This window comes from Pelmatolapia mariae, linkage group LG16_19 (genome assembly GCF_036321145.2).
Source record: "Pelmatolapia mariae isolate MD_Pm_ZW linkage group LG16_19, Pm_UMD_F_2, whole genome shotgun sequence".
NCBI classification, from domain to species: Eukaryota; Metazoa; Chordata; class Actinopteri; order Cichliformes; family Cichlidae; genus Pelmatolapia; species Pelmatolapia mariae.
The window spans coordinates 39611948-39756126 of record NC_086241.1 but is presented as its reverse complement, the minus strand read 5'-3'; the positions used below and the strand labels follow the sequence as shown (position 1 = coordinate 39756126).

At 41.8% G+C, this 144179-nt stretch overlaps 2 protein-coding genes across 2 annotated transcripts in view; both read left to right on the top strand.

The window, feature by feature from the left end:
* setd3 (SET domain containing 3, actin histidine methyltransferase) overlaps window positions 1-6138 on the top strand; it is a 25224-nt gene extending 19086 nt beyond the window's left edge. The window contains exons 9-13 of the mRNA XM_063498789.1: window positions 304-378; window positions 1728-1894; window positions 4074-4159; window positions 4302-4462; window positions 4597-6138. Of these exons, the coding sequence (XP_063354859.1) occupies window positions 304-378; window positions 1728-1894; window positions 4074-4159; window positions 4302-4462; window positions 4597-5061 (954 nt within the window). The 3' untranslated portion in view covers window positions 5062-6138. The remainder of the gene's footprint in view (window positions 1-303; window positions 379-1727; window positions 1895-4073; window positions 4160-4301; window positions 4463-4596) is intronic.
* Window positions 6139-44956: 38818 nt separating this feature from the next.
* On the top strand, window positions 44957-82790 carry bcl11ba (BCL11 transcription factor B a). The gene is made up of 3 exons (XM_063499724.1): window positions 44957-45741; window positions 53613-54107; window positions 79327-82790. Exons 1-3 carry the CDS (start codon window positions 45687-45689, stop codon window positions 81342-81344), a joined length of 2568 nt encoding a protein of 855 aa, XP_063355794.1. The 5' UTR covers window positions 44957-45686; the 3' UTR covers window positions 81345-82790.
* The last annotated feature ends 61389 nt before the right edge of the window (window positions 82791-144179 follow it).

Here is a 144179-nt window from a genome sequence, read left to right as displayed (position 1 = left end):
GTTTTAGTATCATGTCCCCTTTCCTGCATTTGTCTATGACCTATAAATTAGCATTACAGTGTGTGGTGACAGTGTAACATTACTGCTTGGGAAGCCAGAGTGTGGACTGTGGGAACTCACATGTCAAACTTGCCTCTCTAAACTGAGTCCAGTCAGCTTCTTGATTCAGCTCAGAGATTATTAAGTCAAATATGTTGCAGCTTACTGACATTTGGAGCCACAGCAAAAGGTCTGACTGGATGCGTCCTGCTGCAAATCCATTTGGTAAGGGCTGCATTGATAACATTACTTTTAAACTTGCAGATCACCACCGGATACAACCTAGAGGATGATCGCTGCGAGTGTGTGGCACTGCAGGACTATAAGGAGCACGAACAGGTGACGAGATCATCACTTTGGTCTTTATGTGTCCCATCTCTATGTACACAAAGCCTCAGTTATAGAATCTAATTAAGGTGACTGTTTAAGCTTTAAGTTAGACTCACTACAAACTCTATGTGCCTTTTTTTATATAGCTGTGCTGCTATTTTATCTTCCATCAGCAGAAATTTTAACCACTTTGGTAACTCTTTTGTATAATATTTTAGTTGTTTTCTTGCCACTATGTAGTGACAGCACCTGAAGTCTGGAAATGAACGCTAACAATATGTGACTGAGAGTTGTCAATAATTAGAATTACGCCAAGAAGGCATCTGATGATGATTGTCAGTGATGCAGTCATAATCCTGTGTGCACATTGTTTCAATATTCTGAAAATAGTATGTTAACAGTATATTTTATGTTATTAAATTCAGTTCAGCACCAAATTACAACAACACTTGCTTCAAGGCGCGTTATATTGTAAGTTAATGACCAGAGAACACTCCAACAAATGGATGAGCCCGTGTGAGCAAGCGCTCTGCTCTGCAGATGATCAGTTAGCAGTTTTACAGCTACTCTTTCATGAATTCTTAAAGTAAAAGGAAAGTTGGAAATTAACCTGTAATTAGCTAAGACAGGTTAGGTCAAGTGATGGCTTAATTACCACCAGCCTGAATGACTGAGCTGTCACTCAATAACAGAGATAGGTTGATCATATTTAAGATTGGATCAAGTGCCATGCTTCAGTCTTAGTCTTCAGCCAATGTCTGTCTCTGTGTTAGCCCTGCGACACACCCGTGTACTCGGCCTTTCGCCCTGTGGTAGCTGGAATAGGCTCCAGCCCCCGGCGACCCTGGTGAGGATAAGAAGATGGATGGTTTTTGCCATTTTTACGGCTGAGGGGTGAGCAAACAGGCGGGCAGGCAGCGTGGACACCCAGTAGTGTGAATGCAAAAACGAGGTGACATAGTCATCTGAAATTCATACCATCTACCAAAAGTCTCCGGCAGTTTTCTGAATACACCTAGGATTTTGATATTTATAACATAGGTGCATCAGTGTTTGTTTTTTGTATCATTGTAGCGTTCATATAAAGCACCTTGACGCAGCTGCTATTGTGATTTGGGGCAATACAAATGAAACTGAATTAAATTTTAAGAATTACAAGCAAACGAGTAGCTTAGAAATAAGCTGACTAAAGCAAACATATTTCTAAGGGGTTTTAAAACAAACTGTTGAACTCCTTAAGATATATACCAAGTTGGATATATATACTGTGTTCATACTGCTAGTATGTATAGATCCTGCTCACTGCGGGCAGGACTCCCAAGTATTTTGTAGAATCTGACGACATGCTCTTTCCACAGATCTACATCTTTTATGGCACAAGATCCAATGCCGAGTTTGTAATCCACAATGGCTTCTTCTTCCAAGACAACGCCCACGACCGGGTGAAGATCAAGCTTGGTGTTAGTAAAAGTGAACGCCTTTACGCCATGAAGGCTGAAGTTCTGGCGAGAGCCGGCATCCCAGCGTAGGTTCAACCACTCGATCAGCAGATCTCTGCACGCTTTAATATGGGTCAAGAAGAGCTCCAGGCTCACTATAAGCTCTGTTCATGTAGATGCACTTCTGTCTTCCAGCAGTAGATATTTCCACCAATTAGGCTCCTCTTTGGTATAATTAAAGCACATAATGTAAATGTTGCAGCCCCCCCCCAAGTTTCAATTTACTATCCACCCCAACACTTTCATCACCAAGAAGCTTAATCAGTTTATCATTAGCTTCTTAATTTTATGCAGCATTCTCAGTGCAGCATTTTTAATCAGACGCCTTTAATATCTTATTGATGACAGCCTAAATCTCAAAAGTGGAAATTAAGTGAAACAATCCATGTTGTTGCTGGGGTGATATGCTCGTAGATGATTTTCAAAGGGACGAGTCACCTCGGTGACATGTGGAGTCGCTGCTGTCATCACTCTTTTTCCTACAACATGAAGATCAGTCTGTGCGGGTATTTTAAGTGGCAATAACAACCTTTAAACACCCTGCAGGGCGTAGACTGAGCCTTCCTTAGCTGGCTGCACTCCTGCTTCTGCAACGTTGGACAAAGGGATAATTTAATAGGAAGAGTAGGGAGGCAGCTGTAATGCATTTGTTGGTTGTAATAATGCTGACCCTGTGCTGCTCTGATCGCCACATCGATCACTTTGCTGAGGCAGGGAAATATTGTCACTTAAGGTCTAATATATCCCTTGTTTTGTGGCCTCCTGCTGGCTTTCACAATCCACAGGAATACTGGAAATTGCAGTTATTAACATTATTGTTCAGAGGCCAATGGAAAAATCAGATCTGCGAGTACGAGGTGAACTGCAGGCAGATGTCAGGCTTGCAGGATTTTTGTGAAAGCTCACATGTGGACATCCATTAGTTTTTAAAGGAACCTGTTCTACTTTTCCCTTTCTGTCAGACTGTGTTCTAACGGTGGTCTGTGTTAAACATGGCTGCAGATTCAAAGAGTGAGGTCGGTGTGAAGCCACCAAGAGTTCAGGTTACAGAATGCTGTAAATACTCAGTTTATCCCTGATGTGGTCCCCTCAGGTGCTCAACAACAGGTAGCCCGGCCCACCTGTTGTTGGAAACCTTTGGTTTACACTTGTCTCAAAGGGAGGGGAGCTAACAGACAGTGGATGAATTAAAAGGCTGCATCAATACATCAGCGCTGGGTATGAGATACAAATCTTTAGCTGTGCACTCCGGAGTCTGAACGAGCCACTGTTGGTCATTTTTACGTAAGCTGTCTTACCAGGTGTGTCTGCATAGCACTCGCTTTCAACAAGGCATTCGTGGACAGGCATGCACAAAATATTTCTCACATTTAAACAGGCTGGCTCTGTGGTTTGCACTATTATTAGGACAGCTTCAGATGTTCAGATGGATATTTGTCTGAAGTGTCAAATACAAAGCATCAGGAAATGGTTAGCCAAGGTTAATTCTGATCATATGTGAACATGAAACGCATGACTTATGGTTTTCAAATTGATATCATAAGTGTGTCTAAGTTTCCTGAATGTCTTGTGAGTGAGAGGGATGTTAAAACCACAGGTGAATCTGCCTGAAGGCCCAGAGGTAGCTCTGTCGTGCCACTGTGTTTTTGGGTGAACAGTTTTTGGCACTTGTGTGTTGGTTTTATGTTTTTCAGCCCAAGACGATGCTGCTTCATTCACTGTCTTGTTAATGACATTGATTTGGATGAGATCGATATCGTTTCTAAAAATCTTTACTAGTTCAGTGCAATTTTGTGGGATTTGTGTGTTGGTTTTGTTTCTTTGCTGTGAAGTTACATGATGTATGGCTCAGTACCTCTCTCACTACACCATCCAGGTCATGTGCTCTCTTCTTGTAGTTGAGGTTGTTTCATACAGGAACTTATAGATATATATGCATTTTTTAAAAATTTAATTAAAAACACTCTTAATTAATTAATTTGCCAGTTAAATTGTGGAAAATAAGAATCAGGATTCTGACAGTTTTTTCCTTGTTTTTTCATCACCTACCACTGCATGAAATGGTATTTTGTACTGTGGAAGCTGTCCCGTATTCTGGGAAACAAATGGTACATTCCCAAACTGGCGAACTGTTGCTTTAAGAACTTGTGTGCAGAGCTGTGGCGTTGGTATGGTTTAATAACTCTTTATTCTGCTGTCTTTCAGCTCCTATGTTTTTGCCCTTCACTGCAATGAACCCCCAATTTCAGCCCAGCTCCTCGCCTTCCTGAGAGTCTTCTGCATGACAGAGGGTAAGGCGCCGACACATTCCCAAAGTGAGGTCTCTTGTTTCTTCAAGTTGAGATGAACTCAGACATCATTTGACCTTTGGAGCCTGCCTCTTACTACTTGTCTTCTGTGGTCCTGCATATACTAACATGTATGTAATTTCAGATGAACTAAAGTACTACCTGCTCGGAGAGCGTGCCATCAATAAGATCTTCACCCTGGGCAACAGCGAGTTCCCTGTGAGCTGGGAGAACGAGATCAAGTTGTGGACATTCCTCGAGACTCGGGCTGCTCTTCTACTCAAGACATACAAGACCACGTCAGAGGTCAGTGTGGTGGAGGTTTAGGTTAAAGCTTCTCCGTATTTCAAAGGCAAACATATTTCCTGTGTAGCCTTCTGAATAGCAGACGTGACTTACACGCCTGTTAAAGTGTATTTTTATTCTCTCCTGTTTTTCAGGAGGACCGCTCCATGCTGGAGAAGCCTGATCTGTCTCTTCATTCCCGCATGGCTATCCAACTCCGCCTGGCTGAGAAGCAGATCCTAGAGAAGGCGCTGGCTTGTGGCCGAGCCAAACGTCTGTATTTCCAGAAAAAGCTGGAGGAGGGGGCGTCGCTGCCTTGTTATGAGGAAAGTGATATCGCTTTGCTGGAGAATACTGAAGCGGATGCAAAACTTCCAGTTATCCTGCGTAAGGTGGAGGAAGGCCAGGAGATCCAGGTGGATGAGGACAGTCCTCTCCTGAATGGGATGAAGGTGGTGTACGGGACTAATGCAGAGGCTAATGGAGAACGAGATAAGGACGATAATGTCAGCACAGATGTTAACTCTGCTTTGGCCTCGATGGGAAGTTTGAGCCAAAGGGAAGAAGCTAACCTAAGTGCCAGTCGAACTGAAGACGAACCCAAAGAGAACACTGTTTAAATAATTCCAGTAACTGCCACACTCCATGCTATTTATTTATTTTTGTGTCTCTTCAATGACTCAGAAAAATAGCTGAAAAAAGAAATTGAATTAAAAGTCATGGAACTTCTGTGTGTGTTCATCTAGTGTGGCTTTTGTTAGTGCTTGATTGCCTTCCAGGCTTCTATGCAGAAGATATTTTTATTACAGTGGAGTTTTAGTTACCTTTGAAACACAGGTGTAAACTGAAAGTGCATGGGAAGAAAGCAAAGGCAGGTACCACAGAATAGCACCTCGAGGCGACTGTTGATTTGGCACTATTTCAAATTGAACAGGTTCTAGAAAAAGGAGGAAAAGGTTTTAGCTGAATATCTCTACAAAGCCAAAATCTCCCTGTGATGTGAATGTGTTGGTTTGTGTGTGCACTACTGTCTGGTTAATGGAAGCACGCAGAATGCTCTGTAGCTGAGTCACAGGTGTTCAAAATAACACGCTGATCTGGAAGAGTTTTTGTATTGGAATATTATTTAGCATTTTAAGAAGTAACTAAGTAATCTGTAGTGTAAGCTGCACTGATTAGGAGTAGTTATGGCTACAGTGAGAACTATATGATGAAGCCGTACGGCAGCAGCGACTCGGTGAGACAGAGGGAACACCTTTGGAAGCTTTTTCTTCACCCGCCTTAAAAATGTGCTCGTCCAATCACTGACATGTGAGACGTGGAAACGAAGAAGTGTGTGTCGTTCTCTAGGTCGGCATTGATTGAAGGAGTGGCCTCAGTAACTGTGTCTGCGCTGGTCACGACTCAAAATCTGACAGGCCTGCAGTGTAACAGTTTACCTGATGTACACTGTGGATGTCAGGGCTTACCACACTGGTGATTTCAAGCTAAGTGAATGTGGCAGCTTTGTAGATCTTACAGGGATGCAGACCGAGGCCTCAGAACCTGTTTGAATGAATCCGTTCTGGATAAACGCTGCACCAAAGATGTTGGACTTTACCTAGGAACTTCTTTGCATCAAGCTCTGGCAATTGTATCTTATTTTCAACATGTCTTCCTCAGTACATTTCTTGGTTCCTATTAAAAATTAAAGCACATACAGTTTTTCTCAGTCATTTCTTTGGAAGTGGAAAAAGATCAAATGCTGTTAGAGTTAACAGCGCTATTATAGTTGCAGACTAAACATAGCTTGTCAGTGTTTACCACAGAATTGGATTGTAGTTATACCTGTGATGGAGAGACCAACAGGACACGCCCACTTTGTTAAAGAAATAAATGCTACTGCGTACAGTTTTGGAACAATATTGGCTCCTCTCTGATCCAGATTAGCCTCAGGTTCTGCTGTTAAAGTCAGCAGAGCTAAAGAGAGGATCAGCCTGACACTGGAGAAACAGAGAGATGAGCTGGTTAGTGGCAAATTTCAAAAAGCAAAGGCACCATTCTTTCTGAAAGCTAAAAAAACCCTGCAAAATATACATTCATATTCTCGGGGATCCCACCCAAGTTTATATTTAGCAAGCAAACACAGTTAAGGGAGCAGATGATGTGTGCCGCCGTTATCCTGGGAGGCTTTGTGCCAATAAAGCTTAAATAAATTCAAACCTTTATTTTTTTGAAGTCATTAAAGATGTTCTTTATATGATCATTCCAGCCCTGAAAAAAACCAGCTTAAAGATAACCATGACACTCATGCCCATGATGGATATATGTAACCTGCTGACCACAGCTGTATCTGGAAGATCTGAGCTCCTTAAAGCCTCTCCATACATACCACTGTGTACATGCACTACAGTTGGTATGTTGTGAGCCTGCGAGAAAATGAGCACAAGACGCCTTTCCTTTGAAATGTGTTGATTGGGCATTTCCAGCTTTTTTTTCTGAGTCACTAATCATCTCAGCTCAACAGAAGTCTGGATTTAAAGGACGGGCGTAGCCGTCATGATGTTGCCCACTGGCTGGGGAACTCTGCATTTAGAGTTCTTTAGCTTTACATTTGTTTCCATCATGATTTTCTAGAAACTGAAGTGAAAATGTTGGCGTAGGGTGGGGTGCTGAGTTATCGCCTTTAGTTGGTTTGTTTAGTCTCCTGCAGTCACTAATTGTACAGGTGCAAGACACAAATGTCTGCTAATCAGTGCTAAACAGATCAAATTCTAGAATTTAACAGAAACTGAAACAAACCTTTTGGATTAAAAAAACTGCTCCATCAGCAGAAACACTGTGGAGAGGGTTAGGGTTCAGTGACTGATATCAGTCAAGGTGAAGCAATTGGTAAATGGACTGGTTCTTATATAGCCCTCAAAGCGCTTTACACAACTTGCCTCACGCTCCAATGGATGCATCATAGAGCAGCTTAGGGTTGGGATTTCGCCCAAGGATATTTGGCATGCAGACTGGAGCAGCCAGGGATTGAACCACCAACCTTCCGACTAGTAGGTGACCTGCCAGCCTGATTCTATCAGTCAAACTGGCCATGCTCCTAACTTGTTGAATACTAACCTTTGGAGCAGCTGCAAGTGTCCACTCACACATGTATGTATATATATATATATATCTATATATATATATATATATATATATATATACACTGCTTTTTATTTTATTTTATTCTATTTATTTATTTATTTTCCACCTTCGATGTATATTGGTTTCTCTTTTTCTTACTTTAGCACCTTTGTGGTCCAGCTACCCAATTTCGCTGTGCAAGAAACTGCACAATGACAATAAAAAGCTCTAAGTCTAAGTCGATCTAATGGACTGTAACAGCTGTGAAGAGTGAAATTAGCAATAAAACAGCTGTTTCAGGCTATAAACACATCATTTTCTTCGCTGTAGCTAAATATTTGATGCAAGCACCAACCTTCAACATTGAGCTTCCACAACAGTTCCTCTGAAAACCTCCTTAGAATCCTGTGTTTAAATGGCCAACTTTGCAATAAAATAAAAATCATATTCATGGTACAAAAACTGATTTTGGCCTCCGTGGAGAGTTTGCCTCTTCAAACCAACTGTGTGGTTGGTGAATACATTGATTTTTATGAATAATAGGATAAATACACTGTAATGAAAAATGAAGCCAACGTGTTCATGCCAAAAACTCCAGTAATGCCCAGTCGCGTTACTGGACCTGTGTGTCTGCTGTTGTGTTGAGCTACATTTAATGGAACTGACAAATAATATAAACTGCTGTGAGGTACAGAGTGTCCAAGACACTTTTGCAATTGGTGCAGTTTATATTTTATTGGTGTGCTTTTTAGCACTGATTGCATTTATGTGTGTATATGCATTGCACTTGTACAGCGTATGAATTTGGTTTGCTACAGAAAGCACAGCTTATAAAATGCTAACACTGAGTCCAGAGACCAGTGGTTGGTTTTAACACTGGAGTCTATAAGGATACAAGCTTGTGGAGACAGTGGAGGACCAGAGGTTTTTGAGCTTGACTGAATTTGTTAGCTAAGATATAAAATGAACAGAACGTGAGTGATGTTATTTTTAAGCAGATTTATTTATCATATTTACAGCTATTAATATGTACTGTCTGCTATTGTAATGATCTGTTGTGGCTGGTTGAGGGTGGGAGAGCACAGTCCCGGCTTTAACCATAGGCTCAACTAATCGTCTCCTGCCTGGGTATGTTGTTTTCAATCTGAGCCACACTGCTCATCATCTCACTTTACACAGAAATGGAAACACAGTCATCATCATCCAGGAATCACAAATTAAACTTCCATTTCTCACCTCTTGTGTGTAATAGTGTTCTTCCTCTAGCATCACCTTCTCCTCCACAGACACACGGTCAGCAACTCCTCAGTTTGCTTGTGTTGTCTCTCTTTCCTTGCCCCCTGGATATATTAGGAATTTATAAAAGTAGCATTATCTTGAATCATTCAATTTGAGGCAATTACATTCTGATGTGCTTCATTCATAATTCATGTCTGTCTAAGATTAAAAAAACCTTTAATCACTGGATTTAGTATTATTATGAGCACTGGTTTGGTTGGTACTGTGTAAATGCTGGGAGCTGACCTGGGAACAGCACTCCCAACTAATCTGGACCTGTGAATTATCTAATACTATGCCTATTAATTCACAGTGTCTGCAGCAGACACTTTCTGTGCAAGTGTTTATGAGTTCTTTGACTGCTTTACTTCCTTTTTCCTTTAGACAGAGCCTGTCCACGTCCTGTGATCACAAAGTACAGAAACTGTAAAATTATTAGAAGTGGTTTGTTGTGGATTTGTGGTGGTTGGAGTTAACTGCTGTCAGGGAGCTGCTGCTTTAAACTGCTTTCTGATTATTTCACTACTAATGAGGAAAAAAAAGCAAACATATTGAAAAAAAACCCCAAAATGACCAGAAATCCATAGGCTGTGGGTTTTTGATTGTAAGTTCACTTTAATACAAGTCAGAAGTGCAATTTGAACACAAATGCAAAGGCACCCCTCTGATATAAACAGCATTTTAATGTTCTCAGCCTCGTGGGCTATTTAACTCACTGACCAAGGCTCTGTCTTTTCAACCCTCAGGAAGACAGTTGTGGTAACAAGTGAGTCAAATATATTCGTACATCGAGCTTATCTCAACCTCCTGGAAAGACCAGGGCATCGAGTGTGCTCCTAAATGTAGCCACGCTACTGTACACACTACAATGTGCTCACATCTTGTGGTTGTACGCTGAGCCTCTTTGAAACAGCTGTCCGCAAATAGAAAATGTGAGCATGAACTTCATATTTACTCTGTGGTTGAGACCTTAGTTGATGGCCAGCGCTGAATATAACTATTCTAAATGAGTTTTTCCTCACCGTGTCTGAGAGTTTTGGTCATATTAAGCCTTTCGGTTGGCAGGGCCTTTTCTTAGAGGTCCAAATTTACTCGTCTAATGTTTTCACGAACTTTGTAAAATCTCAATCACAAGAGTTTAAAGGGTTGTCTGTATATAGGCTGTCTTTTTGTCTCCATATGATGAGTGGATGAGAGGGGAAGTTTGTGTCCTGCTTGAAAAGTAAAAGCACATGAGGTGAGCTTTCTGAACAAACTCCTCATGTGGGTGCTGGTTACATTCGAATGGCACTCGCTGAAGAGGAAAAAGGAACTTAGCCTGAAATGGTTAACTGCAAGGACAGGTAGTTTAAAATGACTGCAAGCAAGGCTTTGTTTAAACTAGCACAGGATTTGGATGAGGTGGTCAGGGTCAGGGTGGTCTGGAGAGAATATATAGAAAAGAAAGAGAGGCTGTTTTCTTTCTTTTTCTTGTCTTTTTAAACCAAACGACTGAACCCTACACCTTTAGAGGGACATTTCCATATACATGATGTCTTTGTCAGTGTGTCTATTTGGACCATTCATAGAAACATAACATAGTTTCTTCTAAAACAGCAGTTTTAGAAAGAACAACTTAGACAAAACTGACATTAACGTGTTATAAAAGTCTGTTGGCACTTCAGATACCACCAGGTTTTTTATGGCAGCCAGGGAAAGGGAAGAATAGTAACTGTTACAATGATCATGAATGTCACAGTGTAACACTGGCTGTGAACTGTTTGCTGTTGAAGGAAGTGGATTCACTGTGTTTGTGGCCCTTCTTCAGTCTGACCACACTACACTATAAAAAAAGGCAGTATTTTTTTCACAATGTACACAACATGCAGTAACATACAGACATACATCATATTTCATTTTGATAAAAACATACTCACACTTGCAGCCCTCTGTTGACCTAATGAAATTTGAATGCTCCAGCTTATGAAAGAACAGCCTGCACAGTGTAAGCAATGCAGTGGCAGTCTTACTAGACCTGACCTACCAGATGACGACTGGACGTGTCTCTCCTGCAGCTCGGGTAGTTTGGATTGTGTTCAGTATAGGTCAGTACACAGGCCAAATCGAAGGCACTCTAAAGCAGAGGTCCCCAACCATTTTTCCACTACAGTCTGACAATATTTTAACGGACCGGCCTTTAAGGTGTCGCGGATAAATACAACAAAATAAAACCAGTACTGGTACCCCCCAAAAAAGAAGATTTATTCATAACACACAGGAAAAGACCCAGGGAAACCGAGTAAACGATCCAAACGATAAAGAAATAACAATAAAAACTGATAAAAACCCTGAAAACCAGGAGGAGTACTGGTTTTAGGAGAAGTACTCCTAAATAAATACTGCCATTCAGGGACCTTGATCACATCTTAAAGCAGGATAGTAAGAGAGACTAAATGACGCAGAGACAAAGCAGGAGATGTGTGAACAGACGTGAGGGTGGAAACGAAAGAAGACTGAAGGAGGATAAAAGGGTAGAGATGGAATTCTTTTAAGGGCTCATGAGTCGTGTTTGTGGTCATTTCAAGTAAGCAGGCCTTTAAAATACATTTACTGCAGTGGATAGGCAGTTACAACCTGGACTGCTTATCTTTCCTATTCTACTCTCCTTGTCTCCTTTTCCTTTCTGCTTTTGTCCTCCTCTCATGTGACCTAGAAACAGAAAATATGACTGCACAAACCAAGATTAGCTTTCGTTTTTCTTTCTTTATCCATTTCTCCTCTCATGAAGAGGGGAACATCATTCTCTATTCTTCAGGTCAGAGAGGGAACAATTAAGTGTGGAGGGCACTGGGAGTCAGTGACAGGTGATGAATGGCTGAGCTGGCTGCAACTGACACTATGCAGACAAGCTAGATAATTTGCAAATGGATGTGGGGAGATGGAGGATGGATGGGGTAGGAGTGTTTGGTGGTGGATGGAAGTGAATAAAGTCAGGGGCAAGAGAAGGAGAGGTGATGGTGGTGAGGGGGGGTTAACCCTTCCAGGATCATTTCTCACCAGTGGAAGGAGGGAGGCGAGCCACCTGCCCAGCAGAGAGGCTCATTTGTTAGGGGTGATGGAGGCTTCCAGACAGCGTGCTGCCCTGGGGAATACAGTGCAGGCTAGTTAGCGTGGTAGCATCATCACATCACTGTGCTGACCAACAGCCTCGTGCAGCAGTGAGGTCAGCACCAGGGCTCAACTCAGTCCTCGTCAATCATAAATTATGACAGATGTGTTTTAACATCAACACTGCTGTTCATTTTGAAATGTAGAATTTTAAGCAATAAACAAGAAGACTTTGGATTATTGGATTATTCCCCCTTTTAGATTGCTTCTGCTTTCATAACAAATGATGTTGACTATGAATTATGTTGATTATGTTGAAAGGGTTAAAGTTAGGCTCAGCGCAGGCTGCAGAAACCCATAGCAGGCCTCATATACACCATAAAAATAATAGGAAGAAGAACTTCCCTGTTACTTAAATAAGTTCAATATCACTATGATTACAAAAAATGAAAAACTTGATTTTTATTTTTTTAATAGAAAATGTTTCCACATAAATACTTTAAAATACAGTTGTAAATGTGATATGTAACTTTAAATTTTGGTTTAATCATTTAATAAATCCATATCTAACGTTTGATATACTTTACATTAAAAGCATACAGTTTCTACATTTGTTTGTTAATTAATAGAGATGTTGGTTATTTATGGGAGTTTTCACCACAAAAATGATGCAAGTAATAGTGTGTGATCTCTCCAACCATCATATGTGTGTATGTAGCATCTGCAAGTATTACTAAACTGTCAGTAGGTGTAATTAAGGTAATTTTACAGACTACGTGGACTGGTTTTTACATAGCACTTTTCTACATTACCTGAGCACTCAAAGCACTTTATACAACATGCACACTCACACATTCACAAAGGCACTTTGTCTATGCTTTCTAAATAACATTTAGACTGATTTACACTCTGGTGAGATTGGAGAGCCGTCTGGGCTGAGTTTCTTACCCAAGGATATCTGACATGCAGACCAGAGCAGCCAGGGATAAAAAAAACAACTTTCCAACTAGGATATGCCTGCGAACAGACGTACATCATAAAATTTTATCAGTATCACTTAATACCGTTTTACATACTGTATTCTTTTTCCGCACTATAAGGCGCACTTAAAATCCTTTAATTTTCTCAAAAATCGACACTGCCCCTTATAATCCAGTGCACCTTATGTATGAATTCTGGTTGTGCTTACTGACCTCGAACCGATTTTATGTGGTACACGGCGCTCAAAACTCTGCCAAAGATGTTTTAGTACGACTTTGCTAAGCTACGAAGCCGCACTGCTTGATCAGTGTTGCCAACTCCTCAGTAAGGAAAATCGCTATTGGCTGTCCTAAAAGTCGCTAGAAGTCGCTAAATGACATCATCACCTACTTTGCATAATTGGTCATGCTAATATAATTGTAACCTATGTTGTTGGAGAGAGAAATAACATCGTGGAAGAGACATAAAGTGAGTAAAAAACGTCCTAAATGCATTTAGAGTTTATTTAGAACTACAAATTAAATTTCTTTTAGCAATTATTGTTTTTTTTAATGTCACAATTCCAACCCTGCTCCTTTACCCGGGCTTGGACCGGCAAAAGTGACCCGAAATAGGCACTCTGGTGGAGTTACTTTGTGTGTGTGTGTTTATAAGTAGTTTTAAACCTTGTGATCAACAAAACAGCATAAGAGTAAAAGAGTAAAAGAAGAACTGACTGCGTTACAGCACCCGCTGCTTGTTGAGAGTAAAAGCGATACGCGCTTTCATGCTAGGGGGTCTGAAAACTCGCTAAATATAGCGACAAAGTCGCTAAGTTGGCAACACTGGTCCCAAAGTCAAACGAACACTGCGGCATCGCTGAGAGTTAAAAACTGTCTAAATTCTTTCATCTGTAATAAAATGATCAGCGTTGCTGCTTTACCAGGTGTAACAATTAAGTTTAACATCCAGGCATCCATGAAAACAGGATTTATTACATTTAACAGTTAGAAGTTAGCAGGAAGTTAGCTCGCTAGCTTCCACCTAAACATGATATAGCATGTTCTGACTGAGAGATTTCTGAAACATTCAAACGTACAGCTCTGCTATCACTTCCAACATAAATGAAGACAGAAAACTAAACAGCAGTGATGTTTGTAGGGTTACTGAAGTTGGGCTAGCTGGTATATAATGATGTGCTACGTGATCGCTAGCGACATAGCTATGTTAGCATAGGGTGACCAACCGGACATGTCCACTTTTCACGTTCTGTCCAGGGGCGTCCAGGGGGGATTTTCGAGGTTGATGAAAATGTCCGGGTTTTTCTATAGGCCTACAGAGGTTGTTCTGCGCTCACAGACGGGACAGACAGCACGCAGCAGCACGGCTGATGTTTAAAAGATGACAATGCACAAGTGCAGCTTTTCAGACAAACTGCAAAAGAAATTTCCCTCGTACCTTCCCGGTACTTGTAATTTTTCTTATATAGATGAGGTCTTTTTTCCTTACCATTATTTAATTCCAGAGGTTTTTAAGTTATTTTTTTGCAGTTGTTGACTTGTAAAAGCCTATATCACGTTTTTTATTTCTCCATTTATTAATCGCACAGAGTAGTCATCATTTAAATATGTTGAAATTTTCTTTAAGCAAATAGTATTATTAACATTTTTCATGAGTGGGTCAAATGTCCTCTTTTTTGGACATCAAAATATGGTCACCCTGTGTTAGCATAACATAAACAGTGAAGTTGGAGGATGAACGTTTTTTTCCACTCGATAAAAGTTAACGTGAGGGTTCCCGATGGTTAGTGACAAATGCAGTTGCATGGCAGGATGCTGTAAACGGACCAAACTTCAGTCAGGAGAACAACTGAGATAATCCATCCACAATACGAGGTTAGTCATTAATATACTGCAACAACATGGGAATAGAGCAGCTGCAGAGAATTCAACATTAATGAATCAATGGTACAGAAGTGGAGGAAGCAAGAAGAATGAGTTGAGTAAAGTTTGACTTATCTGACTGTTTTGTTTCGCTTAATGCGCCTTATAATCCGGTGCGCCTTATGGTCCGAAAAATACATAACTACTTTATTAATAAAGTAACAGTAAAAACAGTAGTTAACTTAAAATATAAATGTGTCTGTGATGTGTCATCCCTCCAAGGCTTTTGTGCTTCAGAGTCAATTATTGACTGTGTACGTGTGTTGCATACACACAGGCCCTGTGTAATTGCAGAAAGCAGCTTGCTAACCAAGCTTGCAAACTGCATCAAGCAAGCTCAGACAGGGGCGGATCTAGAAGGGTGGCATGGGGTGGCAAGTGCCACCCTAAAATGATCCCTTGCCACCCCAGTTTTGCATATGACAGTGTTGTTTATTAAAATAAGATAGCATTAACAGTTTGAGTGTAGTTACAGTCAACAGTGAATATAAATGCTAAAACTGAATATATTGCATAGTGTTCCCCCCTCCACCATTAACAAATGGTTCAGCCCATAGCAGGACCCAAGCGATGCTTATGATTGTGCCAGAGCACATTTTGAACAACACCATGGGAATTTCGGATTTTATACAGGTGGCTGGATGTTACACTCTGGAAATGGAAGGAAGGTGAGTGTCATTAACCCTCTGTGGTCCACGGACACCCAAATCACATGACTATTTTAAGCTGACATAGCAACAAGCTGCAGCCACGCTGAGTCTGTTTCAGCCCACATTGAAAGTTCGGACTTCAAAGTTTTTAAATTTTAATTACAGGCCAGTAAATCCAGAGTTATAATAATATATATAAGCCACGCTTTTTTCTAAATACTGTCGTCACGTTTATGTGTGTGTGTGTTTTAAGCATTTTCTAAGGACAGCGCAAAAACAGTAAAGAAAGGGAAAAAAAGCCACCTTTTTCCTATCGGTGGAAAAATGTACCATGTCGACCAATTTAAAAAAAAAAAAAGTCAACACGTGGGATTTGGTTGTTTAGGAAGAGGGGAAAGTTCGGGGAGTGACGGTAACGGCAGCAAGACAGAGCGAGCGAGTGAGAGAGAGAGAGAGAGAGAGAGTTTTTAGATGTGGGAGATTTGTGACGTTTAGTGTGGAGTGTATACTTAGTGTGTTGTGTTGTCTTGTGTAGTTCTGTTGTGTAGTCGTTTTGTTTTGTGTGTCAGTGAGGGCACTAATGAATTTCACACAGGCACATTGCAGTGTAAACACTGTCACTAAGTAAAAAACCAGCGGAGTGATACACCTCCTGTTGTCGGGCCTGCAGGTTTATCCCTGTGCTGTTCTCCTCTGTCTTTTGGTGGACAAACTTTTTTTTTTACTGGCACACATCATTTGTGACACCTGATTGTTCTCTCATTTTAGTTTTAGTAATATTTTTAAATGGTTGTACAAAATGAAAAAACGGCAGGTGTATTGGCTGCATTCTTAGATAAATAGTTGTATATGTTTACAAAATGTACAATTTATATTTGCACTTCAAGTTATAAAAATTTACTCAACATGTCTGTGGTTTTTTTACAGTAAAAAAAATACTACTAGGATTTTAAGTTCTTTGTGTGATTTCAGATCAGTAATACTAATGCAGTATGTCAGTGAAAAAAACAACTAAATTCAGTTGAGCTGAAAAGAATGATACCAAAGAAGGCAAGGGGGAAAAAAATAACAATTTGAGGGTGAAATACAAACGTAAACTCAAAAGGAGTCAAAAATGGCCAGTTTTATTTCAGACCTCAGTGGGTTAATCCAACAAATCATGAAAAATTAGGTTTAAATTTTTGTTCATGACAGTGCAGATTTCTGACATTTTGTGTAATTTAAGCTGTAACAATGTGATTTGTTTTCTAACAAAAAACAGTGTGAAACTTAAGTTGGACTTGTGTTTGTAAATGAACCGCCCCATGTTGTGTAGCTTTCTGGATTTTGTACTTATTGGGCTACATATTTATTTATTATACAGGCTATACAGTACATAAAATCAAAACTCACATGTTTTATGTAAGTGTTTAATTATGTGGGCTACCTACAATAATTAAGTTATAGACTATATTTATATGAAAAACGTGTATACTTACTGCATTTGAATCATTTTAACCATATGTAACCACCTGCATATGTGTTTGGGGGGGATAAAAAGGCTTTGATTTTGCCACCCCATTTGATTTCTTTGCCACCCTCATGCCACCCTAAGAAAATTTCTCTAGATCTGCCCCTGAGCTCAGATAGCACCCCACTCCACTTTCATTGAAAAACAAATATAACTTGACAGCTGCCAAAGCACCAACTTTCTGCTTTCAAAATGCCCGAAACCAATGAGTTATGGCAACAATGGTTATTCCCACCTTCTATATACAGTCTCTGTTTAATCCTAAGAAACTAGAATTAAAATCAGAATGGGATTTTATGAACCAGTGATGTCGCTAAATCCATCTTCTCTACCTACACTTTCATATCACTTGGATAACAACCGGATCAGTCGATTCATATTGGGCATGAATGTCGTGTATATAATAACTTCTTTTCTACTGTGGAATGATTGTACACCATGCATCTTTAATGACTTTAAAAAACAAGAACTGAGTGCAAAGGTTTTTATTCATTTTGGATGTCCCTGGATACAAACACACACACACACACACACACACACACACACACACGCACACTAACATTTGGTTAAATGTCTCTTAACATGTTGCACCTCAAACAGATGCTTTTGGTGTGAATTGGCTTCCTGTGCAGTTGGGTTGGAGAACGGGTCCTGACTGTTGTTTGTGCTTATGTGCTGAATGGTAGTTCAGAGTACCCAGTCTTTTTGGTATTCTGAAGTGGGCTTTATAAAAAATTGGGAAACCTTCTGAGGGAAACCTGGTCTTGTTAGGAGAGATGGTATCCACCCCACTTTACAGCTCTAATTTCTAGAAATCTGATCAAATTTAATAAACCCCACAAAGTGTGACCTTCCAGAGTTGGGACCAGGAAGCAGAGTTGCAGTCTTACATGCCTCCCTGCACCTTCTCTTAAATGAATCAACACCTCTGAGTTATATAAATATCTGAATCCTCAAAGCACAGGCCGAGGGGGCGGTGTGGCAGCAATTTTTCACACTAGCCTATTAATCAACCAAAGACCCAGACAGACTTTTAATTCATTTAAAAGCCTGATGCTTAGCCTTGTCCACCCCAGCTGTAAAACTCAGAAACCAGTCTTACTTGTTATCATCTATCGTCCACCTGGGCCTTACACAGAGTTTCTGTCTGATTTCTCAGACTTTTTATCTGATTTAGTGCTCAGCTCAGATAAAATAATTATTGTGGCTGATTTTAACATCCATGTAGATGCTAAAAATGACAGCCTCAACATGGCATTTAATCTGTTATTAGACTCAATTGGCTTCTCTCAAAATGTAATAATAATTGTTCTAATAACATTTACTTTTACAATAATTGATTACACAGCAGTGGGGAGTAGACTTCATCACAGTAGATGTCTTTCTGAAAGCGCTGTAACTAAGTTTAAGAATATAATCCACCCACTGTTATCATTTTCAATGTCCTGTACCAACATAGAGCAGAGCAGCTACCTGAACGCTACTCCAACAGAGGTCGATCATCTTGTTAATAATTTTACCTCCTCACTACGTATGTGTCACGGTCCTGGGTCAGTGACCCAGTGTTTTGTGTACTGTTTTTGTAATTTGTTATTTCTAGTGTTTAATATAAGTTTAGTTCAGTGCCTTTGAGTTTTGGTCTATGGATTTCCTGTTTTATTCTAAGTCTGTGTCTCATGTCATGCTTCTAGTTTTGCATCTCCCTGTTAATTTGTATCAGCTGTGTTCCTCTTCTGGTCCTCATTCCCTCGTTTTCCTCCAGTATTTATTGTCTGTGTTTTCTTCTGTTCAGCGTTGCGTCGTTAACGTCAGTTCTCCCTCGTGCTGTGTCTCTCCTGATGTTTTCGTGTATTTCGGTTCTAGCTTTCCAGTTTAGGTTTTCTGTTTCGTTTTCCTTGGTCAGCAATAAATCTGCTTTCAAGTTCACGTTTTGCCTCAATGAGTCCAGCGTTTGGGTTCTCTTCTCCTGCCTGTACAGCACACACCATGACAGAACAAGGCGACCATAAAATGGACCCAGCGGACTCAGGTTTTTCCATGGAGGAGGAAATGCTTGAGCCGCTGCGGGATTACTGCAGGAGCGTAATCCATGCCACGGACAATTGTAAGAGACTTCAACAGGTAGTGTTTTTCGATCACTTCCTGTCATCCACTACCTGTACTGTCAGTTTTTTGGACATTAAAGGATTAAAAATAATAATAACGGATCTGAGAGCGAGGCTCTGTTTTGAACTGTTTTGCATGGGCAGTCCAGGCAAGGAGGACTCAGCCACACTTCTACAAACCCTCACAGCTTGGTCTGTGCGGTCACTAGCTTAGCCCCCTGTGCAGTCAGCCACCCGCCTTGTAGCTCAGTCAGCCACTAAACCACCTGCTCTGCTTCCACCACAACCACCACTTCGGCCCGTAGCCCAGTCGGCCGCCCGGCCTTCAGCCCAGTCGTTTTTAGCTCAGTCTCCTGCTCTGTCGCCCGTAGCTGAGCCTGCTATTCAGCCTCCTGTGTTGCCACTTGCTCACCCATTCTGCCACCATCCTCACCCATTGATTCTATGCAGGGAGAGTCTCACTCCAACCTTAGCTGTTTCTCGTGAACTGGCCGGTTTTGAGACAGTTACTCCCTCCAGGGCCTCCCCAGAGGCTGAGTTTCAGCCCTTAGCTGATTCTGGATCCCTGGAGGCCAAGAAGCCCACTGAGAACTGCACCTGGCCATCTGTCTCCGCTGGAGGGTCCGAGGGGCTGCTTCAGCCTTCTCTTTGCGCTGGAGGGTCTGAGGGGCCCGTTCAGCCTTCTGTTTCTGCTGGAGGGTCCGAGGGGTCGTTCGGCAGCCTGCCTCCGCTGGAAGGTCCGAGGGATCCATCCAGCCTGCAGCGCCACCACCTGCTCCATCGTTTGTGGCTGCGACTCCGTCGTCTGGTCCTGCCTCGTCGCCACGCCACCACCTCGTCCACGTCCGGCTCAGCCTGCACAACCTCGTCCACGTCTGGCTCGGCGTTGGTGGCCACCTTCCAGGCTGCTGACTGGACTTCGTCGCTGGCGCAGACAGCCTTCGGACCTGCTCTATCGCCGCCATCTTCCACGTGGCCGGCCTCCTGAACTGTGGCTGACTCGTAAGCTGGAGAGGAAATGGCGTGTCACAAATTTAGAAGATCATCATTTAGCCTGGAGAAATAGTTTGTTGCTTTATAAGAAAGCCCTCCGCAAAGCCAGAACATCTTACTATTAATCACTGATTGAAGAAAATAAGAACAACCCCAGGTTTCTCTTCAGCACTGTAGCCAGGCTGACAAACAGTCAGAGCTCTGTTGAGCCAACAATCCCTTTAACGTTAACTAGTAATGACTTCATGAACTTCTTCACAAATAAAATTTTAACCATTAGAGAAAAAATTACCAGTAATCATCCCACAGATGTAATATTATCTACAGCTACTTTCAGTACCATTGATATTCATTCAGTCTTAGCTAATTATAGGCCAATCTCCAACCTTCCTTTCATATCAAAAATCCTTGAAAGAGTAGTTGTCAAACAGCTAACAGATCATCTGCAGAGGAATGGCTTATTTGAAGAGTTTCAGTCAGGTTTCAGAGCTCATCACAGCACAGAAACAGCTTTAGTGAAGGTTACAAATGATCTTCTTATGGCCTCTGACAGTGGACTCATCTCTGTGCTTGTCCTGCTAGATTCTGCCAATTCATCAAGTGTTAAAAGTGTATATTCAGGAGTGGAGTCACCGTCACTGTGTGTGTGTGTGTGTGTGTATAAAAATTGACATTTCTGTCAGTTACCATCAGCTCCTCCACTTGTCTGTCTGTGGGCTACGGCCTGCCTGCTGTTGTCTTTCTTCTCCTGTTATATCTTATTCAGCTCTGCCATTGTCCCCATCCCCAACACACACACATGGATAAAGATGTCTTAACTGACCTAAGGTGTGGATAGATGACAAGGTTGACTTCCGGTAATGGCGGCAAAGTGAGGAGACCCGTGTTTCGCGTGCTCAGTTGTCTTTTTCGTTAAATATTCTCTGTAAATCCAAAATAGAACTTACGTTTTGACACAGTTCGTTTGGGAATATATGAGAACGCTAACATGCCTAAAAAAACTGAACAAGGACAAACAAAAAACTACGTTTGAGGCACAGGACGAAAGCGGGGTGGAGGAAGGGCAGATGGGCGCCATGCATGAACACGAACAAGAAAAGCTTGTTTTGTTGTTTTGTTCTCTTAACAAGAGTTACTAGTAATTTCACTTATTGTGTCGTATGTGTGAGAGTAAAAACTTGACAAGGTGGATTTATTTCTATTATTATTATTATTATTATTATTATTTTCTTTAGTTAAATTCTTTTATTTAATTGTAATTACTCTAACAACTGTTGCTAAACGCGGGTGAATAGTTCCTCAGTTTAGGGTGGACATGTTCCAAGAAGAGGGCGGAAGTATTTTTGGGGTTAAGGGATGCCTGTATGTTCTTACACAGGCTGGGGTGTGGGAAGGGTTGCTCTCTCAAATCGGTAAATTCTCAACATGGTACAATGCTTTTCTTTTGTATATATATGTGTGTATTTATTTAATAGTACAGCTTTAACATATGTGAATATATATGGCAGAAGTATTGATTGACTGTGTTTCTTGGAACTGCAGAGGTCTGCGTAAGTTAGTAAAAATAAAACAAGTCATTAGTAGGATTAAGAAATTAAAAGCCAAAATTGTGTTCCTACAAGAAACTCATATGCTAGGCAGTGAGACAAATAGAATAAAACGTAGAGGCCAGGTCAGATCTTTTCAGCGCCTTACTCCTCCAATTCCAGGGGCGTCATGATAATGATTCACAAATCTATACCTTTTCACGTTGAGCATGTGCTTAAGGATTGTAATGGACGTTTTTTAATACTACAAGGTAATCTACTATCTACTAGACTAAATTTAATTAATATTTATGGCCCAAATGAAGATAATCCAAACTTTTATAGCAATTTATTTCTTAAAATTTCAGACTTGCAAGGTAAATGTATAATTGCTGGGGACTTAAATTGTACTTTAAACCCACAGAAGGATAAATCTTCAGGCATGGATAATACTCATAATAGAACACGAAAGGTGATCAGACAATTTATGAAGGAGTTAAATATAACTGATATATGGCGAGATCAAAATCCAACCAAGTTACAATATTCTTGCTGGTCAGGTACACACAAAGTGTATTCCAGAATAGATTACTTTTTGGTATCAACTGAGCTGGCTCATTATATAAAAGATTGCCAGTATAAGGAAATAATAATATCTGACCATGCAGCCATTACTTTGACTTTCATAGAGCCAAAACTGATCAAAACTCGAATTGAATGGAGGTTTCAATTGAAGTGGATGCAGGACAAACAGTTTCTTGAGTTTTTAGGCAAGCAAATTAATGAATACTTTGAGCACAATACAGATCAAACATTGGCAAGTGTGAGATGGGAAGCTTTTAAGGCATACTTAAGAGGGCAAATTCTAAGCTATTCTAGTAAGAAAACAAGAGAAAGAAACAAAAGGATAAAATATCTGGAAGAAAAAATAAAAATGTTAGAAGAGATCAGCTTTCAATCAGGCCAAAATAATGAGTACAATGTAAAAGAATTATTACTATTGAGAACGCAATATAATGAAATGACAAGTGAAAAAGCAGCTGTAAATTTATTGAGATTAAAGCAACAATTCTATGACCAAGGTGAAAAACCCAGCAAACTCCTGGCTTGGCGTATAAAACAGCAGGAATCTGAAAAGGCAATTACACAACTTGAAACTTCAAATGGAAATATCATAGTAGACCCATTAGAGATAAATAATGCATTTAAAGTGTTTTATGAAATGTTATATAACTCTGAATTCAATAATGCAACTAGAATTCAATCTTTATTTCTAGATAAACTTGATATACCAAAAATTTCAGACAAAGACAAAGAAAATGTTGACAGGCAAATTAGTATATATGAAATTATTGATGCTATAAACTCTCTAAATGCTGCTAAAACAGCTGGTCCAGATGGATTGCCAATCGACCTTTATAAATACTTCAAAGATAAATTAGCACAGCCCCTCCTAGATATGTATATAGAATGTTTTAACACTGGTAATCTTACTGACTCATTAAGGGAGTCCCTGATAATATTGCTTCCTAAACCTGGAAAACTAAATAACAAGTGTGAAAATATGCGTCCTATAAGCTTAATTAACACAGACACTAAAATTATCTGTAAAATTCTCGCCAAAAGATTAGAAAGTGTTCTTCCAGTTATTATAGGAGATGATCAAAATGGATTTGTTAAACATAGGCAGGGTTTTCATAATGTAAGACGAGTCCTCAACATTCTTCATAATCAAAGTGAACAGGAAGATACAGCCATTCTTTCGCTCGACGCGGAGAAGGCCTTTGATAGAATCGAACGGTCATATCTCTTTGATGTCATTGTTAGATTTGGGTTTGGTAATTTATTTCTGCATTGGATCAAGCTACTACACTGTCAGTCTGTGGCTCAGGTTAAGACAAATGAGATAATTTCTGAACCATTTGACATTAAAAGAGGGTGCCCGCAGGGTTCACCTTTATCTCCACTTTTATTCCTTTTAGCTATTGAACCTCTGGCAATAGCTGTTAGAACCAGTGGACAAATACAAGGTGTTAGGATTGGTAGAAAGGAGCATAGAATTGCTTTATTTGCTGATGATGTCATATTATTTCTAAAGCAACTAAAAATTTCTGTGCCTGCTATAAAGGATTTAATAGACCAGTTTGGGGCCTTCTCAGGGTATAAAGTAAATGTAACAAAATCATCACTAATGTTACTTAAACAAGGGTATAATCAAAACGTAAGTCAGAATATATCTGGCTTTACTGTTAATTCTGAACTCACTTATCTAGGCATTAAAATAGTTCCTTCATTAAAAGATGTGGTGGCACTTAACTATAATACAATTCTACAGAAAATTTCCAAAGATTTGGAGCGTTGGATAAGTTTACCACTATCTATTATTGGAAGGATAAGTGTTCTTAAAATGAATGTATTACCTAAACTGTTGTATATGTTTCAAAATGTCCCACTGGCTCCTCCTGCTGGATTGTTTACCAAATTAGCATCATTAATCAGAGAGTTTATTTGGAACAAGAAGCATCCCCGCATTCGCTTGTCTTTGTTGTATCTTCCCTTTGATACAGGGGGGTTGAAATGCCCCAATTTTTACTGGTACTACCTGGCTATTCAACTAAGGACAATGTTTTATTTTTCATCCCAAAATACCCCGTCTTGGGTGGGGATGGAAGCAAATTCTCTTAAAATGCCATTAAATTTATACTTATACTCTGCACAGCCAAAACAGTTAAAGAAAGAAACAAATAATCCTATAGTCCAAAATATGATTGAAGTTTGGTTTACAATAAAAGAAATGATGAATATTAAGAATAATCTCTCTCAGTTTAGTCCTATTTGGGGAAATGCCTTATTTGTACCAGGAAACCTGGACGTAGGGTTCCAGGGTTGGGCAGAAAAAGGTGTTAAGAAAGTGGGTGATCTTTTTTGTGATGGAGTAATGGTTTCATTTGAGGATTTAGTTTCAAAATTTCAAATCCCCCAAAAACACTTTTTTAAGTATTTACAAATTAGAAGCTTCATTTCTTCCATGCAAAATCAATCTCTCAACGTTCCCCAGTTAAGTAAGTTAGAGGAGTTAATGGTGAAAAAAGGTGGTAATAAAGGTTTAATTTCAACATTCTATAACTGGATTGTCTCGGCCTCTCCAGAAACATCAGTTTCTAAGTTAGAAGCTTGGAGAAAGGACCTAAATATTAATATTTCTGAGGAGACATGGAAGTTAATTTGCTTAAAATCACAAAAACAATCGATTACTTAAAGTTATTACAATACAATTGGATCATGCAAACATATGTAACACCGGTGAAATTGAACAAATATAATAACAGAATTCCAGATACATGTTTTAAATGTGGAGAAGCCCGTGGAACATTTTTCCATTGTATATGGGAATGCAGAATTGTCCGTGCATTTTGGCAGGAGGTGATGAACAAAATAAACCAAATTTTGAATAAAAAGATTGCTTTAGATGTAGAAATGTTGCTATTACATGTGTATTCTAAAAATCTTAAACTAAGAGCCCATCAAATTGAATTTATGGATTATTGTACATTACAGGCAAAACGTATGATTGCATTAAATTGGAAAAAATCAGATCCTCCTGCTATTGGTGCTTGGATAAATTCTTTGGCACAGTGTATGGCAATGGAAAGGATAACGTATTTTCTCAAAGACAAGTTAACATATTTCGATGAAATTTGGAAGCCATTTAAAAACTTTATAAAAGAAGTAAACATCGGACAACTCCTGCAGGAGTGTGGATGAGGAGAAAATTGTTTAGTATGTGCTAGCTATTTCTATTGTCCATGTCTTGAATATGTATAAATGCCACATATTGTACAAATGTATATATATTCTATGTGGTTTTTTTTCTTTTTGTTGTTGTTGTAGGTTTGGAAGAGAGCAGGGTGGGAGGTGAGGGCGGGGGAAAGGGTTCCTATTACTGCAGCATATTACTGGGAAAATAAACCTTTGTATGCTGTTGCAAAAAGTAATAAAAATATTGTTTAAATAAAAAAGGTGTGGATAGATGCACTACTTAGTCACCTGACATGTAGATTGGTCACTTACTTGAGCCCTAATACCTTTAACAAGGTAAGTTTGTAGTGGAGGACATGTGAGTCACCAAAAATGTGCTGTCCTGGTTTTGTCTGTGTAGTTAATGCTTACATTGAGAGAGCGACAGATCTGCTGTCCTGCTGATGATCACAGCCAGGAGCACTCCACTCTGCTTCATGTACTCTGTTTGCATGTATGTGTACATAAACATACATGCTGACTGTATGTATGCAATAGGAAGCATACATGCATGTGCCATCCATAGGTTACAATCAATCATATTTATTCTCTATTTGATTCAGTAATAGATCCTGCACAAAAAATATTTAAATAATGGAAAATGCCAGCATTTACTCGAGCATTCAGTAGAATCACATTTTTGGAAAATTGTAAATATTTTTGTCACTGTATCTGGATATGGTTCCCAAGGTTCTCATTTTTGTAATGTTTTTCTTTTAGGTTATTTATTGGCTCTTTCGTTCTGATTACTTTTTTTTTTTTTTTTTTTTTTCTTTTTTGTCTGTCCCATTTGGTTCTTTAGCCGTCAGAATTGTTGTCTGAAGACCAACAAGGATACCAAATGGATTTATTTTGCCAAATGGATCATCATGGCATTGCCGTATTGGTCCATTTGATCAAACTTTGTTGTTATTATTTATTTTATTTTCAGTTGTTACAGATGGGACAGACATGACTGGGGGATAGGAAAGGGAGAAAGAAAGAGAGGAAGGAAAAGAAAAACAGAAGGGAAAAGGGACAGTGAGAAAGGGCACTTACAAAGACAAAGAAAAAAAAATCTCCTGGATCACCTGTTGAGAGAAAAAGAAGAGAAAACAAGCAAAAAAAAACAACAACAAAGCAACATACTAAACACAACACCATCACGTTAATCTAGCTAAGTGTGAACAGCAGTAAATACTAAATATTGAATGTGGTTGTGCAGCACGCAGGACAGACAGCGCACAATGTGCTTTGAAGTAGCAGCTAAGAAAGGTGTAGTTTATGTCTACGAACAGTGAACACCCGTGTGCACACCTGTGTGGATCAGCGCGCTTGTATACAAAAGGTTTCTCCATGTAATGGTCTGCTAGAGGGTGTGGAGGGCCATAGCCCCGTCCCCCAGGGCATGAAGCAGGCATGGAGGAGATCCAGGCTCCAGACATCCAGAGGCCCCAGAGTGCAAGAGCCCAAGGAGGACCACCGGAGGGGCATCCGTGCCACCCTCCTGGGAAGGGCTGAGGAGATCCCCAGATGAGGGGTCACCCAGTAGCCACGGAGCAGAAGCCAGAGGGGGCTGCACCGGCGTGCCCGCCGGCTCTGCCGGCAGCCAGCTGTGCCAGAGTGAACCGAGTTGCAGGCCCCGAGGCCGGAGGCCCGAGGGCCCCCTTTGCCCCGGAAGAGGCCTGACCGAGCGACAGGCACCAGGCCCCGCCAAGTAGCCACCGGGAGTGAGCTGGTGCATACCTGAGCGCCCAGCCCCGGACACCAAGAACCACCAATGCACCGACCCCTGAGGGCATCAGTTACCGGCAGGGAGTGCGGTGAGGGGAGATAGGCCTCCATACTTTGGAGGGCCTGGGAGTTCCAAGGGAGGTGGAGTCTAAGACCCGACCTGACATATAGACACAGACAAACAGGCACACACAGACACAAACATGCTTTCCCACCCTCATGCACACATATACAAACACTCAGCACTCACCCAACGTAGGGATAGACATACATGGACATGTACACACAATCATACTCCCCAAACATACTCTATACCCCGGGTCCAGGTACCCTCACCCCCAGAGGGGGAAACGGCACCCAGACCCAAGAGATGTGACCCTTTCTCCCGGGGTGGAGGCAAGCAGACCGCCCCATGCTCCGCAGCAGCAGGGAGGCCAATCGGACAGCCAACACCTCCTCCCAGTCCCCCGCCCCAATGGCTAGTAGAGAACGGGGGTGTGTGAAGACCCCATACCTCCCTCCTCCCGCTCATGTGTAGTGTTGCTGCGTGTTGTTCTAAAGTGCATTTAAAACAAGGGAGGGCATGGTGCTGCTGCCAGAGAGCAGCAGGTGTTAGCAGAGGAAACTGTACCCACCCCAACATTCAATCATCTCCAGACTACACAAGATAACAGACACCCAGGTTAGGTTTATTCTCCACCTCTCCTATGTCTCTCCCCCACCTGCAGAGTGGACTTCTGCAAGGATGGAACAACCTCCCTGCCAGTTGAAGAGCCCCCCAGTTAGGCCGATGCACCAGAGGCCCCCTGCGCCAGGGCTGAGCCCCCGTGCACCCACCCGCCCACAACCTCGGTGACACACCGACGAGGACCGAAGCCCCCAAGGCCCAGCCAGAGCCCCATCACGGAGACGAAGCACCCCCGAACCCCAAGCCCCCACGCCTGCCCCGGATCCACTCAGGGGCAGCCAGGCTACCAGGCCAGTAACCTACGTCCGCCAGTACAGACCATCCCCCAGCCCCGCTGCACGCAGCCACGAGGAGAACACCCTCTAAGAGCGACCAGAGCCACTAACCAGGTTATGACCACAACCCCCCGGGTTGAGCCCTCCAGGGATAACGTCTCTAGGGGTTCTCCTGGCGCCCTAAGCCCGTCCCAACCTCCACATCAACCATAATAGCGAAGGCAGGACCAAACCATGACCCCCCACTAGGTGATGAAGCCGATCAAAGGAGCCCAAAGGGATTGATCAAATGTGGTGGCAGAGGCTGTATCAAGACTAATGTGATCTATTAGATGGTTTTTATATTGATTAGAATTAAGATTATTTTTATTTTTCCAGTTAAGGAGGACCGTTTTCTTGGCAATGCATAGGGCTGTAAAAACAATGTGGGCTGTGTTTATTTCTGCAGTGACCTCATCCAAGTTGCTCAGCAAGCATACTAAAGGGGAGGCTGGAATGTTACATTTCAGACACTTTGATAAGTCTTCACATATCTCACGCCAAAACTTCTGCACTGGTGGACAGAACCAAAGAGCGTGGATGTAATTGTCTGGTGTATTGCCTTGACAGTGTGAGCAGTTGTTGGAAGATGTAAAGCCCATCTTGAACATGGTTCTGATTACTTTTGTAATCTGGGTTCTGTTTCTACCCTGAGTCTATTGTGTCAGTTTAATATAGCGTCTCCAGTGCCTTTTTGTTTCTTTGCTTTTTATACACTGTTGTCTGTTGTGCCTTGTATTTGTTTTCCATCCGTTGTCTCATTGTTCTTGATTAGTTTCAGCTGTTCTTGTTTCCTAGGTGTTTTCACTTCTCATAACTGCCCTCTTGTATGCATACAGTCTTCCACTCAGTGTTTGTCTCAGCATCTGCTTATCAACCTTAAACTCTGGATTCTGTTTTTCCTCTTGCTTTGTGGAGTTTTGTATTTTATGGTGTTTCAGTAAACCTAGCAAAAGGTGCATCTTGTGTTAACACCAGCCTGTTTCAGAGTCCTCCATTGGGTAATGATTCCATGCTTCATGAGACTACACTAAGGACCAGTAACCAAGCCTTGTCATGGCTGCCTGGTCCACAAGTTTACAACCTAGCACTCAAACCTCATCGTGATTATCTGGTTTGCAAACCAGCAACTCAGCATCCAAGTACCCAAGCTATGTCAACCTCCAGCACCTAACTTAACAGCTGATAAGATAAGATAAGATAAGATAAGATAAGATAACCTTTATTAGTCCCACACGTGGGAAATTTGTTTTGTCACAGCAGGAAGTGGACAGTGCAAGAAGTTATGAAGCAAAAATTAGAATAAAATAAAATAAGAATAAATACAGTATACAACTGTACAGAATAGAATAAAATAAAATACTATATACAGTAGAATAAAATAGAATAAAATATACAATAAGATAAAAATAGAATACCAATGCTATATACAACTGAGTAAAAATACAATGATGCCAGAAAAGATTATTGCACATTAGTGTTATTGCACATTTGTGGATGTGTGTGTTTGATCAGTTAAAGTCTTTGTTGTGGAGTCTGACAGCAGTGGGGAGGAAAGACCTGCGAAATCTCTCCGTCCCACACCGTGGGTGCCGCAGTCTCCCACTGAAGGAGCTGCTCAGTGCTGTCACAGTCTCATGCATGGGGTGGGAGATGTTGTCCAACAGGGATGACAGCTTAGCCACCATTCTCCTGTCACTCACCACCTCCACTGGGTCCAGAGGGCATCCTAGAACAGAGCTGGCCCTTCGGATCAGCCTGTTCAGTCTCTTCCTGTCCCCAGCAGAGATGCTGCCACCCCAGCAGACCACACCATAAAAGATGACTGAGGCCACCACAGAGTCATAGAAGGTCTTCAGGAGTGGGCCCTCCACTCCAAACGACCTGAGTCTCCGCAGCAGGTACAGTCTGCTCTGCCCTTTCCTGTAGAGGGCGTCTGAGTTATGAGTCCAGTCCAGTTTGTTGTTCAGATGAACACCAAGGTACCTGTAGCTGTCCACAGCCTCAATGTCCATACCTTGGATGTTCAGTGGTTGCAGTGGAGGATGTTTGTGCCTGCGGAAGTCTACCACCAGCTCCTTGGTTTTACTGGCATTGATCTGGAGGTAGTTCAGCTGGCGCCAGTCCACAAAGTCCTGAGTCAGTCCTCTGTACTCCTTGTCGTCCCCATCAGTGATGAGGCTGACTATAGCAGAGTCATCAGAGAACTTCTGCAGGAAGCACTGGGTGGAGTTGTGGGAGAAGTCTGCAGTGTAGATGGTGAAGAGGAACGGAGCCAGAACCGTTCCCTGTGGGGCCCCCGTACTGCAGACGACCCTGTCCGACACACAGCCCTGAGTCCTCACATACTGTGGTCGGTCGGTGAGGTAGTCCAAAATCCAGGTAGTGAGGTGATGGTCCACTCCAGAGTTCTCCAGCTTGTCCTTCAGAACCGAGGGAAGAATAGTGTTGAAGGCACTGGAGAAATCAAAGAACATGATTCTCACAGTGCTTCCAGCGGTCTCCAGGTGAGCGAGGGAACGATGTAGGAGGTGAATGACGGCATCATCCACTCCAATGCCAGGCTGGTAGGTCCAGTGATGAGCTCACAAGGCGCCGAAGCTGAGCCAGGACCAACCGCTCCAGGGTCTTCATCGGGTGGGATGTCAGAGCCACCGGCCTGTAGCTGTTGAGGTCCTTGGGGCGTGAAGTCTTTGGCACTGGTACGACACAGGAGGTTTTCCAGAGCTGTGGGACTCTTCCCAGCCTCAGGCTCAGGTTGAAGAGGTGCTCCATCACACCACACAGTTGGTCCGTGCAGGACCTGACGACCCTCGAGCTGATGCCATCTGGGCCCGCTGCCTTCTTGCCATTAATCCTCCTCAGTTCCCTCCTAACCTGGGTGGTTGAGAGAGACAGGCTGGAGCCTTGTGTTGATTGTGTATTGGATGCTGTTGTTGGGGGTGGGGAGGAGTGAGCAGGGTGAATAGAGGAGGTGTGAAGTGTCTGAGGTGTCAGAGGTGGAACAGCAGCAGTGGGGGTGGGTGAGTCTGCAGCCGATGTTGGAGACTGCCTCATGGCTGAATCAAATCTGTTGAAGAAATGATTCAGTTCATTTGCCCACCTCACATCCCTCCCAGGCAGAGAGTTCTGATGTTTGTGGCCTGAGATGGTTCTGAGGCCTCTCCAGACTTCACCAACGTTATTTTGCTGAAGCTGGTTCTCCATCTTCTGCCTGTAGCTATCCTTCCCATTCCTTATCAGTCCCCTCAACTCTCTCTGCACCCTTTTCAACTCCTCTTTGTCTTTGGATTTGAAGGCCCTCCTCTTCTGCTTGAGGACAGCTTTAATTTCTGGGGTAATCCAAGGTTTGTTGTTGGAGAAACACCGTACAGTCCTGGTAGGTACGGTGTTATCCACACAGAAATTAATATAGTCAGTAATGCATGTAGTAAGGCTGTCGATGTCCTCTCCGTGGTCGTCACAGATCACCTCCCACACAGTGGACTCAAAACAATCCTTAAGAGCCTCCTCGCTCTCCTCCGACCATCTCTGCACTGTGCGGGTGGCTGGTGGCTCCCTGCGCACTAAGGGCTCATACACAGGGACAAGGTGCACCAGGTTATGATCAGATCTGCCCAGGGGAGGGAGAGGTGATGAACTGTATGCCTCTTCTGCATTGGCATACAGTAAGTCCAGTGTTTTATTGTCTCTGGTTGGGCATGTCACATACTGGGTGAAGGTGGGCAGTGTGGAGTCCAGTGAGGCATGATTGAAGTCCCCTGATATTATGAGGAGGGCTCTCGGAGATTGTGTTTGCAGACTGCTGACCACTGAGTGGAGAGTGTCACAGGCTGCATCCGCGTTGGCCGAGGGGGGGACATACGCTGTTATCGCGATAACATGCGAGAATTCCCGGGGCAGGTAGTATGGACGCATGCTAACGGCTAACAGCTCAATGTCTCTGCTGCAGAGTTGTTCTTTTACAGTGATGTGCCCAGGGTTACACCATCTGTCATTCACAAACACTGCCAGTGTTTGATGCTGGGTTGTTGCCTGGAGGATTTCTCATCTCAGCTTCTCCTCCTCTTCTGGGTCAACCCCTGAACTGTCCCTGTTCTCTGCCCACACTAACTGGCACTTTGTGGCTCCTGTAAGTGTCTGTCTGCCATCTATAATTCAGTTTTGAGATCCCTCCCCAGACGCCTTAACGCCCACTCACACCCTGGGCCATCTGACCTCAGGAAATCACATGATAGGGTGGGGCTAGGTTTTACAATGAGCCCACCCGAAACCCTAGCTGATTGTGACCTACACCCGTTTTCACACCTTGGCTCATGTGATTAGGTGGAGGATCTTTAGAGGGTCTTTTGTCCCTCTTTGGGAGGATACTCCCACTGGGTTTAAATCTGGGACTCTCCAGCATTTTACCCTAGAACTGAAGAAGCTTCTCGGATGAGAGGTGAAACGTCTTCAAGCAACCTAAAGAACTCCTTAGACTCTCTCCGCTTTGCTCTACCTCTGGGTCGAGTAGAAATCATGTTTTCTTCTACTATTATTAGTTTCCCCAAAATAGCAAAACATTTCACAGCACCACACTCCTACCTCCATGCTAGAGTGGGAGTGTGGTGACGTTTTTTATCATCCATCATATCACCCCTTAGAGGTACGGTGAGCATTAGGTTACATTTTGACCACAAGCATCTTCAGTCTTCCCATCAGAGCCAAGTGCTTCCTTAGAGGGCATCATCTGATTGGTTCCTCTTTCTAATATTGTCAGATCTTAACCATAGACAGTACAAAGAAACCATCTGTGATAAGAGAAACTGCGCATTCATTGGCTAATAATCCTAATTTATTACACTTAGAATTACTATAATTTTTAAAATAAATTCTATATCACCTGAATATAACAACAGAACCTATAAACTTATCAATAAAGTGTTTGCAGAAGTGACAGTGAAAAGAAGCTAAGGGAAGTTTTTCATACACTTTGATACAACTGAAAGTTATTTTGCGGCTGCCAGGTTTGCCTGGTCATGGCTGTTAAAAAGAATCCAAGTTTAAGGCACTCCCATGTTGACTTCAATTTTCAGACCCATAAGTTACAGCCATCTTTTATGCTGTCTGTGTTCTTTACCTTATAATACATAAAGCACATTGAGACAACTGTTGCTGTGAATTGTTGATTTAAAAAAAACCCTGAACAGATGATTTTCAAATCAAAACTCTTAAAACTGTGGTCTCACAGTACCTCTGTCACAGTTTTTTTCCCTTCAGGACAAGCAAGGCAAGCAGCGCTTGCCTAGTAAAATCTAAAAATAGACAATTAAAACAGCAAAGTCAAAGTGATCTCTCTCCATTTAAGGCACCGTGTCATTAAGCTTCTTGCTTGTTTTCAACCATCATACATCCAACGCTGCCATCATGTAGCACAATTGGCCATTGTCACTGAAAGCATGCTTGCCTTGGATTCCTGGAAAATGGTTCCTAGTAGTGTCTCTGCATATCACAAGCCTGTCCATCTTCAGTTAACAATGGCTTAAGCTTGTCAAGCTGAGAGGCCATACATTTTTTCTGGCTTTTTATGCTCGCATTATGTCGATCGACCAGTCTTTGACAGCAGACTCAGCATGCTAGACAAGCTGTCGCTGGTTCTGCTTTCACTGCTCTAAGATTAGTTAGTGGTAGAACTAGAGCTAGTGTTAGAAAATGGTGATTTATTGTTGCAATGCACAAGTTTTCTCCAACTGATTAACTTGGCTGCTATGATTAGCCTCTATGAAGAGAACGGAGGGATGGATATGCAAGATATGTTACAGGAATGAGTGCAGAAAGGTGAAAACAACTGTCAGGAGTGCAGCAAGCTGCAAGAGACTAACAGCCATAGAATAGAATAGAATAGAATTCCTACACTGAATTCTCTGGCTGCAAGCCTAAAGGACCCCCAACTGCACTGCATTTTTCTAGATTAGGTCTCCTGAAAATTTCCCAATATAACATTTTTATTTAGAACAAAAAAATTAGTCAACATGAATTCTTCAGTTCTAGAACTGAAGAAGCTTCTCATAGCTCGGTCTGGAGCTCACAGTGAAAGCATCCGGAGCCTCTGAGTAGGCTATCCCAGAGAAGTAAAGCAAGTGTGTAAGTTCATCTCTGAATGTAAAGCATTCTCACGTTAAGCTTAACACCCAATATATGGAGCTCAGACGTCTGTGTTGTCATTGCTAAGTCAATGAACAGACTCAAGTTTTACTTTGAAAAACACTGCATTGCAGGCTCAACAGTTTCATGGTTTGAAAAAAAAGACTATGAAAGACTCTTTTTTTTCATACTTGTGTAAAAATTACACAAAATTCAGTCTCAGGTTGAGTGTCATGAAGCCGTGTTTGCATTTATTTGCACTGCTTTCCACTCTGGATGTCTGTTTATGTTCGGCTTTAAGTATAAAAGGGTCCATTATACAACCTGTTATTTTTTAAGTTGTTGAATATAAACATTATTTTGTGCTGATATTGCACTTATTTTTCAGAACCAAAGAGTTTTTGAAATCTGCATAAAATTGCATTTTAAATTACTTTTGAATATTACTTTAAATACTTGGATTTAAAGTTCTGCTAAAAGTTTCAATAAAAACATCAGTATTGCTGAACTGTGAACTATTTTGGGTGCAGTATATTTTTTGCATAGAAGTGTAACAGAATAGTTTTAGTGTTTTGTCTTTTTTAATTTGAGTACGAACTTATACAAAAAGCAGCAAGATATGAAAAAAAAAACAGTTTTATTGATTATAAAAATAGATTCTATCGGATTTATATCGGTATTGGCAGATATCCAAATTTATGCTACTGGACATAAAAAGGTGGTATCGTGCCATCTCCAGTTTTATCCCAAATCTTTGACATTAAGGGTTTAGAACTCCAATATGTCTATACTGTCTAGAAAATACTAATGGGAAAAATAGAGTTTTCTTCAGGATATAAATGGTATCCTTAAAGGCAGAATTTGGAATATGAATGAAAATGTTACATTGACTATAACTGACTACATTTTAAATGAAGCCATGCCAAAAAAATGTAGTATTTATGCTATGAGTTTATTAACAGGCCACACAGGTGCTCGCAGTGATTTCTCTCTTCCTTTGTTCTGCTCTTTCCCCCTCTCTGGTCTTTGTCCTGGTTATGGTGTGACGGCCTGTCAGGAGATGCCGCTGAGGGGACTGAGAGTCGACAAAATCAGCTCAGATCAGACCTGATCCCCTCACATGCACACACGGCCAGGCACAGCAGTGTGCTGACCAGTGAGCGGTGAAGAGGCCCAGTATTGGTGTCCCACCTTATCTTCATCAGACCTCCCAGGTCTGACCCAGAATCCTCCAGACCTGCCACTCCAGCTCCCTTTGCCTGTGTGTGTGTGTGTGTGTGTGTGTGCGCGCGCGCGTGCGTGTGTGTGCACGCCTGCTTCCTCTGACCACATCAATGATCATTGCAGCTGTGGCCTCGGTTGCTCAGGTGGACGGAGGGGGTGTGACATGATGGTTTTTGGCACTGTGGGCTCTTCTGCCCAAGTATCTGAAGAGGAGAAAAGAAGGATGGGACAGGGAGGAAGACAGAAGTAAGGATAAGAAAGTAAAAGGAGGTAAATGAACTCAGTACTCAGTATTCATACATTTATTCCAGAGTTTATCAAACAACTGGTGAAAAAACAAAACAACAAACAAAATTGACCATTTTATCCTGAAGGTTAAGAAACAGAAGCTGAAAAGCAGACGAGCTGAAGAGCCTGGAGACGGCACACGTCCAATGAGAGGACAGAACAGGAGAGGGCAGTGGAGGACAGCAAACCAAGCAGAGCTCCAACAGAGAGACCGGCAAGGAGATAAAGAAACATCATATTCACCAGGCATCTTTTTTCGGCAAAGCTTTAACAGATGCACCATTACAATAGAGCTCTGTGGGCAATATTGTCTATTTAGTCAGTGTTTAATCCTAATAAAACATCTGCAACAATTAAAGAAAAAACAAACAGAGCTTGTATCAGGATTTAGCCAGTGGTGTGGCACATAAGGTGGACCACAGGAAGACTCGAAGTAAGTGTATCTATCATTATATTATATAGACGTCATTATATAACTATTTTAATGCTTAATACTATATATCTATATGTGTGTATGTATAGACCCTTTACACAGGAGTCTATTTCTATGTAACAAAACATTTTTACATCAAAATACACATAAATTAAATAAAAATATACTTATGTAGAATCACAGCTGATATGATTGTACGATAATTATTGATTCATTATTGTATAAACTGCTTTAATGCTGCAGATTGTGTTGATGATAATTAATTAAAAAAATGGTACAATATTTATAAACTAAAAGTAAAACACTATACTGCTAAAAGTATTTGCTCATCTGTCTTCACATGCATTTGAACTCGACTGACTTCTCTTTGTTAATCCAAAGGGTTTAATATATTGTCACCCTCCCTTTGGAGCTACAGTGGATTCAACTCTTCCGGGGAAATTTTCTACAAAGATTTGGAGTGTTTATGGGAATTTCTGACCATTCCAGGAGAGTGTTTGTGTGCTCAGACACTGATGTAGGATGAGAAGGTCGGGCTTGTAATCTCTGTGAGGCGCTCTGTGGGCTAGAGGTCAGCACTGTGCAGGCCAGTCAGATTCTCCCACATCAAATTCGCTCATCCATGTCATTATGGACCTTGATGTGGCCGAGTCCAACTCCTGAAAACCAACCCCACACCATAATTCCCCCTTCGTCAAATTTTACACTTGACTGCACAGTTCAGTCAGACAAGCACCGCTGTCCAGGCAACTTCCAAGCCCAGACTCGTACAACAGATTTCCAGACAGAGAAGCGTGAGAGAGCCGGTCTCCACGGCTCTAGAGTCCGTGGCGGCGTACTTTACACCACTGCATCCAACACTTGGCTGCTGACCATGGAAACCCATTCTATTATCTCTGCACACTGTTGTTGAGCTCATCTGAAGGCCACATGAAGTTTGGAGGTCTGTAGTAACTGACTCTGCAGAAAACTGTCGACCTCTGCACACTATGCACCTCAGCATCTTTTTACCCCACTCTGATTTTACGAGGTTCATGCAAAACCAAAGGAAAAAATGCAAACAGGTAATAAAGAGAAAAATACACTGAAAAAACAGCCGAATGACCTGAGAGAGGCTCAGCAGCAGCATGATACAGTACACAGAGAAGCTAAGAGATTAGTAGGGTTGATCCATATGAAGGCAAAGAATGATCACTTTGATATTAGGAAGCACATTTTCTCAATTTTCTCACATTTTCTGTTTGTAGCATTTTCACATCAGACAAGTTAAGAATCACTTCAAGCTCATATTCATTCGTGCGAGCCTCATGGCAGACGCTTTTACATCTCTTATCCGACAAAGATACTTCGTATGTAGTTTTTTACTTAATTTTCAATACTGCACTGTAACATTGTCTTTTTCAGTTTTATATTTGTACATGCTTTAACACTACATAAACACTTTAAGTTTTACTTCTTATTCGAGGTAGAACATGTAAGGATGTTATTACAGTGCAATATTGAAGTGAATCTTAAAAATAAAAGTTCAGACATCTAATAGTTTTATGTCATTTACAACAGCTGCAGGAACGTGTAGTCGGACTGCAAGTTCAAACCCAGGACAGCGACGTCGGTGTGTTAATGTGTTACAATAGCAGCCAGGCACAATCACATTGTTGCATTTCATAAGCTGGCTTGCTGAACACAGAAGCAAAAAGATATTGTTGTTGCTATGTTGCAACAGCCGTGCAGCCTGTAACCATGTAACAGTTAGATGTGTGACACTGATGCTTCCCAAAAGCTGTTAAAAACAAAAGTACAAAGACTCTGTTTGATTCTGCCATGTAGCTACAGCCAAGATAAGCCTCGCATCTGAGGTGTGTACCAGCCCTATGACATGTAGAATTAGAAATGTAACTTATGACAATTTTCCAAAATGATGTTAAAGGTGATATTTTTCCTTCTTCCAGCTCAAGCCATGCAGTGTTGGCTCCATGAACTCTGGTCCTTGTTGCCACTTCTAATCTGGAAAGCACAAAAATCGGACTTCATTCCATAAATGTTTCCATTTTGATCATTTTACACAGAGCAGTTCAGCATTCTGACAGGTTTTGAATGTCCCACGTTCAGCTTTCAAAGTCAGCAGGAGCATGTGTCTCTGTATTATCAACATACACTTGAGAAATGAACAGTCCAATAATGCATTGTGTTGATGCTCTTTTGCAAAGTCACTCATGACCATTTTCCCCATCTACATACTGTAACTCACATTTTTACTCATGCACCACTCAGTGCTCGGTACCCTGCCTTTGAGTGCTTCAGAAAATAGCAACCAGGCTTCCGACCTAAACTACGGGCAACCACAGTTTTGTAGTGAGTTAGTGGGTCATTCAAATAAATCTTCTGAAACTCTTTTTTATGGTGGTAAACTTTTATTTAACATAGTTGTTTTTTTTCTGGGTATGCGCTCATCATTTAACTGTTGTTCACACGAGTGTTTGCGTACAGGCATGCATGTGAGGAGCTTGTATATGTATATACATGTGCTGCATGCTGGAATATGCTTTAATTTGTGGATTGTATTCAAATTATAATTCACTTTGTAAGGCCATGTTTTAAAAAAGCTAACAAATCCTGTTATTATTAAACTTTTCAGCCACATTTAGAAATAATGATCCACATTTCTAGATGGCTTTTCAACGTTTTTTAAAGTGGAAATCTTTAATCTGGCAAACTCTTCCTTACAGTGTCTTTTTGTTGGAGATGGTCAGCATGACCTTCATCTTGTCCTGAGCTTATTGTTTGTGTGCAAGCTTATGGTTTTGTTTTAAAGCCAGTTCTTCAGGACTCGGTTTCTTCTAAAAGAAGATGTCTTTGTCTTTGTCTTTCTCTAATGCATCGTCGTGATGGACCGGCTCCGCTCTGTCTGACACAGGAGTCAGCCACAGTTCAACCTGATAAGAGCTGAACTTTGGCTTCATGTACATGGACTCACACAGTTACACTGTTACTATTGTGTATTTGTGTTTGTGACTTGTCTAACATTTGGACAACTGCTTTTCTTCAGTATTGATCCTTCCAGCTCGTCAGTATCTCACACCCTGACTTGATGCTGAAGAAGACTTACTGCCGTGTACATCTGCACGTTTTCACACTGACAAACTTGAGTCATTACATCTTATTATGTTTTCTAACTGAACTCCAAACTCCTGCAGTGTTTGGGGTACAAGCGCTAAACCTGTGCTGCTTTCCTTGTTTCAGTCTGTCACAGATTCTGCATCTTTATATACTGAGCTAGCCTCACACTATGACGGCCTGTTTTCACTGTCTTTTTAAAAACGGAAGAAGACCTGTGTGATTTGGCTTTGAATGTTCAACGTATTGTTCTTTTTTGTCCACATCAGGGCAGAGTGTGGGTCACACAGGCAAAAGTCATGTCAGCACTGGAGAAGGAAAAGGACACGAGAGGTTCTCCAACACAAAAGCAGGGACTTGGCTCAGCAGTGCTGGGTATAGGATAAACGTCTGAGAATGGAGCTAATTGTGGTGAATACAAAGCTTTGGCAATGCAGGGATCCTCTATCAGATGCCAAGGTTTGTGTGTGTGTGTGTGTGTGTGTGTGTGTGTGTGTGTGTGTGTGTGTGTGTGTGTGTGTGTGAGTGTGTGTGTGTGTGTGTGTGTGTCTGTGTGTGCATTCCCTCACTCATTTGTTTGCTTTGTCTCCCATCTTTCTCTAGAGACTCTTGTGGAAGTAGGCCTGTCAACTGGCTGCCAAACAAACCTGATTTAGCCATTTTTCTGCAGACAAACAATCATGTTTGGTCCAACAGCTGGTGAATGGTGGCTGGTGAAAAGCGGCTGAATGGCTTTGGTTTCAGAGGTCCTGAAGTGGTCTAGGTGGACAGCCTGCTTTAGATCTCAATTAGCCTCAATATACAACACAGTGTTCTCCGCTGGAGGGCTCGGCCACGATTTACATGCACATTTGAGCTTCACAAATGACAGAATTGTGTTACTGTTAGCTGTTGCTTCACTGCTGCTAACATCAAAAGCCAAGAGCAAGATGGTGCTTTGACTTTATAGTGTGTGTGTATGACTTCCTTTCACTTTATACCCTTTACATCCACCTATAAGAGACAAGAGAACATGTCATTTTAAGGCCTCAGGCCCATAAAGACTGGGCTGCGGTGCACATAGTTATCGTAAGGTTAAGTAATTATTCATGTAGAGATAGAAATAGACTTTTATTGAACCCCTACTTCTGAGAATTTACTGTTTGACATTCTGTTGCCCCAAAAAGTCATTAAAACCACCAAAGTCCCTGAAAATGCACACTTTCCTTCTGCTTGAAGAGATTTGGCTGAACTGCTGTTTTAGAAAATGTTTGAGGCTGATGCAGAGAATAAAATATTTGGATGACTGGAGAAACAAAGACAGATTAAACACATTTCTGTCAGTTACATGTGCACATTATGAAACTCGGAGCTCATACTGATATTTAAAATAACAGTTATGATAGAAGTTTCTTTTTCTGAGATGTTTCTGTGATGAAATTCGCCGGTTCAGCCTCATCCATCAGCACACCACCCTGCCATCTATGGTTAGGGGTAGGACTTGGATTTGGTTTATTCATTGTTTCACCCCCCAAAAATATTTTTAGCGTAACATTGTGTGTGTATAGCTCCAGGTTTGACTCAGTGTATACAGCCTAAGTGGGCTGGTCCACTCAAATAGATTCTAATTGAAGGCAAAACTTATTAGGACAGAACATGTTGGGCTGAGAGCACATCCTTTTTCTTGTTTCCTCTCTTGCCGCCTCATTATATGAGAATGAATAATGACAAACATATACATTAACCACTGCCATAATTGTGCTGGAATTAATGATTCTGAAAATAAACCTCTCTGAAAAGAGAGGAGGGAAGAATAAAAGAGAGAAAATAGGTCTTGAAGTGTGAGTGTGCACATTTGTGTGAAAACGTGCACACTCGTAATGAGAGTTCAGCGGCGCTAACTTGCTCTAAATAAATCCATCATTAGCATTTTCTCTTTAAACGGAATAATTTCAACTTTGATATTGGTAATTGTGCTTAAGGCCTTTAGCGCTCCTCCACGAGCCCTCAAACACTCACTCCTCAGCCCATGCAGAGACTATCAGAGTCGAGCTTTATTCACTTAGTACTCCATTCTGAAGCAATAATAACGAGGCTCGCTCAGCGTCGTTAGAATAAACCAAGGCAACACCCAAAGAGGGCGTGAATCCAAGTAGGTATAGTGTAATATATATGAAGGCAGAGCCACAGAACACATGTTCAATAACACTTTCAAACAGGCTCAGACAGCAAGAACAAAAGAGTCTACTGTCTGCACACACACACACACACACACACACACACACACACACACACACACACACACACACACACACACACACACACACACACACACACACACACAGGAACACATTTTCAGTGCCACAGAGGGGCTTGTGGTTTGCATGTGACAGTGGGTAACCAATAGAGGGTGGTGTTGCATTGCTGGTCTGAGCTCAAAGGGTCATCGTGCTGAGCTGTGAGGGAGCGAGAGCGGAGCTCATCACCAGCACTTCTAATCTGCTTTTCATCACCAATGAATGGATTTTAAAAAATGGAAAAAGCTGATGTTAACACTGGATAGGTCAGCTGCTCTTTGATAAACTGGATGTTATAAATATGAAGTGCAGTTAATGTGTGTCTTTAGCATTGATCTATCTCAAATCAACAATAAAATAAATGTAGAATTTAACCTCTTGTAACATGTAGAAGTAGTTCAGGCTCAGGGTTAGGATGCACAAGCACAATGTCAAAAGCTAGAAGATGTTAGAGACATGACCATTTCACTTTACAGTTCTCCATATGGAGATTAAAAAGGTTTCTAAATAAAAAAAATGGAATATAAAGAGACCAAACTAACCGATCACCTAAACAGGTCACTGAGAATTGAAATCTTTGTGTGATTGTTCTTTTTAAAGGGTTCATTGGAGCTTTTTACCAAATCTCATGGAATGAACTTCATTTTTTCCATCTAGGTCCAGATGGAAAAAAGTGTGTGCTTATTGTGCTTATAACTCCATGATAAAAAAAACAGCATTTACTGGGTGTATCTAGCTTTAGTATAGAAGCTTCTGATTGGCTTCTCTCAGTGAGCTCTCCATGTTTGATCTCACATTGTTTCTCTCCACACTCTGTTTTATCTGCCAGCCAGCATCTGAACAGATCAACATCAATATTAGCAGCGAACAGTTGTTGGCAAAGTGATCTTAAAACTCTAAAGGACATCTCCATGTCCCTCTAATTAAAATTTAACCACCCAACCAAGGTGATGGGCGATAGGAGGAGTGGTTGAGAGGATGGGGGTGGGGTGGGGGCTTATTTAGCATTAACATAAAAACAAACAGCCTCATATATATATGCAAATGAAGGAAGGGCAAAAGCAGGATGCCAGGAGCCATTCGCCATAACTCACACTGATGGCCTTTAAGTGAGAAATCGCTTTCCAAAAATGTCCAATAAGAAAGTGGAATGATGCACCTGTCGCCCATCTGACTAATGAGCCAATCAGGTTGCAAGGACAAGGAGGCACATCTAGATCGTGATGTTGGCCTGGAGTGTCACTTCATGCTGAAGGTGCTCATGATTCCAAAACAGTGAGTATTTCACTGCTTTTGATGATGACAAAAAATGGCCTAAAAAGTAAACACGGCTTCTTAAACCTGCAATTAGAGCGGATTTATTACTCGCAGGCTTTTCTGAGCAGAAACCTGAGAACCAAAGGCATCTCTGAAGTTTGTGTGCACGTGTGGACTGAATTTGAGCAACAATGCAGACGGCGTCTTCTTCTTTTCTGCTCCTACATCTACGAGGTGCTTAAAGCAGCTTTAAGCACACATCTTCATTTAAAAAAAAAAAAAAAGGTGCTGGCACCGAGTGGTGTCTTAAAACTGACAATGATTTACATTTCAACATAATGCTCTCTGTCGCCTGTTATTGTGACAAAGTGCTGCACGTATCCCTCCCAAATGAAAGTGGGTGTTCTGTTGTGTGTGCTACAAAGACATTTGGACAAACCTGCCATCTTCTTCTTTTTCTCGTAAATGAGCATGGGAAATCTATTTATGTCCTCCTACAGTATACTGGTGAAATAAGCAGAGGCTGGTTGGGAGACAGCCCGAGCCGCAGTCGAGATGAGCCCCGTGAAGATATATTTGAGAAAGAGAAGAAGAGGGACAGACGAGGGAAAAAGTCCAAATAGATGGGGAGAGGCATTCTCGCTGAAATATGTGGTACTGACAACACCTGGCCCGGGAACAAGCTACAGGCTACAGGCGAGGAGGGAGGAATAAAAAGAACCCCGAGGCCTTCGCCACGACCATTCCTACTGTGAGGCTTGAGGAGAGAGATTGAGCAACCAAGTTGGGGGGATGTGTTTGCAGGATGAAGGATTCTCAGCTGCAGTTTCTAGTCAAGGCTAAATGGCCTCTGCTTTAAAACTACAATAATAATAATAACACTGATATTTTTGTCAGGTGGTGTTTCATCAGGAAGACTGACACCTTTTACACACATTCACCTCCAGGTTTCTCCAAATTTTACTTGCGCCTCTTTTCGTATCCTTGTATCCTCTCCCACCGACGTGTGGAAATCACAGGCTTTTCTACTGTGCCCACCTCTCTGTTTAACAGTGGGTGCTGCAGCAAACCGTTTATCTGTCATCAGCCTGGAAACTAAAACACACACACACTTTTCATCTAACTGTATTTTTTTAAATAACAACAACAAGAAAATAATCAGTTTCTTTAAATTCTTCTTTAAATTATCAAATTACATCAAACTATTGTTCACTTGAAATCCGCTTAAATCCTTACCATCATTTTTCTTTCCTCCAGTTTGGCACTGAAGTCACCGTGAGGTCACAAACCTGCCCAGTTTTTGAAAGTCTCGTTCTGAGCGCCTGAATTAAATCCCCACGTTCATATCGCTTACATAACTGATTAATGCTGTAATGCCATCAAACAGTTCCGACAGAATGAGGCGTGTATTTACAAACTAGAAGCTACCCACGCGGGTTATTATTAACTAATTTGGATGTGAATGAAAAACGCGTCAAACATGTGCGTGTGATCGATACGTTTGTGCGTAAATTTAGGCCACAGCGACGCACTGATCTGACTCCAAGTCGGAGTGAAATAAATGTGAAATGACATTTCAGGCGGTCTGCTAATAAAGGGTGTGCATCAGAAAATATTTAAGGAGTACTTTTGTTTTTGCACACGTGCACGCTGAAAGGAGAGAAGAGCTGTGCAGTTAGCAGGAAGGCCTCTGATGCGGTAAAAGTCACCTTATGCGCACTTGTCACCAAATTTAGGATGGTCAAATAAAAATGTGAATTTAGGACAAGTGGATCCGACAAAGTGAAGTAGCGTAACGTTGAGACATTATGGAAGTGCGTGGATTTTAAATGTTAGCGCAAAGAGTCCAGCATCATGTGGACAGCCGGCACGGAAGCCCCTCGGGTCACTCTTTAACAGAAATAAATGCGGCAGTGAGGCTTTATTGGCGGAGATTACCTGAGCGACTCTGACCACTGCTACGGTGGGCACCACAGACCCACGTGTGTGTGTGTGTGTGTGTGTGTGTGTGTGTGTGTGTGTGTGTGTGTGTGTGTGTGTGTGTGTGTGTGTGTGTGTGTGTGAAAGCTACCACTAGTCGCCCCCAGTGCTCTTCAGTCTCCACTTTCCCTTCTCACCGCAGACTGAACGTCACGTCCGCACTTGAACTTGAGTTTTCTCCCATCGTAGAAGCCAGAGAGCCACACAGAGCCGCTCAGAGCCGCACGCACAGTCCAGGGGATGCGGGACTCACAGAGAGCAAACACAGTGGCTTTGCTTTGACTCGAACAGTTAAAGTCTCACCCGCCCGGCCGCTGCTGTCAGTGCAGTAGAAGTGCCAGCCACTTGGCCACATTTCGAGAAGTGCCGGGAAGAAAACTGGATTCCTTTTTTACGCACGTCTCCACCGCGCAGGAGCGGGCAGTGTCCGGCGTGGCCGGATAGTGGACACAGGTAGAGACTGACCATCAGGAGGTGACCTCTCGCCTCCTTCCGTCTCTCCATCCTTCACTCTCCGCTCCTCTCTCGTCTCGCCGCTGACAGATGGTGTAAAAGCGACGGAGAGAACAGTGACCCCCTCCCTCACCTCAGATCGAAGAAAGGAGGCGCACAGACACTTTGGCACCGAACTCCGAACGAGCGCCCGGCGCTGCGCCACGGCCGGCCACCGCGGAACGCAGGAGCCACTGCCCGCTGAAGAGATCACCTCCAGGGCGAGATTCGGCCCAGCGTCTAGTGGTCAGCTCGGGGGGCCAACAAGCAGGCTGTTTGTGGGCGGATTGGTCGGTTATTGGAGCCGGAGCGGGAAGAGGAGGAGGAGAAGGAGAGCCGACCCTTCCAGCGCCGCTCTCCGGGCGATGCCAGTGTAAATGCCAGGGCGATGTCCCGACGCAAGCAGGGGAATCCGCAGCACCTGTCCCAGAGAGAAATAACGCGTAAGTGTTGACACGTTCACAGCTTTTCACGCGTGACTGTGCAGAGGAGCTGATTTATTGAAGTACTTTTTCCGGGTGATAAAATGAACATTTTCAGAGCTGGAACAGAAAGTTTGCTTCCCCGAGGCCATCCTCTCCTCTCTCTCGGTTTAGGGACAAAATTAGATAAACGCTTTATTTTGCTTATCCGATGATTACTATAAATAATTACAGTGAATTTAGAGTAAAAAAAAGTCCACAGCCGCGTGTCGGACTTTTACTTTAAAAATAGCTCGTGGAGAAATTGTACTTTATTCAAACTTTATTCTTCCACCTCTTGTTTGAAATGAGGGGCGAGCAGCGTGATCACTGCGGGGAGAATTACACTTTATTTTTAATTTTTTTTCAGCTTCACGCGCTCCCCGGAACACATTAAACAAAGGTTAAAAAACAAACAAACAACGCACCTCATATTAGAAAAAATACATTCGAGCTAATTCTGCTAATTTCTTTTTCCTGAAGACAGCGTGGATCCTTCACGCTGAAGCGTCGGAGAACTTTACACGTTTTCAACAAACAGGATTGTCAAATAAATCGTAATTTGATTTCCTCGCGCACATTTTAAAGCGGCTCAGTTTTACATCTCTTTTCTTTTATCGCCGTCTTCGGAATTTTGCACGTTACAGTTTCCAGTCCGTCCTGTTCGTCTGTTTAATTGGCCCATCTCTTTCATGCTGTTTTCTGCCGCACGCATGCAAAGCTCATTCCTCCCGTGGCTGTAATATTAATGCCAGGTTTGGATTATTTAATAGGTCTGCAAAAAAGAAAGAAAGAAAGAAAGAAAGAAAAAGGGTTTCAGGGTTTCCCTCACGGCACGTTAATGCGGAACACAGTGAGTGACGGCGTCTCGGAGATAATTCTGTAGAAGATTAATTTCCAACACCTCTTAGCTTATTATTGATTTATTTTTAAACAAACTTATGCGACACATTTAACGTCTTAATTACTCAAATTAATTTCCAATGACAGGATCACTTTGCCACTAAACTTCTCAGCGTCAAATAATATTTTCTGGCCTCAGATCAGTTTTGTTGATGGACTTAAACGAAGACAAACAGTAAATCTTCACTGTTGTCGCTGATCACCTTTTTCATCAAAGCAGTGGTTTTATTTATTTTTATTTTTTTAAGATCTGTATGTTTGGTACTTTACTTACCTCTGTGCTCCAGCTGCAGGTTATTTGGGGAGACTTCTCTTGTGTGAAGGCTGCCAGATCAGATCAACTTACACTACAGTGTATCAGTGTTCACCTCAGTGTGTGTAACATTTACCTCTGGACTCAGCCTGAGTGCATGCAGGGGTTTGAGGCCACACAGGCATCTGTTTGCTGCGAGGCCATCGTGGTGTCAGCCCAAACAGAGACAAACACCTGAAGTCACTAAGTTAGATTAAAAATGTGTCCTCACATTAGGAGCAGACAGAGGTAGCACTGGTGCAGGCCCAGGCATCGTTTCTAATGGGGCTCATTGTGATATCAGCCTTTGCTGCTCAGAGCAGACGGATAGACAATAAATATGAAGGTGGAGGTTAATAAATGAGCAACAAAACATGTTTCTGCACATTCTGTAATTTATGATTTACACACACACACACACACACATGCATTTATTTATGTGAGCATAGACGTCAACAGACACACACACATATGCAAATGAACACACGTGAGTGGATCCTCCACTCGTGCCAAAATTTTCAAAGAATTCTTCCGGAGCTGTCAGGTGATAAAATCCCTCTGACCTGGCTCTCCGTGCCGTGTATTTTTAATTTGGATTTCGCAACATGACACACTCCACAAAATAATAGCTGTGCACTTTAGAAGAAGAGTTGCTTCTTAGTATATATGCAGGAAGAGCCAGGAGCGCTGAGGCAGATTTTTGTGCACTTTGGAGAGGCCTCAGTCACAAAGTGCATTCCGACGCTCCCAGTTTTCTGCAAATCTTCCTGATTCTGATCGCAGATCATTCACACAGTTTTAAAAATCCTCCATTTCTTTCCTTTTTCCAGTTGATTAAATCAAAAAGCGATCACAGTTTGGAGCTGATCAGCTGATCATTGCCCTCACTGAACACGGAAGAACCACTTGCATGTTTATCGTCTTCTTCTACACTAAATATGCACCAAACCCAGCGCTTCCCTATCACAGTAAAATCAAACAAGAAGCCACCCAGAGCGGAATTTGGTGCAACTTTTCCCTCAGGGGCACGAGCTTCATCAGTAGGACTTTATATTGTTGTGTTTGTCTCACAGATTTGGGGGCATTTTTTCTTCTCGCAGCAGCAGCAGCAGCAGCAGACAGTTTACACCTGAAGGTGCCTTCTGCTTCTCATTCACTCCAAATAAGCCTGGCTTTGCTCTGAGAGGCTGATTTAAGCATGAAAAGACACAAACAGGACGAGAGCTGCCATTGTAGTCTCTCTCTCTCTCTCACACACACACACACACACACACACACACACACACACACACACACACACACACACACACACACACACACACACACACACACACACAGGGCTGTGTGTAAATTGCACTTGCCCACTTGAGATGCATGTTTCCTTTCGGCTTGTCAAATAGCCACGCACCCTGCTGGGGCTATGTCTTTGTTAGAGAGAGAGGGGAAGAAAGAAGTCAACATCTCCTTCTTTTAAGCGTTCTCTGGGTGAGGTGTGGTTCAAATAGCACAAATGAAAATGCACTGCTTCACTGTGGCTCATTAAGGATCACGTTTGTGAACGATACGTAATGAAAATCCAAATAGTTTAATGCTCATTATTTTCAGAAACGTCTCCTGACTTAAAGGGTAAACAACAACAACAAACAAAAAAAAACGTATCATCATATTATTTCCACGACGACTGTAAACTGACATAAATGATGTCTGTGGTGATGTGGCGTGTTTTTTCTAAATAGACGTAATTTGCGCAGCTGCCGGGTTTTAAACCATCGACCACATTTTTTAGTGGTTAAAAATAAAATGTGTGTTTCCTTAAATTTCCCACAATTTTCCTTCCCTGTAAATTATGATTTAAGAGCTTTTTATTGTTGTTGGAAATTAGAAAACATTTAAACATTTATGTGAAAAAATATAAATGTAACCTTAAAGGTGGAGTGTGTGTGCGGATGAATGCAGCAAGTTTCCCCCAAAGCATGCCTGAACTCATTTAACGTGCACACAGTTTCACACCACTACATAACACACACACACACACACACACACACACACACACACACACACACACACACACACACACACACACTCACTCTCCAACATATCATGCATACCAGAGTGCTGGTTTTCTCAGCTGAGGCTTTGTAAGCTGTCTGTCTGCTCTCTGTCTCTGCGTCTCTTCCTGCTAGGGGGAGCTCTCAGGCTGTCACAGCCACAGTGCTCTGCCAATGAGAGAAGTGGAAATGTGCTCTGAGTGTGTGAGTGTGTGTGTGTTTGTGTGCGTGTTAATCAGATGACATCAGCGCTGAAAGACCACATTCACCTCTCTTAACTGTCAACAGCTGCACACTCGACTGTCTGCCTCTCCGTGGCACTTCTTATTTAGAGCATACATGTCAATTCACAGCAATGAGTGACTGACACATTTCATGTGTGTGTGTGTGTGTGTGTGCCATTGCGTATCACTGGAGCCACATTTTAAAGTTGTAGTAAATTCCTGTGTGTAAATATTTCTGCATGTATTTTTGTCCTGTGTGTTCTTATTCAAACCGTTTGCTCTGCAGACAAACGTTCACTTTGTTTTAAAACATATTTCACAATATTTCGTTTTTCATTAGAAATCTACAAATGTAAGTTTATTTGATTGTTTTTATTTCTGTGTATTTTTATCTATTTGGAACATTTAAATTTAAATTAGTAAAAGAATAATTGTAGTATTAAAATGAATGCATGTGCTGTCATTTTGATGATTCTGAAAATTAGCCTTTTTTGCATGTTGCAAAAAAAAAAATTAAACAAACAATCAAAAAAACATTAGTCACTATCTTCACCTTACAGAGGTTAAAGCTGAGATGTTGAAGTACACCTCACACTCAGTTATGCTCAGATGAGCCAGTGACACAGCTGCTCTGCTTATTTGTGAGTAGCACTTGTTTTCCGCTGCAGCACCTCCTGGGCAGGTGGCTCTGCTCTGATCTCTCTGTAACTCGCTGTCGCTGCTGTGGCAGTGGACTCAAATACACCATTACAATCCTTTGTGCATTTGGCAGCAGCGCGCTCCTGATTGGCTCGACATGGTCATCCAAACCTCACCCAGCACACAGGAGTTAGTTTGAATTAGCTTAAATTGATGTTTATTTCAAACTCGACTGACTTTGAAAACAGGTTGTAAGTAAAACTGCGTCCTCGCATATTTTTAATCGCCTAAACACTGAAAATGATCCTTTGAAGTTTCAGCTAAAAGAAAACAAAAGCCAAACATTTCTGAGGCATTTTTGGTCTCATAGGTAGAAGAAGAGAGGTGACAGGAAGTGAGTGAAGATTGAAACTGGGGGGACGTGATACCATTTGCTTCCTTTAACACCTGCTAACAAAGCGCTCCCGTACAGCGTCGACATATTTACAGCCAAAGTATAGAGTGGAGTTTAAAATGTTACAATAAATGTTGAAAATGTATTTTTTATAAAAAAGAACAAGAGGCTGGATTACCTACAAAGGAAATTAAACGACTTTTAGTCGTCAGCGTACAATAAATATACGTCACAAACGCGACTCTGAAGTTTTAAAAACTGTATTCTCAATACTGACTTTGTATGGAAAGCCACTTCCTGTTTAGACGAAAGTGTTCTGAGGGCACATCTTAATGTTGACAGTCTCTGCGGTGGCAGATTATTTTCATCACTTTGAGTCTTCCTTTCACTCGTCTGCTATCACCGACATCTACGGTCCATCACGTACGTGCTGCATCGGACCGTGTGTGCGAGTCACGTCCAGGACCAGCCTCGGCTTTGTTCACAAATAAAAGTCGTTCTTGCAAAACAATAAAAAGCTCATAATTTTAGATAAATAAAGTGCAGCAGTGTGTACACGTGTGTGTGTGTGTGTAACAGTACATAGTGACAGTGCAGGTAAATAAATAGTTTATCAGTCGACGAGTAAGCGAGCCGCTGTCAGCTTTGAGTGCATGTCGTAAGGGAGTGTGTTACTCCTCTGTGTGTGTGTGTGTGTGTGATGTGCAGTCTCAGCCACAAACATTATATCTTGATTTAAGAGTGTGTGTGTGTGTGTGTGTGTGTGTGTGTGTGTGTGTGCGAGGTAATGGTAAAAAAACACAGAAGCCAAGTCGAGTTTTGATCATTTTAGTCGAGACCCACACACACACACACACACACACACAGAGACACGCACACACACACACACACACACACACACACACACACACACACACACACACACACACACACACAGACACGCACACACACGCACACACACACACACACACACACGCACACACACACACACGCACACACGCACACGCACACGCACACACACACACACCATCATCACTGGTCTCAACTGGCAGAATCTTTCTGGTTCTGGGAGCAATTTTGGTGCTTTTCCCATCAGCCTAACTGTGGCGGCAGATAAAAGTAAAATCATGAAACAGCTCTCGAGGAGAGGCGGAAACAAATATTTGATTGGCATGTGGCCAGGAATGTGCTCTCCCGTTTGTGTGAAGGATACGTGTGTGAAAGATTTCCGTGGATTTACAGCACATGTGTGGTGAAACGTGGTGAGACGAAGGGAACCAAACCCCAGACATGATCACCTGCTGAGGGAAAACATTTGCTCTGAATTCAAAACTAAGAGAACCTACAAACACTGAATTTCCAAAACCTTCTGGTCCAACTTCTTCAGATCCGTCGGGTTGCTGGTGATTTGTGTAGGTTAGGGTCTTGTTAATGCCTCCTTATGAAGACATTTAGCAGAAGAACAATGAAATAAATTCATCTATTCAGCGCACAGCTAAAACAAAACTCTCTGGTCAATGTGGAGAGAGTAAACCTTCTGCTATGTTATAGTAGTCACTGATATGTTGCCTGTCCGCTCTCTTGCTAAACGATATCTCTTACCCGACTCACTGAAGCCTCGTTAAACTGAATCAGGCTAAAACCAGGTTTTTGCACACACATTCGGGGTCGTTGCCGCAGACTGTGACGAAGGTTTGATGCAGACTTTAGACTAGCTCTCTAAAAAATACTATTAGTAATAATTCTAATATGAAGTGAGATTTGCGTGTGTGTGTGTGTGGGGGGGGGGGGGGGGGTGTCACCGTACATGTAGATTGGATTTGTTCCAGGTCAGCTCACTGGTTTTATTCTGTCTAATGTTTAGTACTGGGAAACATGCTACCACTGTACAGGACAGATGGCTGCAGCCTGCAGGCCACACACACACACACACACACACACACACACACACACACACACACACACACACACACACACACACACACTGTGAGTCTTAGAGGTGCACAGACTGATATTTTCTAACATATAATGAGTGCAGCACATACACTCCAGTGCAGATGAATATCAAAGACTGAACCAACTATGAACACAGAAATGAATTTGTATATTTGTACTGTGTTATATATGATACAATACAAGTACAATATGGTCTTTGTATGTTTAACAGCAGACCTAAAACAGGTATACGGTAGCGAGGGGTGGGGTGTTCCATCTGGAGCCTTCATCCACGTTTGACATCCCAAATCTGTTTGCATTTCTAATGTGGAGGCTGAGACAAACGGCCAGCCTGCTGCTAATCCATCATCTTGTATCAGAGACAGAGAGAGGTGACGGTGATGAGTTTGCTCTTCATCATCATCAGCATTCCCGCTCCGTTTTACCTCAGAGGGTCAGTCGTTCCTCCACCCTCGTTCAGACCTTCTCGTTCCTTTTGGAGACAGCCCTCACTTACAAAGCTCGTTCGCTCGTGAAGCTGCTGGCCTTTGCAAACACCACATCTGTGCTCTCCTACTGCTGTTTCACAGCAACATTCAGAATACTGCCCAAAACCCATCTGCTCATTCACAAACACTGAAAAACCCTGATTACGACTAATACGTATATCTTAATTGAGACCATGTAATAACATTATTAGTGGACATCTGCTGCATTTTAACCTCCTAACCTCCTAACATGTACGGGGACTACGGCAACCCACTTTGGGTCATAACCACATACTAAACAAGCACATTCTCAGAAATGACAAGTTTCAACTGAACTCTCACACATGCAAAGACGTGGACATAACCCGGGGTTAGAGCTAGTTAATGTAGAGCTTCTCACTTACACCTTTGCTGAATTCTCATTTTCCTTCCTTCCTCAGAGGTGCGAGACTAAATAAAAGTGTGTGTGCACTGCAGCAGTATGCGGTGTATATTGCGTACTTTGGTGTTTGAGATTGAAAAATTCTAAATATATAGCTTGTGATGTGTTTGAGATGGTGGCTGAAAATTCAGCTTCTTGGACTTTTAGATGTCTTGAAAAAGCTTCAAAGCGTGATGGAGGCGTGACTGCACACATATGAAGCTGCACTGTTGTGTCGGAGCCACCACACATTGACCATTAAGCCTTATGTGAAGTGAGTGCCGCCTGGTCTAACAGGTACTTGAAAGCTATTTTGCTTGTTGGTCACGACTCTGATCGTTCTGTGTTGTCTTCACCGCAGCTCTGCACGAGCAGCTCTTTTAGTGTGTCGCTCAGACACGTGGTAACCTAATTACATGTTTGCGTCATGTATAGATTTCAGCATGCGATGAGCAAACATACACCCAGGTTAACTCTGACGTGTCTCCTCTGTTTTGTTTCTTGTGCAGCGGAGGTGGAGCATCCAGATGGCGCTTTGCTCTCCGAATCCCTACCCTCCAACCCACTCACCCTGCCCTCCAATCCACTTGGCCTACGTCCCCATCCTTTGGACCCCAGCTTGGCTCACACCCTGCCGCCTGGCCTCCACTCTGACCACGACCTGCTCACTTGCGGCCAGTGCCAGATGACTTTCCCGTTGGGCGACATAGTCCTCTTCATTGAGCACAAGAAGAAGCAGTGCCAAACACCGCTGCTGGCCAACGGCTGTTATGACAAGATGAACGACCGAGGAGGAGGAGGACAAGGAGACAGTCCAACTCTGCAGAGCCTTCATCACTACGCGCAGAGGGTGGAGCTAAGAAAGGTGTTGGAGCCAGTAGAGGTCGGCATCCAGGTGACACCAGAGGAGGAAGATGAGGTGGGAGGAAGAGGGGAACGAGGTGAGAGAGGAGAGAAGACACCAACCAAAGGAATTTTCCCGAAGCAGGAAAACATGCTATCAGGTAGACGTGACATACGCAGCATTTTGGGAAACACACTAAAGCCTCTTCTTTCTAAGCACAAATACATAAATGTCACTTTTATGTCTAAATAAATTCATGAAGTCAGTTCAGCTTCAGCTGCGTTTGTTACTTTTTCACATAAGGGCAGGCCAGGTAGGTCTAAATAGATCATTTTCATGAATAATTGAAACCACAGTTTAAAAACTCTGGTTTTCTTTGGCTAACATGAACATTTTTGGATGATTTAAACAGAATTTAAGTGAAACTAATGTGCAAAAAGAAAAACCATCAGGAATGGAGCATTTTTGAGAGCACCGTATTTTCACTTTCTGCTGAACAACGTTGCTGTGCAGACTCGTCAGCATGTTGCCAGATTCAGATTGAGGTTTGGTTTCTTTAAGAAAGGGGAAAAGCTCAAATCCTCCCGTTGACGCTTCAGTCTGAGCCTCAAAAACCAACCACAACTTTTGCTTTTTCTTTGTCGCATATGTAGCATCTGTGACCTTTAGAGGTGTGAGCAGGTTCGTCCCAGGCTAGTCCCTCTGACTCAGAAAGTTCAAGCTCATTTCATCTGAATCAACTCATGTTCACAATGCACACACATGGACACGAGGCCCCTCTGACAACAGCTTACAGACGAGGATCTGTACTTTCATTTATCAGCTGGATGCATCCAAGGATATCAGCTGATGCGGTCTGGCACTGAAATCAGCTGCTGGGATAAGCGTGAGTTTGTGGCCTGCCAGAACCTGGAATAAACTATCATTGTTATCCAGATGTGTTATAGGTAATGATCAGTTTTCCGAAAATGCTGAACTATTTAATTCCAAAGAAAAACTTTAGGTAGTAACAAACCAGCAATTTTTTCATCAGTCTAAATATATTCCTGTTTTAGTTTTCGTTTGTGTGATGGCGTCCTCTCGTCCAGCAGAGGAAGAGAGACGTTCATTTTATTAGAGGACATGGACAGCGGAGGGACAGACGAGGAAGAGGGGTGAGACAGGCAAATTAGGGAGGCAAATCTCTAAACCCCCTCAAGGACTCGGTTGAAACAAATTGAGCAAAACATGACAGAGAGACTCACCCCGACTTTCATGGAGAAATCCAGTCTAAGCCATCTGCTTAAAAAGGTGAAAAGCTCATTAAAATTCAAATAAGCAAAGGCAGAAAAAAACAGCACGAGAGGAGAAGAAAAGGGGGGAAAAGACAGAAAGAGGGATTAAAAAGAGGCTAGTTTCATCTCCATTCAGTGAAGTAAAGAGGCAGTTTAGCAGGAGAGCATCTGTGTGTGTGTGTGTGTGTGTGTGTGTGTGTGTGTGTGTGTGTGTGTGTGTGTGTGTGTGTGTGTGTGTGTGTGTGTGTGTGTGTGTGTGCGGGACCAGCAGTTATCGCTCAAACCAGTCAAGACACTTGTAAAGAAGCCTGTGACAATAACCCTGTCGTGCTTTTCTAGAGGTCAGTTTGAGCAGCACTGAGGATGGCAGTCTGTTAGCACAGGCAGCATGGTTAGCATCGCTACTATCTTCATGCATTATTCAGAATGAATAAATAATATTTCCTGTGAACCTACACATTCCTCAATAATCTCACCAACTATATGTAGACCTACATATCAACCGAGCTGATTAGTGGAATCAGCTTAAATGCTCCATGAACGGGAGCTAAAACAAAAGACAAATACAAATGCAACGTTTAGGGATGTTTTAGTGCCGGCTCACCTGACTGAAACAGTTCTGAAATGATCTATAATATTTTATTTTTATTTTGAAATGATCTTGATTAAGAAATCTCGTCACATGTGATCAGCATCCGTTATGTATCGAATCAAGTCGTAGATTAGAAATCAGCACATGAACGATGTCAGAGAACATGTCACTATCACACAGGGTTGGGCTATTTCCTATAACACCACTGACATCACGTCTCTAATGTATGTGTAAAATGGTTATGGCATTTGGATGGAAACATGAATAAATGTATTGGCCTAAAGCCACGTGAGGAAGCTCACAGGTGAGCCTCTCAGTGTTCAGGACAGCGGTTTTGCCTACATTGTAAACACTGTGTTTGGGCCTGAACTTCATCAATATTTTACCAGGCTGTTACAGCTCTGCCGGGCAGCTGTGCATTGCTGCTGTGGATAGCTTAGCTGCCTGTACTCGTGAAGCTCGTGGAACGATGCTCCAGCTTTGCATTTGATGCAACTGTCTGAATTGTAGGGTGCAAAAAGCTGGAGCGCAGTCCCCGAGTGTGTGCAGAGCTGTGCTCAGGCATGTCTGCTAATTGAGTGGCACTGGCCATGCTATTGGGTCGGCATTATTACATTTATGTGCATAAATATATATCCACCCTGTGTTTAAATGCGTGCTATGTATCGAACTGCCATCCTCCCATGAAATCAACCCCACGTGCGCTGCGTTGGAAGACTGGAAAATATAATTGCACAATATTTTTTTATAACAGAAACTGCAATAATTTTCACATTAAAAGCAAAAACATATTAGCGACTCAATTGGACGTGCACTGCAGCAACTGTAAACTATATTACTCCAATAACATTTTATGTTTGAAAATTACCCACGGTGTTTCCACATGAAATATGTCCAACTAGCACCTTATTAACACGAGCAGGAGACAGAACAATTTATTAATCAAGCTGGAGTTTAATTTGGAGAGCGCGCTCTCAGCCCCTCTCGTCATTACTGGGGGATTGAAATGCGGCAGGTGGAATTTTCTCTTTGTAACTCAGACCGGCTTTTTCTTCAGCGTATTTTTTTAGCACCTTTCATTACCTGGTGAAAGAGAGAGGGACAGAAGCACAGGGAGGGAGGTGAGAGAGGGAGAGATGGGGAAAGTGATCAGGGACATGACGGACGACACTTCTTTGTAATTGGCTCCCAGCAGGTCAAACTACTCGTTTATTGTTAAGCTTTTACACTTTCATTTGTCCTCCATGTGAAATGGAACACACACACGTTTCACACGTATATGAGCATCATGCCAAGTTTCTTTTAACCCCTAAATTAGAAGAAGTGTTTGTGCTCTGCGAGAGCTGCTGGGGTTTTTCCTTTTCCTCTCTCCGTCTGTCAGGTAGCAGCGTGCAGAGAAATAACAGAGCACCTCGCTTTTCCATTCAGGCTGTGAAACTTGTCGCTGCTATTGTGCTGAAGGATTACGAACAACGGCTTTAGTTTGTATACACAGTGTTGTTCTGTTTCAACCTTTGTTTTTTTCCCCACAAGAAGCTCTGTTTAAAAAACCTCATGATTCAGTTTGGAAACACTGTGATCAAAAGGAAAAAGTGCAGTTTGTTTTTACCACAATATGAATGAATAAGAGTTTTCCGGTCACACCCATCTCTCCTCTGTCTGTAGCTGAAACTCACCCAGACTTATAAAAAAGCCGTTCCTCCAATTTAAAGGATAAAAAAATAATCGCTTTTGTTTTTGCTTAAATGACACAAATCTTCTCTCATTTTTTGAGTTCATGTAGTAATCAGCCTGAAGCTTCATCGTGTCTGATTTTATAACCATGAGGAGAATCACCATCATGCCTTGCAGTTAAAGACTGGATGTGCTGTGATGGTGACATATAAAACCATCATGCAGAGAGAAATTTGAAAGCGTACTTTTTTGCTCTCTCTGCTCTCGTCACCCACCCAACCAACACAGCAGAGAGACAACACACGGCTTCCTTCCACTACAGACAAACAGACACAGGAGGAAGCATCATCTAAACCTTCCTCACAAGGAGTGAATATTCAAAAACATAAAGCAGAAACACCCCAAAACACAATAAGCCCAGCGCTCTAACAAAGGCATGAGATAACTAACCAGGCCGAGTTTTCATACGTCAGCAGAGCTACATTCGAACAGCTGAACCAACCTTTTGTCAGCGTTGTAGAAGCAGGTGCACGCTGACAGGATACCTCGGCTTTTAGGAGGGTTTAGGATTTTAACTGGCAACCCCGAAGTCCAAAGCCCTCCAGACTTTCCCAGGTGACCAGGCGTGAGGTCTCTTCACAGAGGTGCCGCACTGACAGTTTGGATTAGAGAAGGAAGTCTGTCATTTTTACTATGAGGCGCTCACACTCAGCCGTCATGCTGCGTACACTTATCACTGACGAGTGTTTAACACCCCGACACAGCGCCGGGCCCAAAGCCTCATTAGCTAGGGCTTAATTCAGACATTTAACCAAGTCCAGTTGGAGTGGACACACACACACACACACACACATGTCTGGTTTGCTATCCTCGTGGGGACATCCCATTGACATAATGCTTTCCCTAGCCCCTTACCCTAACCCTAACCATTAAAAATGAATGCCTAACCCTAACCCTTACCCTAAACCTAACCATAACCTAATTGTAACCCTGACAGTAAAACCGCATTTTGAGTGTGAAAATTGCTTTCAACCCCGAGGGGACCTGGATTTTGGTCCCCACGGTGCAGAAAGTCCCCACCAGGATAGTAAAAGTCAGATTTTGGTCCCCACCAGGATAGTACGAACCCGTACACACATGCACACACACACACACACACACATGCACACACACAAAGGAGGGAGTGGTCTTGACAAACTCAAATATGATGACACCTTTTTAATCAGAGAGCACCAATTGACAGGCTATGTGTGCATGTGTGTGCGTGTGTGTGTGTGTGTGTGTGTGTGTGAGTATCAGCTGTCCGGCTCTACCTCTGCTTTTTCTGTCCTTTTTTCTAAGTTTTTCTCTGTTTCTTCCAGTTTCTGCTGTCTTTCACACACAGATGGTTACGACCCATCTTTAAGGGATTTCTCTTCCCTCACACACACACACACACACACACACACACACACACACACACACACACACACACACACACACACACACAGATTAAGAAAACAGAATAATTAATGCACTTTATTTCCATTGGGGATGTGCAATTTTTCACATATTGAAAAAACACATTTTAGGAGTGTTTGTCTGTGTTTGAATCTCATATAAATATTCTTCACATGGACACAGACACACACACACACACACACACACACACACACACACACACATCTTCAATAAATAATGACTGAGCACAGTGGCATGTCCCTAAAATATTTACCATATGCTTATTTATCTTCCAAATGAAACTGTACAAAGACTTAACAAAGAGCTACGGTGCAGTGTGCGTGTGTGTGTGTGTGTGTGTGTGTGTGTGTTTGATATAACAGCCTGTACTTTAGAGGCATTGCGGTCCCTGCTGCTCTTGTTTTTTCACATTGTTTCAATAAAGCTGGGAGGCCTCTCGGATGGAGCGACGGCCTTTTTGAAGTGGTAATCACTCTGGTTTGTACTGCTGCTCGCTCTCTCCCTCACTCTCGTTCTGCCTCTCCTGCCCACTGTGTGTGTGTGCTTTGGCTAGTTCGGGTTTGTGTACGTGAATGCGGCTGTTTTCACATCGCACAGGCCTGACGCATCTTTAATAGGCTCAAAGAGGTGTGGAATCACACAACTGAAGAAGTAAAGAAAGTGTATTTAATGAGTCACACAGTGCCGGCCATCACTGATTATGACTCATTTCTGTGATAGAAGATTGTAGCCGGGCCGTGAGTGTGAGTGGGTGAGGACGTCCACTGTGGACGGGTCACCAGTCACACAACAATCAGTTTCACTTAAAGCTTCCACCCTGAAACATCCACACAAGACGGGTGGAAGTTTGATGATAAACTTCTTCATATTTTTTTGTCCCTGCATAAATTTGGAAATAGTATCAACACTGGCACACACACGTCAAACAACACACTCTATTTAACATTAATAGACAAACCAATGCGACTGTCAAGCAGCTAGCAGTACTTACAGCTCACTGACCTCTGGATGCTGCATGCTAACAGGAAACTCATACGGTGCTAAAACCCTCCAAACACCCACAATTCATGCTATCCAACAAGCTGTGAGTGAACATGGTGTAGTGTGGGGATGCTCGTCATATTCAAATATTAGTATAGTCATGAATGATGTTAAAATCATTTTTAAACATTTAATTTTTCCCTTATTTTTACTGACAGCTGGTTGGGTGTATACAGTGCTGCTACCTCAAAGTGGCCGTAATGGACATAAAAGAGCCAACGATGACCGAGTCATGCCAGCGCTCTGAGTCTCACTGAATTTGTCCTGATACCGTTTTGGACAACAGACCAATAAGAATCCAGATGAAGCAGCGTGTCGCTGGACTCACTGTGTGTACCGCGTTTAAGGAACTCAAGCCTCCATCGGCCCTGCTGAACTTTAAACTTGCTCGTGTTTCTCTTTGAAGCATCAAATCCACTTCTTGTAAAGAAACTCCGGTGGACACTGTGAGACGCACAGACCTGCAGACGGAGGAAGAAAGAGCATATTTATCGTTAATAGATCATCTCGTCCTTCTCTGCCTGCTCAAAATCCCTTTTTGCGAGTTTTGCCATGTCGCCTCGCTCTGCTGTTAATCACTTTGCATGCACTCATTTAAATATTAAAATTTTCTTTAATCATCAAAGCCAGTATGCATCATGCATATTCATACCCCCACCCACCCCCCACTCCCTGGATCTCAGGTTCATTACTCTGCTGCTAGCCATTAGCCACTTCCCTAATCACACAGTTTATACACACACACACCCAGGTAGCCACCAGCACTAACCAGTGGTAATCCGCTAACTAGACTTAAACACACAGGCATCCCTGCAGTCTAAACTGAGCGAGCAGACTTGTCATCCATCCCGGCTGAGATGGCTGGAGTATTTGTCAAGAGGCTCGGCAAAACCTTCATTTGCATAATGACTTTGTAGTTCTGCATTAATAAAATTTGCATATGAAGCCATGTTAATTACTCCTGATCAGCCTTTTTTGCATTCATGCATGGTAATTTTGGGCGACTTGCAAAAATTGATGTCCTGGCGCCTGCGATGAGATTGGTGGAGGAGGCGCTCTGTATCTGTGTGTAAGTGAGGCTGAAGGGATGTGGAGATGATGAAGGTGGAGCGTTCGGCTGTGTTTGGGGCTTTATCAAAGCAGAATAGATGGCAGATTGGTGTGGTTTGCTTTTCGGGCGCCATTTCTCTTTCCGCTTATAACTTTTTTCTTTTTTTTAATCTTAGTGAAAAGAGCTTTCCAGTAAAATCCTCTCCTAGTTCTACTGTACAACACACACACACACACACACACACACACACACACACACGTCTGGTTTGCTATCCTCGTGGGGACATCCCATTGACATAATGCTTTCCCTAGCCCCTTACCCTAACCCTAACCATTAAAAATGAATGCCTAACCCTAACCCTTACCCTAAACCTAACCATAACCTAATTGTAACCCTGACAGTAAAACCGCATTTTGAGTGTGAAAATTGCTTTCAACCCCGAGGGGACCTGGATTTTGGTCCCCACGGTGCAGAAAGTCCCCACCAGGATAGTAAAAGTCAGATTTTGGTCCCCACCAGGATAGTACGAACCCGTACACACACACACACACACACACACACACACACACACACACACACACACACACACACAGAGCCTGGCAGGCAGCCATTTGTGAGTCTATTGTTTACTCTGGGTTCTACATTTCAAACAGCAGACTCCTCAGACTGTGCTGGGTTTGATCAGGACTTGATGCTTTTTTAGATGTGATGTAATTTGATTTGCAGTTTTACATTTTATCTGTAAATATAATTGTGATAAAACTCTACCTGTAATAACGCCACGGCATGGCCTCAGCTTTCCTGGGTAACTGTGTCTGTCGAGGCTGTAACGACGACACAGATGTGGTGTCAGCTCTTTTCTTTGGCTTTTTTCATAGCTGCAGAAATGCAGCTTTCTTTATTGAAAACAGCATCTTCATAAGTGAACAAAGGCTGATTTTAGAAGCTTTCTGGGCTTATTTGAATTCCCCACAGACCTGATCAGGTTCAACAAACCTCACAGTTACAGTTTCTTCATAGTCCCGCTCCATTTCAGGCATTCATTTATTTTTTTGCATCTTTGCTAAGATTTTCATATTGAGCTTTTAATGTAAGCATCATGTTTTTCTTCAAAAATCAAGCAAAAGTGCAAGGAGAGAAACTTTATGTTTTCCATGATTCCTTCGAGCACAACAACAAATTAAAGCCGGACCCTGTTAGTGTCGACCCGCAGCCTGGATGCTTCATGCTCATCAGCCAGCAGCGTCCCTTACAGATTTTTAAAGACAGTCATTTCTAGTTGTTCTCCACTGTTACTCACTCCTGGCTATTACTAAAAATTAGGGATGGGTACCGGTATCCGGTGCCATAATGGCACCGGTTCTGACATAAACGGTAGTAACCAGACCGAAAAGCAGCGCACATTTTGGTGCTTTATTTCGGTGCTTTTTTTTTTTTTTCCTGCGATGTCATACACTTTGGATTCTAGCCAATCATTTTACCTTTGCAAGCGTAGTAGGCGGGCCCAGGTACGTACGTTCTTTTAGAGCAGAGCTACAGATTAAAAATGCCCTAGGCTAAGCGGTCAAAAGTCTGGCTGTACTTCACAGCAAAATATGCAAACTCAGCAGCCTGTAACAAGTGCTTCAAGCAGATACTGTGCAAAGGAGGTAACACCTCGAATCTGATGAAACACCTAGCGACGTATAGCACCGTATTTGATAGCTTGCTGCGAGAACTCACACCGAGCACATCTACTGCGGGTGTGGTGCCTGTTATTGGACCCGGAGTTAGCAACATCCCCCAAGAACCCGAAGAGGAGAGTCCTGGCCCCTAGCCCTGCCAGTGTAGCAGAAATGATGACGGATGATGATGATGGCAGCAGCAGCCGTTCTTCTCTGCGTGAGTAGCTTAATGTTGTTCGTGTGTAACTTACGTTGAGTAGGCTAACCATGTTATTACATTAAGGCATGTAACTAGCAAACACCTTCGTAGTTACATGCGGCTGTCTTCTTGTTTGATGGCAGATACTCCCTTCACCCTGGCCAAAAAGGCTAAAATGACCAAAGAAAAAGAGGGAAACAGCTAAACATGAGAGGTTTTTGGACAAAGTTTGTGTTTTTTCCATTGTTTAAGCACTGCTTCCAGCCATGAGTGATACCATATATGCCCTATAGCTACAGAAAAGGCTAACATTGTTATCTTTTTTACAAAAAAAAAAAACAGCTAAACATGAGAGGTTTTTGGACAAAGTGTGTGTTCTCCATTCTTTAAGCACCGGTTCGAGCACCGTTTATGCACCGGCACCGTTTCAAAAGTACCGGTTTGGTACTGGTATCGGATAAAACCTAAACGATACCCATCCCTACTAAAAATGATTAATATAACTTTCCAAGAATGGTGTCAAATATTTGACTTTTTAGGAGTCTCCATGTCAAACACTGTTTAGGTTTTTTATTGAGCGCACAAGTCCTGAAATCTGAAATCATGTGTGGTCTTTCTGAAAAGCACAAATATGTGAAATGTCCTCTTGGTGCATCACAGCTCTGACAGTGTGCGAGTGACACAAGATCAACTTACACAAGGCTGAAGGCCACAGACATGCTCCTATAGTGGACAGTGAGGTCTCTCATTCCATGTTCATAATGACATACAACAATACAATTACACAGATACTCATAATATTATCACATAATAACAGTACTTCACTTTTAAATATAGCTGGTTACTGTGAAAACTGTGGCAGGTAACAGAAGCACGTGAGGACATGTTGACCAGTCACTGCATGTGTCGTCAGAGCTGTAAGGATCACTTTGCACAGAACCGATCGTCTGTGTAAAGTCTTGGTTTCTCAGTGAATAAGCCCTCATTTAATGGGAGAGTCTCTCTTATAGCGTGTTGGCCTCTTTGACAATGGCAGATCAGATCGGGTGGCGATAAAGCACTTGGTATCATTTTGTTTCCTGTTGTGTGCCTGAGCTGTTGTCAGACAGGTAGTCTGTGAAGAGACGTGAATAGAGAGACGAGAAAGGCGAAGGAGGTGGACTGGAAGGCTTTGTGGAGGTGACAATGACGGGATGCAAAGCTATACGTGCGTGTGCGTTCACTGACACTGACTGACTGATGATATTTGAGCACCGAGGCCCTCAAGGAAGGGACACAGTGGCATTCTCTGTTGTTGCAATGTGTGTGCGTGTGTGCATGTGTGTGTCTGTACGTGTGTGTGTCTGTGCGTGTGTGTGTGTGTCTGTGCGTGTGTGTCTGTGCGTGTGTGTGTGTCTGTGCATGTGTGTGTGTGTGTGTCTGTGCGTGTGTGTGTGTCTGTGCATGTGTGTGTCTGTGCATGTGTGTGTGTCTGTGCGTGTGTGTGTCTGTGCGTGTGTGTGTGTGTCTGTGCATGTGTGTGTGTCTGTGCGTGTGTGTGTGTCTGTGCATGTGTGTGTGTGCGTGTGTGTGTCTGTGCGTGTGTGTGTCTGTGTGTGCATGTGTCTGTGCCTGTGTGTGTCTGTGCGTGCGTGTGTGTGTGTCTGTGCATGTGTGTGTCTGTGCGTGTGTGTGTCTGTGCGTGTCTGTGCGTGTGTGTGTCTGTGCGTGTGTGTGTCTGTGCATGTGTGTGTCTGTGCGTGTGTGTGTCTGTGCGTGTGTGTGTGTGTCTGTGCGTGCGTGTGTCTGTGTGTGTTTGTGTGTCTGTGTGTGCATGTGTCTGTGCGTGTGTGTGTGCGCAATTTTATAAACATATAACCTCTGTAGTCGTGTCTAACGCAGCTGTTTATTGTCGTATTATTACAGCAACAGTAATTTTGCTGTCAGTATCAACTTTGTGTTTTTGTCTCTTTTTTAACAAACAAGTTAAAGTTAAATTAGAAGTGTAGGAAGGTTTAGTGACACTGGTCAGAATTATTTATCTGTAATTTTTCCAACATTGTGACTGATCTGTGTTAAGAAATCTCACAGTGCTGATAAAGGACCAGTCTTTAATCATGTGTGTACGAGGGCGCGCTGCAGAGGGCTCACAGATAAAACTGCCAGGTTCATAAAGAGTTCACAGTAGTGTGAAACATATTAATGTCACACGGATGCTTGTGTTTTCTTTGTATGTTCAATGCTATGTGTTCAGTACCATAAAATATATTTAGCCTTTGCAACATCGAAATATGCAGACAATGCTTTAAAATTTTGCAAGCCTGAAATATACGAGAATCTCTTCAACGCTGGAGCCATAATTAAGATTTAAATACAGCAAAGTGGGATAAGTGTGCTGGGATTCATGCACTTGTAGAGAGGAAGTGCATCCCTGCAGTGTAAAAATAGAAAGAATAGCACTAGAACTCCACACTCACCTATTTGTCAAGCTCTATTTCTGGTATCTGGAAAGTGTTCCACACAAACGCACTTTGTACAGGAAACTCCACTCCATAAATAAAAGAACCTGGTCGTTAGCATGAGACGCTGGATTTTTGCATCTAATTTGCAGCAACAAAGATGAAGAAAAGACAGATTTTTGCATTTGTAAAGCATATGCCTGGACGAACTTTGTCCCCCTGCCACCGTGCAGAGTCATCTGGGCTGACACTGGTCACAGAAAACTAGCAAGCTAGTCACCGTCAGTCTAGTCTAACAGAACTTTGTTATTATTCATATTTGGTGTTTGAATATGCCTTCCAGCTTTGTCATAACACCCATAATCCCAAACTTCTCTGAATTAACTGCTCAACTTTGCTCGGACTGAGACCAAGGGATTTGTCTCTGCTGTGTCTCACAGACAGTGCTGTGCTTTGTCTTGTCTGCACCGCCACAACAGCCTACTTTATCTCACCAGCTTTGAGAATCTGAATCTCCACCAGTGTCACGTTGACACTGCTGGTTTTTGCTGCAACTCTGCATCCAAGATTTGATTTTGTGAAGTCGGATGGTAGCACAAGAGGGCTTTGGAGGATCGGGGAAGCATGTACATGCTGCAAAACAGACACAACACCTCAAAGACAGGTAACATATACAGCAGGCTTTTCTACCTAAGCCGACACAGTGACGCTTCAAACCTTTTTACACCAAACAGGGAGAGGCGTAGCTCTTGACTAAAAATAATTTGACAGCACTGTCACTGCTCACTAGCAGGCAGCAGCATTCTCAGTCTAGCCGCACGGACACGATGGGATTATCCAAGTATTTTGCTGAGTTTGAGGGAGACTCATGACTGCCCCTCTCCTCTACAATAGCCTGTCGGCATTTAACACTGGCCAAATCACCACTTAACAAAAGCTAATTTCTCACTTGGTTAAACTGGGAAGGATTAGGGGCCCTGTGTTGGTGCAGTCCATGTTTGGTGAAGAGTGAGGGATGGAAGGATGTTAGCAAAAGATTTAAACCTCAATTACAAGCGAGCGAGGACTTTTGTGCATCCGTGGCGAAGGTGGGACGCTGAGGTTTAGCCACTTTGCTGGAAATGTTTGCTGCCTCATTGTGTGTGCACGTAGGTGTGTGTGTGTGCAGAGCTGAGGGTGACATAGCCTGACAAATACATGATGATCCCCTTGTTTAGAAGGCTTTAAATCTCTCCAGTTTCACATACTTACTGCCTGGGCTTTACATGAGGAGGTAGGACACATAATCCAAGCAATTTAAACCTTTCCTGTGTTTTATGACAGAAACTAAAGTGCTGCTGTTTTGTTGAGTGACTGCTGCATTTTCCTGTAACTCTCTGAGGTTAGGGGGTAACCCTAATCCTAACCTACACTTTGGAAATATGCATTTGTGCATAGGTTAAGTATTTCTTAAAAACTACAACTACAGCTTTAGGTTCAGGCTGAGATCTTCTGGTGACCTAAACCTGGATGTACTCCTTTATATGAATTTGCACCTGTGTTTCCAAACGGAGACAGAAGATCTGTGAGGCTAAAATGCTAAATGGACTGTTTCTTATTTAGCTCTTTTCTACGTTGCTTAAAGCCCTTTGTACAACATGCCTCATTCACACATTCACACTGTGACGGATGAGGACGTTTGTCATGCGGGCAGGGATCAAACCAACAACCTTCCAACTGCTCTTCCTCCTGAGCTGCAGCCAGTTCGACCAGTATGCCTAAAATTCACCAAGTATAAACCAGCTCAAGCTTCTAGCATCACTTTTCATCTCCTTTAAAACTGCCAAACAAAGTTCACAACAGAAGCTTTGGAGCGCTTTCTTTTCTCCTTTTGTGTTTTTTAAAATCCTGTAAAATCCTTAAAACCAGTTAGTGCAGCTCCTCTGCCACAGTAACACGTTCTCCTTTGTTGTGTTGTTCTTACACCGTCCAGTGTTTCAGCCTTCACTGCTCACACTCACTTATTTTGTGTGAGGGACATTCTTGTGCTGCAGAATCAGAGCGGTGGTCTCTCTCAGTCTTTGGACCCTTTAGCTGCTCTCAGTGTCTCATCTCCTCCAGACTTTTGGGGGGATAAAGAGAGAGTTAGAGTTCCCCTCCCAGAAACAGCAAACCCTTTCGTTTATATCAAAGCTTTGCCTCACCCCTGCTGACACCCCTGAATTATTCACTTAGAGGAAAGGATAAACAAAGCTTGCTAGCTACAGTTGTTCTATTGATTTCTCTGGGCAACAACACAGATAACAAAAAGAGGCTGGAGGACAGAATCTCGGCTGCTGCCATCTCTCATGCTCACTCTCCTTAAAAAAAATCTGTAAATAAATCAATAACGTGGAGTTTTTCTTCAGAGAAAACAGCCCACGTCCCGTTTCACAGGAACGCGAGTAATGCATTCATAAATATTTGTTGTTATTTAGGCAGCAAGAGCACATGTGAGCATCTCCCCCCGTGGGAACGGCCTTTCTTACCTGTGGGTTCGACTAAAATTGCCAATTGTTGGGATAATTTGGTGTTTAGAGCGAGGCTGAGGGGGCCGGCCAAGTAAACAATGCTGGCTGTAGGCCAATACCTGGCAGCAGCCCTCTGATGAGAAACAGGCAGATCTTTTCTTCAGCGTTTCTCTCTGGCCCTTCTGCACTGGCACTTCAAAATAAAAGCCCACCGACTTTGTTAGGTATACTACTTAAATCTCTCTTGTGCACTGAGTTACTGGGATCGTTAATTTTAGGATCATCTTCATATGCACTCCTGTGTTTGTGATCCTGCAGGATCCTTAAATTCCCCCTTTTTCACCACTTAATGTTTGGCAAATTAAAGGCATACCTGTGACATCATTGTAATTTGGCAGGTGTTCCCTCACACCCCGTCTAATCATCAAAGGGCTTGTCCACTGCATTTGCTACCCCTGCCCCACAGCACGCTACTATGGCATCTAAATGCTATTTGACCCCCACTGACAAAAACTGCAGTGTCTGAGGGATTTTTTCAGCTGTGAGTGGTCAGTGGATAAAGAGTGACAGGTGGCCAGTAGGCCTTAACCTGTGTGGACTTCCCAAACTGGCTGCGATGAGGAGCTTCAATGGCGTGGGAAATGTGCCGAGTGAATCCTGATGCGATCGTGCTAGCAAAACCAAGATAAAGCCCTCACATGCACAAAAACACTCCAAGCAGAGCAGAACCAGCAGCAGACGCCTTGAACTAAATGGTCCGTACTTCAGTCTAATGAGGATGGCTGGGATCTCACACCAGCCAACTCTCTAACCACACAGTTTTCTGATTCTCTGTCCTGTATAATATAATGTCTGTAAGAGAGAAAACAGCTGCTCGGGCTTTGATACAAACCTCACATACAGGTGCAGACATACACCTACAGGATTCACGTCGTCTTCCAACTGAAGGATGAATAACAGGGTCTAAGTTAGTATGAATGAAAGGTTTGTTAATGTGGGGGTAAAATCAGTGGACGTTGGAAATGGCAGGAGGAAGAATTCTTCACAGTTTCTAAGGTAATGATGATCTTTGTCAGCGAGTGATAGTTTTCCTCAGTTTCCTTTTCCTTCTGTAAGTTAGCTGATGTTCAAACTTCTCTTCATGCTAACCTGCAATGAAAAACAAACAGAGTACATTAGGCCTGGCTTTGGTACAATACTAACTACTAAAATACATGTTTGGCTGTAGTGCATTCCTCCTACAAAACACTTGAGCTAACAAGCTGCTGTACTTTAGCGCTTAACCAGTGTTGATGGTAACAACCAGTCACACCATGTCAGCTGTTCACAGATGGCCGACCAGTTTACTGTCTGTCGAAACTGGTTCTCTGTAAGTCACGTGGTGATTGTTAGATTTTCTAAGCTGCAGTTAAACTAGTTTTCATGCGCTTTTAATACAGACATGTGAAACTGTTACGATCCACCCAGTCACCACTTGGGGGCATTTCAGCCACAAACTAAAGTTGTTATGTTTCAAAGCTCAGCTCACTTACGCGCATTTTGGCATTTTAGCCTTTTTTCCGTTATAAGATTTCACTCGGGGCATGCCACCAGTAGCTGTAAGTGTATCCTGGAAGGGCTCAGTGCTAACTTGGTGGATGAAATTGAAATCACTGCATCCTATGAATCAGTATGACTCTGCTACATTATATAATATGACGATTGCTGGATGGGCCCCCCTGCCTGCAGGTATATACTTGAGCATTAACAACGCAGCCTTTCCAGGGCTCTCCAGTCATGTAGCCCTTATAAGGGCCTCCAGCACAGACCTGTCTCATCATCCCTCCATCCATGTCCTCCCCTAACCCCCTTCTGGTCTGGATCTGCTCTCGACCTGCCCCACTTTCCTTCCTGCTTCTACTTCTCACTGCTGTTTCTGTATAAACAAGTGGAGTCTGACCAAAACATTCAAAGCCCAGTCTACACTCCTTCACTGCCCCCCCTCCACCATTCACCCCCTATTGTACTTCTGCGTCCACAGATAAAGTTGGTCAAGTCAAATATGTCTCCTTTTTCCTGTTTTGCAGTTTTAGGGGAGAAGACGGTTAAATAGCTGCTAAATATTACACTCAGATGCTTTGCTGTGGTAGGTGAAAAGGTGACGCTGATCACGAGGAACAGTGTTAAAGTCATGAACCTGGTTTGTGATGAAATGAGGGAGAAAGGCCCCAGAACAACAGAGAGAGAGAAATTCTTTTCTTGATGCTGGTGTCAGGCAAAGCTGTAATATGTCTTATTCAAACAGGAGGTGCGCCGCTACATCATAGTCTTGGACGGAGCTGCAAGCATATGTGTGTGTTGTGTGTTCCAGGAGACTCCCACTTGGCAGTGTGCATGAGGAGGAGGAGGAGGTGGAGGATGGGTGGGGAGGGATTTGGACGGGACAGGTGACAGGGAGACATAGAGGAGATGGCGAGGGGTTCCAAAAATGTGTTGGACTGCCGTCTTAGTGGAATCAAGCTCGTGGCAGCGTTTCTTTATTGTGGCTACAGAAACCAAACCAAGTCTTCACCTGACAAGATGTCGATGACTTCACCTCCACAGACAAAACCCAGACTCTCCACGATCCTGAGCGCTGGGCATTTTTTTAAGTAATGCAAACATGTTTGTTCTTGTTTCTCCGTTTAGCAGAAGCAGCACAGACACGGACGTATCAGCTGTTGTCCTGGAGAGTTGGGGTGGATTTACCTTTTATGTGCCACATCTGTACTCTATCAGTTAATCACGTATCTAAGTGCACCTCCCACTTGCCAGATCATCTTTGCTCCTGTAAGGCTAATGGTCCCGGCTTACTTTCAACTGTAAACACAAAGTCCACACACTGAAAGAGTGACAGGTATCAGGTGCTCCTCCATGCCATGTGCATATGTGTATGTCCAGGATTAGGCGCACCCCCCACAGGCTTCAGAGGCTGTGTTTGGGCAGGATGAAGCCTTGTGTAGAGCCTATTGGTGACAGCAAGAGCTTCTTCCTCACACACACACACACAGCTTCACACGCGCTCCCCAGGTGCAGTGGTGCGGGCCAGTGTGTGGGATTAGCTGGTATGCTCTGGCACTCTCCTCTGGTAATCCCTCTAATTTGTTAACAGGGCACAGAGACAGGGATACACACACACACACACACAGTTTGCTGCAGCAGTTTGTTTTGGATTGCATCTCATCCCCTCATTTTGACTACAGGACCACTTGTCATGTGGCGAGAGGGACGGAGAATCTCGTCTTTGTCCTCTTCTTTCTCTCACTGCTGCTCCGCTTCCCTAATGAGCTAAATGCATTCTAATTTGGCTGTGATGAGCTAAGCCTTCCTTTAACATTCCAAGAATGTCAAAGCCCCCTCCCTCCCACCCCCTCCTTGATTTGTCATGAGTGCACGCCTTGTATACACATTTGTGTGCGCACACCTTGCACAACCATAATCCTTTGTTGGCTGGATAACGTGCAGAGAAGATGGGGTAATGCTAAAGTTCAGCACATGCTGAGACAGAGTGAGGGAACAGAGAGCAGCAGTGTCTAAATAATGTTGATTCTGGATGTCGATGCACTTTGTTCCAACTGTCAGGTTGGACTTTTGAGGTGTTGCTGTTTAACCAAAACAAGGCTCCTCCAGCTACTTACAGCAGTGACTGTAGTAATCTCATGTAGTATCTGGTAAAAACACAGCCCAGCTATCGAGAGCTGAGTACAGTCTTTGAAACAGTGATACAGTAAAAGTCACGGTTTGCCTCTTCAAATATACGTAAGTGTAAATGTCTCACGCATCATCTTTGTCTTCTACGGTCAAAGGCTGCGTCACACGTACACTATGCGTTTGGGCCTATTGTCCACACCTAAACGGCGTTTTCGATCACTGAAAACTGAGATTTTTAAAAACTCCTGCCAGGGTGGAGATTTTCAAAAACGAGGAAAACAGAGATTTACTCACGTAACCTCAAAGGTGTGCGCCATTTTTGATGTCATGTTATTGTTTACATGAGATTAATTTCTACAATAGAAGAAGAGAAAATATTGTTGCTGTTAATCTATCTGCAGTTTTTACACACTTACATATACACACAGTTACTGGCGTCAGAGTGAACTTCGGATGCGGCTTCTACTTTCAACACAGACGTTCTCACAACCCAAATCCCGACGTCGGTTTTGAATAAATTTAATTTTTTTAAATTAAATGTATGTACACTGTATGCATTTGATTCATTCCTAAGTTCCTAAGACAGCCAAATACTGTCTTTTGTTATTAACATTTGAAATGATGAAGGCACTTGAAAAGTAACACGAAATTAGCTGCTTTTCCAGAAAAACACAAACTTTTCAGAAGTACTTCAGGTTTTGTGAGGGTACAAAACCCTGTTTAGTCTTTCCCTCCCAGGCTTCTAGACTTCTGATTGGCCAACATTTCGTTTTTAGCGTTTACATGTGGACGGAGATATTTTTCCAAAACTGCACGTGTGGACGGGATTTAAAAAAAAAAACGGAAACGGAAAATCTCAGTTTTCAAAAACACCCGTGTACGTGAGGACGTAGCCAAAGTGTTGTTACTGAAAACAGTTGGTTATAAGCAGCTCGTACAAATAAGCTGAGAAAATAGTTGCTGAGAAAATTCACTCTGTCTTCAAAGAAAATTACATTTTTATCACCCGTTTATGAACTAAGGCTATCACTTATTATGAAATGAGCACAAAATCCAAACCAAGCACTAAACTTTCCATTTAGTGTTTCACTTTGGACAAATCAAATCACCCAGCTGAGCTTGTAGCGTGTAGGCTGACAGTAACAGTCTGTACAGCAGTAAGAGTTTAGACTTTGGGTCTTTAGCCACCAGCATCTGTGGTGAGTCAGTCCAACAAAGTCACTAAAGGTTGATGCTGGAGAAAAGAACAGCTCCTCATATTTGCACAGCTAAAGTGATTTAATTACAGCTGCTGCTGTGGTGTTGTTGTGATTTTAGTTATGGACACATGGTGGACGGCGTAAAAAGCTGCACTCTGCACACGTCATTGAAAACTAACAGAATACTTTAACTCTGCACCAAATGAACTTGAAATGATCTCATTGGCTGGAGACACACACACCAAATAAACACCTGTTTAGAGAAAAAAAGTGTCCTCTACCGTGACAGTGAGGTATGTAGAGTGTCCACACATGTAAGAGTGGGCAAACACGGTGCCTGATTTGCTTTGCTGCCATGCTATGATAGTGAATCGGCCGTGCAGGAGGAGAGCTCTGTGTGTATATCTGGGTGTGAGGTCAGGGGGCACCATGGAAGAATAATAACGCAGCTTAAGTATGCAAAAAAATGTCAGGAAACTTTTTACAAGTGGGACAAAAGGCCAAGAGGAGAACATGTACACACAGATGTACACACAGAGTCCCTGCGCTCCTGACTCGTCACAGCTTTCGTGTTTTTGGGTGTGGAAATGCCTCACAAAGGTAAAACAAACGTGTTAAACAGCTGCTTAACCTCGTAAAGTTAAAATCAACCAGGTTGTTCTAAACTGTCGGGTCGGAGTTCGTGGTTGGATTTGGTCGATGTGTTATTTTTTTCCTGTTAACACTTAAACGGAAAGCTTTTAAGAGCAAAAACATCAAAATGTTTGGACCTTTATTGAAATGGCACGTTTTCTGCTGTTGAGCAGCATGTGGCTCGAACAAACCCATATTTAGGTGTTGAACATTCAAACATGATGGCAAAGAAGACATCGGGAGGACCGTCACCTCTGCGTTGATATCTTTATAATGGAACAAACTGTGTTTTTTCCTGATGATGGTTTAAGTAAACTAGCTAAAGATTTAATGATGAATCACACTTTATGAAGGGAGCTTTTTCCCCTCAGATCAACCTTCTTTGTTCTTCTTTTTAGGTTATTGCAGAAATTACTATTGCAACGAATAACGTTAGGTGTTTGAGTTAGCATGACGTAAAGTGGAGTGGAAACTTTTAGGCCTAAAATTACTTTATCTTTATTTTTGTAAAGCTGCCTAATTTGCATTAGTTTAATCTATGAGCAAAATTAAGACTGGCCTGACGCTGCATACCAGTCTACTCTATCTTTGTGAAACCTGCCTCGGGTTATTTCAGTAACTCAGTGTGTGTAAATACTTATAAAGCCATATATGCAGGGTGCAGTTTGCAAGAACATCAAAGGCTAGATTTGGTCTTTCACAATAAAACAATAAAGAAACAGCGTGCATTGATTGTTTCTGCTTTGTTGCAGAACATCATCTCTTTCACCCTCATCTGCAAATCTGTGGACAGAATCTTTTGGACTTTGAGCTCTGAAATGTGTTTTACAGCATCGTGGCCCACAGGCTCTAACTTTGAGTAATGCAGTGAATTAAGTCGAGGATGGGGAAGCTCTTTTCACACTGAGCGTGGCTGCTCAATCACTTGCAAAGTCAACAAACTGTGTGTATAAAATTTCTTCAGAAACCTTCAGCGACGTTTCTACCTGTGAGCTGTGAGACAGAAGCCTCGGTGCATAACTGCAGCTCAATAAGCTGAAGTTAGAAGCTACAGATCTCATCTTTGTGAGTGATGTAGATTATCCAACGTGCAGTTTAGACTCATAAGGAATATTTCCAGGACTTTTCTGTCAGGCTCTGAATCCTTTGCGTTTCTACATACATTGAAACAGCAATGCTTGACGGCACAGTGCAAAGTCAGAACGTGATCCCCGAGTCTCCCCTCGTGAGCTCGGAAATTCAATTTGAAATTCAATTTAAAGTCAATTTCTGATTTGAGTATTGTTTGTGCTGCAGTGTAAAAATCAGAGGGTGGGGATAGAAATGTAACCCCACTGAAGATAAAAATAATTTAGCAGAAGCAGGGGTGGGTGGAGCCCCCCGGGAATTTGCTCCGATCCAGGAATTTTACTTTGATCTTATAAAGTTCCGGGGCGACTGGAGCTGGTATTGCTGACATTTAACTGTAGTTGTAGTAAAATTCATTTGATATTTTTCTATATATAAGAAAAGCAAAGGAATAGCTGCAGCTTGAGAGGATAGAAAACACTGGAAAGACGAGTCTGACTCTGTCGGCCATAAAGAAAAAGGATCTTTGTAGGAAGTTGACACAATAATCCTCACAGCCTCGGCTGACACTCACTGCATTTATCGCACACATTTGTGTTGATCCGTGCGTCTGCTTTAATTGTACATCTCTTCCTCCCTCCTTCAACTGCAATAGCTGTGATTTAATTTGGCTATTTAACCTGTAATTCCAGCAATATTTATTGAGGACCGAGGAGGAGAAAATTGGGCCATTAGCCGCCCCAGATGAATACACTGAGATGAAAATGAATGCTGCTAACTGCCAGTTGACCTTTGCACCTTTGCTTTTCTAGACATTCCCACTCTTCCCTTTTTTTTTATTAGCGGCAGCAACAGTAATTACAGCAAATTGAATCATAGTGAAAATTGGAATCTGACAGTAATGAGAGTTTTATACTGTGTGAAAGTGAACCCGGGAAGAGAAATGAAGAAGAGAGATTACTTAAAACGTGGGCTGCTGTATATGTGCCGCTGGACACACAGACACACAAACCAGACACCATTATCACTGGTTTCAACTGGGAGAATCCTTCCAGTGCAGACGACCTGATCGCTGCGTATTTGTTTGAGAGGAAATAAATCATATTAAAATTCATCTTCCTTACTTCTCATCACACTGGGTCGATGATATTTGGTGTCCGTAGGGTTGTGTCTAATAATGTGACATTATACATACTGAAGGTGTGTGTGTGTGTGTGTGAGCCAAACTAAACACAGGCAAAGAGCCAGACTGCACACAACGTCTTTCGTCTTAGAGTTTATGGACGACTGGGTTTAAATAGAGAGTTTAAGTTGCCCAGTTTTGTCAGCACCTCTGAGGTTTACACATTTAAAAATAATTATTTCTGTTTCTGTCTTTCCTGTGATCGAAACATGAACTGATTCCAGAGCATATATATGAGCTATTGTTGTCTGTCATTTAGAACCAACTATAATCGATTTTAAAACTTACATTAAGGTTACTCCCCAATTTTATTTGTAGCATATCTGCAGAGAGTGACAAGCTGGGAGCCTGGATACCAAACTCCAGCTGTAATTATTTCATCATGAATCAAATGGGAGTTTTCACTAAAATAAAGCCAGTTCAGACAGGAAACACTAACATCCCTCATTCTCGTCACATCACAGACCAAACACACCCTCTCGATCTGGAAGTCTATTTAAGCCACAAAATATACTATTTTCTCCTCTGATGTGTCAGCGCTGCTGTTGCCCCGCATCTCTGCGGTGAGAGCAGTCAGAGGATTTTCACACAGTTTTTGCTTTTGTCTGGCAGCTGAAGAGGGCATTTTAACAGCAGGAGCACATTAAGGTAGTGTTGTCTTGACAGATGGACACTGAACAGTGAGATGTAAAACCAGCAAAGTCGAGTTAAATAACAGCAAAGTAAGCAAACGTTTTTTTTTTACATGGCAACATAATTCAGCTAAGTTAAAGTTTATCTGTCATGGAAAATAATCTATTCTATAAAGGACAAAACTAGGTGCTCAAAATCAACTACTATAACCTTTACCGAAGCACGCGGTCCACACTTACTGTAAACAGACGTACAGTGGGTCGTAACTCAAGCCGTGTGTGTGTGTGCACGTTCGACACAAACACACAGGCACAGTGTATCTGTGCAGATGCTGAGGAGGGGAGTGTGTTTTCTCATCCCCTCCATAAAGCACGGCCCTCTGCATTCTACCAAATAAAGTGATGAGCAGCTCCCTCGCTCTCCCTCGCTCGTTCTGTTTTTTCATATGGAAATAGGAAATAATGGGGTGATTAAATAGAGTCGTATATTAAAGTACAGCTGACATTAGAATTAGCATAATGTGCTCTCGCCTCAGGCTGCATACTTTATTTGCCATCTGCGTTAGACTCCTTTCCCCTGGGAGGGCGCGCGCACACACACACACACACACACACACACACACACACACGCACACTTCCCCCAAGCAAAAACCATGACCCGCTCCCTCCACTGCGGCCAGAGTGAAATGGCGCGTTCTCTATTACTCGCTCCCTGTTTCGTTTGCTCACGCATACACACACACACACACACACGCACACACACACAAACATATTCCAATGACTTCTGTCAGCAGAAGAGAAGGGGGTCAAGCTAACAGAGACGGTGGGGTTGGAGGTGGTGGTGTTTTTTTTTGAGTGTTAAGGGTCTTAAGATTCACTTAAGATTCAGCACTAAAACAGCTTGTGTGTGTGTCTGTGTGTGTGCGTGTGTCTGTGAGAGAAACTTGCCAACAAAAGCTGAGACACGGGGAGCTGTTATTTTTATTGTGTGTGTGTGTGTGTGTGTGTGTGTGTGTGTGTGCGGTCTGCTATAATTAAGTCAAAAGGCTATACAGGACTGTGGAGCTAAACAGCTGTTCCACCTCTAGCCACTTCTCCTTAACGCACACGCACATGCATGCACACACACACATGCACACACACACATGCACACACACAATCTTTTGCAAGCAAGAGATGGTGAGCAGTATTTTTCTTTAATATAAATGAATAAATTAATGATTGAATTGATGAATACTAACAAAGCATTATTTTCTTTCTGTAGATTTTTATAAAAAAAGATTAAATATTGTGTGTGTTTCACAGAAATTTTAAAAATGCAGACTAATAATACATTTCATACATTCCTAAAATATATATTTTTAAACAGGCAAATAGAGAAAACTGTATTTATACTGGAGATATGTGAAATTAAAAAATATTAGTTTCTCTGTGACGTCTGATAAAAACACATCTACATTAGAACCAGTATTTATATATATATATATATGTGTGTGTGTGTCTGTGTGATTTTGTGCGCGTGTCTTTGGCTGCCAAAAAGAGTCATGGCCATGTATACACACACACACACACACACGCCCAAATAAGGCTAACAGGGCAACAATTAGAGCAGCATATGTTTTGCCCAGTATCTGAAATGAGTGTACTAGGTCAACACTTCACTGAATACAAGAACAAGAGTATAATTACCATTATCTCTGTGTGTGTTTATACTTGTGTGTAAGGTTTGCTGTTTGGATTTAGTTATATGGCACATCAGTGGTTCTTTAATATTTGAAACTCAAATCTGTTAAAAAATTAAAAAACAAGGTTTCTTCTGAAAATCTGTTGATTTTAACGTGTGTGTTTCTTTTTTGTGGTTTTCTGTCATTATTTTTTCACTTAATTTCTGCTGCATGACTGACAGATTTGTCATTCTGCTTACACTTATAATAAATATAAGGAATGAATTATACAACTTCACCTACTTTGTCAATTTACCATTTATTAACTATGTTTATTATAAAATTATTTTAAGAAAAAGTGTTATTATCAGCTATCGCTGCCTCTTGGTTGTTGCCCAGCTACACAGTCAATACATAAGGTTCAGTCCTAAATAGGGTTTAACAAATCTTGGACTGCTCAGTGTTACAGGAAATCACAACTTAGTGTTTTCTGCTCCACGTTATAAAACACTGAGGATTTAGATTAGTTTATTCAGATAAACACATGTTTTTATTTTTCCGTCTATGAGTATTCTTGTCCTAATAATATGACTTTAGCCAATTTATTTCTGTCAACCTTGGAGAAAAATCATCTAGCCTGCTTACACACATAACGGTTTATCTATCAAACACACAGCAGCCACATATAGTACACTGTAATAGCAGTTGTTAGTGAGAGAGTCCCTGGACTAAGTGAGCACCTCTTGGTACATGGATTGAGTGTGTGCTGATCTAATGTGACTGTGGAAATGCACTTGTCAAAACATGATTAGTATTAGAATTTATGTGACAAGCTGAGTACCCATAGTCTTTGCAGCTAGTAGCAGTCCGAAGCAGAATATAAAACACCTCCAGCACCTCACTGCCTTCCAGCCAAGAAAATTTTACACAACGCAGACACGGTGGCACGGTGGTTAGCACTGTTGCCGCACAGCAAGAAGGTCCTGAGTTCAATTCCACCATCAGGCCGGGGTCTTTCTGTGTGGAGTTTGCATGTTCTCCCTGTGTTTGCGTGGGTTCCCTCCGGGTACTCCGGCTTCCTCCCACCGTCCAAAGACATGCAGCTTGTGGGGATAGGTTAATTGGATAATTCAAATTGCCACTAGGTGTGAATGAGCGAGTGAGTGCGAATGGTTGTCTGTCCCTGTGTGTTGGCCCTGCGACAGCCTGGCGACCTGTCCAGGGTGTACCCCGCCTCTCGCCCTATGACAGCTGGGATAGGCTCCAGCGCCCCCCGCGACCCTGAAGAGGATAAGCGGAAGCGAATGGATGGATGGATGGATGGAACGCAGACACGTTGTTAAAAAGTTATTGTTAAAATCATGAATGAGGTCACATTAATGTAGCCTATCTCACAGAAAAGAATCTGTGCTCAGATATTTAATTTATTGTTTCTGTGTCTGTTGCAGGTGGAAGGGATGAGCCCTCAAGCTATACGTGTACCACCTGTAAGCAACCCTTTCCCAGCGCCTGGTTCCTGCTGCAGCATGCCCAGAACACCCACGGCATTCGCATTTACCTGGAGTCCAGCCCCTCCAGCACAACCCTCACCCCACGCCTCACTATGCCTCCACCCATTGGCAACGACTCCATCCCACAGTCCCCCCTCACCAACTTTCTAGGGGATAACAACCCTTTCCACCTACTGAGGATGACAGCACCCCTGCTCCGTGAACCTCCCCCAGGCTTTGTAGAGAACCGTCTCCCCAGTACGCCTCCATTTGTCACTCCACCTCCCCGCCATCACCTGGACCCCCATCGCCTGGACCCCCATCGCCTGGAACGCCTTAGTGCAGAGGAAATGGGCCTCATCTCCCAGCACCCCAGTGCCTTTGAAAGGGTGATGCGGCTAACACCTATGGCCATGGAGTCCCAGTCTATGGACTTCTCCAGGCGGTTACGAGAGTTAGCAGGGAACACTAACAGCACCACACCACCATTATCACCCAACAGGCCTAACCCTATGCATCGACTACTAAACCCTAATCCCTTCCAGCCTGGGCCAAAATCGCCATTTCTGAGCACTCCTCCATTGCCACCAATGCCCCCAAACAGCACCACCCCTCCCCAGACGCAGAACAAGATCAAGTCCTGTGAGTTCTGTGGTAAAACCTTCAAGTTTCAGAGCAACTTGGTAGTACATCGGCGCAGCCATACTGGAGAAAAACCATACAAGTGCCAGTTATGTGACCACGCTTGCTCTCAGGCAAGCAAGCTGAAGCGCCACATGAAGACCCACATGCACAAGGCTGGATCCCTGACGGGGCGTTCAGATGATGGCTTATCCACCACGAGCTCCCCAGAACCAGGCACCAGTGACGTGCCAGGTGAGGGCATGAAAAACCGTGATGGGGATTTCCAGGGGGAAGGCAACGAAGAGGAAGAAGAGGAGGAAGAGGAAGAGGAGCTTGAGAATGAGAGTCGACCAGAATCAAATTTCAGCATGGAGTCTGAGTTCTACCGGAACAGAGAGAATGGTTCTAAACCTCTGTCAGAGGAGAAGTCGTCCCTTGGCCTTGAGAAGATAGTGGAAGGTGGGGGACTCAATTCTATACAGCAGTACAATAATTTGATAGTTGACAATCGTAAAAGGATGCCCTTCTCAAAGAGGGCCCTGGATGGCCAGCGGGACACTGGAGATGAGGATTCAGTGGCTGGGGAAATAGACGACCACCAACGGGAAGAGAGGACAACCATTAATGGCCGGAACTGTGGCTCCGGTGATTCTTTCTCAGGTCTGTTCCCCCGTAAGCCCACCCCCATTACCAGCCCAACCCTGTCCAACTCATCAAATAAGAGGATCAAGATAGAAAAGGACTTGGACATTCCCCCCGTACCCCACATTCCTTCTGAGAATGTGTACTCCCAGTGGTTGGTTGGCTATGCTGCCTCACGCCACTTCATCAAAGACCCTTTTCTAGGCTTCAGTGACTCCAGACAATCGCCCTTTGCCACCTCCTCTGAGCACTCTTCAGAGAATGGCAGCCTGCGCTTCTCAACCCCTCCAGGTGACTTGCTAGATGGGGGTTTGTCTGGCCGCAGCGGCACCGCCAGCGGGGGCAGCACACCTCATCTAGGTGGTGGCCCTGGTCCAGGTCGACCTAGTTCCAAGGACAGCAGGAGGTGCGACACCTGCGAGTTCTGTGGTAAGGTGTTCAAGAACTGTAGCAACCTGACGGTGCACCGGCGTAGTCACACTGGTGAAAGGCCCTACAAGTGTGAGCTGTGCAACTATGCCTGTGCCCAGAGCTCCAAGCTCACACGCCACATGAAGACACATGGCCAGCTTGGTAAGGAGGTCTATCGCTGTGACATTTGCCAAATGCCCTTCAGCGTGTACAGCACCCTGGAGAAACATATGAAAAAGTGGCATGGAGAACATTTGATGACCAGTGAGGTCAAACTTGAACAAACAGAGAGGGCCTAAAGCTAATTCCCTGTTTCCGTATTCTTTGACTTCAAAATAACAAAAAGGGGTAGCTGGATACTTTTTTATAAGATTAATTAATTTTGGGTTAATTTTAATTGCGTCTTTTATTAAATAAACTGCCAACTGAGAAAAAAAAAAGTGAAAACAGAGATCAACTGAAGCTGTCTAAACTGCCTTATGTGGCATTCGTTTTTAAACAATCCGTCAGTTGAGTTATAAAATATATGGAGCCTTTAACTGTGCAATAATTTCTGTATTTATTGGATTTTGTATTTTGGCATGTGCAGGTACATTTTTATTAGAATTTTTTTTATTGTTTTCTTTTGCATTACTGTTTTTTTTTAAACCCACGTGATATCCTGAGAGTTCCTTAGAGGACAGAAATCCATTTTGTCTCTTTATTTTTTGGCCACTTCTTGTAGGAAATTGTATATTAAGCTAAATGTGTAATTTCTTGAAAAGCTGAATCAATCTTCAATTTGAAAGTGGCGTTAACTGAGAATGCTAGAATTAGTCTATTTTATGTGATACGCGAACAACAATCCTTTGGCATTGTAGCATGAACTGACTCTAAAACATGTCAACCTAATTTGATATATAGCACCGAGTGTCATATTTGACGATAAATGTAAAATGAAAGAGGATCCCAAGGTTCGTAAACCCCGTCTCCTCATGAAAACACCCTAACCGGCCACAAGAAACTGATGATAGGTAAGGCAGCTGCTGACTGCTACATAGTGCCGAGCTCCGACAACGCTACAACATCTTTCCCTTTGTTTTGTTTTAATACCATCTCATCTACATTCATACACCCATGCACTCTTTTGCATGAAGCCATATGATCTGTGTTATTTATTAGGAGAGAGCGCGAAGCCATCACGAGTATGCGTAGCAAGAAACAGAACAATGAGACCGAGCGAACACAGGGACATCTCAGGGTAAACTGTACTACTTTCCTTTATTTACCTGTTCACTCCTGTGTTGCCCCTTGGCAAACAACTTGCAAAGCATTTATTTCATCATAGGTTGTAATCATTAGAGGCCGTTTTACCCCTCACATGGCTAAAGTTTTAGCCTTAACATCCACCAGCTCACAAGTGTCCTCTTTAATCCTATGATTAGGTTCAATTCTTCCACTTTGTATGGAATCTGTATGTATTTGGCACACATGGATGGCAAACTTGTAATGGAAGGGTCGTTAAGAAATTTACATTTAGATTTGCATAAGCAAAAATTACATAGAAACAGTACACGTCAAGCCTAAACAGGTCACTGGCAACCTAGTGGATGTTAAGACCTCAAAGTTTGATTTCTAAAATAATAAAAAAATAATAATAGCCAGATCCCTATGCATTTTGTGCTAAAATACATGACAATTTGTTGAACTTGCATTAGTAGTAAATTTGGACTTATTGCATTCTAGTGCTTGTACAGTTTGATTGATGAAGCCACCTCTCTAGAAATTTAAATTATTGATTGTTAGTTGAGTGCTGAAATAATAAAATTAATTTATCAGTTTGCCTCATGTCCTGTTGTTATTTTAAAAACCATGAATCAGTTTTCTTTAAGCCCTTTTCACCTTCATAATGGCACTTTTGTCAGTGTACGAACTCGCAGCTCTGAACAACAGACGCACACGTACAGAAAAGGGCCTGGAGCCTGGGATCACCTGGTACTGAAGTGCCCAAGGTTGCTAGGCTTGTCTTTCCCAATGTTGGCACTGTAAATTAAGAATAATAATAATTTATTTGGGACAGTTTTTGTACTGCCATTCAAATTGACATGAGTGTTCCTTGACCAATGACCTTCCTATTTATTATCTTTGACAAATGCAACATTTGTTATGAAGTAACAAATTAAATGAAAGCTAAAACGTATCAACTTTACTGTGTAATGTGACCGTTAAACAGAAAAATCTAAATTAATACAAACGTAACAATGCTGAGTTTACAATGACGAGTACCCAGCACAACATCAATGTGTCTGTGTGTGTATATGTGTATTCATATGTACATATAAAGGCACAAACCTATATATAGAGTTATATGAAACGAGTCTGTCCCTCAACAGAAAAGTCAAGAAGAGGACAAAAAGCCACACAATGAGTTAGGGAAGAGACTGGACAAAAATCAGGAAAAGCAGTAACTAAGAAGATCAGAATTTAGTTCACTCTGTCTTAAAATAAGTTTACAGTATTGATACAAGGGTAAAAATAATATGTGTGTGTATGTGAGTTTGAAACATTTCTTTCAGGTTTGCTTTGAAACTTTCTCTGAATGCCAAATTGGCAACGTGTACATTGTTTTTCCTTTCTTGTGTTCTTTTTTCTTTTGGTGATGGGGTTTTAGTATATAAATATATATGAATATATATTACATTTTTGTTGTTTACTGTAAAAGTATACCAGTATTTGTAATATTGGAGAATGCCTGGGCATTTTACAAGACTATAAAAAGGTTGTTTTTTTTTATTCTTTTTACGTTACAGTCCAGTTTAAATTGTGGGTCTCTTAAACTGTTTTTGTCACTGTAATTGTAAAAGTCTTAAATTTTAGTAACTTTTATTCTGCCTTGGGTGTAATTAAATTAAAAAATTATAAAATAAATGAATTAAAAAAAAATACTGAGCTGTAACACACTTGGATTTGATAGTGGGGTGGTGAGGGTGGAGGGTGGGTCCCATTTTTTTCAGGAAAAAACACACTGAGAATCCTGACTTGTATCTATTTTTCTTCTTCTGGAACGGAGTATTCTTCATGGATGGTTTGAAATACATGTGTAGGCACTTGCTGTCATTCCCAAGGAGCTTGTCTTTTAAAAAAACAAACTGAAAAAAAAAACCTTGTAGACTATGTGCATCCTTTGTGAATAGGGTACTGTGAGTACCTCAAGATGTCTTGATCTTATATCGGGATGCAGAGGGGCCGGTGAATTTAATGACACATCCCAATCCAACGACGGGCTGTCACAGCCTGTTTCTCCTCTCGCTGTGTGGGACAAACAGAACCTGATGAATTTGTACTGTTGTAATGAATCATGTTGTACAGAATGGGATCAAATAAAGGTTGTTAAGCAGCCTTTTTGCGACAAAAACACACACTGATGTTTTGTTTACTGCTCCATTGGTTGTACATAGTTTTTTATGATGACACTGTTTTTCATTTTCTTTGACTTTTTGTGATTTCTAACTGGCACTGGCAGTGAATTCCCTGTGTTTTGGGGAAGAGGGTGGACGTGGCTGTTCTGTTTGACCCTTGTGACCTCCATGTCAGTTTTCAGGCACACGCCTCCCACGTTGATATTTCTCGGCATGAGAACAGAGCACAAATACAAGCTGTTACGTTTCTTTATCCTTTGGTTGTTTGTCTCAGTTTGTTCTAATTTACTAAAGCTCTGAAAACATCGAGTCTAAATTACAACTACGCACAATTAGCACTGCAGCAGTGGACCACAGAAACCACAATCCCAGGAACACCTGCCAGCGAGCACAGCGCTAAAGCAAAGGCTTGGAGCTGTGATAGCACACATTTCCTTAGATGCTGTTTGTATTCACAATCAATCAAAAATGCCGTACTGGCAGCTTTCCACATGTTTGTACTGAAACACCCTGATAAATATAGTTCTGAAAATACAATGCAGAATGAAGTGAGACACTGTCACTGTTGGTATGTAATAATGTTTGAAAGCAGAGGGGAGGGGCTTATTTGGAGTAGGGTTGTAATGCTGTTTTCAAAGTTCCTTTATTTAAATACACAAACTCAAAGGCTGCTGTTACATCACTGAGGTCCGGCCTGTGGATGCCATTGGCTGATTACAGTAAACGTGACTTTCAGACTTCCTCTGTCTGCTTCTTTTTTTTTAATCAAGACCACTGAAACCAGTCAACTCATCAAAGTTTGTTTGTTCGCTATTTTCCACACTGAGTCATTATAGAATATTTAAAATGTAATTATACAACGTAATAAAAAATAATGTCAGTGCAACTCATAAATAACTTTAATATTTTACCTAATTTAATCAAGTGTTAAACAATATACTTTATTACTCTGTTGACATGATTACACTGGACGATCACAGCATATAAAATAGTAATTTAAATGAATAATAATGTATTTAAAAATGAACTGAAAATTATGTAAATAATGAAAAATGATAATATCATAAATAACTGTACAGTTATAGACTCTCATCTCATTTCACTTCTATTTTCAGTCTCTTTTCAGTTTAATTTGAGAAAACACACACACACACACACACACACAACTGAAAGCAGAGACGCTCTGATTTATGTTTTTGGACCAAGATAATCAATAAGTAAAAATCGTATATTGTGATTTAGTGTAGTTTTGTTGTGAAGTGTAATTTTTTGCATCTGTAGTTAAAACTACAGTGGTAACAGTACAAACAGGCCTTCATAGATAAACTATACATACATACAACATTTTAAGCACTACATTTATTTATCAAGCAAGTGGAGAAAACATATTACCTTATTGCTAATATGTGCTCTTGGAAACAGAATCACTGAACGTGGGAGCATACTTCAATCCCCATTTTAATTACTACAAGTACACCTGGAACCTTCAGTGAAAATATAACATCCAGTTTATTCATCGAATTTGACAATAACCATATTTTCTCTCGCTGCTGACTCACATCCTTTGTCAAAACGAGTGTGCCACACAAGAGGTGGCACTGCTACCTGTTAAAATGTTGAACCCTGCAATCAATCACAGAGGCTCAATATGTTTCAGATACGACAGTGAACAAATGACAAGTCAGAGTAATTAAATCGCATTCAAAGACATAGAGGAAGTGTTGTTTTTCTAATAAAAGAAGCCCAAACCAGACAAGAGGAGATCGTTTTGTTGTTTCCATCTCTCAAAGCCCTGCACTCCTGCGACTGTGAGTGACAGCGTTTACAATGAAAATACAAAAATCTACACGATAGCTGCTAAGATAATACATCTGTGCATCAGCCTTTCCGTCTTCTTAGAAAGGAAACACACGGGGAAAATCAGTCCCTAAAATGAGGTCATTAATTCTCTCATCACCTGCTTCAAAATTTTTACATTTTCGCTCTTATTTTGATTTAATTTCTTCTTTCCAATTCCACAGCAGAGAAGAGGGTGAAAAAGAAATCCAGACCCACAATTAGACCGAGGGAGGTAGGAATGCGGCATTGGACAGACCCAAGCGAGTTGTGATTTGGCTTGAGTTTCAAGGCAAATGGGTAATTAAGGCTTTTCCCTGGCCGGCCTGCACTTTGAAGTCCCCTACAGGGGGGATTATTCCAGCCAAGAGAAAGACAGTGAAAGCAAAGTAATGAGACCCAATAAGAGGGGAAGAAACTGAGAAAAGGAAGGAGTGAAGGCTTGCTGAGGAAAGAGATTAAAAATCTAATCATTCATCTTAACACAGGCATGCAGGCAAAATAATGCCTAAATTCCAAGGCCTCCCAAGCAAACATTGAACAATCGTGATTTAATTAATGGTTTAATTGACATAAAATTAATCGAGGATGATCGAGTGGATATTACTGACATATCTGTGTTTGTGTGAATAGTTTGTCTCTGGAACTTCTGGTCAGAAAGAAAAGGAGAAAAGATGGAAAAAACAAACTTTTTTGACAAAATGTGACTAACACACACACACACACACACACACACACATACTTACTGTTTTTCAATTGCTCCTTACTTTGTAGTATATCGGCTCTCTTAACATCTAGCAGGTCATTGGCATGGTTACATTTGGCTTTGATGTAGCCACATAGGAACACAAAGTAGAAAATGTTACATTTATTCTAATTTGACAGTTTTTTCCATTTACAATGAAAATACAATAAATGTGGAGGATCTTAACCAAGCCTTACCTCTAGCCCTAGATGGGTCACCGATGATCTGGTTAATGTTAAGAGGATATTATGTTATCACAAATCCTAACAACTGGGATACACTATTGTTTTAATTTGAGTTAACGAATGTCAAGTTCTGCTGGACTACAAAACTACAGACCAGGCTGCTCCCCTCTCTGCTATTATCAACCCCTTAACCTGCTTTTAGAACTACCTAAAAGTGTGTGAGCAGTGGTGGGGGATTAAGGCAGACAGACACCTCTGGTTATTCAGAGGGATGGAATTATTTCAAGACCCTGACTGGCTGTCAGCACACGCAGCGCCTCCTCCCTTCTCGTTATAAAAAAGCAACTTCAAATGACTTAAGCTGCTGGTCGTCAGCACCAAAGCCACACTGTTGACAGGTACAGTAGGGTCTTAAGCCTTTAAGATCAACGGTGCTATTCTCCCTGACAAAATCCCCCCGAGGGCTCCTCCCTGATTGGATGGCAGAGGAATGAAGCATGGAAGTAGAGAGGTGTGGCGGAGACTGAAAAAGAAGGGTCAGATGAGAAGGTGTCACAAAGCTGTGAGGAAAGGGGCAGAGAACCTGGGGCCGTCTGCTTAATTATGGCAGAGGTTTAATAGCCAATCGAGGAGGATTCTCTCAACGTGTCTGCTAATTATTAACATTATCATTCCCCGGCCTCGTCCCTTGTCCAATTGGTTGTCGTGCCTATTTCACGGCTCTTTCCAAAAACACAGCTATCTGTGCCACACTTTCACTGTCAGTTTCTGCCCTCGAGACTTTTCCCGTGTTCACAAATAAGAGGAAGAAGCACCGCTGCCTCATCTTCACATTGCAAACAAAGGAAGAGAAGTTAGCTAATTGTTAGCTACGTGCTTTATACGTGCAGTGACTTGACTCAGCGTGTTGCTGCAGTCATTTGTTTCTTATTGTATCTGTGCATTGTTCCGACACAAAGCCTTACATCGCTGTCTCTGAAATAAATAAATCTTAGTGACAAAGGAGAAGCTATCGATTTATTTCAGCTCACAATCACAGCCACTTAGGTGATTACCCAGATAGTGTGTCATTATCTGACTGAATCAAATCTCCATATGTGGGAAAACCAGCTAAATGTGATGAGGATTTATGCTCTGTAACATCTTATATATTTGAGTCCTTGTTCTGAATGCTAGGAAAGTGATCGGCAGGGTGACTTCTTTAAGAAAAAATGGCAGAGAAGGAAAAAGAGGGAGTTAGCGCTGCAAGTCCTGAAGGCGCAGTATAAGAGGTGCACTGTGTCTTTTTGATATTCAGATTTGCCTGCCTACACACAGCATTATGACACATTTGGATGATCGCATTGTAGGATTAACGGGCCTGCCTTGTCATTTTCAACAACAATGCCACAATTTAGGGATGCTATTTCACACACGGCGCTCCGCATTAACGCTGGCCCAAAGATTTACATAAATCTTTGTCTTAAGATGAAAGCAGAGAGGGGCTTGAGACAATGAAGTTAAGCTTTAGAAATGAGAGATGAGAGGAAGGAGAGCCGTCACCGGGCGTCGGTGGCGGAGGGAAGGAGGGAGGAAAGTTTGAGGATAAATCAACCAGTAGTTATGTTGATTTGACGAAGACTGTGCCTCTTCCCATTCTAGTTGGTGTCCATGTGGTAGAAGTAGAAATAGGAAATTAGCATTTCCATATCTAAAAAGGGGTCAAAAGGAGGTTAGATAAATGGAGGTGAAGGTGATGAATGTGTGTGATTTAGTGTTGTGTCGCTGAATGAAAGCCTTCTTCTTCCACATAGGAACTCTGTCTTTTACCCCCCCTCGCTCCTTCTGTCCTCTAATCTCCTGGCCTGCAGCAGTCACTGGAAAAAACGTAGCCTAGATTGTTGCGCCTCCCCCCTTCTCCTTGATTGGATTCATCCTGGCTGATTGAGAATCTGCTTACATTAAAGCCAGTGAGAAAAGCGATAGGATCAGATAGATCTGACCACTGAAGGCCATTTTTTTCCCTTTGAAATTCAGAGGAGGTTCTGGTGGTGGGGAAGGATGGGGACCAGATTATGGGGCAAGTGAGACAGTGACAGAGAGGTGAAGCATGAGTGACGCTATCAGTAGCATTATCGCTGTGCTCCAACCTTGTTTCATTGCCTTTATTTCACAGACTGGCCCTGTTGAAGCTTTTCAGGAAAAATACGAGCAGGGAGTGAGCCACAGTGTTCTCTGAACCGCATACACACTGACAATAAATGATCAATATCAAATACAAGAATATATGTGGAGGAGGTACATTATAATTTAGACAAGCAATGTAACAATGCAGCCGCTCACAAAACATATGAAATGCACACGTTTAGTTATCAGTGCAGAGTCTTAGTGGAAGTGGAAGCTGTAAAAGCCTTTAGTGTTTTAGATAAATAAATATATACCTGGTGGTTCAGCAGCTGATTTAACCAAAAAATCTGTGAGATAGATTTTATTGGTAAGTGAAGACTGATGTAAAAATATTTGATCACGTCTGGAGGAAGCCATGCTTTCCCATTATTCACTGTCACAGTGACAATGCAGTCAAGGCCAGCACACACACACATACAGATGGACACACCTTCCCATGTCAGCCGTGTCCCTCCTTTTCTGTTTTCAAGCCCATCTGTCTCCTTTAGATTGCTTCTCTCTGTCATTCGGCATTATTTCTCTCTCACTCTTCTTCTATCTTTCCTAATCGCTCTTGGTCATCTCCATTTTTCCTACCTCATTCTCAGTGTGGTTGACATCCTCTTTCCTTACCCATACCCCAACACCCCCAGTTCTACTCTATGTCCTCCTTACAGACCCCCACTTCTATCCCCCATTCATGTGATAATAAAATACACTAATGGAGCTGGAGTGACGTACCACCTTGAACCAGCAGGGAGGTTATTTACATCATGGAAGCGGGCTGGTGGCAATTGTGATGGGCTGCCTCGATCAGTCAGCCATGACAGGGTAGGCGAGACTCATCTGATAACGGAGAGAGTGAGGAAGCTAAGGAATGGAGGCGAGCTGATGTTCTGGAATCTTTTCTCTTGTTTGGTTGAGTCTTTTCATGCCCCTCTTTATTTTCTCCTTTGTCATCTTCCCTTCATGTTACTCTTACCTCCACTTGTTTTTTTTTTACATCATGTCTTTTTGTCTCACATTCTCTCCTGCACAGCTTCCTCCTCATATTTCTTCTTTATATTTCCTGTACATACTATAAAGTTTATGGAACTGAAATTTCTCCAGGTAGACACCTAACCCTAAACAGGTCACTCATGCATGTTAAGAGAATAATAAAATAGTATCTTTGGATGCCTGGAGCACTATTTTCCCTTTTTGCACCTTGTTATTTTAGATATATATCCAAATGGACTCAACTTTGATCTCCAGAGTCCTGTGCTTGAGTTCATCCTGCCTATTGGCCTTGACAGAATCAGTGTCCGATGTTGGGTCATGTCAAATGACTTGACTACAACTAAAGAACAATGCAAAAGGCATTGTTAGGAAACTTGGAAACAAGTGCAGCAATTTCTTGAAATGTGTAAACATACATGGAAATACAGTAGGCTATGTAAGGCAAGAACATAGTTTATGTAAATGGCCTGTATTTGTATAGCGCTTTAAGGACCCCAAAGCGCTTTACAGATTCAGTCATTCACACACTGGTGATGGCAAGCTACATTGTAGCCACAGCTGCCCTGGGGCGCACTGACAGAGGCGAGGCTGCCGGACACTGGCGCCACCGGGCCCTCTGACCACCACCAGTAGGCAACGGGTGAAGTGTCTTGCCCAAGGACACAACGACCGAGACTGTCCAAGCCGGGGCTCGAACCGGCAACCTCCCGATTACAAGGCAAACTCCCAACTCTTGAGCCACGATCGTCCCATGTGTATGTAATTCTAACAAGCTTGAAAGTCAGTATTTGGTATGACCACCTTTGTTCTTCAACATAACCTGAACTCTCTGAGACAAGACAGTGTTCTTGTAATTTGTTGAAGTTGTCAGGTATACTTCTCCAGATTTCTTGAAGAACATTTTAAAACTCTCCTTTGATGTTGGCTGTTTTTTGTTCCATTCTTTGTCAAGATAATCCCACACACATTCAATAATATTGAGGTCCAGGCTTTGAGTGTGTTTTCTATTAAGTGATGCCAGAATGCACATTTTCTTTGCAGTAGGAGAAATGTTTCGTTACTCATCCGAGTGACTTCAGTGCAGGCTGACTGCAGGTTTCCTCAATGTTAGAATATCTCATTTGCATAATGACCAAAACTAACAATGGGCCATGAGTTCATCTCATTACTGCTGTTAGGCAAATTGTCACGACCATTGATCAATAACCTAGAGTACCATTCACAGAGAGTTGGGGAATGGCTGCAATCACAAAATTGTGAGATGGTGAAAGATGTACCCTTAGTTCAGAGATGTTTATTCCCTTTCCACATAAATGGCCTTCTTGACTCCGCGCTCAAACCAGCATTCCTCCTTGTCCAGGATTTGCACATCTTCATCACTGAAAGAGTGGCCACTGGCCTGTAGGTGTAGATAAACTGCAGAGTTCTGGCCTGATGAGGAAGCTCTTCTGTGTCGTGCCATCCCCTTAGCCAGAGGTTGTTTAGTTTCCCCAACATATAATACATGGAAATTAATATTCCCCAATAGCAATGGCAATATTAAAGAAAGAAACTAAGAAGGCTAAGGCTAAGAAACTAGCCTGTCATCTTTTGTATCCTCTGTGGTTTATTTGATGTTTGTCCACTGAGTATGTGTGATTCTGTAAATTGTAGTACTCACTCAGATTGGATTTTTACCCAGGTCTCCCTTTTCTCTTTGTAGGGTAAAGACCATACAATATAAAGCACATAGAGGCAACTGTTGTTATGATTTAGTGCTAAGTAAGTAAAGTGAACTGTATTCAGTTGCAGAACCAATTGCTCAGTAGTGTTCTAGGATAGGATGACAGAGCCCTCTTTTCCAACTTGGCCACAAACGGTGAAACTAGAAGACCCATGGCAGACACGATTCTGCCTGCAGTACAAGCTCTGTATGTGAAATCTGTGGATTTAAGGCACAGTTCTGAGAGCAGACACACTTGGTCAGTGTTGAGTGTGGTCCTGTTGGTGCGGGTGGGTCCTCCTATAATCTCTTATGAGTTAACTCAACTCCTTTAGTTACTGGAACACAAGTGAAGAAAGGTCTAATATCATAGGAGACCATTGTTTCATAATGGTCATGTTCTATCACCTTCTCCACTAAATCCAAAGTGTTCTGAACATTGTGTTTGGAGTTGCCTACCAATGGGCAAAAACTATTGTATTGTTTGATACTGTATGTATTTTAACGAAGTAAGGTAAATCATATTGACCTTGTATAGCGCCTCCTGGGTTTAATCTGGTATGAGTTCTGGTCAGTAGCATTTTCCTGTTCTACCTGCTTCAGACAATGTATCACCCTTTTCTTGTAGCCACCACATGGTCTTGCCTTAGGGGTTCAACTATTGTTGTCACTACGCAGTGGCAAAATTTTCTCATGATACTCAGTATGGTTTAACAAAACTGTGCACCTACCCTTATCTGCTGCAACGATGATGGCACTGTCCTTATTACACAAGTGCCTTTTTAATGTTATGTTGGATGCTTTGCATTGCTGATACAGACCAAAACCTTTTTGCTTTAGCTGATTCTGTGATTATGATCAGTTCCACTAGTAGAATTTATCTCAGCATGAAAGTAAAGTTCAATTCTTTTGTAAAGATGTCTTTCTCTGCTTGATCAAGTTGTGTGTATGTACTGTTTATGCAAATGCACTGTTTATAAAGTTGGGGAAACCTGCAGTCAGCTGAGACTGAAGAAGTAACTTGCATGAGTGACGAAATGTTTCTCCAACTGAAAACGCTACGTCCAGATGAACACAATCAACTTTCTAGGGTTTTCTTACCTGGATGACTGAGGATGCACCTACACACTATCCAAGTACGCTTTGATACACTGACAGTGTGAGTCAGATCACTGCCACACTGAAAAATGAAGCCATTTCCAATCCAATCCTTTCCAGATGGTATTGCACAGTACATCCAAATCAGATGGCACTTTTTCATAATTGCATCAGTTTTGACAAGATCCCCAACACCAGTGGGTGAAATGGAGCCCCAAACTGTGACAGGGCTTGCAGTGTGTTTTACAGATGGCTGTGGACACTTGCTCTTGCATTTTTCTCCTTATCTCCTCCGTATATACTGATGACAATTTTAACCAGAGTTTTCAAATTTAGATTCATCCCTCCATAAGATCTCTGATTTCGGTCCAGTCCTTGTGTAATTTGGCAAGCCTCAGTCTTTTCTCATTTCCTTAACAATGGCTTCTTGACAGCCATGCTTAGACTTACACCATTTGTGGATAAACTTCAGCATATGGTAGATGGATCAACCGAAGGGCAAGATTAATCTCCCAGGTTCTGTGTCAGGTAGACATCATCTATTAAAAATATCAACAAAAAGCCTTGTTAGATGAAATATTTTTAACTGCTCTAAAAAAGAAAAGTTGACAGCTAAACATGGGACAGGACACTGTTTCACAGTCTTGGTCCTTTCCAGCAAAGCCTTCCCACAAGAGATGAAGCTCTTATAACTACACAGGTTGGGCAGACATCACATTACCCCTTTGGATTAACAATGGTATGTCACTCATGTTAATAAGCCTATGAAGGTAGACAAGCAAATACTTGCTCCTCCACGCACTCCTTAGGTGCCGTTTCTGTTGGCCAACCTTGGAAAAAGATATGAGAGAATACGTAACTGCCTGTTCCAGATGTGAGTAACAAGAGTACTGCACACCATTCTTCTGGTCTGTTACAACCTCACAGTTCCCCATAGACACAAGTTACATGATCAGCTCATGTACCTCCAAGCTTCCAAGTAATGCCATACTATTCTATTTTGCAGTATTATGAAACCACTAACTGGAATTAATGTACTTTTGGGCAGAGCTGGTGTGTCTTCATGATTTTGTTCCAGATGATTTTGAAAAAATACAATGATGAGTCTAATCTTAGAAACTCTTAGAAGACAAAATGTGCTACTTAACAAAACAAAAACCAAAAAAACAAAACTGCACTGAGAGACCTAATGAGGGCGCTCTGATTAAATGTCAGCATTTTAACCTAAATGATATCAGGCTGCTGCTTCTATTATGACAAAACTATGACTGATAGTATATTTGCTCTATTTCCCACATTTCACTGATTGACCTGGCAGGAGGTGCCTTTTAATTAAAGGTCAAAATTTCAAACTTTAAGAGGCCAGAAATGCTATGGCAAAAGACTTGGAGAAACTTAAAGAGGTAATGTATCCTGCTCTGATTGGCCTGCAGGGTGTCTACAGCATTTGGGAAAATGTAATTCTTTAAAATGACCTAGAAATAATTCAACTTTTCTTATGTGTATTCTACATTTTTTAACAATGATTAACCAGCTCTGAAAAATCTACACTTTATATTAAAGGACCAAAATGTTTATTGAAGTTGGGAAAAAAACACGAAGCGCTGACCTACAAGATGTATGACGTCTTCAGAGAGAAACGCTTTGGTTTCTTATCTCTTTAAGCACTGACTTTGTTTGCTTTGTTAAACGAACTGGAGCTTTTAGTGCTTTTCTACTCTGAGCGCTCACAAACACACTCTTATGATACATAGGTGCCATTTGGGATTCAGTATCTTGCCCAGCAACACTTCAACAGGTAAACTTGAGAAGCTGGAGAATAAACAGTAACTTTCAGATTAATCGATAACCCTCTCTAACTACTAATTTATCGTCTGCTTACAGTTTAATGCATAAACTACAAACAGAGAAAACCACAACCCAGCATACACCTGGTTCATACTGTGCAGATATCAAAACTCTTTAGCCAGAAAACACACTGGGACAAATGGGACTTTTTTCTCCAAATTTGATCAAGATATCATATTATTATCTGTTTTAAATATAATAATAGTGTAGTGAAAATCTGATATTGTGACTACTGTACCAATGCACATGGTTGAAATGACAATAAAACCACTTGACTTGACCTAGAAGTAAAAAAGGAATTCAGCTGGAGACCATGAACCATGTAAGTTGCCTTTAATGTTGTGGTCAGTTGGTGCATTGTCCTTTTTAATAATGTTAAATATTTTCAGTGGTCTGTGGAAAAAGGAATGTGATAATTATCCAAGGTGATGACTGTTAACTTTTGGTGAGCTCTTAGTGAAAAGTGTTAAACAGAATACAGAGATATTACTAATGCCAACAATACAAACCAATGTGGGTATTTGTCCTCACTGTAATTTGTTGATGTGTTTTTCATGTTAGTGTTTCTGGAAGATGACGGGCACCTTCTAATTAGTTACTAATTTACAACCAAATGGATCTGCATCCAGGAGGTTAATGCTGCCTGATTCCACAGGAAATAACTGGCCCGACTCCAAATAGGAGCACGGGCTGAGGCATCACATCTTCCCTCCCTAAGGAAGAGTGGTAACATTAGTAATTACCTCGTGGACTACAGGCCCAGCTATCTGTCCACCTTTTTATGAAGTCCACAAATTGAGGTCAGGTGGGAAGGGAGAAGCATAAAAGGTGTATGCCACTGTTTAGAGGGAGTTTTATTGTTGAAAATGCAGATGCGCCTGGTAAATGTCCTCGATTAAAATACTGCATTTCAATCTCGCTGTCTCTCCATTTGTAATCTTGGCTATTTTTATCATGTGGTGAAACTGTTGCAATTATCCAAAAGAGGCCTGAGGGTTGGAGATGGGTGACAGGATCACACTTGGTCTGATGGGAAAGACAGAATAGCAACATTAAAAATCCAGCTCCATGACTGCTATTGCTGCAGGTGTGATGCTGACAAAGACCACTGCAGTCAAAACAACACAGCAGCACCAAGCATGTTCCATCTCTCCTCTATCATCGTGTCTACCCAGCAAGTCTGTACACACACACACACACGCTTTAAAGCTGCAGCTCAACTTCTGACCTTCTGACTGCTGCATGCGTTTTTGGAATGCCCCAGAAGTTGCAGTCTGTTGCTTCCAGTTGGATAAATGGTAGTAAATGAATAGCTAGATAGATATAAAGCTGTGACAGTCAGAAGAAATTAAATTACAAAATGAATACTGAATTTCTAAGTATAGAATCAACATGATATGTGCAGACTGTATAAAAAGATTCTTGTATTATGTCAATTTGTTTTAAGCCTTACGTTTGTGGTTCAGTTTAAGGATACAAAATTGTGGTACTGTGGACATCTTGGTTCCTGACACTTCAGGAGATGTGTGGTCCATGTCTAGATGAGTTTTTCAAAAACTTCTATCACAAATTATGCTGGAAACACTGGACTGCCCTCCTGCCTGGATAAATATATATTAGAAAACCGGACTCCCCTGTAACAACATAGGCACAGCATTGTATATATAAAATATAGATATGCTTTACTCTGCTGAGTGGTACAAGTAAAGAACAATGCTTCAACAATATCTGTTTTATGTTCACCTTAGGAAACTAAAAAAAGGAGGGCAGTGGCTCAAATCACTATATAAAGCAGATACCATGTTTCAGAACTTTAAATAAAGAAAATAAAGAAACGAAGAACATTAAAGAAACACTGTAATCAGAGTATAAGATCAGGCCAGTTAAACTTCTAAGATACTCATCTGGTCAGTTAAGTAGCAGAGGGGGTTGTTAATCAGTTTCAGCAGCTTTGGTCTTAATGTCTTACATGGCTCTCTGCAGCTTCTCTCCTCCTGTTATCCCCTCAAAACCCCATCCCTTTAAAGACTGTCTCGGGTCCAAAACAGACAAAATCAAAAATCAGCAAAAACAAGTTAAACATTAAAAAAAAATCACAAGAAAGACCAAGACAGTATCCACATCTGAACCAAAGAGTAAAACAGTGAAATGTGGATTATTAAACATTATGTTGATCTCCTCCAAGTCCCTGTTAGCACAAGAATTAATAATTGATCGACAAATCGATTTACTCTGCCTTACAGAAACCTGGTTGCAGCCGGATGATTATGTTAGTTTAAATGAATCAACACCCCCGAGTCATTCTAACTACCAGAAACCTCGAAGCACAAGCCGAGGGGGCGGTGTGGCAGCAATTTCTCACACCAGCCTATTAATTAACCAAAGACCCAGACAGACTTTTAATTCATTTGAAAGCCTGATGCTTAGCCTTGTCAAACCTAGGTGGAAAGCTCCAACAATTAAGACTCTAAACCAGTCTTATTTGTTATCATCAGAGTTTCTGATTTCTCAGACTTTTTTTCTGATTTAGTGCTCAGCACAGATAAAATAATTATTGTCGGTGATTTTAAACGTCCATGTAGATGCTAAAAATGACAGCCTCAACACTGAATTTAAACTGTTATTAGACTCAATTGGCTGTTGTACTATTGTAGGGTCTACCTTACAAAATAAAGCACCTTGAGGTGACTGTTGTTGATTTGGTGCTATTTAAATAAAACTGAAATTGATTTGAACTGAAATTTTGTACTAGATTGGCATCAATGAGACGATGCCCAAAACAGAAATTATTTTATAGGTGATTTAATAGGCCACATATATTTTTTGTCATTCTCATCTTTCCTGACTGATCTACCACTTTTTTTGCATTTGGCTAGGGTCAGTGTCCCTACTGGTTGCATTATGTGATATCTAGACCCTACAGCGGTTGCAAAGGTTTTCTGTGTTTCCCAGCATAGTCTCAACGGCATAGATGATATTCCAAGAAATGGACAATTCATCCAGGAGAGCTGGATCATGCCATAGAAGGTCCTTAACCCATCAGCATGACAGGTATCTGCTCCTTTGTTAAAGGAGGAACAGGATTAGCACTGCTAAGCCCTACAGCTCTCCAGCAGTCCACTGGTGTGAATATCTCAAACCAAACCAAACAATTAGACTTCATGAGTTTGGCCTGAGGACCTGATATTCACTAGTTGGCCTTGTTTTTGATGGAGATAAAGAAAACATTACTTTCTTACCATACTTCAGAGATTGTATTAGTTTTTTCCCTTAAAAAGCTATGATTTGATTTTACATAATGCCACAAAGACCAGAGAGCTTGCAATCACTGATTTGCCTATGAATTTGGATCACATCAAAGACTGTGCAAAGCTGGCAGTATTTTTGTCTTCTGCCTTCTTTACTGACAGAAGAAGTTACCTTTATGTAAACTCTGGGCTGGGGTTTAGATTTAGTGCCTATTGTGATATGCATGTGTTGCAAGATCAAAAGAAAACTGGCAGTCTGGAACATGCAAAGTGGTATTTCTATATACCGATCATGCTACCAAATGAAAATTTCCCTCTAGTTTAGTTACCTTTCAATTTCTCTACCAAAGAGAGGGAAAGATGGGAACGTCTTCATGTTGAAGTATTAGGAGCTGGTGGGCACATGTGTGGTGTTTTTTAGTGCTGTGTCGGTCGTCAACGAAACGGCTCTTAGGCTACGTTCACACTGCAGGCGAAAGCGCATCAAATCCGATTTTTTTGACCCTATGCGACCCATATCCAATCATGGTATGACAGTGTGAACGGCACAAATCCAATATTTTCAAATCCGATCTGGGTCACTTTCGTATGTGGTACTGAATCCGATACATATCTGATGTTTTAGAAAGCGACTGCTGTTTGAATGGTCATGTCGCATTAAATCCATCTTTTACGTCACTGACACAAGACAGACGCCGATTATCAGCGCCGGAGAAGACATCGTGAACGCTTCCTGGCCGTCCAGTGAAACTGTTGGGAAGACAACATTGGAGAAACGTGAACATTTTATTTGTACTGTATAATCTGCAGATTCTGACAGAAATCTGCAACTATCCTTTGAAGCACCGCTCCTCTCTAAAACAGCAATAAGGATAATTATTAGGCCATATGTAAATAACAAAATAACTTTATAACTTAAAGCAAAATTGGGAAACGTAAAGTCTGAAACAGGTCTTTATATTAAGGCCATCAGTCAAACAATACTGTTTGGTCTGGGTCTAAACAGAGCGCGTTGTGTGTGAAGTCTTCTTTTACGCATGCGGGCCGCTTTGAGGGTTCACACTAGAGCGCGTTTGCTGTCACATTTTATTTGTAGTGTGAACGAGCAGACAGAAAAATCGGATTTGATCAAAAAATCTGAATTGAGCATTAAGACCTGCAGAGTGAACGTAGCCTAAGAGTCGGCTCTTTGAAGTGAACGACGCGAGCCGGCTTTTTTTTTTCTTCTTTCTCTCACCCTCTCTCTCTCACTTTTTTTCGCTTCAGTTGCACATGAGCCTTGTGTTTGCACTGAGCAGAGGGGGGAGGGGCGGTAGTTACACTCGCAGTAGCACAGGAACAGAGCGGGAGGGAGAGAGAGAGAAAGAGAGCCAGGGACAACAACAAGAGACAACATCGTCACTAGTGACGTGCGATACCACTGATTTCCTTTCCGATTCGATACCAAGTAAAATTCAGGGTGGTATCGACGATACTGATCTGATACTGATACTTTGTACAAAACCTTGTTTTATTTATTGTATCATTTATTGTATCTCAAATTGTAGCATCATAATTACAGGACATCAGATTACTTGTTCTTATCACTTAATAATGCAGAATTCATCATATAGAAATAAAAAATCTGAAGTTGTGCGCTATTTGAAAATGTTGCCTGCCTGCAGCACTAAAGGACTCTGTGAGAGACGTCTGTCTCGCCCTAGCAGTACCTGTCCCTCTCGTCTCCTACTCTTCAATTCGCCTCAACATACACTCGTCATATTCTGTGATATGATTTGCTCTAGTGACGTGTCGGTCGCGAACGAAACGGCTCTTAGAGCCGGATCTTTGAAGTGAACGCCGCGAGCCGGCTCCTTATTGGGAGCCGTGTTTTTTTTTTCCTTTCTCTCACCCTCTCTCTCTCACTTTTTCCCGCTTCACTCCGCACGCGAGCCTTGTGCTTTGCGCTGGGCAGAGGGGGGAGGGGCGGTAGTTACACTCGCAGTAGCACAGGAACAGAGCGGGAGGGAGAGAGAGAGAAAGAGAGCCAGGGACAACAACGTCACATTAGAAAGGTATAGTAATCATCCACAACTATTTTCAGTTGCAGATGATAAATGATTCAGAAAGTTTATTCATGCAGGCCCATATGACAGAGAATGTGCATCTTCTTTTTGTTTTCATATTTTAATTTATATTTAATTGTGTTGTGGTTTGCAGTGTTTTGTGTTGTTTCACTTTAAATTTGTTTAAAAGGAAAAAGCTGAAAATTTAAATAGTTAAAAGTTGAAATGTGAATAGTTGGTTTTTGTATTTTATGATTTATTTATTACATTTTATGTGGAGTGAATAAATAAAAGTATATTTACAGTGGCCCCTAGAGACAAAGCACATACAAACTCCAAAACGTAAAAACTCCAAAACACGTAAAAACTCCAAAACATGTAAAAACACAACAGAAGTGCTCCAGGATGCTAGGGCGCAGTGTTGAGCTTTTGTTACCTAGTGGCTACACAAGCCAGGAAGTACCAACGACCGGATTTGGTGTGTGGTAGTAACAGGTAAACGAACATTTTTTTTAAATGATTTGAATATATATGAGTGCTTGTGTATAAATACACAAACAATACACATATGCTTTCAATTGTGTAATTTAAGTGATCTAGGTAGCTCTGTTTTGGAAGTTCAGTTAACGCTAGAAATGTGTTTCGGAGTTTGTACGTGCTTTTTGAAGTTTGTACGTGCTTTGTCTCTAGGGACCACCGTATATATTTATATATAAACATATATAAATAAAACCACTTTTTTTTTACATTAGTAATTCCTTCTGTGCATAATTTTATATTATTGTTAATAATAAATTAATTAAAGGAACAAAACAACCTGAAGATCCGGTTCAGAGCCGAAAGAGCCGGCTCTTTTTAGTGAGCCGAGCCGAAAGAGCCGGTTCTCTAAAAAGAGCCGGAAATCCCATCACTAGTTTACTCTGAGGTGTTTGACAAGGTTAGTGGTGTTGCCACAACACCTCATTTTCTTGCCACATGTATCGCAAACCGCGTGTTGGCTGTTTGTGGAGGTAAAATACGCCTGCACAAGACTCCATTTACGCTCAGCCATTGTTGTGAGTGTGTACGCCAGGGGCTGCGACACATTTATACAGTTGTATTTCGCACATGACTATGAAAGGCGGAAGAGAGCAGCGCCTCTCACTATGGGGTCCCGGGAGTTTATGAGTGACAGCTCAAGCCTCACTTTTGCACATTTAAACTCCTCTACCAGGCTAGGGACAGGCAATGACAGTATCCCGCTGCTGTAGAGTCCAACGCTGCTGAGGCATTTGGGAAGTCTGAGCCACTTCTAAACGTAGGAGCTCACTAGCCTCCTCTCTAGTCAATTGGCATGATTGAGCAAGACCTTGAACATTGTCAACGGCCACAGTAGTCTGGGTAACAACCCAAACTGGAAGCACCAGAGCTTCGGTTTCCCTGGGAGTGCAGTGTTGTTAATCTACCTGAGGTCATTAGCCATGTTCTGCCTTAGTTGTTCAAATTGCCAGGTATCATTGAGGTCTGCATTATACCACCTTCCCAAGCACCCAACACACCTGAATCACATGATTAGTTCATTACCAGGCCTCTGGAGAACTTCAAGTCATGTTGAGAAGGTAATTTATCCATTTAAATCAGCTGTGATGGATCAAGGACACATCTAAAACCTAACCCGTCTTAGACTGTTGGGATTGGTTCTCAACAGATGTGGAGCTTGGCTGTCAGTTTTCCTTTCATGATCAAGATGCTGCCAGATTTACTTGGCTTGAACTCCATTCCTGCCCATTCTATGTTTTCCTGGAGCTTCTCTAGCAATCGCCTAGTACATGGTTTTATTGTTGTAATGATGGCCATGCTGTCCATGTACACTCTAATGGGAGGAAGATGAAGTCCACTCTGGAGTCACTCTTGACCAACTCCATTTCCATGATAAATGCCAGAGGGGAAATTGTGCAGCCTGCCATAACTCCAATTCCCAGGTGCTGCAGGCTGTGGTGGTGTTCTCAGATGTCCAAAAAACTGTAAATCCTTAAAGTAGGTCTTGACCAGTCCTGTGAGGTGGTTTGGTTGAAGGCCACCCACAAGATCTCGTGCGGAACTGACCCAAAGGCGTTGGCAAGGTAGACCACATTAAGGTCTCTTCATTCTTTCTTGGCAGTTTGAATCTGGTGACAGATGACACTGGCATGCTCCAGACATCCCGAGAAGAGCCGGATGCCAGCCTTCTGTACTCAACATAGTTGTTTCTTTGCAAGAAAGTAGATGTTTTTGGGCCAAGACACTGAAGAAGATCTTCCCCTCTATGTTCAGCAGGCTAATCTGGCGAAACTGGCTGATGGATGAGGAGTTTTTCTCCTTAGAGATCAGCATACCTTCTGCTCTTCGCCAAGCCCTTGGAATCACTCCTTTCTGGCATGCTGCCTTCATCAGCTTCCACTGGTATTTGAGGTGTTTTTATAGAGCCTATTTGAAATGCTCTTCTTTTCAACAGAAAGGCCCTAACAAAGTTGTATGGGTTGCTGTAGAAAAGGGTCCTTGTCGGTTCTTTCTTCTTACGTTGTCGTCTGAGGCTACGTCCATACGTACACAGGTATTTTTGAAAACGGAAATTTTTCGGTTTTTTAAAACAAATCCAGTTCACACGTGCAGTTTTGAAAAAATATCTCAGTCCACATGTAAACACTAAAAAGGAAATGTTGGCCAATCAGAAGTCTAGAAGCCTGGGAGGGAAAGACTAAACAGGGTTTCGTGCCCTCACAAAACCTTAAGTACTTCTGAAAAAAATGTTTTCTGGAAAGGCAGCTAATTTTGTGTTACTTTTCAAGTGCCAATGATGAAGTGCCTTCATCATTTCAACTGTTAATAACAAAACACAGTATTTTAGTTGGTGTAGACTCACAATTTAGCAATGAATAAAATATATACACCTTGATTAAATTTAACTTTTTTAAAAAAAGTAAATTTATTCAAAACCGATGTCGGGATTTGAGTTGTGAGGGCATCTGTGTTGAATGTAGAAGCCACGTTCACTCTGACGCCTTTGTCTTTCTAAATGGAGGGACAGTAACTGTGTGTGTATATGTACGCGTGGAAAACTGCAGATAGTAAGATTAACAGCAATATTTTCTCTCTATCCGCCATTGTAGAAATTTATCTCATGTAAACAATAACGTGGCACACAGAGTGACGTCAAAAATGGCGCACACCTTTGACGTTACGTTAGTAAATCTCAGGTTTCCTCGTCCATACACTAAACACAAAAACGAAAATCGAAAATCTCCACCCTGGCAGGAGTCTTTAAAAATCTCAGTTTTCAGTGACCCAAAACACGTGTTTACGTGTGGCCCAAACACATATGTCTCATGTTCAGTGGTTTTACCTGCTTTCTGCCACCTGCATCACACTATGGAGGTCTCCAATGATGACTCAAACTACATGGTGAAATTCAGTGTAGGGACTAACGCGTTATTAAGTAACGCATTACGGTAACTACGTTATTATTTTGGTAACGAGCACGGTAAGTTGTTATTATGCCAAAATCAGGAACGCATTACTCGTTACTGGGATTTAGATAGGATAGGGTTGTTATTCGTTACTTCGTGTGTTGCGTTCAACTTACCTCGGAAATCGGAACACGGACCTGGGAATGATGTCACACTCGAGTGAATGGTGTTCTGGTTAGCTTCGTCAGAGAAGTCGAAAACGGTTGTTTTGCTAGCCGTCTACAAAAAGAAATTACTACTAAACACATATGCAGCCATAGCTGGACTCGGTGGGCCGACGGTGATTTTTTGTTTTTTTCTTCTTCTTTTTTTCCATAACGGTATAAACAATGAGAGGTGGTGGATTGTCCAGATGCTGGCAGATGTGTAAAAATAACTCAGTTGTTTGGTGGTGGCATCGCGGAGCGTCCACAGAGGCCAGCAGGTGGATGAGGGAAAGGGGAGGCAGGAGGAGGAGAGACCCGAGGCGGCCGCCGGTCCGAGTGTCAGGTGAACTGAACTTCAGGTAAGAAGTTATGACCTGCAGCCTATCTGGGTCAGATATAAACCGAGTTTAGGTGGAGTTTATTTTCGTTGTGCTGACTTTTTACAGTCAGTTACAATAACTCGTATTGGGTACTAGCTAGCATGATGGAGTTTCTATACAGCTGGGTGGATGCTATGATGTTACTGATAGTGAACTTTATTTTATTCATAAGGTTAGTTAGTAGAGTTGTCAACCGTCCCATAAAAAACGGAATCGTCCCGCATTCAGAGAAAATATTACGCGTTTCGTATTGAGGTGAAAAGGAACACAGTTTGTCCCGGACTTCAGCTAGAATGCACAGCTGCCTCTTCTCTCATTCTCCCCCTCCCTCTCCTGTCATGAAACTGATCAGTGATCAGCTGATCGGCTTTTCTCTCTTGTTTGTTTATCACCCACTTTGCGCCAGAAAGAGGAAACCAGCGGATGTCGCGCTAAACAACAGCAGCATGTTTAAGCTTGATCAGCTGTTGTTAGAATGTATTTAATATTAATTTCTAGTATCAGCTGATGTTTGCTGGAGCCACAGCTGTAAAAGCTGCTGGTCACGATGTTGGTTTGGATATGCGGTGAGAGGGAAACATGAAGATGAAACCAGGAGATGTCCTTACTGAATCATCAGAGCTGAACAGGTGATGGAGAAACAGGTTTACCTTTTAGGTGACATGAATGAGTTGAAGGGAAGTTATGAAGTGTTTCTGAGAGACAAATAACACCAGGATCCTTTTCTAAGTAGCTGACAGCTGGTAACTGTGCAGGGGCGGGTCTAGCAAAGGTTTGCCAGGGGGCCAGGTAGGGCATTAACAGGGAGAGGGGGACACAAAGAAATACTTTTCTTTCTTATTCTCATTTAAAATGTCTGGCTTTTAATAATTATCTGAATCTTACAACCAAAGTTTTTATCTGATGTAAAATGTATAGAAATCCATTATTGTACATAGTAATTATTTTTCAAGGTCCCATCATAATTTCTTCAGAAGTAAGTACTGTATATGATGCCAGTATTTTCCCACATTTTTAGTTAGTAGTACCAGCCATTCTGTACCAGGACTGTGTGTAAAATGCCATCAAAAAGTCAATTAAGTTTTATTCTTTCTCACCTGTCTTTCTGTCTCCTTTCACTTTTTAAAGGTTGCCATGTTAGAAAAAATATTTTGCTTGCCATGCTTTTATAAATAGTTTATGAAAATATCAGTAAATCTGTCATTTATTAATTTTAATATTCAGTAATGATCATGTCTCACATCTAGTCTTAATTTCAGGTTTCCACCATGTGTTGTAGATCGTTCAGGAGGTTAACTCGACCAAGCAGTCTTTAGGTTTTGGCTAAGTACTGTTTAGAATACCAGAATAGGGAGGATGGTGTAGGTTTAAGTTTATTAGATGGATACATATATACCAACAAGACAGTGTACATCACTGTCACAACAGTGTTTTGTTTTCATTCAAAGGCTTTATGGTTTTTCCTATAATGGTGGGCTGGTCTGTAGTCAGAATGCCCGGGCCGATTTTTTGTCCCAGTATGCAGCTCATCTGCAGTCTGGTGTTACCTACATCTTCCTATTCAGAAGGCAGAATTTCCGAGTTCTGAGTACAATTGAAAGCAACACGACTGCATTTTCCATGTTGGATGTAAAAAGCACACTTGACGCTGTGACGTAGGCTAGAATCATGCAGTTGACGACGGTCCAGGCGTGAGATTTCTCTCGTAGAAATATGCACATTATTTTTTCCTTTCTGTTGATAGGTGGCACAGTGCACGTGTGGCAGGATAGTGCTAACATGTAAGCAAGCTAGAAGACTGGCATCCTTGCTGGGTATCCAGTTAGGGAAGCAACACATTAATAAGAGAATTCTGAGTAAAACCAAAGTTACTTTCCCTAGTAACTCGTTACTTTGAAAGTAACGAGTAACTTGAAGTAACTGAGTTACTTTTGATAGAAGTAACTGGTAATGTAACTAAGTTACTAATTTAAAGTAACTTACCCAACACTGGTGAAATTTAAGACTGTCTTAACAAAGAACCAACGTGTAGCTACAATCAACCATCAGTGGCTCAAGACAGCTGCTGTGCTTGACCCACGCTTTAAGGACTTTAAATGTCTTGTAAGGGGAGAGTGAGAAGAGGTTTGGAGCAGCCTTGAGACCCTGCTGCAGGAACAGTGTGACCATGCCACCACAGACAAAGAGCCTCCTCCTCTCTTCATCGTCTTCTGACTCTGATTCAGATGAGGAAGCCCTGTGTAACAGGGCCCTGAGCTTGTACAGAGCAGAATCCACCATCAGCGAGACAGACTGCCCGCTGCAGTGGTGGTCCAGTCAAGCAGCTGTCTGTCCTGAGCTGCAAATATTTGATTGGTCCTCCCACTTCTGTCCCATGTGACAGACTGTTCTCACCTACAGGTCACATAGTAACAAAAAAGAGAGCTGCCCTGAAAATGTGAACAGGCTAGTTTGTCTAAGTAACTGGCTGAAAGAGACAGGCAGTAAATAAGCATGGAGGTATGGTGAGTCCAATGGGTTTGTTATTTTTTGCACTAAAATGTTCAATGATCACACTGTTTTAGGCTAATGTACAAAATAATTTTGGCTAATGTTACTCAGAGTTTAAAGGTGAAGCTGCTTAAATAACCTTTTATATTTCTGCCTGATTTTTTTAAGACGAAAAACTGCACTTGTATTAAACTTGTATTATTATTATTTAAAGACAATACCATTAGCACTTTATGCTGACTTTATTTTAGGGGACTATATTTTAAAGTCTGCCCAATTTGCCAGGGATATTATTTTTGTTTCTCTGTTTTTAATTGAAATGCAGTTTAAATGCCCCCCCCCCCCCCCCAGAAATTAAAAGAGCTTGAGTTTACAGTATTCATGTCCATGTCTATTATTTAATTCTGTCGCCCACTAAAACCCTTTTAAATTTCAAAAACATTTGCGCTTTGGGGCTAATTTTCTTGTGCGATTAATCGAGATTAATAAATGAATTAATCAGGATTAAAAAGTCTAAATACAGCTGATTTCTTTTCATGGTTGGACAGCAAATCAAAGGATTCTTCACATCTCAAGTTTTCTTTAATAGGAAGTATTATTAAAACTGCATTCAGCCCCAGTCTTTCGTCATATTCTCCTCGGTGGAACACAGGTGGGTTAAAATCTTATGTCTGATATGGAAATCTGAGAAGACTATTCAAAAAAGGTCACAGACATTAGAGATGTCAGAGAAACCCAAATACTGGAAAACTTTACTTACATCCACCATTAGTCCTGTTGATAAAATGGTTTCCCCATTCTCATCTCTTTGTATTAATATTCTGTTTGACCAGCAAGAGTTTTTTCCCTGACTCAAAGCACCCCACTATGCACTGGGGCCCCTGATTGGTATTTCCTAATTAGACTGATAAATGGGCCCCTTCCTTTGATTATCTTTCTTTAGCACCATTTCCATCCTTTTCTTGTAGATTTGCTTTCTGTTCTTTTCTTATTCACTTCTCTCAGTGAGTCTTCTCTCACGCAGTCATCAGAATATTGGCCTAGATGGTTGTTTATCTGAAGATGTGTATCTGCCTGGAAAATTACAGAGTGTCAGGTTTCTTTTGGACTTCATTTATCAAGTTAAGACACAGTGTAACTTAATGAAACAGGTTTTATTATGCACATAACTTCCCTGCCATGTTATTGTCGCTGGACCACAGTGTAAGGTTGGTTGATTGGACGAGCATATCGACTGTCAACAATGGGCTGAGGCTATCGTCGATTGTTTTTACAAGAGTGATTTATTTATTTATTTGTCCATGAGTGAGGTTCTAATAATGTTGGTTGAAGCAGTTAACAGAAATAAATAGTAGCGGTGTTTTAACTGCACAGCTGCGAGCAAATGCACCCTCCTCAGAGTGCAGCAGCAATTCATTCACTTAAACTCATAACAGAAAGGCTACTGCTGTTCTTTCCATGCTCAGAAAAAAACCTAAAAACATTTTATTTAAATAAAAAAACCACAATGGTGGGGAAGGAAACAAAGAGAAACTGGCTTCTTTTTTCTACTATAACCGTGTTTACAGGCCGTTCCAGTGTTTGTCTGTCTTACACACTCGACCAAACAACAAATAAGTTAAAAATCAAAATGTCTTTTCCAGTGAACATTAAAAAAAACTCTCCAACATAAAGTCTTAATAAATAAATAAGTCAATGATCAATCCAAAAAGTTTTTATTAATACTGAAACAAACAAGAAAAGGAGGTCAAATATTCCCTCCAAACAAAACCTATAAATTCTTTGACAGGAAAACCAGCATGTTTACTTTATCATGTGTTAGCAGTGTGTGCAGGTGGTTAACAACATTACCAGCGGCGCTGAAGACGCGTTCTGAAGGTGTGCTCGTGGCTGGTATACACAGATATTTGCGTGCCATGTGTGACATCAATGGGAAACATTTTTCATGCATTTTCCTTGGATCTTCTTCTCCGTCTACGACCTCCTCGCTGAGGTAACAGTCCATTTCTATCTGCGCCTTCCCTCCAGTGTGCAATTTGGCAATTAGTTCGTCCATGTTTGGACTTCTCCTGTGTTCTAAATGCCAAATCAGTCCGTGCATGATTAAGATAAGATAAGATAAGATAACCTTTATTAGTCCCACACGTGGGAAATTTGCTTTGTCACAGCAGGAAGTGGACAGTGCAAAAGTTATGAAGCAAAAATTAGAATAAAATAAAATAAGAATAAATACAGTATACAACTGTACAGAATAGAATAAAATAAAATACTATATACAGTAGAATAAAATATGCAATAAGATAAAAATAGAATACAAGTGCTATATACAACTCAGTAAAAATACAACGATGCCAGAAAAGATTATTGCACATGTGTGAATGTGTGTGTTGATCAGTTGGAGTCTTTGTTGTGCAGTCTGACAGCAGTGGGGAGGAAAGACCTGCGAAATCTCTCCGTCCCACACTGTGGGTGCCGCAGTCTCCCACTGAAGGAGCTGCTCAGTGCTGTCACAGTCTCATGCATGGGGTGGGAGATGTTGTCCAACAGGGATGACAGCTTAGCCACCATTCTCCTGTCACTCACCACCTCCACTGGGTCCAGAGGGCATCCTAGAACAGAGCTGGCCCTGCGGATCAGCCTGTTCAGTCTCTTCCTGTCCCCAGCAGAGATGCTGCCACCCCAGCAGACCACACCATAAAAGATGGCTGAGGCCACCACAGAGTCATAGAAGGTCTTCAGGAGTGGGCCCTCCACTCCAAACGACCTGAGTCTCCGCAGCAGGTACAGTCTGCTCTGCCCTTTCCTGTAGAGGGCGTCTGAGTTATGAGTCCAGTCCAGTTTGCTGTTCAGATGAACACCAAGGTACCTGTAGCTGTCCACAGCCTCAATGTCCATACCTTGGATGTTCAGTGGTTGCAGTGGAGGATGTTTGTGCCTGCGGAAGTCTACCACCAGCTCCTTTGTTTTACTGGCATTGATCTGGAGGTAGTTCAGCTGGCACCAGTCCACAAAGTCCTGAGTCAGTCCTCTGTACTCCTTGTCGTCCCCATCAGTGATGAGGCCGACTATAGCAGAGTCATCAGAGAACTTCTGCAGGAAGCACTGGGTGGAGTTGTGGGAGAAGTCTGCAGTGTAGATGGTGAAGAAGAACGGAGCCAGAACCGTTCCCTGTGGGGCCCCCGTACTGCAGACGACCCTGTCCGACACACAGCCCTGAGTCCTCACATACTGTGGTCGGTCGGTGAGGTAGTCCAAAATCCAGGTAGTGAGGTGATGGTCCACTCCAGAGTTCTCCAGCTTGTCCTTCAGAACCGAGGGAAGAATAGTGTTGAAGGCACTGGAGAAATCAAAGAACATGATTCTCACAGTGCTTCCAGCGGTCTCCAGGTGAGTGAGGGAACGATGTAGGAGGTGAATGACGGCATCATCCGCTCCAATGCCAGGCTGGTAGGCAAACTGAAGTGGATCCAGTGATGAGCTCACAAGGCGCCGAAGCTGAGCCAGGACCAGCCGCTCCAGGGTCTTCATCAGGTGGGATGTCAGAGCCACCGGCCTGTAGCTGTTGAGGTCCTTGGGGCGTGAAGTCTTTGGCACTGGTACAACACAGGAGGTTTTCCAGAGCTGTGGGACTCTTCCCAGCCTCAGGCTCAGGTTGAAGAGGTGCTCCATCACACCACACAGTTGGTCCACGCAGGACCTGACGACCCTCGAGCTGATGCCATCTGGACCCGCTGCCTTCTTGGCTTTAATCCTCCTCAGTTCCCTCCTAACCTGGGTGGTTGAGAGAGACAGGCTGGAGCCTTGTGTTGAGTGTGTATTGGATGCTGTTGTTGGGGGTGGGGAGGAGTGAGCAGGGTGAATAGAGGAGGTGTGAAGTGTCTGAGGTGTCAGAGGTGGAACAGCAGCAGTGGGGGTGGGTGAGTCTGCAGCCGGTGTTGAAGACTGCCTCATGGCTGAATCAAATCTGTTGAAGAAATGATTCAGTTCATTTGCCCACCTCACATCCCTCCCAGGCAGAGAGTTCTGATGTTTGTGGCCTGAGATGGTTCTGAGGCCTCTCCAGACTTCACCAACGTTATTTTGCTGAAGCTGGTTCTCCATCTTCTGCCTGTAGCTGTCCTTCCCATTCCTTATCAGTCCCCTCAGCTCTCTCTGCACCCTTTTCAACTCCTCTTTGTCTTTGGATTTGAAGGCCCTCCTCTTCTGCTTGAGGACAGCTTTAATTTCTGGGGTAATCCAAGGTTTGTTGTTGGAGAAACACCGTACAGTCCTGGTAGGTACGGTGTTATCCACACAGAAATTAATATAGTCAGTAATACATGTAGTAAGGCTGTCGATGTCCTCTCCGTGGTCGTCACAGATCACCTCCCACACAGTCGACTCAAAACAGTCCTTAAGAGCCTCCTCGCTCTCCTCCGACCATCTCTGCACTGTGCGGGTGGCTGGTGGCTCCCTGCGCACTAAGGGCTCATACACAGGGACAAGGTGCACCAGGTTGTGATCAGATCTGCCCAGGGGAGGGAGAGGTGATGAACTGTATGCCTCTTCAGCATTGGCATACAGTAAGTCCAGTGTTTTATTGTCTCTGGTTGGGCAGGTCACATACTGGGTGAAGGTGGGCAGTGTGGAGTCCAGTGAGGCATGATTGAAGTCCCCTGATATTATGAGGAGGGCTCTCGGAGATTGTGTTTGCAGTCTGCTGACCACTGAGTGGAGAGTGTCACAGGCTGCATACGCGTTGGCCGAGGGGGGGACATACGCTGTTATCGCGATAACATGCGAGAATTCCCGGGGCAGGTAGTACGGACGCATGCTAACGCCCAGCTCCGCCCAGCAAAAAGTCTGCGCATGTGCGAATATATCGCCTATCGTCGGTTATTGGACTGGCAATTGTCGGTTGGAAAGTTTTTACATATCGCCCAGCCTTACCACAGTATAAGTCTAAATAACATTTGACCACTCTATTAGGTAGTTGTTGGGATCATCTTTCCAGCTTGGCTTTATAACAGTTGTTTATCAACTTCTTAACATCCATCAGGAGATCAATGACCCATCAGAAGTCGGAGTCTGGGGTAGTGTTTGGTTAACATCCATGTGTTCAGATTTTTTTTTTTTTTTAATATTCACCTTTTAACAAAATACTGTAATTCCAAAATGTACTTTATTTCAATCTTCTACTTTCTCAAAACTTGCCCATTTGGCTAAAACACAAACAAAGAACCCCCTCTAAAAACCAATCTTAAAAGACATCCAAGGTGGAAATTAATCCATGTTTAAGAATATGCTTAGTTTACAGTCATGTTCACGTCTACACGGGCAAAATGCACAAAACAGATTTGATTTGAAAGGTAACATCTTCAAGTTTCTAAAACTGTGGTTGTTTGTTAAAATGCAACCTTACTCTATCACTACCCCCAAAATGGTGACATAGTGGATTATATAACATTAATGTAATGTACCTGTATTTATATTGCACTTTTCTAGTCTTGTTATGTACTCAAAGCTCTTCATACTACAATCTACATTTAACCATACATCACACCACCAATTTGCAATCACAAATTAAACTAACGTACTTTTTACAGTGCATTCTTTGGATGTGGGTAAAGGCCAGAACATAAAAAACACCACACTGAAAGGTACCAGGCACCTTCTGTTTTTCCAATCAGTAGTGGAAAAACATACTAGGCAATGACCTCGACATCTTTCATGTCAGTGTTTCTGTGCCCAGTGTGTTTCTGTCAGTATACAAGAAGCAATTAAAATATTTTGGGGATGGGCTCATAAACATTACAAACCTTACCTGACTGGAAGGTAAAATTGGTCTCCTCGTGGTTTCCTCTGTGTTCCCAGAGATGCCTGACAATGCAGAACCACCTGAATGTTGACAAAAAAAATAGGATCCTTGTCCGAAGTCTCACCTGACACACTGCCATGATGCTTAGAAACTGTGGAAAACTGGTCATAGCTGAAGGTCCAGCTCTCATTACCAGCGAGGATGCGTCAAGCAGAATAAGGTTCACTCTCTGGAAGTTTGATGTCCACGGTGACATCACAAAGCACATGTTGAAGTTGCCAGAGTGAGACTTCCATCGAGTGATCTACACATAATAACAGGCATCTAAGGACATCCCTGAAGAGGGAATGCAAAGTAACACTACTTCACATTGATGGCGCTTTAGAGTTAAACAGATCTTTTATGGTTTGCACTAGGTTATCCAAAATAAATAAAAAGTAAACATAAATGTAATATTACATTAAGAACTTTTAATTATACTGTATGATGTGAAACTCACCTTAAAATCTAACATGTTCTGCTTCTAGCCAATGTAATTATTTGGGTAAATCAGTCAAAATCAAGCAATAAAACAGAAAACAATCTAGCAGTGTCCAAATTGCAACTGATGACTTTATACTTATAACTTGGTAATTCAAGGCCACTCATTGACTGAGTGGCCCTTAGATACAGCTGCTTAAACTGTTTTTGCCTTGGGCTATTTGGGCTTCTTTGCTGCTTTTATAAGATTATCTTATATAGTTTGATAAAATCTATCCGGCGAAAACTAGTTTGATCACTGCTCCAAATCTCTCCAGTAGAATTGTTAGAATTGTTGTGTACTAAAAAAAAAATATGGAGTGGGGCTAACCATTGAGGAATATTACTGGTTTCTTCAATTGGTGTCACACACTGAGAGCACACCCTGGGCAGGAGAATAGCTTCTCTTCTTTATTCTTTTCCTTTAAATCCAGTTTGGGAAGCCTCACATCCTTTGCAGCAGATCTGATAACCGCCATACCGGATAACATCGAACTGCACTAGCCTCTAAGAAGTCCTTCCCTGGGGTGCAATTGCCATTGCCGATCTCAGCATTAAAATAGACCTTTGATGGTCATTATTAAGATAAGCATCATGTTAGTCTAGCAGAAGATTAAACTGATAGTGTCAGAACTTTGAACGACTGTCTTTTTGTTGGAGGCTTGAAAAAGCAGAGATATTAGATAAAAAGAGCCCCTCTTAGTTACTGGGACGAGGTAGCCCTCGAACAAGAATTTCAGATTTCAGTTGTTGTTTAATGCTACTTGTTAATTTTGTTTAGCATATTAACTATCAATCAGACAGCATGCTTTGAGTGTTTTTTCTTTCCAAGTTCAAGTTTCTGCATCCAGTCTCTTTTTCATCTCCTCCTGAAAGAACAGCACAGGTAAGATCCTACACTTTGCATTATACTTTTCCTTAATAAAACCACGTCCGTATCTGTTATCAACTAATCTAAAACAATATATAAAATAAATTGTAACATGAGTAACCCAGCTGGAGAAATCTGTTAAAAGATGAAATGATTTGTAAATGATTTGTGTAGTTGTGGAATTGTTCTTTTGTTTTCATTTTATTGTTGCACACCAGAAGTGATGGTCTGAAAGAATTTGTTTTGGTTTCTGCACTTCTTGCTGGGTCGAGCAGGACCTTTAATTTTGAAGATCTACAGGAAGTCATTGACTGATCTGTTGTGTTGGTATGAATAATGCGAAAAACAAAATCCCAATGCGGTCTTGACTAGTGGGAGAAACTGACATTTGTGCTGAAGCTCAGCTTCATAAAAGTTTTTAAAAAACTGCAAGTTTAGACTACTGCATAAGGTCACCACTTACACACCTACATAATAACAGTGAGAGGAATAGATATATCTTCTGAAGTTCACAGAAGTGTCAGCTAATGTAATGTTGCTGCATGTGTCTCAGTATGCTAACCAACTGAGAGGTCATGCATTTGATGCAGAGTATTATTTTACTGCCATATTTGCCAAATGAATAAGAACATTCTCCCGTACATTAGTCACTCCCTTGTTATTTTAAGAGTCATTACATTATTTTTGTCTGTGAAGGTTCTCAGTCATCCTTGAAGGTTCTGGACTTCTTTAAGTTGCTTGAAGACGTTTCACCTCTCATCCGAGAAGCTTCTTCGGTTCTAGGGTCAAATGGTGGAGAGTCCCATTTATAAGCCCTGTGGGAGAGGGACAATGCACCCCCTAATGATCCTCTACCAAATCCCACGAGCCAATAGTGTGAAAATGGGTGTAGGTCACAATCAGCCAAGGTTTCGGGTGACCCGCTGTGAAGCCTATCCCCACCCTATCATGTGATTTCCTGAGGTCAGAAGGCCCAGGATGTGAGTGGGCATTAAGGCGTCTGGGAAGGATCTCAGAACTGGATTATAGATGGGAGACAGTTGGTGTCGTAAACCACCACCTCTGTTCAAAGAATATGGTTTCTGACCCAGTCTCTATTAGCGGCATTTTTAAGAGATTTACTGCAATCTCTGCAGCTCTGAGTCACATTCAGTTTTAGATGAGATGCTTGCCATGCTCTAGAATTACACTATATACACGATTATACATTGCTAAACACATTTTTTTCTGCTCATTGCCCCATATCTGAGGTGATTATGTCTCTCGAGTCGAATGGGATTACCTCTTTGCTGTCCTGAATAGGTTTGGGTTTGGAGAAAGGTTTGTGTCTTGGGTCAAACTTTATACTCAGGCTTGTGTCATCACCAAGTGTGTTCAATCTGATTATTTTCCACTATGCCGTGGCACTACCTCTTTCTTCCCTCCTGTTTGCTTTAGCCATCGAACCTCTTCCTGTTGCGCTGAAATCCCTCTCTTCTTTCCTTTTAAATTATCTGCGCAGGTGTTGAACTTAAGGTATCCTTGTACACAAATGACCTTCTTTTGTATGTTAGTCTTCCTCTGATTTTATCTGTCCTAGAAAAATGTAGCTCTTTCTCTGGCTATAAATATAATTGACTCAAAAGTGAAAGTTACCCTGTAAACTCTTTAGCGTTAGCACTTGAGCAATCTGACATTCCTTTTAAACTCAGCCCCTCGGGGTTTAGGTACTTGGGAAATAATATCACACGTACTTTGCCTTCACTGTTTTCTCAGAGTTTTGCCCCCGTGGTCTAACAATTTACATCAGATTTCCAGAGGGGGAACTCTCTCCCCTGTCACTAATAGGCAGGATTAATATTATCAAAATGAATGTGCTACCCAGATTTCTCTTTTTATGTCAGTGTATCCCCCTGTTTCTGCCCAAACAGTTTTTTAAGTTCCTAGACCAGATGGTTTCTTCTTTTTTGTGGAGTGGGCGGGCCCCTAGACTGAGGCTCACTCTATTGCAACAGTTAACCTCTAACAGGGGTCTTTCCCTATCCAATTTTTTAATGTATTACTGGTCTTCACATATTCATAAACTGACTTATGGATAAATTCATCTAACTTGATTTGGTGTAAACTTGAAATTCAATCAATTTCTCCACATTTTTCACCCGCCTCTCTTATCTATTCATCACGGCCTATTAAAACATCTTCTGTTACTTCAAATCCGAGATTGCAGTTGCTAAGAAATGATCAATTTCATCTACCAACGCCGCCTATTTGATTTGGCACGAAAGAGGCATAAAAACCATGAGAGTCCTTTACAAAGATGATGTCCTACTTAGCCCTTCAGAGCTGTCCTCAAAATTTAACCTACCTCCTTCTCAGTTTTTTCTCTACTTTCAAATTAGACACTGTGTCTCATGCCTGTTTCCAAATTTCCCAATTCTCCCTGCTAACCCACTATGGGTTGACCTTCTGGTTCTTTGGCCTAATCAAAAAAATCACCTCTATCTAATATATATATATCGTACGCTTATGGTGACCGACTCATCAGGTAAAATTAGAACCCCCTGGGAGCGTGAATTAGGTCCTGAACTGTTTGACTCATGGTGGGATAAGGTGAACCTCACCATATGTTCAAATACACCACGTGCTAGGCTACAGCTTTTACAGTTTAAAGTAATAAACAGAGTTCATTTTTCAAAATCCCATTTATCTAAAATCTTTCCTTCAGTTATAGACCAATGTGACAGATCTCAAACCTCCCCTTGCAACCAAATCCACATGTTTTTCTGATGTCCAAGTTTACACAAGTTTTGGAGTGATTTATTTTCTGTAGTTTCAGGGGGTTTTGGAATCCAGATCCAAAAAGACCCTCTAATTGCCATATTTGGAGTTCCAAAGACCCCTCTTAATCTATCTCACCAGCAAAGTGAGATCTTAGCTTTCTGTTCTCTTCTTGCCAGAAGCTGTATTTTAGTTCTTTGGAAATCTCCCACACCTCCACCTGAATCACTATGGCTTAATACTGACATTTTTGAGGATGGAAAAATGTCACTGTCAGTGAACGGCACTACCATTCACTGACAGTGAATGGTAGTGCCGAAAAATTTACCCACAGGTTTACAATCTTTGTGGAATATCCCAAATCTTTATCTTCTCAGTGTTTAGAACAATGCAATTTACCCACGCTGTGACTGGGTTGAAAAGATTTGTAATTTGCTCTTATTTAATTTAGAAATAGAATTTTGCTGGCTGTAGTCTGAATCCGGTTTCAAGCAATTATTCAGCCACCAAGTTGGAATGTTTAGAACAGTAAAGGATCGGAAAAGCCACTTATTTATAGTAGTAATGATCATGCTGCACTACAATGGGTAGGGATGGGAACTGATAAAACTTTAGCAATTCCAATTCCATTCCATAAACCTGAGGCTACAACCCCACACCAGCACAAAGAGACTTTAAAGTGATCATCACAGTGATTCTATGGTAGAAACATGAACAGGTAGAAATGGAGGCTGCAGCCTGACTGCTAATCAGTTTGTTACCTGTTGAAGTTCAGCAGCGGCTGCCTTGACTGCAAATGATGGCTCACTTTATCACGGTGCTGGGCTAGGATCAGCATTTAATCAGCTTTAACATCACTCTGGGTGTTTCTGGCTAGCTTAGCATTAGCATGCTGTCTATGCAGGTACTTGTGAAGAGCCAAAGTTGTGTTAACAGTATGATGTAGTTGTTTCTATCCTGTAGCAGTCTCCACTTTACCATCTCACTCTTGTCCTTTTGTGCAATAAAAAACAAAAGTAATGTCCACATCCACGCTGGAGATTTCGCCAATATTTTCCTCCTCCAACACACAAACTGAAATCAGCTGATCATAGTGAGAGTGCAAGAATTGATAAGTGGGATTGATAGGCAGGCAGAGTAACAATTCCAAGGAATTGGACAACTGAGAACCAGTTCTTGTAAAGCACTGAATTCCCACCCCTAACTATGGGAGCACCCGACTCATCAAGTGGGCACTCTAGCTTCAGGAATTCACAGTCACTATGGAGTACAGGAAAGGCAACACTGTGCCCGATGCTCTCTCACCAGGCAGGATGTCTACAGCGAACTTGTACAGGTTGCAAGAGAGCAAGGTCTTTGCAAATCACCTCCCCCAGATTGTGATACTAAGTAGGCACAGGAGACATCATGTTCCCTGCCATTACACGTGGATAGGGCATGCTTGGAAGAGAAGATTGCAAGCACAGCTTATGACAGTGTGGACTCCAATTGGCTATTTTCTGGTGAGTCCAGTAAGAGATTGTGCAGTTTTAATCATGAAAAACCTTGTACTAGTGATGTCCCTCGTTCCTTGCAGATATAAAGGCTCATGCAGTCATGGTCCTTGTAGGAGATGAAAAACAGGAGATGAAGAACAGGATTGGTACAATGAATAATCTGGTCCAGTAGGATTCCATTAAGTCTGGTCACCTGAAGGGTGGTTAGAAGAGTCTCTAGGGTGACCCATAGCTGGGTAGGCACCTCATGGTGCAGAAAACCTTGCTCACTATTCCCACCTTTACTGTCAAGCTTCTTCTTTTGGCCACCCAAAACAACCACTAGCATATGCTTTGTGCACAGTGAAAGCACTTGCTGATTGTGACTGTCCTCTGGTGTTATGAAGGGCAAAGTGAGTCTCTAGCTGTATGGCCTTGGGTGGTGACTCACCAGAGGCTGCCACATCCTTTTAACACTTCTAGTGCATCCGTTCCCATGTTGGAATCAAAGCAAACTGATATTTGTATTTCCTGAATGTGATTATCCACCTTAATATATGTAAAAAGATGGTAGAATTAAGGGAAGCAGTTCCTTAGCAGCCTATTCATTGCTTAACCAATGCAGAAAGGCACTATGAAGATGTTTCTTCTCATAGTCTTTTGCTAATATCCAGAAAGCTATAGCACAACCTGCAAAACTGCTCCTTCCCTGACTGAGATTCTTTTTTTTCTCTTCAAAACGATCTAAAGTGACAGAAGCACTACCAGTACCCACCTGAGACCCATGCCCCTAAGGAGGTTAGCCAGTTAAGCAATCTTTGCCTCACATGAAGGATATTTTTGACAGAGCCATCTAAACACTCAAACGCAATGTGTCATGAAACACAGTGTATATCTTTTTATTGCAAGACAGCGTTCACTGAACAAAGACAGGGTTGATCAAAGAGTCTGTTATAAAGGGACAAATGTAACTGGGGTTGAGTTTCCTTGATATAAATCTGAGTGGAGATATGTCTGATGGAGAGTCAAACCTTTTGACCTGGAAGGTAGTTAGGAGAAGGGATGCTAGCTACTTGTTTTGCTGCTTTGTCCGCAACAAGGCAGCCTGGGCATCTCTCCAGATCCTGTGACACATGAAACAAAAAATCTCACCTTCGGTAGCAGAAAGCAGTAGTGGTTGATGAGATGCTCAAAAGGTTAAAGACTAGTTGCAGTTGATGTCTTAAAATTCTAATGGTATTCAAGCCAGGTAAGTTGTCGGTTCCACGTGGACTGGTTCAAAGAAGCTACACACCGAAGGGCTGCCTCACACTTTTTGTTTGCTCTCTCAGCTTGACCACTGGTTTATGGGTGAAAACCAGAAATAATGCTCACTTGTGTTCCAGGATAGAACAAAACTACTATACCCAACATGTCATCTGTGGCCCGCTGTCAGTAATGGTGTCCAGTGGGAGTTCCTGGAGGTGGAAAATATTGTCCACAAGGAGCTGAGCAATCTCTAAAGCAGAACAACAAAATGTGCAGCCTTAGAAAAATGATAATGAGAATGATGGTGTTAATAGCTGACAAGTGACAAAATCCACCGCTTTGTGGGACCATGGTTGTCCAGAAGTCAGAAGAAGGTGAAGCAGACCAGAAGAAAACCAGAACAAGATGCTCTATTGCATCTCAAAAAAAAGTTGCTCTCAAAACCTTTTCCCCCAGACTCGCTTCCTCTGCCAGAATCTAGAAATCAATGAAATACCTGCAATGCTCTGCTTACCTTGCCATATGGTGAGGAGTCTGTCCTGCTGTGTTGGGACTTTACCATTTATGAACAACTGATTTCAATTTGCTTAAAATACAAACAAACAAAAAATAACCCAAACACAACATGAAAAGACAGGTTAGGGTGAGTTTTCAAAACAGCTTGTGCCCATTTTAAAGCTCGATCCCACAGTAACTCAGTAACTGTATAAGGAACACTATGGTGCCATTAGATGAATATGTGTGGCATTACTGTCTAAACACTAGCATGCCCTGGGCACTCAGATAAAACTGGTGAAGAAAATGGGTTATAGACTGGCATAGATGAGGAAGTAGGAGAAGTCAACCCATTTCCTAGTTCAGCTATTTTTTTATATACCGAAACACCCCAATAACTTAGTGGGGGCAAAAGTGTGTCTGACCTGAGCTGAATCTGCTGAGTCTGCAGTCCAATTCAGGCCGGATTGCTTTCAGATGGACTCAAAATATAAATTTGATCTTTCTATTGTCAGTGACAACAGAAAGATCCAGTTAACTAGATCTCCAGAGCAGTCTGATCCACATCCCAGTTACAGTCACAGGAAGGCACCGATATAATCGGATCTTCAATCCTCCTTTCCACAAGATCACTTTTGCTCAGGACTACTCACACACAGTGTGCAGAAGGTTAGTTGGAGTCCACTAACAGGTCTTATCTAACAGTTCAGTATTGAATGGACGCCTTCCTCCAGCTTAAGTAGGAGACAGCTGATCACTGAATCAGACACAGGTGAGGTACTGTTCCCAGCCCAGGCGCACAGGTTTTGGCAGATGGGAGCTGGAGGGAGATCTGCCTCGAAAACACGGGGTGTGTTTATAGGACACACACACAAAGGGAGAGAGAGTGAGAAAAAGAGAGGCAAGTGAGCCAGGAGGACTGGGAGACCATGAAAATGTCATTTATTTTCAATATGTAATATAAAATAAATGCAAAATTTAAACAGCACAAAATGCAGGCAATGCAAAAAGAATGAAATAACATAAGTATTCCCATATAACAGATGCCCAATCAAAAATAGTCCATTTTAATAACAGACTTTTTCTGCTTTCCTGCAGCACGTTGCCCTCTTTTACCCACATCTGCAAATCTCCAGACAAGCAGCTCTGATCATTTACTGAGATCAACAACAGACTTTCGAGTTTGAGAGTTAATAAATATGTTTATATTGCAAAGCCAGCAAACCCTGTAAGTAATTCTTCAGAGATGGCCTTCACGGCAAGAGTTTCTGTAGGATGCGGCAGACAGCATCCTCATAGCGGCACTTCAATAACTTACAAAAAGAAGCTGCACAGTTACCCTTTGCAGAGGATTCTAAAGTCAACAACCAGCCGAGTGGTTGACGCAGTATTTCTAGGATCGTTTTGAGTCTTCTAACGCTCAGAAACTGGTTATTTTCTCTTGTATTTAGTTAACATAGTTTTCATTCTGAAACAGTGGTGCTTTTTGGGTCCATGAAAATGGAACAGATCCAGATAATCTCTCTGTATATAGTGTCACCTTTGGTGAAAGTCAAGTTTCAGATTTGAGTGACGTTTGCACTGCATTGTGTACTGTATATACTGTGCAGCGCTAAAGGAGTATGTGTCTTTGTGTGTCTGTCTGTGTGTGTGTGTGTGCGCTAGTCCTCATCAGGAATGAAAAATTCTGCTGTGGCAGGGACATATAGACCAGAGGGTGGGAAACACCCTGCATCCCAGCAAATCACACCTTGGATGCACCAATCGGATTATCTTTTTTATTGTTCCCTTCATTTAACAGTTTGATATATGGAAGGTGGGCAGTGACATGAAATAATACCTCACATGCAATAACCCCGAAGTAACAAGTCTGTTTTGAAACTAAGTGTAGAAAGAGAGATTTTGTATTGTGTTGCATATTTGACTTCTGCACATATTGTACACATTTTATTCTGCATAGATGTTATTTATTGTGACTTGCTTTCTTTTAGCCCTGATGTGGGGCAGTACTGCAACTTCATTGTACTATTGTTCAAAGTATGCCTGTGCAATGACAAGAGAGAGTTAAAGTGTAGAGAGTAAAAAGTAATAAAGTATTTGTACTTCATACTTCCCACCTTTACTCTTAAACTGTGAGATAGTGACAGATTGCAATTAGCATGCAGCACCAACAGCTGTGAAGAATCCAGCTCACGTATTATTGTTCTCTTTATGTTAGCATACCTGTACCTGTCTGTCTTGTGACTAATCCTAAGACACCAATTAGTATTTATGATGCTAAAGTGTTTCCAATCTAAACACATGTTAGCATGGTAGCTGGCCCGTCTTTTTCAACCCTTGTTATAAATGATTAGTAGGGGTTTTAACTTAGATGTGCATTGTGCTAACATCCAGGGATTTAAAAGACTTGTTCCTAAAGAACCGCATTAATGTTGTGTGAGTGCAAACTGCATGAAATTTCCTCGCACCATTTGCTCACTCAACCCTATAAACTCCAGTGGTAATTGACAGCACATTCCCTATGACTCCACATCTCATCAAATCATTCTTAATACATGTTAACACACCATAGGGGGAGAAATAGTCAAAGGCAGCATTATCCAAATTGGTCTCATGAATAATGTAGATACATGTAACGGTGCTTGGTTATCATGTTAAAAGGTCCTTTTTATGGCAAGCATTCGCTCTGATTAATCTGAGGTGTCTTTGAATTAATTCTCAATGCAAATTCACCATGACACAGTTTTAGAGAAGGAAAGAGAGCACAGGTCATTTGAATACTGGTGACACTTGATGATACATTGTTATGCTTTTTAAATAGCAATTAAATCAATTATTCCCTTAGGTTCTTCCTGCCAACACCCACATAACACTTAATGGACCCGAGCTTTAGTGAACCCAGAACAAGTAATGTGATCATGACAGTATGCGTTTAATGCAACCCAGTGCTGCAGCAAGGAACAAAGGGGGTTGCAATAAGGATTAATCTGCATGTTTAAACACTGTCCCTGTTCAGCTCTGAATGTAAATAGACTGTGATTCACAATACATTGCTGTTCTTTTTTCAAATAAAGGGAAATAACATTTGGAAAGGGGGTTTACCTGTGTGAGTCAGCAATTCTAGGGTACCCTTAAAATTGTACATGACTTACACCTGTGTGGGGTGTGTGCATGTGTGTTTTGTTATGTACACCGGGACATACAGACACACATATGTACCCTGGGAAAACAGAATGAAATCATTTAATCCCCACAACCAACTCCTTCAATTTCACCAGACAAAGGGAAGTAAGAATAAAAAGATCAGCAGACAGCTCAGTCCAACAACAGGACTGCAGGCATAGTCAGCATACTTGGATCTGATCTACAAACACTTAACATTTTACACCAGATTCCCCGAGACATCTGACTGGGTTATAAACAGCAAGTCAAAGACATACTTCGATATATGTGGGATATAAAGTTATACTTTTTTGTCTTAGAGGTGCAGACTCCTCGTTTACCATATCATCACTACTTTTTCTGCTTCACCTGGAGGGAAATGTGTTTCTATATACTGAAAAACTGGAACACGGCAGTATGCAGATAGTATACAGAATATGGAAATTCTACAAGACTGGTTGGTTCTTAACAATTCTGATTCACTAACATATCCATGCTGATAAGGCCTGGAAGCATGTTTCATAAATCTGACAGTAATTTTGCATGGGAACAATTTTTTTGCACAGGGTAAAAACAATTCCACACAAATACTTGAAAATGAGGTCCAATTTTGTTGTTGTTGATGTTGTCATGACTTTGGACAAAGGTCCGACACCGGGCTAAACTTTTCACATAGCATGTCAATAAGTCAAAGCTGGTAAATTACTGGATGATGATCTTAGACAAAACGTTGACTCAACTATAAACCTGGCTGGAGATCAAAGATGAAAGCTCTTAGTTAGCTGCTATAAAGAGATGAAATACTTATGATTTCCTTTAACAGCATAGAGTAAGAAAGAGAGAGAGAGAGAAAGACCCAAATGGAAAAAGAGAGAGAGAAAACCCCACATGGAAGACCTAATATGTATAAAAGAAAGAACATTTGACTTCTTAAACCCCAACACTCCCTGTACCGGGGACAAGAGAGAGAACTTCAGGTTTCACGGGCTCTGACCTCAGGTCTGTTATGTAAATACAGACACAGTATCCAAAAGAATTTTAGAATCTGTCACGTCTGCAAAGGCAGACGGCATGGAGAGAAGAGAATGTGGACCCAAATGCAGACAAAAGGAGATGGATGTTAACTAAAAGTGAGCCTTTATTTAGGGTTGCACCAAATATTAAAACAAAAGGCAGGAAAGGAACTAATAAACCTAAACTGGAAAAGCTAAACCTGAAACACAGAGGGAAGAACAGCAGAGGAAATGCAGACGACCCAACGAGGAACAAAAGAAAACACACACAATATATACACAGAGGGAAACGAGCTGAACCTAATCTGACGAGATGGGTGTTACGCCCCACTTAAAAGCAAAGTGTTGTCTGAGGTGGTGGGTAACACAAAGTGAAAAAGAAATGATAAACTGCCGTGAGGTAGATGTCATTAAAACATGATTTATTACACAAAACTACTTAAGCAGGAATGGACACAGGGAAGCTCTGTTCATCAGGGTCTCTAAGGCCAAAACAACAAACAAAACACCACCTTTCTAACTAAAAACAAACAGATCTCTTTATCAACAAACAAAAATACATTGGCTGTGCTCCCTGTTCAGCTACAAAACAGGAGAAAACAATTGAAACAAAAAAGGCAGAGAACCCCTACCTGCTTCCACTGTGGTTCACAGTTAACTTAGTGAAAGCACGCGCTTACTCACAAGATTAGAAAAAAACCCACCAAGGTTCCACTAAATTTGTAAATTCACACACACACACACACACACAGCTACAGCCTGCTGCCCAAACCACAGCAGCTCACAGCTTAGGCAAAAGGGGGAAGAAGCAGGGGCGTGGCGGTTTGAGATGGCAGTCTATATGCCGTGGCTGACGAGCTGCAACACATCTCAGCTGCGGCTCCTGAGGCAGACCTGGAACACAGGAGAGGGAGAAAAGGCTCTTTCATAGGGAGAGCCTCTAGAGGTCAGCGACCGTAACATCCCCCCACATAAAATATTACACAAAGTAAAACAGACATACTTTTAACACATGCCGCCAAGTTCATTAAGGAGTTCAACACTGCGTCCTGGACAGTGCATCAGCTACCACATTGTCCATACCTCTCTTGTGTCTGATGTCTATGTTGTACTCTTGAGCAAGCAACGCCCACCTTTCTGGTTGTGATTGTATGTGTTTTAGAAATACCAGAGGGTTATGGTCGGTATAAACCATAACAGGAGTGGTGGTTGATCCCATGTACACATCGAAATACTGCAAAGCAAGCAACATGGCCAGCGTTTCCTCCTCAATGGTGGGGTAGTTGAGTTGATGAGGCCTGAACTTAGCTGAGAAGTAGGAAACCGGGTATCTGATGCCATCAACTCCATCCTGTAGCAGTACTGCCCCAGCGCCAGTAGCGCTTGCTTCCACTTCTAGCTTGAAGGCCTTGCTGAAGTCCGGAGCAGCCAGTACACGGGCACTGCAAAGGAGAGACTTGGGGCAGTCAAATGCATGTTGACACTCGGCAGTCCATACGAAGGGTTCCTTTGGACTGGACAAACGAGTCAGAGGAGCCACTACTGTCGGAAAATTCCGGCAGAAACATCTGTAGTAGCCCACTAGACCCAAGAAGCGCCTGAGCCCCTGTCTTGTGGTGGGCACAGGGTAGCTCAGGACAGCTTCCACCTTCGCGTTTACGGGACACACCTGGCCATGTCCCACTTGCTTGCCGAGGTATGTCACTACTGCCTTGGCAAATTCACATTTTGCCAGGTTCAGGGTCAGGGAAGCCTGGGCTAAATGAGCAAAAACATCCCTCAGTGTGCTAATGTGCTCAGTTCAGCACAATGAATATATCATGATGTCATCCAAATACGCGTTACAGTTTTTAATGCCTGCTAACACAGAGTTCATAAGCCGTTGGAAAGTGGCTGGTGTATTTCACATACCAAATGCCATTACTGTGTACTGCAGGAAGTGGTCTGGAGTAACAAAAGCTGAAATATCAGAGACCCTGCTAGTGAGAGGAACTTGCCGGTACCCTTTTAACAAATCTAATTTTGTTATGTAGGTGGCTGCTCCGATGCTGTCTTTGCAGTTTTCCATGCGAGGAAGTGGATATGAATCTGGGACTGTGACTGCATTTACTCTCCGAAAATCAGTGCAAAAACGAGAAGCGTCAAACGTCAATGTCATGCTTTAACACTGAGGTTCTAGAGGGTACATCCCCAAACAGACTAGGGTGCGCTTGGATCAGGTTTTTCACATCATCTTTCTCATCATGGGGAAGATAGGAAAGGTAAATGTCTAAGGCATCAAGAACCTCAGAGTTCACAAGTCTACCACTTTGCTGACATTCACAACAATTTTCCAAACCATCATCTTGGTCTATGGGCACAGACATGAGAGACATGGATGCAGATTTTGGAAACTCCTCACTATACGAGCCATCACAATCGTCTTCCCTGGTTTCAACATATTTATATGGCAGAGACGTGTTTTGCGCCTTCTATCAGGAGTGCGAACAATGTAGTCCGTATCATTGACTTTGCTCTCAACCACATATGGACCCACATATGAGCTCTTGCCAGTCTTCAGACAATATTTCCGCATCATCGCCTTTATGGTCTGATGCCATCTTTCTAGTGCGCCTTGTGACTGGGGATGGTAAGGGCTGGAAGGAATATGTTTGATACCAAGTGACTGTAAAGTCTGCTTAAACAGTTTTGACTGAAAATTGCTGCCTTGGTCGGTTTAAATAATTCTGGGCAGACCAAATGTTGAAAAAATCCCAAGCAGAGCCGTAGTTATGGTGGGAGCAGGGATTTTCCTAAGAGGAATGGCTTCAGGAAAATGGGTTGCAGCACACATGATTGTCAAGAGGAAATGATTACCCAGTTTTGTTCTAGGTAGAGGACCCACACAGCCCACCAAGACACGCTCGAAAGGCTCACCAACTACTGGGATGGGTTTAAGGGGAACAGGTGGCACCGTCTGATTAGGTTTACCCACAGTTTGGCAAACCTGACATGTTTTGCAGAACTTGGCAACGTCTTTCTTCAGACGAGGCCAGAAAAAATGCTGAAGAACGCGGTCATAGGTTTTAGTGATTCCTAAATGACCTGACCATGGGTGTTCATGCGCAAGCTCCAATATTCCACCATGGTATTCTAAGCAGTAACCCATCCTCAAGATAAAACCTGTGTGCCTTTTTACTGTTTGTTATCTTGCTTACCTCTTTAAAACACTTAGCGAGTGTCTCATCCTTTTCCTGATGGCTCAAACACTGACGTGAGACTGACAAAGGTAGAACCTCAGACAGAGTAGTCAGACCCTGCTCATCGAGTGCTGATTTAGAAGGGCTAGCAGCTAGCCCTCTGCCCTCAGTTAGAACAGATCCAAGAACAGTCTCACTTAAGTTCACTTCCTCCAGCTTACGAGCTTGCGACCTCATAAGGACACTGACAGAAAACACATCAGGGTGGGATTTCAACAGCTCATCCTCTTCTGGGATGCAGCTGGGTTTATCTAACACTTCAGGGACAGGGAGCACCTTATCCCCAGCAATATCCTTTCCCATTATAAACTCAACACCCTGAATAGGAAATGAGTTTCTCACTGCAACCTTGAAGAAACCAGAGGCTAACTTAGACTGTACATGAACATAATGCAACGGTGCTGGTATGTAGGCCATCCCAATACCTTGCACTATTGTGCTTGCGTTACAGGATGACTCATCAATGACTGGTAAAACGTCAGCCAGCAGAAATGATTGTGAGCCACCCTTGTCCCTCAGTATTCTCACGGGCTTCTGATCCCCAGGAAAACCTGTTAAGGAGATAAAACCATCAAAAATGAAGGAGGAAGCAAAACAGAATATATTGACACAGGACACAGAACTATCACAATAAAACAGGAAACCAGTGATTCAAGCAGAGGCGTGGACAGACTGAATATAAGGAACAGAGCAAGCAAGAGATACAACTGGGAAACAGATTAATAAACATGGAGAGAACTAAACCTACACGTGAAACACTAAACATGGAAGGTATAGGAACAAAACCTAAAAACTAGAAATCACAAAGAACTAAAGAACATAGGAAGCTAGAAACACAAAAGACTAAACCCTAGAAAACACTAAACCAAAGCATATTAAATAATCAAAACATAACCACTGGGTCACCAGACCGAGGACCATGACAGAACCACCCCCTTAACCCTTCCAGACGTCCTTAACAAAACACAAACTCCAACCCACCTTGAGTGGGTAGTGGGGGGTCCACGGCAGACAGCTCAGGACAGGTGGCAAAGGCATAACTGTTCAGGGGGCCGACCAGGAGGTCGACAGTAGTGATGTGTCGGTAGCAAACGAAACGGCTCTTAGAGCCGGATCTTTGATGTGAACGACACGAGCCGGCTCCTTATTGGGAGCCGTGGGTTTTTTTTTTTCCTTTCTCTCACCCTCTCTCTCTCACTTTTTTTCTGCTTCACTCCGCACGCGAGCCTTGTGCTTTGCGCTGGGAAGAGGGGGGAGGGGCGGTAGTTACACTCGCAGTAGCACAGGAACAGAGCGGGAGGGAGAGAGAGAGAAAGAGAGCCAGGGACAACAACGTCACATTAGAAAGGTATAGTGATCATCCACAACTATATTCAGTTGCGGATGATAAAGGATTCAGAAAGTTTATTCATGCAGGCCCATATGACAGAGAATATGCATTACCTTTTTGTTTTCATATTTTAATTTATATTTAATTGTGTTGTGGTTTGCAGTGTTTTGTGTTGTTTCACGTTAAATTTGTTTAGAAGGAAAAAGCTGAAAATTTAAATAGTTAAAAGTTGAAATGTAAATAGTTGGTTTTTGTATTATATGATTTATTTATTACATTTTATGTGGAGTGAATAAATAAAAGTATATTTACGGTGGCCCCTAGAGACAAAGCACGTACAAACTCCAAAACACGTAAAAACTCCAAAACACGTAAAAACTCCAAAACACGTACAAACTCCAAAACACGTAAAAACTCCGAAGCACGTACAAACTCTAGGGGCCACCCCATATATTTATATATAAACATATATAAATAAACCCCCCCTTTTTTTTTTTACATTAGTAATTTCTTTTACGCATAATTTTATATTATTGTTAATGATAAATTAATTAAAGCAACAAAACAACCTGAAGAGCAGGTTGGGAGCCGAAACAGCCGACTCTTTTTAGTGAGCCGAGCCGAAAGAGCCGGTTCTCTAAAAAGAGCCGGTTCTCTAAAAAGAGCCGGAAATCCCATCACTAGTCGACAGCACAGGAGTCCAGTTCACAGTTCAAGGGGCCGGCCGCTTGGGAACTGATGGCAACAAAACAGATCAAGGGGCATGAGGAAGTGCTGGATTGGCTGTCCCGAGCCTCCAGCGGAAACAGGCAGCGGCGTTGGAGGTGCGGTTGGCAGTGCAGATGGCAGCGTGGAAGCCGCAGGTGGCTGAACTGGTTCTCCTGAGCCTCCAACAGACAAGGAAGGTGGCTGGACCGGCTCGCCTGAGCCTCCAGCAAAAACAGGAACGAGTGCAGGTACCTGCTGGACACTAGCTGCTTCCACCCGAGGAGCAAGTACAGGTGCAGAGGTCGGCTGTGTCCTGGCTGGCCTCACCTTGGGGATCATGGGTGCTGGGGCAGACCGGATGCCATCCACTCCCACCCGAGGAGTATTTACGGGTGCAGGAGTAAGCTGGGTCACCGCCACGCTGGGAGCCGGGACAGGCCCAGGCAATGGCTGGGCATCTGCTGCCCCCACCCAAGGAGCAGGTACGGTTGCAGGGACGAGCAGAGCCTCAGCCAGCGTGGGAACTGGAGCAGGGACCAACCGGGCCCTAGCCCCCCTCTCACCCAGAAACTGGTACAGGTGCAGGGGAAGGTTGGACCACAGCCGCCCTGACAACGGGAGCACAGAGAGGCAGAGGAAAAGGCTCAGAAAAAGCGTAATATAACATCTTGGTTTAAATCAACTTTGACAAGTTTTGTTAAGTAATCCGTAAAAGTGCAAAACATAAACAAACGTGGGATAGTAAACGTTTGCAAACCATAGAATAAAGATAAGGTATGGCTAAATCAAAACAAGAATGGTAACTAAGAATAACAAAACTAAACTCTCGGTGTTCTCACCCACTTTGTCACAAAGACATTGATTTAAAATTAGTCTTTGTGATAGTTTTTAAATTCCTGTTGATAAAATAAAACTTTTGACTAGGGCACTAAATCCATAATAATAGTTGTGGTAAAAATGCACTCTAAACTATACATCACCAAGCAGTAAGACAAACATCTCAAGTATTTGGGGGGCTACGGTTGTGACAATATTCCAAATTTCCTCTGTCTCTATATTTGTTTCATGCTCCTATTCCCAGGATGCATTCAAATCCATCAACATATAGGTAAGACAGCCCCTCTCTTGTCTTTTAGTCTTGCACTTCATGTGGAGATGCAAAGACTGTGAGAGACTGATTTCCAGAAGATCTGAATTGCTCAGGCACTACAAACTAAATCACAGGCATTACCGATGGGGCCATTTATATCCATGTACTTAGGTTGTGTATTTAGATTCAAGACCTGGAATATCTTACTGAGCCCTTTATCAAGAAGTCTTGCAGTCCAACAAACAGTTACCAAAGACTTAACCAGATTCACATGCCCCATTTTTGATTATAATCAACTTTCCACTGAGAGAGAATTTTTTTCAACACATATTTCAACATCTGAAAAATAAGGAAAGTCCCACATGTGTGTTCAAGGACTGTGCCTATAAATCAATATTTACGAGAACTTCAAAAGTCATAAATACAGAAAACATTGCAATGCATTTAAGCCTGCGATTACTGAAAAAATCAGACTGAGTGGAAACAGGGTGAATTACAAATATGACAATGGAGAGACAATGAAAGGGTCATTGTGGACAAAATGGCTCGTACATTTGCGTACAGGCATCGGGAGGTGGTGAATGAAGAACCTGGCACAGAGGATTTCAAGGACAGATGGGCTGCACTGTTTGAACAGAAAGAGGAAGTAATGCAGATTGAATTTTTATTTACTAATTTCTTTGCAAATAGTAAATGTATTTTAAATTTGTTTTTCAAGTTAATGCAGAGTTCCTGAGGCTCATGGCTCTTCCCCTTGAGCAGACTCTCATGGCCCAGTTAGGCAGGCGCTCAAGTCAACTGATCAAAGTCATCCAGGCCAAAGGAGGAGCAACAAGTTCAAAAATGGCTGGCATCATGAAATATGATGAGGTATGCATATTATCAGTGGGTGCACTTATTGAAATAAGCTATGGCCATTAACATTTTTCCTTTTAAACAAAGAAATGAAGATAACTAGTTACTTTCAGATGACCTTTTCTTTTAATTGTCAATACTTTTTTGATACACTTTTGTGTAAAGCTGGCATCATTCAAAGAAAAGCACGTTTGCCTGTCTCTTGCATTTCCACTGCATTAAACTTGGTTATAGTGAGCCTGTATTGTGACTCATTTATAAATTCAATAAAATACACTTTTACAGCCAACTTGCAAGATGAACAGATGTAATGTCGCCAGATTTAATTTTCCTTCTGTTACACCTACATTTTTAACTTTTAAATGTTAGACTAATAGCAATAGCTATGCTGTAAGATGTCTTTAATGACAAATGATCACTAGATCTGGTAGATTGCGCTAAGACAAAGCCTTAACTTTGGAAATACAGTCTAGTTAGGCAAATTGAGCCTTGAAGGATAAACATGGCAGAGGAGGAAATGATGTAATTTGGAAGTGAAGTATTCAGACCCAGTGGACATGTGCACAGCCTATTATGGCATCCGATTGTCTTCTGCCAGAATACATTACTTTTACTTCATGAATCTCTTCAGAGATTTGGAATATTAGTAAAAACTTTTCCCCAGGTTGAAGAAATTGACATTCAGAGGCTGTCATCACCTGGTGTCATCAAGATGCAGAAGACCTTATTAAGGAATACTGCAAGTTTTAAAAAGAAGTTTAAAGGTGGATGTCATTGTATTCAGGCAAATGGACACATTCAAGGAATGTCAATTGTTTGTAGCTTTTAATTCTTTCTGGCCTGCCGGTATACAATGTGAACATCTGTTTAAATACAGGGGACACGTTCAGTGTCTAAATTGTAAATTTAATATAGCTGTATCCTGTTTAAATCCAAACTTCATTTGAGATGGTGTGCTTTGCTAATCAGCCGACTTCATTATCAGCTTAATCTGCTGTTCACCAATAGGTCAAACAATCAATAAAAATTGAGAATGCATGTTTTAGAGGAATCATGCTAATTGGATGCTAATATCTGACAAGCAGTTCAACCCTACGAAAACCAGTGGCTAAATTTGATAAAGTTATTCTGCATTGATGTAAAATCTAAGGACTCAATCTGTCGTCTGTGGCAAAATATATAAAGCTATATATAACTGTTACCATGACAAAACCATTAGGAAACACCCTTTGGGCTATTCAGTTATTTGTAGTGCAATTTTGAACTTTATCAAGGAAATTTCAAATGTCTTAAAACACGTTTCAGAAGCTCACATTCACAAGCTTTGCATCTTGAAGTAGATTCTAGCATTTACATGTTTTTTGTTTTCCAAATTCTGCAGTCAAAGATTAGTTACTGTCTTAAAGTTTGAACACATTATTGGAGTGGAGATGATGCTCAGATGGAACTCAAACAATCCACCATGGCACTGTTTGTTATTCATAAGGAGTGAATGATGAGGGAGGGTGAAGAGCCTCCAGAAGACACTGGCAGAGTCACTGAGGGAGTGGAGCTGTTGCATGACCTGACTTCAGTTGCCTCAGCATGTGCCCTGCTGGGTGTGATACATGCTCTTAACCTGGCTTATCCAAATCCTCTGCACTTCACATTTAAAGTCTTCCAAAAAGTTTTCATGCAACTTGAGCAGCATAAGATGTCTCCCAAAGTTCAGAGTTTGTTTGGAAGACTTCAGTGTCTGTATTGTGAGCGCTAGGGATGGGTATCGAAACCCGGTTCTTGTTGAGAACCGGTTCCCACTGTTTCAATTCCTTGGAATTGTTTGCCATTTTTGCAAACGATTCCCTTATCGATTCCAGTCGCCCTGAATGACGTCACCACGTTGCGGAGCGTCATTTACCTGGCAGGAAACATGGCGGCTCAAACGCTCAAAAGTTTGGTCATACTTTACGAGAACGGATGACAACAGGGCAACTTGCAATACTTGCAAAGTAGATATTTCATTTAAGGGAGGAAACACTACGAATATGCAAAAGTATTTACTCACAAAACACGCGATAACCTTAAATGAATGTCGTGTTTTTAATTCCGCTCCGGACTCGTGAATCACAACCCAGCAGCAGCGGTAACGTTTGCACGTCCTCTCCCGTTAATGCGGCAGGTAAATAATCAGCTAACAGTGCATATTATGTTAGCGCGATCTGCCTTATTACAAAACCTGCCATTACTGTGCGCTGCATTTAGGCGACCATGATGAGAGAGACAGACCGAGTCTGGCTGGCTCAGATGCTGGCAGTTCTTGCTGCAGTCTACCGGTAGCGTCTCCTTTCAGGCCAGGATAGTTGAGTGTCACAGAGCAGTGACTAAGTTTGTGGTAAAAGGCTTGCACCCATTTGCCACAGCAGATGCCCCTGATTTTCAGTAAGTGAATGTGTTTAATTGTAGGCAGGGACATTACTGGATATTCTTGTGTAATTGCTACAGAATAATTTATGTTATACTTTGTTATTGCTACAGAAGAATATTTATTAATTTACATTTACAATTTTTTTTCCTGGGGACCCCGTGACACCCCATTGAAGAGCCATAGGCTGTGGATCTCTTAACATCTCACTGTTGGGTTTGTAAGGCCATGTTACTCCTAAATTTCTATCTCGTTCAAAGAGAAGATATAAAACAAAGTTCTAAGCTAATTGACCTTAGTGTTCTCCTTTTTTAAAAATAAGAATCGATAAGAGAATCGATAAAGAATCGAATCGTTAAACAGAATCGAAAATGGAATCGGAATCGTGAAAATCTTATCAATTCCCATCCCTAGTGAGCGCTGATGTACTGTGCCAAAGGACAGATTTGTTTTTGATTGAACAGAAGAGCTCCATGTCTCGGAAGCTTAACAAGGATTTGAACTGGACTTTCTGATCTTCTTTTGGACATTGTGCACCATATGCACAAAGAAAAATGTACAACAAATTTTTGGCCGGTTACAGAGATTTCATTGGATGATGGCAAGTGTCATGCATCTGCTCAACATATGTTTGTCGCCTCACAATTTGTGATCAACACAAACACAGTGATGTTACATGATTCGATTGGAAAAATTATTATAGGTAGGAGTCAATCATGCAAATTGACCAATAGAAGCCAAAGTTACTGCTCGGCAGAATTCAAAGAGGACATGAAACACGACACATATAAAGGTGAATTTACATCATGGAGCCCTGCAATCAAACACTGACAGAGATGTAACTCTGTCTGCGAAGCTGGACTTAAGGATGTGCTTAAAGGTAGTTTTAAAAACATGTTTAATGCCATATTCTGTCATTGCAGAACATGATGTCACCTTGTTGGCTGGTTGCAGCTAATAGTTTATGTGAGGTAACTAGTGAGAGAATTGATAACTCAGAGGAAAATAAGGACAGTAGAACTAAAATGAGTTTCAGAGGATCACATTTGTGCTGCCACTGGCTGCAACAATGAGTTTTGTGTTTATACTCTCCACTTTCACTGTCTGTCTCTTTAGCAGTAAGAAGCTGTTGATGATTCACCGATTTAACAAAATTATTTTCTAAGTTCTAATCAGATGACCATCTAGAAACTTTTTTTGGATTAGAGTTACACTATGGATAGTTTTTTTTTCTGTTGTTGAATTTGCTCAATCCAGTTGAATGATTTCATTCATTCATTTTTGTGACTCAGAATTTCATGTTACAAATTATTCTGCAACCTTTATTTTACAGCATTGTGCAGTATATAACTATACAGTGGAACCCCGACTTACGAATACCCCATTTAACGAAAAATTCAAGTTACGAAGGCACTTAACGGCAATATTTCTGCCCGTGTTACGGCAAAATGCCCGTGTAACGAAATCCGCTGGCTCTGATTGGCTGAGCCCAGAATGCCTACAATGCCCACAATGCCTTCTGAATCATGTGACAACCCCTTGGCATTCGTACTTGCGCTTCGCTGTTCCACTTGAACGATGTATTGTTGTTGCAGTTAGCAATTAGCCTATAGCCTATCGTTCACTCAAAAGATGCGATGGGTGCTTCGACTTACGAAAATTTTCGACTTACGAAAGACCCTCGGGAACGAATTAATTTCGTAAGTCGGGGTTCCACTGTATATGATTCAGAAATCATCTCTAGTTATCTTTTGCAGTTTAAAGTGTTTTATTGTGTACTTAAATATGTACTTAAATAGGAATGTTGGACTTTTTTTATGTGTCCATCTCACCTTACAGATCCTGAATCATTTTGATGGTAAAAAAGAACAGTACATTTCTGTCCCTAATTTCAATACTCAGAAACAAAAGAAGCCACAAAGTGGGTTGACGGACACACACACAAAGAAAAACCTTGAAAAGTATTTGATATAGGAAACTAAAATTTCACAACACTGATTATATAGGTTGAAACTTTTCATGCATATTGGAGATGGTCGAGTAGGAAATGTTCTAAATTGGCTGATTTGAGATGGTCCATGAGACTTGTACCTGTACATCCGTTGGTTTCCTTCCAACCCGCACCACTGGTAAGACATCAGATTCTCCAGCTGTGTTCAGGCTTTATTAAGATGTTACAGTGTTGGCATGCAGTGAGGACAGAAGCCCCTAGATGGGAGAGCTTGCATGAAAAATGGAGATCCAGCACTGTCACCAAGTCACAGGATGTGGCTTATCAACCCATATTTAAATGTCTTCTGTTGGTGGATTGGATGCATGTATTCTTGTGGTCTTTTCATTTGTCTGAACTAAACATCCTGTGTTGGCAAACCGCAACTCATGGTAACACGATGGCAGAAGAGCACCTGTGCTAACGGTTGACTGCTGGCTTTGTTTATACAATGTTTTTCAGTGACAGATACAGCGGCTTCGTTTGAGTGTATTATATACTGCTGTGTCACAAATAACACATAAAAGTAATTGATAGTATATTTTAATAGAGCATGTGTTGTTTTAGAATAAATGATTCCTTTGCAGCACAACTAATACGAGAACTATTAACTCAATCTCTCAGGAGTTCACTGCTCACACTCACATTATTCATTGTACTGAAGTTAGAGTGAACTGTGCTCAAAATCATCATAGTTTAGTTTCAATATCTGTACATAAAATATCTTTTTAAGGGTAGGGTTATAAACAATAACAGCTCCTTTGGTATCTGAATGAATACACAGCATGAACACAGTCTGTAAGTGATCATCTTTGTTTTGTGTTACATGTATTTGATACATCTTTGTATTATTTACATTAAATATTTGACAAGCCATTATATTTTAGCTCACAATGAGTAAAACAGAACAATGCAACTCAAATAAGGCATGCTCTGGTGAACACAAGTTTCAAAATTGCTGCTAGGGAGTGTGTGTCTGTGTGTGTGTGTGTCTGTGTGTGTGTGTCTGTGTGTGTGTGTGTGTGTGTGTGTGTGTGAGAGAGAGAGAGAGCGAGAGAAAGTGTGTGGTGGGGGGGTTAACCCTATACACTTTTCTTTATGTCTAGTCATACTGATGACTCAGCGAAGACCAAATCTTTCCAGATTTTTCCTGTATCCATTACAGACACCTTTCCAGATGTGTTCATCGGATGCAAAGGGGAAGTTTAACATAAGAATTTGTGTTGCTGCAAGAAATCGTGTGGGGTTTTTTTGTTTTGTTTTTTTGAGCTTGATGTAGGCACCAGATGTCTATTTTATATTTTGGGTTAAACATTAAGTTCAGATTTGATGAGTGATTCAAAGATGTTTATCATCATTTAAAGCATTTTCCTTGTGTTTAGATCAGGTTAACCAGCTAAGTAAATGACATTGCACTGTTTGAGATCAGGAGCTAAAATAGGTGCTACCACTTAAAGAGTGCATTTATGGAACAAGTGGAAACATGGATTAAAGCATCAGAGGAGTGTTCTGAAAACGCTAGATGGTGTAATGCAGGCATCAGCCTTCCAACAGCATATCTGTGTTGTTTGCAACAAGAGCATTAAGTGTGGGTCAGGGTGCCTCAGAGTTGAAATGGTATGTAATGCCACATTGAGAGCTCTGGCCTGTGCAAACAAACAAAAACAAGACCTTCAACAACAGGATGTTAATTGAAAGGTTTTACCACAAAGCCAAACAGCTGCTTAAAGAACATTTGGAAATGACTACGAAACTGCCCTATCCTACATGAACAAAGTCTTGAGCTGGACACCAATCAAGCCAGAGGATGCAGCTTTAAATACATTTTCACTCTTTCTGACAACTTGCCTGTAACACCATGGTTGAAGTGAGCTACATGGAAAATTCTGTTAATGTTGCAAACGTGAAAGCCTTTGTAGCAAAACTTCCATCCAAGCTACACTGTAAAAAAAAAAAAGTAATATAAAAGTATTTTACTGTGTATTTTACAGTTTTTGTACTGTTCTTCTAGAATATCATTAAATTCACATAAATAGACTGTGATTTTACATTTCAAATGTAAAATAACGTAAAATCACTGTAAATGTAATAAAACATAATTTTCTTGTTTTTTAAATGTATTTGTCTGTACATATGCATATTTAGATTGTTAAAATACATTCACAAATGTATCATGATTTCACAAATATTTGTCAGTTATTTGAAAGATTGAACTGTTAAATTCAAATGTAATGCTATGGAAAAATATATAAAATGATTCTTATAAACTTTTTTTACATCAAATAATTATTATTATTATTGCTGTTTAGAATTTAGAGTTGGCAGTTCGCCTTGTAATCAGAAGGTTGCCGGTTTGAGCCCCGGCTCGGACACTCTCGGTCCTTGTGTCCTTGGTCAAGACACTTCACCTACTGGTGATGGCCAGAGGGGAATTGTAAAGCACTTTGAGGGTCTCAGAAAGCGCTATATGAATGCAATCCATTATTATTTAAACCAACTGTTAACTGTATATTTCTGTACATTTAAGTATTATTATTCATATTGCCGCATTCATTGACCTTGTTTCTAGGTAATTTCATTGTTTAATCACATTAAAATGTTCCTAATTTAATGTTTAAAAGCACTTGAAAAAGGCAAAATCCCATGTAAAATTACGGCAACAAACTGTATTGTCATTACTGAAAATAACCGTATTTTCATGGGAAAGTTATTTTCTGTTATTTTATGGTATTATTTTGGTGCCCCAGCTGCCGGAATATTACTGTTATTTTAGGATGTTTTTTTTTACGGTGTATGTAAATAGACTGCAGAGTCCTGGCCTGATGAGGTGGCTCTTCTGTGTTGTGCCATCCGCTTCGCCAGAGGTTGTTTGGTTTCCCCGATGTATAAATCCTGGCAATCCTCCTGGCACTTAACAGCGTACACTATGTTACTCTGTTTGTGTCGGGGGACCCGATCCTTGGGGTGGACCAGTTTTTGGCGCAGCGTGTTTTGGGGTTTGAAAGCCACAGAGACCCGGTGTTTAGAAAAAATGCGTCTCAACTGCTCCAATACTCCTGACACATATGGGATCACTACAGGTTTTTGCTTGGGCAGCGGTTGTCCTTCTCTCCTGGATCGGCTGGAGCTTTCTTTAGGCGCCTTTCCAGCTTTGACAAAAGTCCAGCTGGGATAACCACATTTACTCAGGGCCTCCTTGATGTGCTGTTCTTCTGCCTCCCTGGCCGCTGTGTCTGTGGGGATGGATTTAACAGGATTTAACAGGATTACAATGCTGTGATTGCAGCCATTCCCCAACTCTCTGTGAATGGTACTCATGGCCATTGATCAGTGGTCTTTGATCAGTGGGTTTTGGTCAGTGGTTGTTGATCAATGGTCATGAGAATTTGCATAATTAAGATTAAGGAACTGACCTCCCAGCCCATTGTTCCTTCAGTGGGCTGGTTTCAGTCATTATGCAAATGTATGTTTATAAGGTTGAAACCTGCAGTCAGCTGAGACTGAAGAAGTCACTTGGATGAGTGACGAAACGTTTCTCCCACAAAACGCTACGTCCAGATGAACAGAATCAACTTTTGGAGATTTACAATAATTGATTACACAGCAGTGGGGAGTAGACTTTATCAAAGTAGATGTCTTTCTGAAAGCGCTGTAACTAAGTTTAAGAATATAATCCACCCACTGTTATCATCTTCAATGCCCTGTACCAACACAGAGCAGAGCAGCTACCTGAACGCTACTCCAACAGAGGTTCAGTTCAGTTCAGTTCAGTTCATTTTTATTTCAAACATATACATTCACCAACATTTCATAAAATCATTCCATGCAGTTGTTTGAAAAGGAGTAGGCAGAAGTATATACTTATTACTTACTTAGGTCGATTATCTTGTTAATAATTTTACCTCCTCACTACGTACGACTCTGGATACTGTAGCTCCGGTGAAAACTAAGGCCTCAAATCAGAAGTACCTGACTCCGTGGTATAATTCTCAAACACGTAGCCTAAAGCAGATAACTCGTAAGCTGGAGAGGAAATGGCGTGTCACAAATTTAGAAGATCATCATTTAGCCTAATAAACTATTCATTACTATTTATCACTGATTAAAAAAATAAGAACAACCCCAGGTTTCTCTTCAGCACTGTAGCCAGGCTGACAAACAGTCAGAGCTCTGTTGAGCCAACCATCCCTTTAACGTTAACTAGTAATGACTTCATGAACTTCTTCACAAATAAAATTTTAATCATTAGAGAAAAAATTACCAATAATCATCCCACAGATGTAATATCATCCACAGCTACTTTCAGTATCATTGATATTCATTTAGACTCTTTTTCTCCAATTGATCTTTCTGCATTAACTTCAATAATTACTTCCTCCAAACCATCAACATGTCTTTTAGACCCCATTCTTACAAAACTGCTCAAAGAAGTCCTGCCATTAATTAATTCTTCAATCTTAAATATGATCAACCTATCTCTAATAATCAGCTATGTACCACAGGCCTTCAAGCTGGCTGTAGTTAAACCTTTACTTAAAAAGCATCTCTAGACCCAGCTGTCTTAGCTAATTATAGGCCAATCTCCAACCTTCCTTTCATATCAAACATCCTTGAAAGAGTAGTTGTCAAACAGCTAACAGATCATCTGCAGAGGAATGGCTTATTTGAAGAGTTTCAGTCAGGTCTCAGAGCTCATCACAGCACAGAAACAGCTTTAGTGAAGGTTACAAATGATCTTCTTATGGCCTCTGACAGTGGACTCATCTGTGTGCTTGTCCTGCTAGACCTCAGTGCAGCGTTCGATACTGTTGACCATAATATCCTATTAGAGCGATTAGAGCACGCTGTAGGTATTACAGGTACTGCACTGAAGTGGTTTGTATCATATCTATCTAATAGACTCCAATTTGTGCATGTAAATGGAGAGTCCTCTTCACACACTGAGGTTAATTATGGAGTTCCACAGGGTTCAGTGCTAGGACCAATTCTGTTTACATTATACATGCTTCCCTTAGGCAGTATCATTAGAAGACATAGCATACATTTTCACTGCTATGCAGATGACACCCAGCTCTATCTGTCCATGAAGCCAGATAACACACACCAATTAGTTAAACTGCAGGAATGTCTTAAAGACATAAAGACCTGGATGGCCGCTAACTTTCTGCTTCTTAATTCAGATCAAACTGAGGTTATTGTACTCGGCCCTGAAAATCTTAGAAATATGGTATCTAACCAGATTCTTACTCTGGATGGCATTACCTTGGCCTCCAGTAACACTGTGAGGAACCTTGGAGTAATTTTGGACCAGGACATGTCCTTCAACGCACATATTAAGCAAATATGTAAGACTGCTTTCTTCCATTTGTGCAACATCTCTAAAGTTAGAAATATCCTGTCTCAGAGTGACGCTGAAAAACTAGTTCATGCATTTATTACTTCCAGGCTGGACTACTGTAATTCATTATCATCAGGAAGTCCTAAAAACTCCCTGAAAAGCCTTCAGCTGATCCAAAATGCTGCAGCAAGAGTCCTGACAGGGACTAGAAAGGGAGAGCAGACACTGTCACCAAAGTGCTTGATCAGAGGGGGGTCATATGCTTGTTGGGTTTTTCTCTGTATGTATTATTGTAGGGTCTACCTTACAATATAAAGCACCTCAAGGCGGCTGTTGTTGTGATTCGGTGCCCTTTAAACAAAACTGAAATTGATTTGAATTGAATTAAATCTTCCACAAGAATGAGTGTTGCCAGATGATCTGGATTGTGTGGACTCATTTGAGGTGAGACATGGTGAGTTTGTGGAGTGCACACTGAGCTGACCTCACCATTAGACATGGATTGCATAAATGGAACCTGGTGCTTCATAGAATAAAGAATAGTTTGACGAATATTGTTGCTGCCAATTATGAGCTGAAGGCAGCCTCTGCTGACTGGAACACCTGACTGTTTCAGCACTCAACACGGAATTAAGTGGACATTCAACCCTCCCACTGCTTCACATCATGGTGCAGCGTGGAGAGGTTGATAAGGTCAATAAGAAAAGTGCTGAATTCCATCATGAGGGAGCAAATCATTGATGAAGCAAAACTTCACACCGTCTTTTGTGAGGTAGGCTACGTTCACACTGCAGGCGAAAGCGCATCAAATCCAATTTTTTTGTCCCTATGCGACCCATATCCGATCATGGTATGACAGTGTGAACGGCACAAATCCGATATTTTCAAATCCGACCTGGGTCACTTTGGTATGTGGCACTGAATCAGATACATATCTGATGTTTTAGAAAGCGACTGCTGTTTGAATGGTCATGTCGCATTAAATCCGTCTTTTACGTCACTGACACAAGACAGACGCCGATTATCAGCGCCCGAGAAGACATCGCGAACGCTTCCTGGCCATCCAGTGTAGATGTTAGTGAAACTGTTGGGAAGACAACGTTGGAGAAACGTGAACATGTTATTTGTACTGTATAATCTGCAGATTCTGACAGAAATCTGCAACTATCCTTTGAAGCACCGCTCCTCTCTAAAACAGCAATAAGGATCATTATTAGGCCATATGTAAATAACAAAATAACTTAAAGCAAAAATTGGGAAACGTAAAGTCCGAAGTCTTTATATTAAGGCCATCAGTCAAACAATATTGTTTGCTCTAGGTCTAAACAGAACGCGTTTGCTGTCACATTTTATTTGTAGTGTGAACAAGCAGACAAAAAAATCGGATTTGATCAAAAAATCGGAATTGAGCATTAAGACCTGCAGCGTGAACGTAGCCTTGGAGTCAATCATCAACAGCTGACCAATCAACCAGATGTCCAGAGACCCGAGGTTCTAACACCTTCTGTTGTTGAAAACAAAACCATCATTGCTTCCAGAACCGTTAGAACTCTGCTTTTGGATGTTTGCAGATGGAAATGGAGTACCAGCCTCAAGTCCAGGAATGTCACTAATGGGCCACAGCAAAAAGATGCCTTTCTTATTCTTGTGGCTTTATTTTGAACCCTATTAAAATAACAAAAACAAAGTCAGAAAACAAGAACAACAAACAAACAAACATAAGAAAAACAAAATAATTATAATAAATAACATGTTCAAAAAGGAGTAGGAAGAAGCATAAGCTTAATCATTCCCACCTCCTTTCCACCCTTTACTAAATAATCCTAATTATTTCTTTCTGTTTTTGCCCTATCATAAATCCTCCCTTAGAGTTTGTTGTATTTGGTTTTATTAGACCAGTTACACACCAAGAGACATACACATTTGCAAATATGTATACATCTACACACATATTCACATACGTACACATGTGCACACACATAAATGTATATAAACACACACATACACTGGGTAAAGAGTGGGTGAGAACAACCAACCATAGTGCTACCTCCTCTCTACACTTTGCAAAAACCATATTTTCAAAAGCTTATTAAACAGAGCTATACTGGGACATAGTTTCAGTTCCTCACACCGTCTGTTTCACAGCTTCTCTCCACATTCACTGATTTTTAGTATCGTTCGGATGCAGGGATGTTTTAAATTCAATTCCCGCCTCCAATTGCAACCCACATCTGTTTTAGAAAACAGTTTTACAACATTACCAGGATGGAGTTGTGTATGCTTTAAACATAATTTGTGTGACATGAACCAGATCGCTGAATTGTAGATTTTTTTTTTAATTTTAAGGTTGTTGTATATATTATATATATTATTAAAAATGTTATCAATTATGGTGGCACAGTGAGGTGTAACTCTGCTGGGCCTAGTAATTTCAGGACATAAACCCAAAGTGAATGAAGAAATACACTGCTCATTTTTTTGCTTGTTGAGATTCAGCAGGCCGATATTAAAATCATCACAGACAAAAAAACCTTTTTCAATTGTTTTCTTTTGTAAAGTCCTTAAATACTTGAATGCTAGGGTCTGGTGCGTACATATACAGCTGATTATTACATTTCTCATTTTTTCCTTGCAAAGTTCAATTATTTATACATTCTAATAAGTTATCAGTCACAGTTGTCATACTTTCCACCAACATATAATAATCATAATTAATAACTGTAATAATAAATAAGTTTTATCCACATTCACAGCTATCCCTCCTCCATTTTTGTTCCTTCTATTTAAAACCTTCATACCCATCCAAAGTCCATTTCTTTTCTCCATGTTTCAGAAATCACAACAATTTTGAAAGGTTTTATGAACTGATTCCTTGATGTTGTCGACATTAGAGTACAGAATTATGCTATTAAAAAGAATACTGATCATTTTTTATCCATGTGTGATTAAACTGTTCATCACTGCAGTAGCAACAGTTGTCACTGATGTTGGAGCAGAAATGATTCCCCAGGTCTGTGTCGATTTCCTAGTGCTGACCATAATGGTCTGTGTATTGAAATGTTCATAGGTCCAGTTTATCAGAAACTGAATTATATT

Excerpts from the sequence above, each read along its gene's own strand:
- bcl11ba (XM_063499724.1), top strand. The coding sequence starts at position 45,687 with ATGTCCCGACGCAAGCAGGGGAATCCGCAGCACCTGTCCCAGAGAGAA. Across the intron at positions 45,742-53,612 it reads GTCCCAGAGAGAAATAACGC|CGGAGGTGGAGCATCCAGAT; the intron begins GTAAGTGTTGAC and ends TTTCTTGTGCAG. Across the intron at positions 54,108-79,326 it reads GCAGGAAAACATGCTATCAG|GTGGAAGGGATGAGCCCTCA; the intron begins GTAGACGTGACA and ends TGTCTGTTGCAG.